This window comes from Paralichthys olivaceus, chromosome 7 (genome assembly GCF_024713975.1).
Source record: "Paralichthys olivaceus isolate ysfri-2021 chromosome 7, ASM2471397v2, whole genome shotgun sequence".
Lineage (NCBI taxonomy): Eukaryota > Metazoa > Chordata > Actinopteri > Pleuronectiformes > Paralichthyidae > Paralichthys > Paralichthys olivaceus.
Window position 1 is genome coordinate 20850050 of NC_091099.1, and position 141965 is coordinate 20992014.

At 40.5% G+C, this 141965-nt stretch overlaps 10 protein-coding genes across 27 annotated transcripts in view; 2 read left to right on the forward strand and 8 right to left on the reverse strand.

The window, feature by feature from the left end:
- Nucleotides 1–5348: 5348 nt before the first annotated feature.
- ppib (peptidylprolyl isomerase B (cyclophilin B)) lies at nt 5349–9573 on the reverse strand. 2 transcript variants are annotated; one of them, XM_020079413.2, is made up of 5 exons: nt 9269–9573; nt 8162–8275; nt 7509–7602; nt 6750–6934; nt 5349–5766 (listed from the first exon to the last, which is right to left on the reverse strand). In XM_020079413.2, the coding sequence occupies exons 1-5, from the start codon at nt 9401–9403 to the stop codon at nt 5644–5646; spliced, it is 651 nt and encodes a 216-aa protein (XP_019934972.1). In that variant the 5' UTR covers nt 9404–9573; the 3' UTR covers nt 5349–5643. The 2 variants fall into 2 exon arrangements, with proteins under 2 accessions (XP_019934972.1, XP_019934973.1); XM_020079414.2 differs by having other exon boundaries at nt 5349–6503; nt 6729–6934.
- A 1651-nt stretch (nt 9574–11224) lies between these two features.
- On the reverse strand, nt 11225–21001 carry adpgk (ADP-dependent glucokinase). 2 transcript variants are annotated; one of them, XM_020079311.2, is made up of 8 exons: nt 20785–21001; nt 18533–18776; nt 15653–15878; nt 15476–15538; nt 14740–14860; nt 14364–14560; nt 13453–13551; nt 11225–13345 (listed from the first exon to the last, which is right to left on the reverse strand). In XM_020079311.2, the coding sequence occupies exons 2-8, from the start codon at nt 18757–18759 to the stop codon at nt 12785–12787; spliced, it is 1494 nt and encodes a 497-aa protein (XP_019934870.1). In that variant the 5' UTR covers nt 18760–18776; nt 20785–21001; the 3' UTR covers nt 11225–12784. The 2 variants fall into 2 exon arrangements, with proteins under 2 accessions (XP_019934870.1, XP_019934869.1); XM_020079310.2 differs by having other exon boundaries at nt 11225–13348.
- A 3034-nt stretch (nt 21002–24035) lies between these two features.
- snx22 (sorting nexin 22) lies at nt 24036–31287 on the reverse strand. The gene is made up of 7 exons (XM_020078706.2): nt 31047–31287; nt 27165–27248; nt 26689–26793; nt 25784–25878; nt 25146–25178; nt 24947–25014; nt 24036–24823 (listed from the first exon to the last, which is right to left on the reverse strand). Exons 1-7 carry the CDS (start codon nt 31131–31133, stop codon nt 24705–24707), a joined length of 591 nt encoding a protein of 196 aa, XP_019934265.1. The 5' UTR covers nt 31134–31287; the 3' UTR covers nt 24036–24704.
- A 5393-nt stretch (nt 31288–36680) lies between these two features.
- On the reverse strand, nt 36681–82367 carry LOC109624660 (adaptor related protein complex 3 subunit beta 2). Of its 15 annotated transcripts, none has more exons than XM_069528507.1 (29): nt 82113–82367; nt 69078–69153; nt 68504–68578; nt 67845–67940; nt 67409–67569; nt 66869–66935; nt 66026–66208; nt 64383–64577; nt 61900–61997; nt 60362–60416; nt 60173–60244; nt 59640–59702; nt 59432–59564; nt 58502–58611; nt 58147–58323; nt 57710–57896; nt 56658–56788; nt 52298–52336; nt 51457–51571; nt 50847–51021; nt 50369–50534; nt 50080–50167; nt 49693–49802; nt 47740–47968; nt 46316–46400; nt 45463–45560; nt 44453–44473; nt 40971–41109; nt 36681–40348 (listed from the first exon to the last, which is right to left on the reverse strand). In XM_069528507.1, the coding sequence occupies exons 1-29, from the start codon at nt 82223–82225 to the stop codon at nt 40162–40164; spliced, it is 3444 nt and encodes a 1147-aa protein (XP_069384608.1). In that variant the 5' UTR covers nt 82226–82367; the 3' UTR covers nt 36681–40161. The 15 variants fall into 15 exon arrangements, with proteins under 15 accessions (XP_069384608.1, XP_069384600.1, XP_069384602.1 ...); XM_069528499.1 differs by lacking the exon at nt 82113–82367 and adding an exon at nt 76212–76629 and having other exon boundaries at nt 56670–56788; XM_069528501.1 differs by lacking the exon at nt 82113–82367 and adding an exon at nt 76212–76629 and having other exon boundaries at nt 36681–40312.
- Nucleotides 82368–84632: 2265 nt separating this feature from the next.
- LOC109624120 (serine-rich adhesin for platelets-like) lies at nt 84633–88594 on the reverse strand. The gene is made up of 6 exons (XM_069528987.1): nt 88188–88594; nt 87743–87815; nt 86983–87273; nt 86542–86799; nt 85321–86358; nt 84633–85138 (listed from the first exon to the last, which is right to left on the reverse strand). Exons 2-5 carry the CDS (start codon nt 87749–87751, stop codon nt 85618–85620), a joined length of 1299 nt encoding a protein of 432 aa, XP_069385088.1. The 5' UTR covers nt 87752–87815; nt 88188–88594; the 3' UTR covers nt 84633–85138; nt 85321–85617.
- A 4722-nt stretch (nt 88595–93316) lies between these two features.
- sv2 (synaptic vesicle glycoprotein 2) lies at nt 93317–103364 on the reverse strand. Its single transcript, XM_020078880.2, has 13 exons — nt 103224–103364; nt 101918–102016; nt 100897–101058; nt 100117–100279; nt 99242–99363; nt 98316–98479; nt 98153–98233; nt 97777–97872; nt 96894–96982; nt 96403–96530; nt 95826–95921; nt 94980–95139; nt 93317–94052 (listed from the first exon to the last, which is right to left on the reverse strand). The coding sequence occupies exons 1-13, from the start codon at nt 103321–103323 to the stop codon at nt 93869–93871; spliced, it is 1644 nt and encodes a 547-aa protein (XP_019934439.2). The 5' UTR covers nt 103324–103364; the 3' UTR covers nt 93317–93868.
- Nucleotides 102145–116577, forward strand: snx1a (sorting nexin 1a). Of its 2 annotated transcripts, none has more exons than XM_069528988.1 (15): nt 102145–102166; nt 106263–107211; nt 109180–109316; nt 109557–109632; nt 109972–110015; nt 110571–110712; nt 110807–110885; nt 110985–111060; nt 111275–111388; nt 111592–111685; nt 112084–112289; nt 113046–113189; nt 113645–113725; nt 113820–113891; nt 114188–116577. In XM_069528988.1, exons 2-15 carry the CDS (start codon nt 106284–106286, stop codon nt 114236–114238), a joined length of 2244 nt encoding a protein of 747 aa, XP_069385089.1. In that variant the 5' UTR covers nt 102145–102166; nt 106263–106283; the 3' UTR covers nt 114239–116577. The 2 variants fall into 2 exon arrangements, with proteins under 2 accessions (XP_069385089.1, XP_019934438.2); XM_020078879.2 differs by lacking the exon at nt 102145–102166 and adding an exon at nt 103720–103862.
- Nucleotides 116578–120330: 3753 nt separating this feature from the next.
- On the reverse strand, nt 120331–134017 carry ireb2 (iron-responsive element binding protein 2). The gene is made up of 22 exons (XM_020079176.2): nt 133901–134017; nt 131532–131618; nt 131157–131322; nt 130473–130610; nt 130118–130360; nt 127645–127714; nt 127371–127554; nt 126989–127128; nt 126591–126762; nt 126362–126462; nt 125950–126066; nt 125654–125813; nt 125363–125498; nt 124998–125082; nt 124748–124904; nt 124410–124534; nt 123597–123701; nt 123309–123451; nt 122826–122973; nt 122561–122683; nt 122035–122220; nt 120331–121205 (listed from the first exon to the last, which is right to left on the reverse strand). The coding sequence occupies exons 1-22, from the start codon at nt 133923–133925 to the stop codon at nt 121095–121097; spliced, it is 2922 nt and encodes a 973-aa protein (XP_019934735.2). The 5' UTR covers nt 133926–134017; the 3' UTR covers nt 120331–121094.
- A 545-nt stretch (nt 134018–134562) lies between these two features.
- Nucleotides 134563–138763, forward strand: slc25a44a (solute carrier family 25 member 44a). The gene is made up of 4 exons (XM_020078134.2): nt 134563–134702; nt 136173–136871; nt 137121–137248; nt 138424–138763. Exons 2-4 carry the CDS (start codon nt 136247–136249, stop codon nt 138613–138615), a joined length of 945 nt encoding a protein of 314 aa, XP_019933693.2. The 5' UTR covers nt 134563–134702; nt 136173–136246; the 3' UTR covers nt 138616–138763.
- A 2242-nt stretch (nt 138764–141005) lies between these two features.
- Nucleotides 141006–141965, reverse strand: part of skic8 (SKI8 subunit of superkiller complex) — a 6610-nt gene continuing 5650 nt past the window's right edge. Inside the window, exon 11 of the mRNA XM_020078435.2 lies at nt 141006–141246. Within this exon, the coding sequence (XP_019933994.1) occupies nt 141157–141246 (90 nt within the window). The 3' untranslated portion in view covers nt 141006–141156. The remainder of the gene's footprint in view (nt 141247–141965) is intronic.

Sequence of the window (141965 nt, forward strand, 5' to 3'; positions counted from 1 at the left end):
CCAGACAAATGTAAAGCTTATTATACATACAAACAAACAATGTCATTGCAGAGATCATTGTTACCACAGTATAATTGGCATAATAGTTTACTGTCACGGAAATTTGATTTTTGGGATGCATGGTATTGAGAAAGAATGAGTCAGAGAATCAGACAGTTTGTCATTACGTAAACTCTCAAAACAAAGAAATGCTGTGATGGTAAAGGGCAATGTCCTTGGGCTGGTAAGAGTCACCAGAAGGTATGCAGGCAAACAGGCAGAGCTGAGCAAAGGCCCAGAGCCAGAAGGCAATCAGAAGTCAGGCATGGACAGGTGAAGTTGAGGATGAAAGGTATAGCATGATAGACAGTCTGAGAGAGAGTGCAACTGAGGTGATCAGATATGAAGCTGATACTGTGATCAGGTGTGTGTGTGAGGAATCCAGATATTTGGTAAGGGCAGGACAGGGTGAGGAAGGTGGGCGTGGCTGGATCTGTAAAATCATACATAAAACATAACAAGTCTGTGGAAATGGAAAAGGTGGGCAATAGTGAACAGGACAGAAAGGGAAAATGAGAGTAAAGAAGTTGGAAATATGTTATACTCATACAAAAAGCATTTTGCTTTTGTTGTGTCTCTGGGTCCCTGGTTAATTGAATGTTAAAAAATTTTTTTTTCCTGAATCCAAGTGCAGACACAGACCGGCAGAAGCAGAAAAGTGATTTATTTCAGTACTGAAATACAAAAGCTTTGCTGGGTTGGGAGTCCATCGACACAAGAAAAAAACTGGTAACTGGAGCCAAGGTCAAAAACACAAAACCACCGGAGAAATTCAAAACCCGACCTGAACAGACACCGTGCAGACAAACTGACACACATTTGGACCGAGAGCACACAGACTAAATCCTCAAGAGAGGTAGAGATAACCGAACACGGGTGTCACATTGGATAAGAACACGTTCAGACAAGGATGAGACACAGGATAAAGACAGGAAATGACAAAGTAAGAGACAAAAGGAAAGTGGCTTCAAAATAAGACAGGGAATTAGACAATGTTAGGGAAAACAAAAGTTAACTCAACAGAGTCAGGGACAAATGAGGAAGGTAACATAACATAATGAATACAAAAACACAAACAAATGAACACAAGAGTCAATTAGAATAACACAAAGATGATCCACAAAAAACAACAAACAGTCATTCAAGAATCACAATATAGCCAATCAAAGTCCACAAGGAAATACCCATGAGTGATAGCAAAAGGGATTGAGGTCAAATGGCATGGTCATATACTCAGGGTAATACATTTCTAAATTATTACTTCTCACCAATGAATAATCATTTGATATACTTTAGAAATAATCACTATTTATACATCTGCTAGAAAATACCAACTAGCAAGTGGCCAAAGTAGCTACAATAAGACTGGGGGGGAAAAGTGAATTTCTGTTAACTACACTATAATGTTTTATAATATCAATATTTTTAATTCGGTGTGTAAGTATGATTCAGTGATTTTCTCTGGTGTGGGATCAATAACTTATCTTATCACCATGAGACTGGTGAAAGAGATAATCAAAACAATGAAGTCTTAAAACCAAAACAAGGAGCTGAAAGATGCTAAAAAATGAGGGAGAACTGCAGAGTCTGTGGGTCTGCAACACCTTTCATTTTACATTTCTGACCTGTTCATATTAAGAAAGGGAGACGATGTAGAGCAGATGAAGACGTCTCATTTTCACATATTTTTGTACCTGGATTTTTACAAAAGGTAGAAAAAGCTCCGAGGATTTTCTTGACTGTGTAAAAATCCTTATTCTGAGTAATTCTGGCGGGAATCCATATGTCCAATACACCTTCTTGTATCTGCCCCATTTATACTTTGAAAGTGACGAGACAAACATAAAAACACGGCCTGCTGGAGCCTGACAGGAGGGCAGGATGTGGACGTTCGGCCCTCCAGTGTGACAGAAAACCTCCACGCTCCGTGTTGTGATTCTCCCCAGTGTTCTTTTAATCTCGTTGACAAAGCGCCTCGCAGGAAGCTATGCCAGATATGTCCGGCCCGTCACGGCTTTTCCAGCAAAGCCGGTAAGTGAAGAATAACACTGTTTCACTGGACAATCCCCAATCGCCACAAACAAGGACAAACCGAACAACAGAGGGTTTAACCAAGACCACAGTTGTGCCAACTCCAGGGAATTCTTTCCATATTTTCCTCCTGGTGAGTCACTCGATGCCTGAGTGAATCTGGGCAAAACAAGGACGGCAGAGCGCAAAGATCCACTTTCATTTGGCTTTTCTTGGCTGGATTGTTGTTAAGCAATCCTGACACATATTTTCCATTAATGATTCATGAAAAGACGAACATACTGAATAATAATACTGAAGAATTTGAATTTGGACAAAGACAAGGCCCTTTCAGATACAATATTCACTTTTACAACTTCAAATTACTCCCAAACTATAATCACAGCTCATCAGGGCTAAATCAAACTATATAATTGTGAGAAATACACCAATGGCACACAAGTCAAAACATTTCTACGCCCATCAACAATTTAACCATGTCTGAAAATAAAGATGAGCTCTCCACTTGGTGAACAAGAGGCATCAGTTAGCCCATTCCTCACTAAAAACAAGGGTAAGCGTGAATACATTTCTTTTTTTTAAATATTTCCAAATGATCAATCTTATGCAAATCAAGTCAAACCTCGAGTCAATGGGTCAAAACATACAAGACTCAAATCAGACTCAAGCCTGACTTAAGCTTGACTCAAGAAAAAGTCTACAGCTCTGCCAACATTAGAAATGTATTGAGAAATAAATATCACTACTCAAACATCTTCACAACATCAGCTCAGTTTGTTCCACAAAGAGACATTTACTAGATTTAACAGATAAAGTCAACTGTCCTGGTCTTTGTGCCTCCACACTGTCACGTCTGTCCCATTCTTATGAGCATGATATCTCAGGAACGTGTGGAGGGAATGTCTTCATATTTGGTACAAACGTTCACTTGGGCTCAAAAAAGAACTGATTCCATTTTTGGTGGTCTGGGGTCAAAGGTTAAGATCACAGTGACCTCATGCTCTTGTGAACATGAAGGAACCCCGTAGGGAAATAATAAAACTCTCAAACTGTCACATGGACGCAGGAATCTCAATGTCAACATTCAAGGTCAACATTTTTGCTTCTTGAACGTGATATCTCAAGACTGTCTTTCGTGAATTTCTACACATTTTGACCAGTTGTAACTTGCACTCAAAGATGAACTGATTAGATTTCAGTGGTCAGATCTGATAAAAGAAGGATGTTGACTGAAGCTGCGCTGGGCGGGGGAGGCATACAACCAGTGTGTTATTTCTAGTTTCAATAAGGTCCAATGTTACAAGCAATCTCAGACCTTTTTCATGAGAATGTACATTTCAGATTACTCTCACAGATGAGTACACAGAGGTGGATGAGGTCGTCATGTTTCGGAATCACATTCCCTCACCCAGCGCTGTTCCCATGGCCTCTTCTAAAAATGGCTCCATGGGAATAAATAACTTTATATCAGTGATTATCGGGGGACAGTGTTTGGGGGCATCAGACCATGTGTCAACTATAATGTACGGTAAATAGTTTTTGTTAGGTGTAAGGCCTCTTATTGAGCAACCACATTTTTATTTAATAAGTAAGTAAGTAATGATTATTTAACAGAGATAGATGGTATTTACAGCACATAATTAACATGTCTAACGAAAGGCCAATCAGTGCAAAAACATGTAATCATAGTGTACATCAGATAAGTCAAGGACACATAACGTTTCAGATTGAAAAGGCCTGCAGCCTCAGATGAATATGTCAAACATATCACATTAACATGAGCTGTGTCGTACTGCTGCAGTAAAAACCAACCCACTGAGCAGAAGAGTAACATGTTGATTCTTCTCAGTGCTCACACTTTCTTTCCCCAGAGACGACGTGTGATAGGAGTGGAACAAACAAATGGAGCCAGTTATTGTCCTCACCAATTATGACGCGATGAAGAACCACAGCAATGCACAATGGCTTCAGTTTTATGGACTAAGATCACATGTGAAACCACAAACACTGGACGTCCTCTGTGATCTGATGTGAATCTGATGTCTCTGGTGCCAGGGCGCCCTCTGTCGGTCGTACTCAGACCTTATTACACAACTGACACAGTTATTAACAGTGTCCTTTGCAAATAGTAAACATGAGGTTGATGAGGTGGTTGTTTTAGTTACTAGTCACATATCATGATTATATATTGGTCACAAACACACAGCAGATGTTTTGAGAATGGTTCACATGATTATTGCTGTTTACTCTTGACTCAAACATCTCATTTCTACTGACGCCTCCACCGGCACAGTGGACCCTATGACCCTATGTTTTTCGTCTGGTATTCAAAGACAGATGAAACCCAAGTCAGCTGCGTCTGCCAGTGAGATGATATAAGTTTGGTCAGAGAGAGCAGGACAAGGATATGATTTCATCTGTTTGTCAGTGAACAGGATTGCCAAATACTAGTACAGGTTACCGTGACACTTAGTGGTAGGATGTGGTATATGTCAGGAGAGAACCCATTACATTTTGGGGTGGATGCGGATCCAGGACTTTTTTGGGAGATAGGGTGTTTTTAACATTTTTGTTAACTTCTAGGAGAATCATCAGCCATGTTTAAGTGATATTTATGAGTGTGTGCAATTTGATGCAGATCTTAAAAATCAGGATCTAGAGAATTAAAATATGAGTGTTGGGCCTTGGTGGGTACAGGCTGCATTGAGTGCCATTCTAGTTTGAGACTTATTGACATACATGAAATTCACCAACTTTGTTTGTGAAGCTTTTAAAATTCTGTTTATGAACATATAAAATAAATTGTATGGCAAAATAAGATGAGCAGAACAAAAGCCCCTTTACCAGGATACATTAACTTAGTTTGGGTACAGAAAGTTGCAATGCATCTTGACAGCCATTTCTATGTGTTTAAAAACCCATTTGTGTGTGAAAGTATCCACCCAGTTACCAAGAACATCCCACAACTTCCAACTTTTTATAACAATCTGTCAACTTTATCAGATATCTTAGCTTTTAGTGGAGCAGAACGTCAAGTCTGTGTTATTATTAGCCACTCTGTAGTCGTCAGATAGGTTGATGGCAAACTGATATGAGGAAATAGCATCACTTGTAGTTACAAAAAGAACTGTCCTAAAATTGTGTAAATTGATGCATGACATGATCCACATACACGTTCTGTCTATAAACTTGACTCCGTTCAGGCACACAGCTTTATGCCTGAAATGCCTGAACTTGTGCACATTTCAGGGAGATGTGAAAAAAAACAGACACCAAAATTTAACAAAACTTGGATTCTTTATTAAGGATTTATTTTAGAAAAAAAAACAAAAAAAACAACCCTCAATGAACAGTTAGTTGCACCTTGGAATGCTCGTTGGTGAATGGACCCATTTGATTGCTTGATATTAATGCTCTTCTGGTGCGTTAAGATGGCGGCCACTGACAATGATCCGAAGCCATTTCTCCAGGACCACAGGGCTGTTAGTGATAAATCAGAGTGGCCTGCATGATTTGCCCTAAACTCCCCCCCTAAGTCCTGTTTTCCCCTGAGCTGCTCCCCTCAGCGGCGCTCTACTCCTTGGCCACTGCGAACGGCTTCTCCACGTCGATTTTGCCGCAGTCGTGGATGATAACGTCTTTCAGAGGCTTATCGCGACCATCTGTCTTTGTGCTCTCGATCGTCTTCACCACATCCTGGAGAAAAACAAAAAAGGAGAATGTTAGAAGGGTCCAGTAATGTCAAAGGCATATTCAGTAAGACAGGAATTTTAACACAACAGGTTAATTCACCATCAAAATTAGACAAATGTATGTCTTGAGACAGATTTGTGCATAAAATTTACATCAAGAATAAACTCTAATGGTGAGCTGCTTTAGCCACTTCATTGTCAACCTCTCTGGTGAAAGTACTAACATCCTTCAGATGTGTAAAAGTAGCTATAAAACAATCTGACAACACACAACTTTAAATCCTTCTAAGTACGATCAGTAAAAATGTTAAAAAAAACTTATAGTGTAAGAGCATCATTGTTCTCATGGTAGAGAATGGCCCCCTCTTAGTTAGATTCATTTATCCCTTTATTGTTGTAGCTGACTAAAGTGGAGCGAGTGTTAACTACCTGATAGGTTGCGAGCTGCTCATACTCAGTTTAGCCGATGAGATTTATATTCACGAAAAAATTCTGTTTGCACTTTTCAGTGTCAATGTGAAAGTAGGTTGTTATTACATGCAGATGAATTTAAGGGAGAGATCAAGTGAGGATTTCAATCAAAGCTACTCAAAGGGAAGAAGACGACGCCAGACATCAGACGGTTTCCTGACAGCTTGTGGAACTGAACCACCTTTGTTCAAACTATAAAATAAGTTTTGGCTCTTGAAATATTTTGGACATCACAGAAACAACTCTTGCCTTGAGTATTCAGGACTGAACCTGTGCAGATTAATATTTAGATGGCACAATCATTCATGTGTGTCCATCATCGTGTTTATTTTGTTTTGAAACCCTCTTAGCTGTTATGTTATCTAATCAGTTACTGTAGATATGTTGACAACAAACTAGATGCAACATCTTTCTGAGAACAGCCAACAGCACCCTTCAGATCTGGTTTTCAGACATCAACATCAGGCTCTTTCAACCCAAGTACTTAATGTGAACACTGTCAGAACCGACACTCACCAATCCCTCCAGAATGACTCCAAAGACGACATGTTTGCCGTCCAGCCACGGGGTCGTAACTGTGGTGATGAAGAACTGGGAGCCGTTGGTGTCTTTGCCAGCGTTGGCCATGCTGAGCCATCCGGGGCCGTAGTGCTTCAGCTTGAAGTTCTCATCGGGGAAACGATCTCCATAGATGCTCTTGCCTTCGAGGAGGAATCGATATTTATTTCATTCGAATAAATCTTTTACGGGATGATTGGTTCTCGTTTGTTAGCGTGTTGCTTTCACTCTCCATAACCTTTGGATCACTCTGTTTACTTAATTGCTGCCAAATGTTTATCTTCACTTTATTTGATGACATTTCGTTACTCATAAACACTGAACTCTAAATACGGGCATCTCACAAGTTTCATTATCTGCTGATAGTCTGACATTTGGCAAACAGCTCATAGCAGGAAATTCAACTCCAGTTTATGTTATAAATATCTATAAAACCACAGAAACCTGAATTCAGAAAAGCTTAGATGCTCAGAGGATTGTTGCAGATGTTTTAACTTGAATAGAAATAACACAGATACAAAGAAAGTGTTGAAGTACACAATTGGAATTTGGCATTTTCAGGACAGCTTTGACAGAACTGCTTCTGATAAAAAACCAAGTCAGTGTGTTCAGGATGGCACTGATGTAATAGATATGAAAGTACATTTTTGCAGAAAAAAAAAAAGAAGGAAAATCAAGATGCAAATGAATTTCTTTAGGTGTTAGTAGCCATCTTACCTCCAGTGCCATCTCCTCTGGTGAAGTCTCCACCCTGGATCATGAAGTCCTTGATGACCCTGTGGAATTTGCTGCCCTTGTATCCGAATCCTTTCTGTTTAAACAGAAAAAAAAAAAACTTAAACAGGAGCAGCTGCCAGAGTGTTGACACTAAGTAGGTCAAGTGACTTGAATGATTTAAAAGTGAGTCTCCAGGACAAAGTGATGAGTCACTTGGGGAACTTCATGTATATAAATTATTCTTTTCCATTACAGCTGATGCACAGTCATGTCAGTCGAGGATAACTCAGTTTGGGAGCATGTAACATTCAAACTGTGTCAAAATTCTGACTTTCTTACTGTGATAGAAATCTGAAAATAAATGCCAAACAACAAAATTGTCCTTGTATATTTATTAAGAAAAAGAGTTTCCACAAAAGGATTGACCCTGAGCACCGCACAACTCACTGTCTGAGTCGATAAGAAACAAAGTCATTATTACTGACTTATGACAGAAATGGCCTTCAATGAAGTAGGTGGTTTCGCTACATATCATAGGGAGGGAAGGAACACCACATAACAGCTTATTGCAAAGAACAATTTGTACCAAAGAGGTATTTGAGACTCCCTGAAAAAGAAAGGTAATGTGAGGGGGAAAGTTCCATGACACTCACCTCTCCTGTTGCCAGCATGATAAAATTGTCGGCTGTTTTGGGAACAGTTTTCCCAAACACGCCGATGACAATTCTTCCTGCGTCTTCATCTCCGATTTTAATGTCGAAGAACACCTGGAAAAGATGGAAAGGTAAGAAGTCAGTTTATACTGCAGTGAGGAAGGAAATGGCTTTTCTACTTTTTTTATATAGTCTCATATCAAAATGGATGGCTTGACATTATTGTACAGGCAGACGAGGAGTTATCTTAGAGGCATTACAAACATCATAACATAATGTTCATCAATATCTACTATCCTCTTTTCTTTAATTGGGGAGTTTGACTGAAGCTTTATGAGTGTAATGAATTTCAGAACTTGTAGGGCTGCAACTTTAATTGTTTGCATTGTCGTTCAATTTGTCCATTAGTTAATTGATAAAACCATTTTCTCCGTCAGGTCAGACTATTGTGAGGAATGTCCATTGTGGATGGTGTCTTCAAATGTCTTCTATCAAACTTACAAGTCAAAACCCAAAATGTTGACAGAAGCAGCACATTTTAGAGGCCTGAAAGAAATGACTCTAATGAAAATCTGCATATCGCCAATTAACTGTCACTTTGTTGAATCGACTAATTGTTGAAGCTTTAATCCTCTGAAGCTCTTATAACCTAAACATCCCAAACTATTTCCTTTCCAATGCTCTTCTGCACACACAGACTATAATGTCTTTAAATCATGGCTCCTTCTTCAACAGACATGCATGTGTAATAGATTAGATTGGGCCTTGTGAGACTCTCAGATGGTTTCAGGTGTTGAGACAGAGGAGGTCAGATCTAGACGCTCACTGTAGACGTGGACGGAGCTGCTGCACCCACTGTAAAGACCTGCAGAGCCCCCAGGAGCTGCAGCCCCGTGTGTTCAACTGAGCTAACCCCTGTCGTTCATTTGGCTGGATTCCTCCTGCAGCACAGGCTAACCTGCTAATATGCGCTGATTACAATGTCAACGACAAAGTCTAATGGCAGAGGACCCTGGATGTTAGCAGCTACATGCTAACCAAGACAGTGACGTGGCTCTGAAGGCAGCTAGCATCCCTCGGTTAGCTGTGATTTCCCGGACCCCTTACCTTCGCCGTTACTTTGGGGCCTTTCTTCTTCTCGTCCGCGGACGACCCATTGGGGAAGGCAAGAAAAATGAGCGACCCCACGATGATCGTGACGGCGACGAGTAACTTCATCCTTCTCTCGCAGAGTCTAACCATCAACAAGAAGAGCAACGCGCGGCCCGAGAGGACGGCCTGAGTTTTCCTGTTAGCTTTATAAGAGCCGGGACACGGAGGAGGGGGGGGGGGCAGGAAGCGGGGCTGCTGATCCTGGGTGGAGGCTGAAGCCGCGGCCGCTCCTCCCTCTCGGCTTCCGTACAGCGAGCCGCTGATGTACAGAGCTCTGATTGGTGCACGTGCCCGCAGCGTCCAAGCCAATCGGCTGCAGCCGCGTGCCGGTGCCATGTATCCAGGTCTGACCAGGAAGTGACAGAGAAACTCTGAGCCGCTGGAATGCAGGCCCGGAGCGAGACTGCTCACACTGGGGGGGCCATTAGAAATCTGGGGTGGGCCCCTTTTCACACAATGGACATAGTGTTGAGAGTTTCTCCAGGTTTTAAAGAACGAGACATAATAGGGAATTCAACCAAGCTGGGGTATAATAACAATATAGGTATAATAATAATAGTAACAATAATAATAAAATATTTGTTGTATGTGTTTTTATGATGCTTCTAAATTGTCTGCCCATTATAAGAGTAGTTTTTCCTATAATGAATGTTATGAACATATATTTTATCAAAATGTCTGTTGGTAAAATTTGATATGATGGTCCTGGATCAGGGCTAGGTGATCCAGTGAGGAAGCTGTGAAGTTATAACACTGCAATTAAACACAACACTGAAGATTATTGTTAATGACACATGTGTCATTCATTTAAAATATATTTTTTTAAAACAAGAACAGCCATGTTTGCTTTAGTAGATGAACAAACTGAACATCTGGAGACTTTGTCTTGGGTGTCGTGTAGTCTGGTATGACGAGATGTCGCTTGTCACTGAGAAGATCAACAAAATAACAGTATTTACAACACTGAATGGAAGAAAACAGTTTGTAACATAATGGAAAGTAAATTAAATGAGGAGTTGTTGTCAGTAATGGTAGATTATGTGAGTAGGCATATTGTTCATCAAACAGTGGTAAAAAAAAATACACCATCAGCTGCCACCACAATCCAGAGTCCATTGTCAGGATCCACCATCAGCTGCCAACAAGGTTGATCTGCAAATGATAAAGCAAAGTCCATAAAAGCCCAACAACACATTTTTGCCCTGGAGCCACAAGTTAATCTGCCACGAAGTTACCCATGCATCCAGTCCTCTAGGTAGATGATTTAATTGTAAACCATGAAAAAGAAAATATCTGAGACATATGACTTAGCAGACTGCCAATCAAGTCATACTGTATAAATGCTTGGCCTCTGATCAGAACAAATATTTTGTGGAACCTTTTTCCCCACATTTGCAATGTTAGAGCTGCTGCATCAACAATACAAAATGTTCTCACAAAAAATTCCTGGGTCTCATGATTAATGCAAGGCTCAATAAAATGCTCTTAAAGTGTAATGTATTGGTGCATTAACATGAGCAAATTCTCAATCAATCAAATCACCGCAAGATATGCAAACATTGAACTGGGGCGTTTTGGGGCTCTTGAGGTTTAAAGATCCCGGGGCAGCTGCAGGGTTTGCCATAAGAAATGGTAAAATACTCAAAACTATTTCTCAGAGCAGAGAAAAAGTTTTGTTCAGCCAACAGTCTTAAAGATAATTCACTGTGCAATGATAGAAAACAGAAAAAAATGAGCAAATATTTACATTTAGGAAACTGGAATAAAAATGTTTGACAAAGTGTTTGACATTTTAAAATGGTCACTGATTGTTTTTTCAATCAAGAACTTCATTATTTAAATAATAATTTCAGCAATAACTACAAATATATTCCATATTCTGCAGCAACACAATCACAACGAGCCAGACTCGACTGTTTATACATATTTTAATGAGTACTACAAGTAAATGACACTTGTCGACAGTTATAATTGTTAAAAACATGAGACAAACTATGGAGTGAGTAAAGTTGAATAGATTGTACTTGCTAAAAATAAATGGGATGTGAGGGATGGGGAGGGTTAAGGTTACATTCACCTTTCCAGGCACACCTGCCACTTCGTACTAGTGCAAAGACTTTAATCCGCTGAATGCCATACATCTCTCTGTTGAATGCTTGCATTAAGACTCCATTATTATTGCATGCCTTCAGTGGCAATTTGAGGTATACAACACACAATGTTCTGACAGTTACATACTGTACATCTGACATGATGCAGGCGTTTAAGTACAGAAAACAGAAAAACGACCCATGTAACACATAATTTACTAATATGCTCAGATTTAAATCCGGAAAACTTTGTTACACTGGAAGCGTTTAAGATTTTCTAGCCAATCGTCTTACATTATCACATTTTTAGAGGTGAGGAAAAACAATACATGAAAAGAAAGAATCTTTACAAACAACAGTAACCCTGATATCATGTGACCTACACCACAATTTCAAGTTTTATTTCATCTTTATCTTACTGCCAACTGAATCTGAATGTAAACTGAGCTTTACTGCATAAAAGGAGGACCCTTATCAAAATAATATTTAAAGTTGGCATTAAAGCATGTTACATTTCAGTATATTATAAACGACTAAGAACATTGCATCAGAAATCTACAAACAACAGAGATGATAACTGTTGTCTGTGCTTTGTGGAGTTTCCAGAATTAAGCATCTTTAAAGTGGGCGCGTTTGGACCAAAAACTGAGAAAAGCTGTCTCAGTCACTAGTATTAGTTCATCCTCTCAGGAAAAGTAACAAAAAACATCAAGTATGAGTGGACAAGTCAGACACCCCTGGGAGAAGAACCGTTTCTATTTAACGTGGATGCACCAAAAGTTGACGAGATACAAAGAACATTGAGAATACCACTTAGATTCTACTGTACAGTAAGATGCTCTTCAGATTACAGTTCCATTACTTGAGTGTGTTTATATATGTATCTGAGGGATAACTCGTGACAATGAATTTGCTTGGCTCTGAAATAGAAATAAAAATTTGATCAATAACTTGATATTTTCTCAAGGCACAGCGTACTGAAGATATGCAGGTCAATGTAAATTAGGTGCGAGCTGACAAAACTCTTTGGAGTTTGTGAAGATGGCTTTTATCTGTGCCATGTGCAAAAAGTCCAGCCACCTCACAGCCCAGTCAGATCCAGTTCTTTTGGGTTCTGCCTCAGTCTCTACATCAGTCAGTGAGGGTTGGAGGAGGGAGGACAGAGGAGACAAAAGCAGACTGGAGGTGTCATCGGGCAGGATTTTAAATTGTCGGCATTCAGCACATTGGAAAGGACGACACTGAACCTGGCTCAGGACACAGAGGTTTGAACTTGTTCAGAAACATGATTCCAACCCAACAACTGCAGCTGCAGGGGGGAACGTCACTGGGTCTTCTCGGCACATCCCATCAACATTTTCCAGTCACATTTAACCAAACCTCAGAAGGGCTGCTGGGTTTTTAACTCTGAGTAAATTAGTCCCTCCGCTGAGATGGCATCCCCAAGCCCTACTGTCCGAAGTGGCTGTTTGCAGACCAGTACTGGTGTGAGGTGGAAAGTGACGTTTCCGCGACGCCACACCGTAACAGGCTCTGCTGGGTTCAGGGACAACTTCTCTCGCGGCTCAAAGTACGAGCTGTGAAACTCTAGCGGGGCTTTTAGCTCCACTTTGCCAATGTCAACCGACTGGAGTCCGCAGGCCTGACTGCTGGCCACTCGGGCTCCAGCCATCACTGCTGCTGCCTCATTCGCCCAGTATCCCTCCACTGTAGCCAGGATGTGGTAAGCCAGTGTGTGGAAGTGAATGCGAGTGAGGTCGGCCTCCGACAATGGGTCTGTGCGGCCTTGCTGCTCGAGGATCCAGAGGAGGATGTCGCTGACCTGCCCCACATCAGGGACACCTTTCCAGGCCCCCAAGTCTGCATGAGGCCCCTCGCTGGCCTGAGAGAGGAAGAGCAGCTCCTGCTCGTTGAGCCCGATAGAGCTGACAATGGGCAAAACCTGCTAACAGGAAACAGGGAAAAAACTTGAATTAATATACAGACCTCTTTAGGGTTAGTGAAATCTTTTCTGTGACAGGGACTCAGTGAACTGCTGTCCACATGTACCTCCTGCATGATGCTGTTCATGTAGTCTTTGTTGGTCATGCTTGCCAGCTCCAGGTGGATGGGAATATCTTTACGGATGTCAGCTATGGCCGACACAGCCTGGAAAGAGGAAGGAATTTGAGTCACTGCTGTATGACCATGCAGACATATTGTTCATAATAATAAAACATAACTGTTAACTCACAATGTTGATTATTAATCCAGTTTTTTAAAGCCTGTGTTACTACCAAGGCTGGTTACCATGATCACACTAATCTAATGTTGATGTTTTCATGCTATTGAAATGGACGATTAACGATAATATAAAATTATGTAAATAATGCTTTTCAATACAGAGGAGTAAATATGATCTAAGAGGTGTTTGAAGTAGTTTGATGCTCATAGAGCAAAAAAAAAAGCTAGAAAAGGAAGACACGTTTCTATTGTTGTGGTTAAATTGTAGAACAGTGTCAATATACATTTAATTTGACAAAACAATAAATTCATATTGGTTGTTGTTTAATGAGTTGCTTTCATAAAAAACATTTTACGAAGATATTTTTGAGGGTGAAGTTTTTCTTCCATCCCTTTAGAATGAAGGCAGGTGTCTAATCATTTACTTAAAACTGACTGTTTGTACTGTACTTGTTGTTTTACTTGTTGTATTATGTGTGCACATGATATAAAATACTAATTACTTCATTAATATTCACTACCATAGACTAGAAGAACATATGAATGATCCTTTATCTTTACTTTTCACAGAATTATCAAACATAAATAAAAAAACAGCTGCGATACAGTGATTAAAGTTTCATCTTTTGTGACTGGAACTCATAACGAAAATGACCCATTGTACCAATGTGCTTTCAAGTAAATGGGTCAAGGCAGCAGCTTTGTTGATGAAAATAAAATCAGCAGAGAAAACTGACCTCTTTCAGCCGCTCCTCCCAAAGCTCTTTCCCCTGACCCTCCATCATGTGGAGCCCTGACAGGACCACCAGTTCGGGCTGGAACTCCTCCAGACTCGCCACAAAGATCTCCAGTGAGCTCATCTCCCCGTTGGAAACGTCATGAGAGAAGATGAAGCGGTTGGCTTGAGGTGCCTGAGTTGGGCCCCACTTTTCACCTACAGACAGAGAATAAGACCAGACACAACTGTGGTATTACACACATTAACAGGGATCTAACAGGGATCAAGGTAAAAACAACAGATCCTGTAGGAGGTGCAGGGTGTTCTCTCTCTCTCTCTCTCTCTCTCTCTCTCTCTCTCTCTCTCTCTCTCTCTCTCTCTCTCTCTCTCTCTACCTGCTTTATATTCCAGGATGAGGTGAAATTCATCCATCTCCTGAAGAGAATCTGGTGGAACGACAATCTGCTCATCCAGCATCTCATGAAGTTTAGGACCGACCGGACCACATAACAAAACCTGGGGTGTGAAAAATATTGACACAACCACGATCACACACTCAACAAATCTAGTTCACTGGTATCGAACTGCAGCTCTGCAACTGAGCGGTCATGTAGTGGACTCATTTTATATTTGAATTGGTTTTGTATAACATGGGGTTTTTGACAGAAAATGTTGCTGTAGATTTTAAATTTTTTTTAAAAATACAATCATATTTTTGAAACCAGATATTCTGAATTTTGTTATAATACTGTTAACACGTGGCTGCAAAGGAGATTTTTAAAATCTCATTTAAACCTGTTCTCCTGTGATTTGCTTCACATTTTACCGAGCAGGGGATTTCTGCAGTACCGGAGACTGAGCCTCTCGCACCACATTTAAGATCTAACATCACATCACTCTATTGACTGGATATAACATTGCATTATTCTCAGGTTCATTATTTCTACAGTCCAATGGATTTCTGCAAAGAGAGGCACTCAAACATTACTCAGTATTCCTAAACTACCTGACGCTGGTTCAATTGGCCGTCTTAAATCAGTGATGGTTATTTAAATGGGCCACTAAAATCTTGAATAGTTCATTAATCTAGTTTAAGTGAGTTAAGAGTTTGTGACAGAAGTAGAATTATACCATCAGATCAGGGTAGGTGGCGAGCTTCTGACTAATGAGGGCAGCATTCCCTCCCACGTATAACTGAAAAAAGACAAAAGTAAAGTTTATCGGATATAGGATCATTTACAAAGTGATTAAATGAAATGAAAATAAATGTAATCTTTTGAGAAAGTTGAGGGAGTAAGGCCGTCTTGCCTTTGCACCGGGGTATTCTGCTGCTGCACGTGCGATCATCTGAAAGACCTCTTTATCGCTGAAGAAGCGCTCAGCGGCTGCTCCGTGCTCCATGTAGTGGATGAAGGCCTCCCTCAAGTCCTCTTTGGAGTGCAGAACTTCATGATCCAGGCCGGTGCCGGGGTCCACAGCCAGAGCCTGCAGTAATCCCACTCCAGAGACAACCACGTCCACACAGGCATTTACCCTGAACAGGGGAGGACACCATCACTAATTAGGAGTTATTAATGAGATAAACATTTATTAAATTTAGGCTGGAATTATGAATAAACCCCAAAATATAGAATACACTTATTTAAGATGAAGGTGAGGTTTTAAGATACAGGGAAATGAATCAAAATGTCACATTGTCTGCTTGTGTTTACCAGAGATTCTCCAGGTTCACCAATTTAAATTTAAGAACTTTTAAATATTATATAAGCCAGTAAGAATATTGATAATGATAATTATTTGTATACATTTACATGACATTTTTCTCATTTTTTTCCCAGCTGTAAGTCACAATACTTCCTAACAATACCCAGAATATAAAACACAGATGAGCAGCAAAAAGCAGTAAGTTAATAAAAACTATTTCTTTACATTTCTTTCCACATGACATTTGAGATTTTCCATTCAGTTACCTTTAACATCAAACACTTTCTGTGATGTATGAGTAAATGTATTGTGCAGCAGGCTAATCCCCTCTCGTAAATGTACCCTAGCTACATTATCTGATTCACTTTAAAAAGTTCTACATTTCTAGTTCTTTCTCCCTTTACTTTTCCAATAGGTAGACTCCAACTGTTCATCCCTCTGGTGGGCGGTCCTTCAGCTCCGGCCAATCATCATCTTCCACATATTTAAAAATGCTGATGTGCGTGTTGGCTGCTCTAAAGCAGCCTTAAGGCTATAGGTTATAGGTGTAGACAGTCATATCATTTACTGGAGCAGCTCCGTCTTGGACCACGCCCTCTGAGCTGGGACTGACTCTTGATAATAAATTCCTTCTGACTAGCAGAGCTGACTGCCTGCAGCCTCTCAACATGCCACAGTGTTCAGCAGAGTTGAAGGGCCCCTGACGTGGAAATGAATACCAACAGGTCTGATGCTAAAGAAAGATATTTCCTAGGCCCTGTTCAGACCTGGTATTAACATTCGTTCTGTGTGGGCAGTGTTAAGTTCATCCGGTATTTCACATTAATTCTCTATAGCAGTGGTCACCAACCTTTTCGAGCACAAGATCACTTTTTAATTCAGAACGTGGGCCGTGATATAACCCCCCGACACTTAGGAGGGTCATATTTATGATTTTTACAATTTCTGTTAAAGACTTAATGTACGAGCATAGACATAAACAAAGAAAGGCAGTTATGGAAGTTTTAACTGTTCAATGCACAATATTCACATTAATATCAATTCATATTTACAGCATCTGTTCAATGCACAATATTAAGATTCTCAGTTGAACAATATGTTCTGCAGAGTTCTGCTACTGCAGCACAATGTTTTTTACTAAGGCTTTGCCTTGAATATGGCCATAAATTTGACTATTTCCTTGTATAAAAGTAGTCCTGTGTACTCAAATAAATACCAGTACTATACAGTATGAAGCCGTGCATCTTCCGCTCCTGCGAATATATCACAATAAACTTTTTTTCAAAACAAAAAAATGGATTCGGTGAACAGAAACGCTGGTTTTATTAAACAGGATACAGAAAGTGTTGTTTTTGTGACATAAATTCATCAGTTAAACATTAAAACTCAGGTGAAAGATCATTATCTCTGTTTATTCTGCTGTGAACTGCAGTGGTATTCTGTTTTATTTATGTTTGTAGCATACCTTCATCAGATAAACTTTAAAACTCAGGGGAGGATCCTTTTCTCTGTTTATTCTGCTGTGAACCACACTGTTTATCTGTCTATAACACAAATGTATTTCCAACACTTCCCAAACCTGTTTCAAAGTAAAAGCACTCCAGAGTTTCACTTTCTAAATCGATTAATTTGATCTAACAGGACTTTGTTTGTTATCGACAGACTGCATGTCTTCCTTCTGTAGAATCCTGGTGTTTAGTACATAATCCCTCTGTATTAAAGGAAATGCAGGAGTTAAACCAGCAGCTCTGCTGCCAGTAGTGGACACGCTGCCCGTGTGAACAACAGCAAACCGACACAGCTGGTCTGTGGAGCAATATCAGCCACTGAGTCCAGAGAGTGTTCGGGGATCGACAGTGAAGACTGTCAAGATCTAGACTGTGGCAGCCCGCCATTTTCTAATTTGTCCCGCCACAGTTTCATAATGGATCAAAACATTGATCATACTTCACATTATAATATAGGAGATCTCTAACTTGGTGTGGAGCTCTACTTCCATCACTATATGCTGTGTGCTGTCACTCTACCATGAGCTACCACATGCTTGCACTATGGTCCATAAACATTTTCATCGTGCAGTCAGTGACCTCATTGTTTCAGCTGTACTTGTGGCATGCAATGTAGTTGTTTCTCTCACTATAGAGTTTATTTTTCACTGTTTAGTCTGTGAACCTGTCACTCAGGATCTGTTGTGTGTGAGAGTGATCTCTCTCTGCATGCATGTGCACCTGTTGTATGGAAAAAGTCTGATAACACCTAGCATTAAATTCATCCTGAAGTGTCTCCTGTGCAGACTTGTGAGTGGACCTCACTTCCTATGACCTGCCTCCTGGACCACCTTTGAATGTGGCTTGAGTGATTAGCTCTTAGGGTGCATTGATGATGCATGTACTTCCTGCTACCACTTGTGATGGGATGACTCAGGATGGATGTTAATATCAGGTCTAAACAGGATCTGCGTAAACATTTTGTTCGGTAACTCACCCTACGGCCACTTTGCTCCACTGGCGTGTTGGTAAAGTAATGAGCGCTTCCCAGGCAGCAGAGATCACCTGCTCCCCGCTCTTCTGGCTGCTCAGATTGTGAGATGATGACCAAAAAACTGGCAGGTTGATGTACTGCAAAATCTGCTCTGGCAGCTCCGGGCTGCCTTGGTAGAAATATCCAGCAGCTAATGCCAGCAGGACCACTGCTGAAGCCTTCCTCCACATGATGCTCCCACACACTCCTGCAAAAGAGGAAATCTCTCATTTCTCTCTCATATTCACCATTAGAATTAAAAACAGTTAAATGCCTGTCTGTAAAACTGGCTCCAAAATTTGCATTCACAACAACAGAGACATCTTCAGAGTATATAAGTGAGGGATAACGCACTGTGCAGGAGGCAGTAAATAAGAGACATTATCTGGGGTAACTCTGGAGAAAGTTCGGAGCCTCTCACTCAAACATCTGCTTTCTCACACGCAGCCCCTCTGAAGAATGTCAGGAGATTCTGCAGAGTTCATTGCATGTCTGAAAGCAGCTCCAAGACAGAACTAGCAAGTGTCATAAAGAATTTACTTTTACTGCTTGTCCATCAATCTCACGTTGAGACCTCACAAGTCATCTGGTTGAGATCTACTATGGTTCCTAAAGTTAGCACTGAAATGTTAAAGCTACACATTTGTATCCTTTTTAATGTTGGTTTCTATGTTATTGGATACAGTTCACCAATTGGATGTGATTGAATTCTCTTCATATATTTTTGCAATATGTAAAGCACTTTTAATATATTTAGTATGTTACATATATACATTCACAATTGTTTTAGTTTACTGCACTTAAATGATTTTAAAATGGTTGTGGCTTCTTTAGTTTATATTTGCACATAAAATCAGAGGTTGCCAAACCTGGGGTCTGCACCACAACGACGGGTCACAGGATACATCTGACGGGTCATGAGATTAAAAATACATGCCTGCCATGTTAAATGGTTGGTTTTAAGTGAATTGCTGGGAATATTTTATCTTTCTAAGCACATAAGAGGTATTCAAAATAGCTCACTCAGATATATGCATCAGAGAAGACTTTGCTTTGATTTGACAAACAAAGGAATTGAGCTTTATTCCGCACTCTAACACATCTACAACTATTTGGCATCAACAGCATGAATCCATGGACCCAACCTGCTTTAACTCAACAGCGGGTGGTGGTGTAAAGTGTGGGGAGGAATTTCTTGGCACAGCTTGGGCCCTTAAAGGAATTGTTCACCCTAAAAATGAAAATCCACTCATCATCTCACCACTATGCCGATGGAGGGTTGTGTGAAGTGTTTGAGTCCAAAAAACACTTTAAGAGTTTCAGTGGTAAACAGTATTGCAGCTGTGGACTCAAACACTTCACCCACCCTTCCATCTGCAAAGCGGTGAGATGATGAGTGAATTTTCATTTTTTCGGTGAACTATCCCTGTAACACCCATCAATCATTGGAATACAGCCTATGAATATTATTGTTGGCCAAGTCCACAATTAACTCATCATTTAATGGCTTCCCCGATTGGGATAAAGCAACATGCAAGAAGAACTGAAAGTGTTTTGAGAGTGAGGCAGGCCTCACCCAGTGGAATCTTTGTGTTCCTGCTCAAGTGTTTGCAAGTTACCTTTACAGTTCAATGTATCCAGCACATGAGCCACTCCCCCTGCAGATAATCCTGTTTTAATTCTGTCTTTAACTCTGTCGGTGATCTCCACATCTACACCTGCACTGACAGACAGATCCCCTTCACTGAGCCCATGAGGGAGACTGTCACAACAGATTGAGGAACTTAACTTTAAATCAGAGCTGCAGAGTAGCAGCCCTGCAGAGCCTGACATTGAGAGAAGATATAAAAAAAACATTGAATAAGCATGAGCTGTTAATGAGTCAGAAACACGATGAAAGCAAAGGGACACAGCAGCAGTGGGACTTAATGTCAACGCTGCAGGAGTGGAGAAACAAGCCTGATCCACTCACAGTGCTACAGCTTAGTTCCTGCTAACGTGGACACTCACTCAGTCACTTAGCTCACATGCTAACACCAGCACCCAGCGTGCATCTGTGGCTTCAGGTAATCGAAACTAATCTGACAGGAGTTTTAGGCAGATCGGTTTAGCCATCTAATGCAGAGGAGGGCTGTTTCAGAGATTACACCTCCGCTTCTTTCACGGCGGCTGCTACAAACCCAGAGGCTCCACAGTTGCTTGTTAGCGGGACGTACCGACAAAGTGGCCGCGGGCTTCAGGTTCGTCCGGGAGGAAGAAGAAGAAGAAGAGAGTCCGGCGACACTTCACACACACGGCATTAGTTTAGTGGAGGTGCTGGGAGGAGGAGAAGAGGAGCTGCTGGGAGTCAGCGAGCTGAGGCTGTGCAAGTCATTGAAGAGCTGAACACACATACACACACACACACACAGAGGGAGAACCACACCGGCTTCCGTCCACCGCCCCGCGCATGCGCACCACACCTGCTCATAGATGAATCCGAGTTTTTTTCCCAACTTTATTTAGAACATTCTGTACAAAATGATTCAGAACTACAGGCCTAAATAAACAATACCTTAATCAATTACAATACATCGATCTAAATAAAATAATTAACTAAATATTCTTAAATGCTTAGTAATAACAAACATATCTCCACACACACTGAGTCACAGATCCTCTGTCTATTGAGAATCACTTGTCAGGCTCCACTGACACACTGAAATACAACACAGTACTACACATACTAGTCAGGAAAAGAAGTCAATATGTTCTGCTGTTATATTAGCAGATATAACTGTCATTTTTCACTGGTCAGAAGAAGAGGGTATGTCCTTCTGTGAAAAAGGCCTGTTTATCCCCTCCACCCCGAGTTTATTGAGGGGATAAACCCATCTTACAAGAATAGTTTAGATAATACACTTTTTTTTATCAGTAGAGCGGTCCCCTTATGAAACCACATTTTAATTCACTAGAAATGCAGTTTTTTTTGGATCTGCACCACCTGACAGTCATAATTATCAGTCCCCAAAACAGTCATGATTTTTTTTTTATCAATTTCTACGAATAATTCTGAAAAATGAACGAAAATGGCCAAACAAAATATCTCACATGATCCTGGATCGACCCCCTGTTACAGATCAGCACCAAAATCTAGTGGGTTCATCCTTACTCATAAACACACATTGAATGCAGACATACATAACCTCCTTGGTGGAGTTAATAGTACAATTGTTTTAAAAGATACAATATGTGCACAAAGATAAGATAAGACTTTATTGTCATTGTCACTTTGAAAGTTACAACGAAATTAAAAGGTGCTTGACTCATTTAAAGTTAAAACAAAAACAAAAACCAACAAAGTATAAAAAGAAGTATTAAGATAGTAAAAGTAAACAGTAAAAGTAAGAATGTACAGTATTGACACTGGTATTTACAAGAATTGCACAGGTATTTACAGAAATTGCAAAAATTGCACTGGTAGTGGTAAATATTGCACTGGTGGAATAGTATAAACAGAATAGAATATAGACAGACAGAGTTGTATTGATGTAAACAGAATTGTATTGGTAATAAATATATATGTATATACACAGATTGCACATTAGGGGGTAGGGCCAAGAACATTTTTTTTTATTGCACCTTTTAGTTCAAGGCCATGATTGCATTGGGTTAAAAACTGTTTTTAGGCGATTTGTCCTGGTTTTCATTGCTCTGTGTCTCCTGCCTGATGGCAAGAGCTGGAAGAGACAATGACCGGGGTGTGAAGAGTCTTTTGAGATGTCCATTGCCATCCTGCGGCATCTGTAAATCTGCTCCAGGGTGGGGAGGGAGCAGCCTATTGTTTTCTCTGCTGCCCTAACGACCCTGTGGAGCACCTTCTTCTCTGAGGATGTGCTACTGAGGTACCATACACACAGTTCTTAAGTGAGCACACTCTCTATGGAGCAGTGATAAGAGGCCAGGAGCAAATCTTGGGGGAGACAGTTCTTCCTGAGGATTCTCAGAAAGTACAGTTTCTGCTGCGCCTTCTTCAGCAGCTCCTTGGTGTTGGTACTCCAGGTAAGGTCGTTCTCCAACTCCATGCCGAGAAACCTGAACAGCGGGACCCTCTCCACACAGGCCCTGCTGATGATGAGTGGCTGGATGTCAGTTTTGTTTTATTCTAAAGTCAATAACCAGCTCCTTTGTTTTGGGTGTGTTGAGGAGCAGATTGTGGACTTTGCACCACTCTGACAGCCGCTCCACCTCGTCCCTATATGCCAGCTCACCCTTCTCGCCCAAGATGAGTCCGACCACGGTCGTGTCATCTGCAAACTTCACGATCTTGTTGCTGAAGTTGGTAGAGACACAGTCATACGCGTAGAGGGTGTAGAGGAGTGGGCTAAGCACACAACCTTGTGGCGAGCCGGTGTTCAGGCTGAGAGCAGTGGAGGTGTGGGAACCCAGTCTGACCCTCTGATAGAAAGGTCCACCAGCTTGGACACCAGTCGTTGTGGGAGGATGGTGTTAAACACTGAGCTGAAGTCCACAAAGAGCATTCTGACGTAACTCCCCTGCTGCTCCAAGTGGGTCAGTGCGGCGTGAAGTGCTGTAGATACAGCGTCCTCCGTGGACCTCTTTGCTTTGTAAGCAAATTGAAGAGGGTCCAGCTCAGCAGGCAGGTAGGCAAGGATATGACTCTGCACCAGTTTCTCAAAGCACTCCATGATGACAGGTGTAAGTGCCACTGGACGGTAGTCATCACACAAAGAGAACACACTTTTATCTTGTTATTAGAGCTGATCACTTGGACTAACAAGTGAATGAAATACTGTCATTACAGTCATTTCTCTGAAGCAAGAATAACAGTAATGGTTATAGCTTCTCAGTGTGAGGATCTGATGTAAATTGAATATTTTTTTTGAGCCTTGGTTTTGGACCAAGGCTCAGACCTAACAAGAAATGTGTTGATGTGATGGCCATTTTTAAAATTGTATTATTGTTTTATGGACCAAATTATTTGTTGATCAGTGAAGAAAATAATACTTAATTTTGCTCTATGTATCTCTTCTGAGAGAACATGTCCAACCTGGACTTAAAATGAACCAAACAGGAGGTAAATCCCACCAGTAAACCACAGTCAAATTACTTAATTAAAGACTCAAACTATTTCTTCCTGCCTTGTCCCTTCAAGCACATGTGCTCTCATGTTCCGCCTGAACTACTTGTTGCTACTTGTTGCTGTAAACTATTTCACCTGGGGCGAGGATAAGAAGGGCAGCTGTGGGAAACACTGACATGCCACCCCCACCCCCCACACACACACAATTCAATTATTCACGCTGAATTGACATGTTATAACAAAGGTTTTCTCAGAACCCTTAGCTTCTTACTTAATGGATTTGCTATTTTCTGCCATGGATTTGGCGGGTTTTAATTTCTCTCATGGAAGAATGTTCTCTTGTTCGACAGCTCAGGTTTATGTAGAGAAGACACAGGCTGAGAATGTGTTTGATTCTTTATTATAGATTAAACATAAATAAAATGATTTTCTTAAAACGTACTTTCCCGATCCCAACTCCATAAAACCCATGATTACACGTTAAGACAGATGGAGTGTGACCTAACACCTAACAGCCTCACTCAATGCAACCTTTTTTTTTTTCCCCACCACACCCTGCTCCTATATTTGAATATTAAAAAAACAATGTTGAAAAAAAAGGTTAAAAAAAGGTAACTGTGCCCCATAAACTTCAATTCAGAACTTTATGTTAAAATGAAATTCACATTTGTACAGTATCACTAAGATACACACAAGACTACTAGTATGAATTTCAATAATCATCCTCATCCTGTTTTCTTATTGCTTCGCAACCTGATTAAAATCAGTTTGTGTGTGATCTTCATAGCTAAACACACACACACACACACACACACACACACACACACACTGCAAGTCTGATTTCTTCAGCCCAGTTTTCAAGACGCATTCTGGTTGTCCTCTTAAATATGCGATCCCCAAACAGCTGAAACACAATGGGTTGAGCATCACAACAACAAAGGCTGGGTGATGGCTTTCAGTTCCACTGGAGCCAAAGAAAACTGGTCCTGCTGGTTGTAAACAGAGGCCTCTTCATTTATCTGTTTCCTGAACTGCAATGTTACAGTAATGATCTCAGGCCTCTATGGAAGCAGTAGAGTCAGGCTCAGCGAAAGTGGGGGCAGTGAAGCTGACCCGGACATCCCGTGGGTAAAAACCACGAAGAACTCCATCACCAACAATGTCTGGAAGATCTGCAAGACAGAGCTTTATACTGTGTGGACAAGGACATTCCCAGAAGTACACATTTAATCGCCGTCTCTCAGTGTTAATATGTTTGATAATGACTCCTAACTCAAAATGGTGTCAAGTCTTACCTGATGTGCGGTCAGAGATATAAGGATCCTCAAAAAAACCCAACACTCGCTGATATGGTAATGAATAACTAAGGAGACAAAATATTTTAGATTATACTCCAGTAACTGTAAAGTTATGTATATTAATATTAACTTTTATCCTATAAGTACTATTACCACACAATTAGAGAGAAGTTGTAAATACATATAAATATTTTACCTGTAATTTCGACCGTCCAGATCATCAAGTGATCTGAAATTAGAGCAAATAATTAAATAATTAGACCTTTTCGTGAGGAAGACTTCAGTAAAAAGGTAATTAGTTCACGTCTCTAAAAGGCAGATTATAGATGCTTCTCTATGATAAATGATACAGAGACATTTGTTAAGAAAGAGGAAAATACAACTTGCCAAGATGCAGAAAGCTACTGTACATTTCTCTTCATAATTTGTGTTATTTCCTGTACACACACATATACAGTATATATATATTCAATACAGCACTATGGAGACATGTAGCCAAAACAGAAGCAATGATTTAAAACTCTAAGACTTAATTATCAAGATCAGTTTCTACGTCTAATTCTGAAAAAGAAAAATGTTTGGAAGCCACTTGAAGACACTCATAGGACACACATTTACCACTAAAAGTCTAGATCTTCTTCTCCTGCTCTTTAGCTATTTTAAAGGATATTGTGGGTTAGAGCCGGTGCTGCTGCTCTGCATGACTGTGAGAAATGTTTTGGAGGTTTTATTATGATGCTGCATTGCCCTCAATCCAAAAATAGAGGATTTAAACATAGAACGGTGTCCAACACCTCTGGGCAAAGACAGAGGAGTCGGAAGTGAAGGACTTACTCCATACTGCTGATCTTGTTTCCTGTATGAAAGTGTCGGACGTGGAGGAAGTCCAGCAGCACCTGTGGCACGTCTTCATTTTGATAGATGATGTCCTGAGAGAATGAGACAAATATATAAAGGAGTAAAAATATAGTTTTCTATATGAAGGTGAAAGTATGAAAGCTGAACTTGTCTTCTCAAAGGTTTCTTCTGAATAAATATTATCAGTGAGCGATGGTTCTTACTGATGAGAGTCAAATATGAAAAAATATTAAATTGGTACACGAACATTCAGTGGTTGGTAAAGTTCAACATTTTGATTGATGATATGAAATGCCACAACATTTGACCTCTGAGCTCAGCCAAAAGCTTGAGCTCCTTTTAAAATAAAAAAATAAAGAAATCAGGAAATTAGTTGACGTTAAAGTGCATAACTGTTCTTCTAGGAATTCCTCAGTAGATATTCTTAAACAATTAAATTGAAACAGAAAATGTGCAAATGATTTTATTTTACAGGTCGGTCTGTGGACAGTCTGTTTGTAAGTATAACTGATGTGTCTCAGAACAATTCTATAACTTTTTTTGTCAATCATTATATTAAAAGATAAAACTGAGGATGTGCTACTGCCCTCCTTTCCAGGCATGTAGGAGAAACTAGAGTCCTTGAAGTAAAGAAATAACTGTTTGTGCGGCCCTCTCTGGAGCCAGTGTGAGGTTTGTCCATTCACCAAAAGGAAATGTCCTGTTACCTTGAATATATAAGGTTTAGTTATTTATTTACATTTTCATAAAGAATTGATACATATCTTTAAATGAGGTCAAAACCACTGTCAGCAACATAATATCACAAAGCCTCAGCAGTTCAGAAGCTCCTTGTGCCTAAAGGAGATCCCACCTGACTGCATGGACACGTGGATGTTTACCTGGACATAATCTTCCAGCTCCTGCATCCTCTGCTCGGGAGGTTTGGTCCTCAGGTGAGGGTTCCTCTTGCTCGGGAAGTCCGGAGTCTGAATGATCTTCTTGAGCTGCAGAAAACCACGAGTACAAGAACCTTCAAATGGTTGAAATGACTAAATTACTTTATAATTTACTTTTCCATTTTCCATGTTGTCCCAGACCCTTGTAATATTTTTTTTTTACATTTTATCCCAAAACACTTTGCGTCTCTTACCTAAAACAATAGAGTTATTTACTTTAAATTCCAAGCATGGTGGTTGCAATGTTTGGGGAAGGAATATGAACATCATTCTGATCACTCAGAGGTAAAATGAAGCTTCCACATGATTTTTAATCCACTAAATCCATGTAAACGTTGCTCTTTTATGTGACATCTAACAGAATGACATGCTGTGCTACATACATTAGAAACACTGTACTAACTGTTGCATGTACGTACTTTTCTGTGCAGAGTCTGGAATTCGCTGCTTCTTCTGAGCACATAATGTTTCCTCTCATTAAACAAGACTTCCACTCTGAAGCGCTGCAAACAGGAGACAGAAAATGAAAACATTAACAATCTCTGAAGACAATATTGGACACTTAAGTCAAGAGGTTAAGTCCTTTCAACAGGTTTCTTTGATTTGGTCTAATATTATTCAAAGTGCAATAACCAATGAGGAATTATAACGATCTCAACTAAACCATCTCTATTTAAACATAACATTAAAAAGTTTGTTTCTCAGTTTACTATGTAATGAAGGGAATTTAAAATAAGGTTTTAAGAATAAGGACTTATTCAAAAAAATAGTTCATTATCATTACAGTCATATTTTGATTCTCATTATTAACTGTTTTATTATGTTATTCTTTGCATCATAAAAACATAATGTCTCCAGCAGGAGGAGACACAGAGCTTTAGATTCGGTTCGTTTTAAACAGGAAGGACACAATCAGATCACACCACACAGTTCCACTGGAGCCAAACAAAACTGGTCCTGCTGGTTATAAACAGAGGCCTATTCATTTATCTGCCTCCTGTACTGCAATGTTACAGTAATAATCTCAGGCCTCTATGGAAGCAGTAGAGTCAGGCTCAGTGAAAGTGGGGGCACATTTACTAAATATTAAATTCATCTCATCAAACTGTATCTATGCCAAGATGTCTCCTACTTTCTGATTTGTCACAAAAAACTGCTTCTTTCGTTGAAAACATTATAATCTTAAGATTTCAATTAGAATCAGATTGGTAAGGTCTACTTCATACACAGGGGCTTCAGAGTCCAGGGTTTTTTTAACTGACCTGAGATATTGGAGATAAAACAATTTTTTTTTAAGTTAAAGCTTTGTCTGAAATATTTATTGTAGTGAACTGTATGACTTTTATATATCAATCTGAAAAAACTCCCTTAATTCATCGTAATTATTCTAAAGCAGACACTTAAGGTTTATGTAATTTAACGTGTTGAATTGTGAAATTAAAGAGACGTCTCTCTCTCATTTACACTCTTCAGGCCACTGCAGTGTTGAGAACATCAGGTACATGTTTCCTGCTGTCCTCTGTGGGACGTAAAAAACATAACAGTATGTAAAAAACATCATTACAATGTTCTTCAGTCATTCATAAAATAACTGATAATCTGTGATACAATCAGTTGAGAGCTTTTTATAATCTGAAACATTTAAATTTATTAAATTACTCCTAATAATACTTTTGAGTAACATTTGCACTACAACCCATGTGGAGGAGTATTTCACAGTGTGGAAGAAATATTTTTCGGGTAATTCTCTGCACATATAAACTATACATTTATAGTTAACTATACGTTAACACTCCAGCTCTGAGGTCAACAAACATTATCGATGATGTTTATTTAGCTCCTCAAATATTTAAGAACATTAACTGAACATGGCATCTCTGTATAAGCAGAGGGTTGGGGTTTAAAAGACCTTTTCACAGCAGAACATCTTGACTTTTATTAATTTTACTCAGGACTAGTATCTGCTCCTTTGTGTGAGGAGGAACAGGAAGAATGACCCCGAGCAGGTTACTGGTGTGCATGTTTCTGACCAGACTGTCAGAAACAGACTCCTTGGCATGAGGGCCTAACATCCTCTAGTGGGACCTGTGCTCACAGCCCAGCACTGTGCTGCTCGATCTGCATTCACCAGAGAACACCACAATTGGCAGGTCTGCCACTGGCGCCCAAATTTCTTCACAGATGAGAGCAGGTTCACACTGAGCACATGTGACAGGCGTGAAAGAGTCTGGAGAAGCTGCGGTGAACATTATGCTGTAACATCATCCAGCATGAGCGGTTTGGCAGTGGGGCAGTGATGGTCTGGGGAGGCGTATCCTTGGAGGGTCGCACAGACCTCCATGTCATAGCCAGCAGTTCCCTGACTGCTGTTAGTTACTGGGATGAAATCCTCAGAGCGATTGTCAGACCCTTACGCTGGTGCAGTGGGCCCTCCTGGTACAGGACAATGTCTGATCTCATGTGGCCAGAGAGATTAGGCAGTTCCTTGATGACAAAGGCGTTGATGCCATTGACTGTCCCTCACATTCCCCCTGACCTAAATCCAATTGAGCACCTATGGGGCATTTTGTATCGGTGTATCTGACGCCACCAAGTACTGCCAGACACTGTGCAGGGGCTCACTGATGCCCTGATCCAGGTCTGGGAGGAGATCCCCCAGGACACCATGAGCCGACTCATCAGGAGCATGCCCCGATGTTGCATACAGGGCATAAAGGCACGTGGCGCCATACACAGGACTGGGTAACATTATGAGTTGCTGTGATAAAGGTCACACAATGGATGAGCCTCTGATTTCAATTTTTTACTTGGATTTCTGGTGTGGTTTTGAATTCAGCCCTCAATGGGTTCACAACAAATTATACAATATACACCAGTAAAGATTTTCAACTTGAATAATTCATTCATCAAGATCTGATGTGTGATTTAAGTGTTTTTTTGCAGTGTAGAAAAGTCACAGGTCTGAACATTAATTAATAAACATTATTAATTAACATTATTAGCTCTGTTGTATTCAAGTGTCTCACAATAAAAGGAGCCTGAAAGTGAAGCTGCATTTAGTTCACTATTTAAACCTGTTTACCTCTTTTTATCCTGCTGTCACATGTCAAATGATCCATTTGGGTGCAATTTGGTGCAGATCCACATAAAAATCTGGATCTAGTGAATGAAGAGGTGGTTTCATAAGGAGACTGTTGGGCCTTGGTATGAACTCTACTGAGTGACATTCTAGTTCACTCATGTTGCATCTCTAACACACATCTGTAAAATGATCTGGTAATAAAATAGTAGGTCCATACAAAATAATAATTTAATCTAATTCTATTTACCTCTAAATCACAACATACATGATCTCAAGACAGACATTAGCGACTGTGGAGAGAAAAAGCTCCTTTTAACAGGAACATTCCTCTGGCAGAACCAGAATCAATGTGGGCCTGCACCATCAGCCTGGAATGGTTGGGGTGAGGGGAGCAAAATGGGTGAGGGGATTGCATGGGTGTAAAAGAGGGGAGGGAAAAGAGAGAGACCAGGAAATGATATTTAAGCTCTGCTTGTTGTACTGAAAATAATAACCGTGATACTTGAACACAAAATTATGTGAAGGAGCCTTATTTTACTTTGCACACTTTCATTTTGCTCCTGCACCTTTTACATCAGCAGAATCCTGAGTGTAAAACATGAGGCAACTTTTAAATGTGTGGTGGCTGCTACTATTAGTGAATATAACAACACATTGTAACAAATAACAATACATGTTTATGTCATGGCACCTTTCTAGACACCTACATACATAAACACAACTGGTTAAAGTCAAACCAAGCTTTAAAACCAAGCTTTAAAACCAGACACAAACAACTGTCGATGATAACACACGTCACACAGTAAAGGTGGAAATCTGACTGAGTGAGGATAGAGTCTGTGTTTGCTGAGGTGAGAATCATCTGAATACAGTTTTCACACTTGATTCCATTTCATGTAACCTTTGTTAAAGCAAAGTCAGATTTGATAGTGTTGGAAACTTTACAGGATCCGACTACTTCCTGAAGCTCAGTAGAGAAATCAGAGCTGAGGGGACTTTCACTCCTCCAGCAGGTAACCTGGCTCACCTGGCGGCTCGGCTCGCCTCCAACTACACACACTGTACACACACTGCACACACACTACACACACAGATTACACTACACTGTGTGGATTTAACCAGCGAACACACACACGTGCGAGCATTCAACATGTCACTGTTTGTTTTAAGCATCCTGTGGAAAGAGATTCAACCTGACGACTTTCTGACGCGTCCTCACCTTCTTGGTCTTTCCCGACTCATCCACTTCCTTTTCCATCGATGGTATCGACACTTCGATCATCGGGAAATCTTCCACATACACCATCGGACTCGATCAGCTTTATTCTCCGATTGTCTACTGACGAGCACGAGCCGAGAGTTTGACCCAAGTCCGAGAACTGGAGAGGAACAAACAGACCGTGTCGACAGTTCAGTCGTCTGTTGTGTCTCTGGTCTGTTCCCTCCTGAGCTCCACCTCCTCACTAATTGGACAAACCCCACAGACAGACAGACAGCATCAGCGAGACAGACAGACAGACAGACAGTATCAGAGAGACAGACAGACAGACAGCATCAGAGAGACAGACAGACAGACAGCATCAGAGAGACAGACAGACAGACAGCATCAGAGAGACAGACAGACAGACAGCATCAGAGAGACAGACAGACAGACAGCATCAGAGAGACAGACAAACAGACAGCATCAGAGAGACAGACAAACAGACAGCATCAGAGAGACAGACAAACAGACAGCATCAGAGAGACAGACAAACAGACAGCATCAGAGAGACAAACAGACAGACAGCATCAGAGAGACAGACAGATAGACAGCATCAGAGAGAGACAGACAGACAGCATCAGAGACAGACAGACAGCACCAGAGAGGGACAGACAGACAGACAGACAGACAAACAGCATCAGAGAGGAACAGACAGACAGACAGCACCAGAGACAGACAGACAGACAGACAGACAGCATCAGAGAGGGAGACACCATAAACTGCAGTCCAAAGGTTAGAAAAAGACAGTTGCCAGCAGAGAGCAGGGTTTGCAGCTGTGACAGGTGGAGAGCAGGTCGTCTCAGTCTGATGAGCTCATGTCACTGGTGGTTTCAACTCAATTCGATTTTTTTTAAACATAAATGATGTTAAGGCACTTTATCTAACAAAGTCAAGACCTGACAATATTATAGAGAAACCCGACAGTTCCCACAACAAACAAACCAGAGGACAGAAAACCCATACAGAGCCCCTGAAGTCGAAGACAACAGGATATAGTGGGTTGTGCACACAGAGTTAATATCTGCATAGTAAAAACACGACTGGCCGTTGCTTTGATGACACTATGTTCCATTTATTGCGTTTGTTGATTTCTCAAGTTTTATTATGATTGAAACACAGTCCTTCCTTTGGCTGAGCCTGTTTTCCTTCAGTACGCTCAGCATTCCTTACAACCTCGTGTCTGTGTGCAAGAGCAACAAGAATTTCATTGTGTGACATTCCCGGTTGAAAATAAAACTTGATTAGCTGAGTTATTCCATGGTACAAATGTGGTGGTTGTGTACGTCTGAGTGGTGCCCAGTATCTTTTGGGCACAAGATAGTAACTTGTTCCCACTAGATAATAACTTCAGGGGCTCTGCAAAACCCTCCCTCGTAATCTGGAGGAAACCTTTAGCTGAACCAGACTCAGTGTGGACGGCAGACCTAAGACTGGTGGGACTGAACGGAGACAAATGTGGGAGGGGTGGGTGGGCAACAGGGGGGAGAAGACAGACAGAGAGCATCCACATGAACACTGAGGTAAGGAGGCCACTGTCAGATGTTTATTTTATTTTTTATTTTATCAGGTTTTTTTCAGGTTTTTCAATTCTATGATGGTCATTATGATGACTTTTAACCATACAGGGCTGTTTTTAGGATTTTACAAATAAAAAGTGACTCCTCTGAACATTTGGAAGAATTTTGTTAATTACATTTTCACAAGTTCAGGAGCTCAGGAGACAGGGATTAAACCAACCTCCAGGTAAGTGGACGATTCGCTCTACCTCCTGAACCAAAGCCGCCCCTAACTTACAGCGTGATGCTTTCCTGTAGCTTTGTTTTGGTCTCTACCAAAAAACACTGACATATTCCAGAGGTGCTGTATGTGAGAACTCCAGTGCTCCAGAGATTTTATGGAACTTTTCCAAACAGTGCCCCCTGTAAAATGTCCAACTGTGAATACAGCAGCAAAATTTGCAGAAAGAATTGCAGCGAGCGTGTGGGGTGTTGATGAAGTTTCGAACACATGCAGAACTTAATCCTAATATCACAGGATGAAATTGAGGTGTCATACATGTAGACATATTGGTCTCAAAGCAACCAACAGACAGGGGTGAAAACATGGGATAAAAACTCAAGGTTCTGCAATTATTACTTGTCTACTAATATCAGTTCCTAAAAGCCATGTATTTATATTAGTGTAGCCTGTCAGATGAGTCAATTGAGTAAAAAGTGACTAAACTCAAGGCCAGTGGGTCTCAAACATGTCACTTTCAAATCCAGGTTCACTTTCCACTGCACTGAAAACTCAAAGTAAAACAACAAATATCACTGGGTAAAAAAAACGGATGTCAACCCAGACACACAACTAGAAACTGTCCTCGCTTCCTCTCAGAACCACTGAGTCAGAGAAGGAACACATAATCAGAGTGCTTCACTGAAGAACAATGCCCTGCTATTTCCTCTTTCGCTCCTCACATCCCATGTACACATGATTTTCCACACGGTGATAACACCAGAATCACATGCTCCGTCTGTGACCTGTCATCATGGGATTCACATCGTCCCTCTGGCCTGTTTGTTGCTCGGCACAGAGGAGCTTACTTCAGCAACTTTAACACGAGGAAATGTGACCTGAAACAGTCATAGATCACAGCGGGGGTGAAAATACAACAGTGAACAGCCTGCTTGTTACGTCATCGCCATGTTTTACTACAGCTCATGAGAATCCTTCACTCAGTCAGCAGATACAGGCCTTACACATTAACAAGAAGGAAGTTAGTCCTGGTTGTGTGGCTGGAACACAAGTCACATGAACACAAACAAAAATCTATTCCAAGCTGCTGGTTGACTTTTTTTTACAAGATCTTTCCTATTTTTATGAATAATGTTTATTTTTAAGGGACAGTGCATATTAATAACAATACTGTCAATATGGCAGAGTTAGCCAAAAGTTAGCCAATTATAAGTGGTGTGTTTAGAACTGTTATCATGATGCCGACAGTATCAACGAAATAAAAGCAAAAAAAAAGTAAATAAATAAATATGAATTACTGCCACACAGAGAGACTGGCAAGCAAAAGAGTTAATGAGCAGGAGATATTGTATTAATATGTATATGTAAGCAGAAAACAAACTTGTGCAGCAAAGGAAGCAAAGAAAAGAATTCCAATCCCTTGAAGCCAAGTTTTGCAGAGCAAATATGAGCATAAGCAGGTAAGATACTGTATGAGCACCATGACAGCAGCACTGAGATCCTTCAAATAACAGGGTCGTTTAGTAGCATGCAAAATACAGTTTGTGTATTAACAGACCAATTCTTCCAAAAATTGAATCAGCTTTATTTCAGCTGATTCATTGAGAGTTTAAAGGTTTTAAAGGCTGATTGAATAAATATGACTTCTTCTACCGAAGAGGTAAATTCCAGAGACTGACAAGAAAGCTGTTTGCTTCTGCCTATTAAAGTCTGAAAAAATGAATTCTATCTGCGAACATGATTAAAAACATCAGGCAGCAGAAACATGTTGGGCCCAGTTTATGCTCTGTGCTTAATTTTCAAGGTCATTTTGGGATTATGTCATTGCTGAAAGTGCGATAAGATAAAACTGTTGCTGTCAAACTTTACACTCTTGGTAATAACAAGGTTGAACTAACTTTGGCTGATGAAGACACAAGCTGAAGTTGACATCTATTGATCTCCGAGCAAACGGTGAACAATAAAACCATCACGTATTTTAACATCTGGAGTCTGGAAGTTGTTGTGAATGAGTTTTACTGCCACGCCTGTTTGCTGGCATGTGAACACCCTCTTGTGAAACTCCTCTCTGCTCCGTCACTGATGGACATACCAGCCGGCCTGGGGAGCGTGATGCAATTTGTCCGAGCCGGTGTGTGAATGAAAGAAAGCACTGTCATCCAGAATAACTGCGTTAGCTGATGCATTCTTGAGCTCATGCACACAGTTTGACTGAGCTACAGCTACAAATTAAAACCTATTTGGTGAATCCTGAAGTGATGCTGGATTTACACATCTCATCATTTAGAGACCAACACAATAACTGCAAAAGTGACAAAAACACATGCATTTACAGTCGCCCTAAAAATATAATGTTTAACATGAACATGACAATGTTTTTTTACAGATTGACATTTACTTGATAATCAGTTTTAAGATGGTGCTGTGTCGGTTGTGTCTTTTGTTTGATCAAATCTAATTTAATTCTAGTAAAACATTGAGTTCTGACCTGATTCATATTGATCATATTCCTTATCTCCATAATGTTTGATTATGTTTTCTCGAGCCCATATGAGTAAATTGATTTAATTTGAGTCTTTATCTTAGGTTGTTTTTAAATGATTGAATTTGAACTGTGAATAACTGCAATTACATCTCTCACATCAAGTGTGTGTGTGCGTCTGAGAGAAAAAGGGAAATTATGATCAGTATTTTCATCACTTAATGACAATGTTATTGCTCCACCGATAGGGGTCGCCCCAGTTCTCGGGAATAAAGTTTGTAAGCAGACTTAGCTCTTCACAGTTTGTTCAAGTCTTCGGTTCTCAAGTGAATTTTAAGCTGCTTCATTTTAGTGAACTTAACAAAAAGAGCAAATAAATCTCTTCGAGGTGAGACTGTTAATTCAGAAAACCTTTGCATCTTTGTAACAGTTTTTTTATTTTGACTGATATATTACGTCAGATATACATATATTATGTTAAACTGGTGCCTTTAAACCTCTGGGTGACAGCTTCAATCACGCTGAGGGCTGAAATCTATCTAATAATTTGATTTCTTAAATCTTTGAAGATTGGACTCACTTGACTGAAATTAATTGCACTGTATCTTTTAATGTTCTGTCAAATTGACATGTTCTTTAGGACTTTCGTTGTATATTTATTGTCTCTGTATCTTATTTTTTCATCAGCTTTATCTGTTCTCTTGTTTTGGTTATAAAAAACGTACTACACTAACAATGAACACTGACTACAATATTCATTCAAATGTTTTTGTACATGTTTATACAATTTCCAAAGAAAATCCAACTTTATTACACAGGATTTGTACAGACTGTACTGTGCAGTGATAAACTCTGTACGCCTGCTGTTAAACTAAAGTTTCCTGTCCAAATCAAAATGGCACGTCCTGAGAAAAGCTGTTTTAGTTTCATACAGAGAGAATAATTAACCATCAGATGCATACAGGAAGTAAAATAAACAATGATGATTTTTATTGAAAATATAAACTAAACAAACATGACTGAAATCTGTCTTTAGTCGCTTGGTGTACATATGTATGTTTGTGTTATTGTGTCAAAGCTCAACAACACAAACATACAAACAGACTGTGGAAGGAAGCCAGAGTACTGTACCAACATACCGGCCATGAAAATGAAGATGTCTCTTGAAATGTTTAGTGTAATGAAGCACTCAGGAAACATTTTACAGAAGTACCAACACGCCACACTTACCTGTGGAGAGAATACAGCTTTGTTTCTGAAACGGTTCACTGTTCATCCACTCAGTTTATACAAGTGTTATTTTATTTTTAAACAGTCCTGCAGTCCAGAGGTGTTTTCTTGTTCAGCAGCACGAAAGACAAGAGACACAAATATTGTATCTATATTTTTTATTTGTATAATAAATAAACCTGTAATACTTCAGGACCACATTCCACAACCACACAGGGTATGATGAACCATACTTTGGATACTTGAAAACAAATTCAGAGAAAACCTTTTCATTTGATTTGGTTTTTTTACATTAAAGTGATATTCCTTCCTCTTTACATTCTACATAATGGCTGTGCTGCCCTGACTGTAAATCTCAGGTCCGAATAAACAATTCAACTGTTCAATGTTTTGCTGGACTGTACTCTCTTGGTAAAAAACAAAACACAACAGTGAAGACACAATTAATTAATAAATAGAAACACAAACAATGTGTTGACAATGACAAAACAATGTGCAGCCACTACATAAAGGCCAACAACGAAAACAGAAACCACACGACTTCTGATGTGAAATCCAAATGTCAACAAAAAGGCATGAGGAGTGTCACCTGACACTTAACCTGAACATCTCTGACCTTATCATCAGCACATCAGGAAGGTGTTTTAGCTGATTCTCAAAAATGTAATGTTAAATAACCTGAAAGGGAAATCATCTTTTAGTTGGTAAAGTTCATTTAAGAGTTGGACTAAAACGCAGAATGAAGCCATGTAGTAGCTACAGTGAACATGTGTTTCAGCAAGAAACCAAGTGGAAAAGTTTCCAAAGATGTCAAACTATTCCTTTAAAACAAACCACAAGGTCCACTGTGTAGGATTCATGACAATCCATTAAACAGAAATTGAATTGAATATTCTAGTGTTGTTTTCATTAGTTAACAATCACCTGAAACTAAGTATCATTGTGTTTCCAATTCTTTATAATGAGCCCTTTATGCCTACGTCAAGAGAGGGTCCTTTTCCATGGAGGCTGCCATGTTGCATCACCATGTTTCTACAGTAGCCCAGAGTGGACAAACTAAACAACAGCTCTTGACATATTTGTATGTTACCTAAAGTCCACCGCAGGTTCTTCTACACACTTGGAAAGTAACCATTAGATCTCTGTACACAGGACCTTTAAAGGTTGTCCTCAGGGCTAAATATTGGATTGGCTTTCAACAAAACAAAATCAGCAGATATTTTGATAATCAATTAGTTATCAAGCAAAAATTTTACAAAAGAGACTTGAGCTTCATGGACCTAGTGATGTATCAATTTCCATCTTTCCATTCCCTTGACTTTGGTGACTTTTGTAAAGTAACTTAGTTTCAGTCATTTTTCTACAATCTTAAATCCTTCTGTAACATTTGCACAATCATCAGAATGTCAGGTTGGTAAAGTGACAAATGAACAATGAAATAAGAAATAAGAGAGGGGTAAATCGTTTTTGAATCTTTGTAGCCTGCAGCTGACTCAGCAAACAACGCTACAAGCTGACGACTGATGATGGTGATGAGCTTTGCCTGGTCAATATTCAGTATCATCACACCCACAAAAACACACGTACACACTCACACACACACACCACCTTAGAGTATTACTGTATTACATGTCGCAATACATACAATGATATTTATACAACGCCCCACGTACTGTAATGAACATCACACTATGACAACTACTGTACCGCAGAGGTGCCGTGAAAATCCTTCTTTTTTCACAGGAGTGGTGAGTCATTGATTAACATTTGTTATTGTGCCAAAACAGATTCAGATGCAGGTGATTGTTGTCTCAGTTGAGCCTTCATGCTACATTTGATTTCTAAATCGATTTAGTATTGATGAAGCTGAAACATAAAAACGTAAAAATGTTTTTCATGGTGACCTGTTCTTGGGGATTCTTACCTACATTGATTCTCTATCAACTCTAATATCTACATCTTAAAATCGTCTGATAGCTGAAACCTAACAAGCTAAAAATTAAAACTGCCTTGACAGATTTGTTCATCCACGTCTCAAAGAATTCTGAAAATTGACTTGCCCATTTTATGGGTGGTAGTTTACTGCTTTGTTTAAACTTTTAAATCCTCAGTTAGGGCCACAGAAATAATCCTTTTTGAATCTTTTCAAAGCACTGCACCACATCTCATGGTCTTCTTCAGCAGATGGAGTTTGCACACACGATATTAGGTCATGTCATTAGAATGGATCATAATGCAGGGGGTGTCATTGATGCTCTCCTTTACCTTTCTCTGGTTATCGATGAGCTTTACCTGGCGCCAGTCGATGCTGTGTCTAGTTTTGGCTTGATAGAGGAAAAAGGAAAAGTATGTTCTTTTTTATTATTCTAATAATGACATCTGAGCCGATAAAAAAAGCTGATAATTGCTATGAAGCTATTATGCCAGCGGGTGGCAGCATTGCATTGTACTTAACTCAATTCTGAGAGGAGGGAAAACAACATTACAAATCTTTATATTACTTATCATCACTTAGAAAGTCCTCATCGCAGCAAAGCTGTATGGAAGCAATATACTCTCTCAAGCCGCAGGTATTTTTTAGAAGTGTTCCTGCCTTCCCTGTTTGCTGTCTACACACCCATTCATTGTCTGATCGATAACAACGTAATTGATGTAAGGTTTACCACAGACATAAATATATTAGTGGCTGGGTGAAGACTTTAACATGAGAAGGGCATCACTGCACTGATATTTTTGATGATTGGTATCAGCCATGAGAGGCAGGTAATTATTAGTTACTGGTATTGGTTGATAAAATCCATATTGTGTATTCCTGGTCACCACCTCTGAATGATCTCAGGACACACTGAGGACAGATTTGAGTGCATTCACATGACACTTGTCCTTCAAGGCCTAAATATGTACTGTTTTCCAGTTGCCTCTTAATTAAATAGCTTTTCAGAATATTAATTCATATCTAGCACTGGACAAAAGCCTAATTTACACAGATTTGTTTTAAATGTATTTTGTACTACAATCCTATTAACACTACATGTATTATTTCTATCTTATTGTAGTTAGTCTTTATGCCTTTTTATGTACAGGACTCAATTGTTGAAAGATGTTGCATAATACAAATCTTAATAATAAACCTGCCTTCACCTATAGTCTCTGTGAGTCCATCGGCTGATGAAGATCATGACGTGCAGCAGAAAGCTCAGAAAACAAGTGAATCAGGTGTCTGTGATGTTTGTGCAGTGAGTAACTTCTGACATTTGGATGGGAGTTCTTGTAATATTCTAGATTTTGAGACCACCAAATCAAATGTTGTCCTCAAGCAACAAACATGTTGCAAAACAAATATTTTTGGATGATGAATATAAGAAACTTTAATGGGAGCAAAGGATTTCCTATTACGTCAAACATTGGTCTGATTGTCATGAATATTGAGCTGTGGCATTCAGCAGTTTCTGAGAGTGGGGGGCTCTTTAAGAAAACAACAACCTGGAGTTAAACACTCGTTCTCGAGACGTTCTCATTGACTCGAGAACGAAAGAGATGCTACACTTGTGATGACCTGGACGATATGTGAGAGGTGGGTGGAGCGAGGGGGGGCGGGGGGTGGAAGTCGAGAGCAGACACGGGTCACTGCGTCAAAGCCAGGAGGATGTCCTTCACCAGCATGGTGCCGATCACCATCTTCTCGCAGTTGACCATCAGCTGGGCCGCTCCCTCCTCTTTGGTCGCCACGGTGACCAACACCAGGCTGCCGCTGGTCACTGTGCGGCCGGCGAACCTGTGGACAGGGTGATCAGCAGGAGGAACAGGAGGACTGAGGTCAAAGCAGCAAAGATCAGAAGTAAAGATGAAGCCACAGAATAAAGGAGGGACACATGAGTCAGTCAGAATTCGAATCATTGTAGGTATCTAGCAGAGTTTCAGGAGCAGAACCACACCTCAACCGCTCATGTCTGTAAATGCCCTGCTAACCCTCTCCTCTTCTTTCATTCTCGTGTACTGCACACCCCCAAACCATTCTCTCTTTGTTTCCTTCCTCCTCCATAGGGTCCTGGGGGGTCTGTCGTGCCTCCCAAGCTTCCCCACAATGCAACTAAGACTCAATAATCCATCTACCTCTCATGCATCATACCAATTGCCATTATTATCAATAGCATCTTGTTGATGGTGTTGTCCTTGCTAGTGAAAACAGATGCCTCGGACATCTGAACATGGAATCAATCACATTCTTAAATAAACATAGCAAATAAATGCTAGTTTGTACTAGACATCAACGTATAATGTGTAACTTGCAGTGTTCTGGACACAACTGTTCACACTATGAGACTTGACCCCCGTCGGCCAAAAGGGATGCTACGTCCTTTGAGCCTCACTTAGATTAAAGAGCAGCTTTTAGTTTGTAACGTCACTACTGATGCTTCTTTTAATCTTCTCACCTGCACTCTTTATCTGAACCACAGGGGACTCGGCTGAGGTTGGCGGCGGTGGCCACCCGCTGGACGATGGTGTGTTCATTCCGGCACTTGATGTCCAGAGTCAGCCGCTCTGTGATTTCGTTCATGCCCATCAGCTGACCTGTAGAAGTATGAGCAGAGCACTGGTCAAACAGGAGCTGCAGTAGCTACTTCTCTCTCCCCAGTAAAAAAAAAAAAGTTATTACTATACTTATTGCAATACCTAACAGAGTGCTGCATGTATAAATGTGAGAGCTCAGTGTAGTACTGCTTGGTTCAAGAGATGACTTTTTAAAAAACGTATACAGTATTATACTCAGATACTGTATAAATGTCCCGAAACTAAAGGGATTTCTATATCACCATCAACATCTACAGTCCTCTGAGGGATTGATGTGATTATTGACTTCAATAATCATAAAGTGCTGCTTAACTTTAAACTGGAGTGCTTTACACTGAACACAGCAGAGGAGTGATTCAGATTCCACACGGCACAAAAGAGGCAGTTGTGTGAACTTCCAGTCTCATTTACGCACTGATTTGCAGGTCAAATGACATCAGGATGTACAGTTGAAGATTTTGCGAAACGTGGCGGAAGACTTTTTTCACATTCCTTGATCACTGAATATATCACCGTGAGGTATATACTAACTGGTGAAGTTATTTGGTAATAATGATAGCATTCGACAATTTTTCTGTTGCATGTCATTGTACAGTGTGTACCTTTCAGTTTTGTCACACTAAACAAGCTGAATCTGAAGACCCTCGTCGTTGCTAAATCATTGCTCATAGTATCAAAATAAAACAATTTGACTCTAAAATGGCTGAGGAAGGGACAGTAGCATTATGGAGGTCATGAAGTAAAACCAAAAGAAAAGACTCTCAGCAGATTGTCTCTTTTAGGGGACTAGAGATTTTATTCTACATTTCATCCAGTCATTGTATCCAACTCACACATCCGAGCCACGTAAGTGTCAACAGAAAATGCTCGGAGAAGACTCTTAATTGCTACTTTTGATCCTCTGGTTCTGTTTTCTTTTCCTATCAAAAAGGGGCTGAAGCTCTGTTTTAAGATGATAGAATATATGGGATTAAATGATTAATCAGTTTAGTCAGACAGCTCACATTTAAATTACAGCAGCAGAAGATCCCTAAACATTTGGCTCCAACGTCATCACTCTCCCTTTAGATATGATTAAATGGGGAGTGATGAAATGTGGTAATCCGCAACCCGGGGGCTTGATGCTGGGGTGGTGGGGGGGCTGAATCAAAAGGGATAGATACTGACGCAGGACAGCAGAGGCACTGACAGACAGAGAGATGGATGGGAAATATTCACAGCTTAAATAGACCGCCAAATTGGGAGAAGGTGTATGGTAGGAGATTTTGGAGGGTGAGTCATATCATATGAGTAGACAGGGGCAGACTGAGACAATAATTCAGGCCAGGCATTTGACTCCTTTAGGCCACACTTTTCTCGTAAAGAACCAGACCTCCAATTTTGTAGGCTGACCCTAATCTTTGATGTAATGGTTACCAGTCTAGTAAACAAGTAGGCGGTGCAGAAACTCACTTCCCTCGGTCATCTTTTCAGTGACATCATCTTTGTCAAGTACCATAAGAATCTGCCTCTCTGTTGCCACAACCAAATCAGTGAAAATATGAGATTTATTTAATTTTGTATCATTACTTCATTTGGTTCATTTGTGTATTTTAATAGAAAAAGTATAATTTGTCATTTATTAATTCATGCATTAACAGACTGAACAAAAGTGGCATCCCGTTTACTGGAAGCTCGCTTTTATTTTGAAATCACTCTCATATGCTTGTAACATAATGCAGAGAAACAATGTGCACCTTGAAATGAGTGGGGACAGTTTGACCGTGTGTTTCGGAGTGAAGGCTTGACCGCAGTCCTCCACAGTGTGAGTGTCACGTGACTGACCTGGTCCCCTCCTGGTGAACGTATTTAGCTGCATCTGAGGCACAAGCTTTTCTCCCATTAATTCTCTCCCTCTGTGCTCCACCTTTCCTTTTCTTCAGACCATTTAGCCTACGACTTGTTAAAATGCTATCAGAAGCGGGTTCACGGCTGCTACAACGATTTCAGATAGCAGAGCTTGCCAAAAAAACATCAGACTACAGTGAAATGTCCCTGTGCTCCCGATGTCCCCCACTGTGAGTAGAGCAGGTATATCTTTATATGAACACTACCTGCTCACCACCAGGCAGTACACAGACACAGCTGGTGACAAGATGGCATAGTAAAGCATGTAGCAGCTGAAGAGACAGATATTTCCCTCTGGTGTGGGTGGATAAATTGGAGCTATAAGAGAGTGAATGCTTGACCTATCAGGTGGCCAAAAACACAACGGTTGGAAGTGTGAATAATCACCTGAAAGGTGATGAAATGTCAGTGTTGTGCTCACAGCTAGTTTTTAGTATTAGGAACACTGTGAAAGGTCAAAACAAATCAGAGATTTACGTCGTAATATTATGAGAAAAAAGTTGTATATTCACAAGAATAGATAATACATTTATGAAAATTAAGTCATAATACTGTAGTACATTATCATAAGAATCAGGACTTTGAAATTATTGTGCACTGATTCTAAACAAAGAACCATGCAGACGGGTAGTGGTCGACTGTCAGGCTGATCATCATCATCTGGTTTATTAAAGGGGCTTTTGTAGTGAGATTGGTAATCAAGATTTTGGATCCAGAAGAAGTTATATTCTTGCTGCTTATTTCCTAAAATCAGTTTTTTCTATATTCTTGTAATATTATGACTTTATTCTTGTTAATTTATCACTTTTTTTTGTAAAAATGCAACTTTATTCTCAAAATATCAGATATGTTTTTCCTTTGATTGGCCGTCATACTTCATCGTTTCTGAGGCCCCCAGTGTCGAAAACAAATACAAATAAATCCAGTATTGCAGGTTAAACAGCGTGTTGTCAACAATGACTATACAATGTCTTTTGACCTTCAAATCACAACATGATGCAGAACAATATTGTGACATAGCAGTACTTGAGATTCAGCAGTTCATTTCAGCAGTTTGAAAGCTCAGATAAAAGAAAGATGAACGATGGTGCACATGAGCGAGTGCTGCTCTGAGCCTGATGTTATTTACTTTTTTTTGGTTCACATGGTGCCTAAAGAAGAGTGAATCAGCATCAGTGGATGAGCATTTCCAGTCATTCCCGGTGCAGCAGAGTGTGAGCGGCCTTTATGAAGTGCAGGTTAGCAGCACAGATGAGTCTGTCTGCAGCTACAGACCTGGAGATGCAGTTACGTGTTGATTACCAAGGCAGGAAGAGGGGAGGGGGGGGGGTCAGCAGGAGGCATTAGGAGGGAGAAGGAGGGTGAGGAGAGGAGTAAGGGTCTGTGTGAGGTTCGGCTAAAAGGCAGGTGGGCACACAGATGGCTGGGAGGAACAAATCTAACAAAGCCAACTTACCATGATTGTGTAATAGCTTCTCTATTGGTGACAGTGTGGAGAGGGAGGAACCGTGGACATGACAGATGTTTAAAGAGTCACTATGGGTTTGTTAGAGCTCACGTCTGGCTCTGTGTCAGTCAGCATGTACAGTGAACACCAGGCATTAGAGACATGCTGGTATTGTCTGCACACCAAACACTTTGGATTTTTGGTGTATTTAAAAGTCTAATTACAGGTGACGCATTTCAACTTTCCAATGGAAACAAATGCTGATGTGATCTCAGGATAATTACCTCTGCCAAGGTGGTTATGTTTTCACCCCCGTCTCTTTGTTGATTGTTTGTTTGTCTGTTTGCAAGATTAAGCAAAAACTACTGGACAGAATTCCATGAAACTTTGTGGAAGAATGCCCTATAGGTCAAGATCCTATAAAATGTAGGTGTGGCTCTGCATTGGGGAGCAGATAAAGGAATTGTTTCTTTAACAATTTGAGCTTTTTTAAAAAACATCTTCCATGATTTTCCAGAGAACAGTTAATGGATATCTGAAATTTGGTGCAGCTTGATTGAATGTAAGGGGCCTTGGCGGAGGTATGTGCTCTACTGAGTGCCATATAGTTACATGTTTGAGAATATCTCTGAAGAACTGTTGCTCTTTACTCACATTAGAGCAGGAAAAAAATCCCATAAACCAGGATGAACCAGTCTTTAAAACACTTCTGGCGGATTCAAAGAAAACTAACCCACAGAAATGGTCTCTGGCAAACCCTTAAAATAATCAATTGTCATTTAAATACAGTAAACTATTCCTTGATATTAGGATTTGATCAATATATAAAATAAGAACCAGTTTAAGCCATTACACGTGACACTATACCTGTAAACCATCTCTTTCTGTCTAAACACAAATAAAGTTGTTGAAGAGAAGTAGTAAAAAAGCAAACATAATAAATCAGTACAAGTAAAGTAACCAACTCCACTTTTCCTTATTTCTCAATAGAAATTATTAAATTTATTTTCATTACATACCTTGCTCCTTTTTAAACTCGTTCTCTGTCAGGAAGACAGGCCTCATCAGCTCCCCAACCAGCGGCTGGATAGACACGAAGAATTTCCTGGTGTGAGTGCTGCAAAAAAAGAAACTTTTAGGGATTAATACATTTTATTCATTCAAGGGCAGGAGAGCTTAAACTTCACAGCTCAATATAAAGCGTAACAGAGATCACCCACTAGTACAGGACTGTGTACAACATCTTTTAAGATAGAAGGAACTACACATCCCATAAACCATTGCGAATAATCACTTTTAGCAACCTTCTTGAATTCAACTTTGATGTAGGGATTTTCACCCTTTGGACTCTTTTCTTTTCCACATCACTTAAAAATGCAGCATGTCAGAAAAAGAAATCCTGGTTGCTCTGTGTAATGCTGACATGATTTGTGGTAAACGTTTCCTTTGTAACAGCAAACTCCACCAGCCGTTGCTATTATAGCTAAGAATTGTGGGAAGTGTAGTATTTCATAAATAAAACATGTTTTTCTTAAAACACAGTTGATAGCAGAAAGACTTTTTCAGGAGAATATAACACCACTTCACAATTTCTTATCTTATCTCTATTATGAATAGAAAATGAATGGGATTTTTAGTTCCAGAACCATTGGTTGAGCTCTATTGTTTCCTTTGTTTCTACATTACTGTGCACAGATCACATATCACTGTTTCACTTGTGGCATACGTACATCGTGTCATATGCAAAGCTAACAAGTCAAGCAAAGTGAGCGCAATTTCAGAACTCAGCAGATTGGTTTGTATTTTTACTCAGCAGTACAGGAGGTCTGCATGGGTGACCACCTGTCCTCTTAAACACAGAAGCCATCTCACCACAGCTGGAAGTTCGCCGCTTGGGTTGAGTCACAGAAATCGATGCCCATCACAACTGTGGCCGTCTCACCTGTCGGCAGCAGCTCTGTCAACACAGGCAAAGAGGAGACAGCATTAACATGTGCACAAATAATACAACATTAAGCTTTTCAGTCAGAAACTCAGTTTGATAGATAAGAAGTGGGTGTGTCCAGTAAGCCACTGGCTCAGATCCTTGCTACACACAGTACTACCTCTAAACAGGTATGTATAGTTTATTGTGGCAAAGATTATACAAACTAAGAAAACTAAAAGAAAAAAGATTCAGTGTGCTTCAACCTTGGGGTGAGCAGACCAAAATGGGGAAGAGATGAGAGGTGGGTGGAAAAGAGGGGAGAGAAGATTGGCTTGTATGGCAGTACTATGAAAGCCATGTGGCCTGCTCAGCAGATCAGACATCATTAACTCTATGCGTTTTTAAACTGAACCCGTGCTGTCATAAGTACATTAAAAAAATTTAGCTAATAAGCATTAAGGAATTTAAACAACACAGTAGCACCAGGGTTACAAATCAGACATTTAAAATGTTTTCCTATAAAATATATATTTTGAGCAATAATTTTAAGGGAAGGTGTGTAGAATTTAGTGATATCTAGTGTTGAAGTTGCATGTTGCAGCTGAACACTCCTCACCTCACCCTCTCCTTCCAAACATGAAAATAACCTGTGGTAGCCTCAGTTGTCATTAAAACTCAAAAGGTGTTTAGTTTGTCCAGTCTGAACTACTGTCAAAAACATGGCGGCCGTAGAGAGGGTCCCATCGATGTAAATATATAGTATTTACATATAAATCCCCAGAAATACTACTTTCTGGGGTAAATAAAACTACAATTCATACAATTTAGATGAAACGAACTAGTGAAAACATCATGAGGATTATTCTACATTAAATTTCTGCCAATAGATTCCTTTCACCTGAATCTTACACACTGGACCTTTAAAGATAGGTAGTGAGTTGGTGAACCTTATCACATCAGGCAGGGAGTTCCAGAGCCTCGGGGTCCTGACAGAAAAGCCTGGTCACCCTGATAAGCCTTGTAAAAAATGTCTTTGTGAACAGGTGGTATTTGAGGAGTTTTTTTGAAGCTGTCCAGAGATGCCGCATTGTGGATTTCAGCGGGGAGACAGTTCCAGAGAGTGGGGGCTGCGACACAGAAGCAGCTCTGCACTGTACCATACTGAAGAAATACGTAATATTCTATTTTCTTTTCATGCACCTAAGGGGATATACTCCTTTTATATTAATTAACCCCAAATTCCTATTAGTATTAACTGCTCAAATCTCAAAGAGCAACAAAATCATTAGAACGGTGTTTATTCAATCTAATTGTTCTTGTTTATCTTGTTTTTATCACAGTGTTATAAGTTCAGTCCACAGTTACCCACCAATCTCTGGGAACTCTTTCACTCTCATGCCAGACTGCAGCTTCACGTCCTCCATGTGCAGGTTCTTGGCGTCGGACGTGGCACTGTTGGTGAACTGCAACTGCACCGCCACCATGTTGGCGTCAGGGCTAAAAGGCTGCCGGCTGAAGCAGTACTCCACTGACAGGCCCTCCCCTGTGATGCGGTGCAACAGCTCGTAGCTCTTCAGCGCACTGGAGGGGGTGATGGTCTGTGGGGAGAAGAGAGGATGAAGAGTCACTGACTTTACAGACAGACTTTGTGCTCAGGATGAAGCATTTCTTGCCTTTGATCGATTTGTCCTTTTTTTCAGAGTGGTGATGAATTAGCATGAGAGCTTTTCTTTTCTTTGGACTTTTTCTTTCTTATTTTGAAAGAAATATGTAGTGTGGATTTCACGTTACATGAAGAAACATTGACATATGCAAGTGCCAGATGGCTCAGCGGTAGAGCAGTTCGTCCAATAACCAGAAGGTTGGCGGTTCAATTCACGCTCGCCACGACGAGGTGCCCTTGAGCAAGGCACCGCCCCCCCCAACATCTGCTCCCCAGGCGCTGGCAACAGCAGCCCACTGCTCCAGTATATATGTGTGTACATGGCATCTGTAAATGTGTGTTTCATCCAGGTGCCAACTGGATGTGTTAAATGCGGAGAACAATTTCATGTATACATGTAAAAAGTGTTAAACATCACTCATAAAAGTATATCTTCTTCTTCTTAAATGACCTAATCCTTTAATATGTTTGATCTGAATTAGCTGTTGATGTGATGAGGGGGCTGAAGTTGGAAATCCAAGTCGAGGAATGGCCTCAGGATGGTTTACAGTCAAACTCTGAAGAAAACCTTTCTTCCAAGTGTTATATCAAGGCATTATTTTCATGGCTTTCTAATCTCCGAGCCCATCGGCTATCATGTGGAGATAAATTAGTCTCTGGGGCAACAGCCAATATTTGCGGACTTTCAGTGTAGACAGCAGACATCCATCTTGAATTCTCTGTGCACCGTTTACAGTCTGAATAGTTTCTTTTATCACACAAGTCCAAGAAGATTTCTCCACACAAAATACAATTAGGTGTTTTAGGTCCAGAAGACATTTTGGCTAATCACGAGAAGGAGAAAAACAGCGTTGCAGCCAAATCCAACACAATTGAAGTAAATGCTGAGGACGTCTTCAAACGTAAAAAAACTATTCAAATTAAACTCAAAACTGCGTCATTTACACCATGGGAATTTTCATTTTGGGGTGAACAATCTCTTTAACAGTTACCTGCATATGAATGCAGGTAAATGAGAAAGGCGATGCTTTTCGTCAACGTGTTCCGCCTAGTTTGCTCTCAACATGGACTGTTTACCTGCGGACAACCAAAGCCTGCTCAAACATGATTGGTCAAAGTAGTTCTTCGCCTACAGATTTTGCATTTTCACATGCAGAATCTAAAAAGATTACTAATGTGGACACCAAAGTTTTGGTTGTGGAGGACATCAGCTACCTTGGTACTGGGAAGAAAAGTTTGTTTCCTGTCTTCACACGATTTGATTTGAGTTTGAGTTTTTAATATGAACCAAGTGTAAGGATGTGAAGAGCAATTAAAACCATCTCTTCAGTCTGCTAGTCAGTAAAGCACAGCAGCAAGTCTTTAAAGTTTTATTACAGATCATCTACTTAAGAATAATGTCCAATAATTCATTTGATATAAATGGGCTGCACAGGGGTGGTTAGCACTGTCTCCTCACAGCAAGAAGGTTCTCGGTTCAAATCCTGGTTCATGTCTTTCTGTGAAGAGTTTTGCATGTTTTCCCTGTCTGTAAGGGTTTTCTCTGCCTCTCACCCCATGTCGGCTGGGATTGATTTCAGCAACATCAGGACCCTCAAAACATAAACGATATAGACGATGGATGAACATAAAAGAAAGTGAGACATGAGAGGTACTTACTGCCGGGGAGAGAACGCTGTCAGACAAAGACAAGCCCTCCAGGTCGGTCACAAGGCTGTTGGAAAGGAAGGCGTTGACGGGCGTGACTTGAGGAGAGGGTGCAGGCTCAACTAAAATGAGAGACGCGAAGAGATTCAGCAGGTATGTCCACAAATTTTGACCTGACTGTATTCATCTGTTTCTTACATCCTCTTCTGCATGTGCGGGAAAGAAATTTACATTTGTTTGCAGTTCCCTAGTTACCAGAAGGGTTGGCATAGGAAAAGATCAAATGCACCTGCTATGATTTTTAGATAGACAGATAGATTTTTAGAACGTCCTTGTTCACATGAGCATTGAACTTTCAGAAGAGAAAAGAAACCCAGCCACAGAGATGGAAAAACTCACAATCGTCCAGGTCGAGTAAGGACATCTCTTTCTTCTCTTTCTTGCTCTCGGTCTTGACAGGTTTGGAGGGAGGTTTAGATTCAGCTGCCTGGAAGGAGGTGAAATCAAATTGAGATGAATATGAAGATTTGTGATGGTGTGAACGTGGGCCAGTCTAAATACACAAACGTTAAGTTCATGAGTCAGTGATAAGGAAACTGTATTTTAAATGTAGGTTTCTCAAAAAGAAAACACTGGACATGCTCCTGTATTTTGTTTGTAAGTTTTTTTTGTGATTCATTATCTTTACTTTTTTTTTCTTTTTGACCTCTGCCTCAGACTCAGAATCCTCAGACTCTGATTGGCTGCTTTCAGACTCGCTCTCCTCCTCCTCGTCTGATTCTGACTCTGAGTCGCTCTTGCGTTGTTTGCTTTTCCTCTCACGTTTCCTCTCTTCTTCTTCACTGCTCTGCTCACTGGAGAAGGAAAGCAAAGGTCAAATGTCACACTAGAGTTTTATCTATAACAGATGAGACAGATGCTATTGTTGTGCTTACAGTAGAAACAATAGGACAATGCAGTGAATGACACTGGGTCTCAGGAGAAAAAAGTGACCACAAAAACCTTAAATTGGACTTTCAGTGTGAAAGGAAAGCAAGTTTTCGATGAGATATACCCAATCATAATATCATATTTTAGAAAAGTAGTAGAGAACATAAAAGGATTGAGTCCCAAGTTTTTTGTTTTGTTAAACAGAATCATTAACAGAAATCAAAAGTGTCTGCTACCTTTCACTTTCTCGCACCGGCTTCTTTAATTCTTTCTTTTTCTTCTTTTTGTCTTTCTCCTCTTCATCCTCCTCCTCCTCAGACTCAGAGCCTTCCTCGCTCTCTTCACTTTCTGATCCCGATCCGCTCTCCCCGCTGCCGCTGCCACTCTCTGAGCCGCTGACAGAGTCCGACTCTGAGGAGGAAAAAGTCAGCGTTTAACTGGTGAAAACACGAACAACGGGGACATGAAAGTCCATCTGGAACGTTATAGCATATACAGCATAAGAGTCAAACTCAAAGTCCCTGAAAAAACAAAACAAATGAGTGTGTGAATTTTGGTGTAGCTTGATTGATTTTAAGGGAGCTGTTGGGCCTTGAATCAGGTAAGTGCTCTACTGAGTGCTACTTCAGCTATCTGTTACTGATGGCCAACAGTAACATCTATAATCTAATGAATCTCTTTTTAAAGCTTTACACTTGCAACAGGAACTAAGGAGCTTGGGGCTGAACTTTAAAAGACAATTGTAATGCCTGGACTTTAACCATCCCTGAAACAATGCTGACACACAAACACATCTCTACTCTAAATGTGATGGTTCTGACTGAGCCGGCAGCTCTCTACAGTTACCACTATCAGCTGATTCTGTCGGTCCAGACTCGCCCTCTGAGTCAGAGTAGAACGGCTTCTCCACCTTCTTCTCCTTCCGCTTCTCCCGGCTGCTGCACTTGGTCCACTCGGGCACCTGGCAGAAAACAGAGATCAAACAATGAGCTGTCAGTTTGGCCTTGGTGGAAAAAGACCTCAGACAGAAGCAGAGGCGTGGGCAGATTACAGTACAGTAGCATGGCCATGAATGCCTCTGCCTGGGCGTGATGTAGCCAAAGGAAGCCAGCCATCCCTGCTGCAGATCTGCATTTAGATCTGACATCAGACAACAAATTCAATACAGACCACACACTTATGCTTGTATGGGGCGCTTCTTTCTTTGGTTCTTTTCTCTTTTGCACATATAGATGTCAGCACCAGGTGATACCTTCATGACCAGGAGCAGAAATGCTTTTCTTTTAATAATAGGGAGCAGTTCCATTAAGAGAAGTGATGTCTTTGAGGGGTGGTGACTATCCTCTCAAATTTAAAGAAAGAGGTTATTTGTCTTTCTGGAACCAAACTCATTAACCATCAGCGAATGAACATGGACATCCCCAAACCCCATTTAAGAACCCACATGGTCACTAATGCATCTTGACGTGTCAGAGGAACGCACGTCCCCGCTAAAAGAATCACTTCTTTAATGGTAGAGACCGAGGAAGAGGAAGGTGCTGTGTTTCAGGGGAGCTTTGGCTGAGCTAAGCACGGAACAGCGACTACATTATAGGCAGAAGGAGGTGTCAGAAAGCACTTGGGATTTTTTGCAGCTATATGGGTTGAGGCTCAAGGAGATGTGGCTCTTTGCCGCTAACTGACTCACACTCGTTAATGTTGTTACTCTTTCAAGCAGCGTAAAAACCTGGCAGACGCAGAAAAGAAAAAAGATTGAGATGGAGGTGAGATGATGAGAAAGGAGGGAGGAGATGATGTTTGTTTGAGAAACAGAGAGAAAAGTCAGGAAAGTAAAAGTGAGGAGGATTTCTGGGTCTAAAAAGAAGAATGTGTGAGAACAGGAGATCACAGAGACAAAAATAAAACCCAAGTTTCATCACAGCATACTTATTTACCACGTGTCTATTATGTTGCTACTAGGTACACTAAATGTTTTTTCTGGCAAAACACACTCCAATATAACTTCATTATAATGAACATATACTGAAGTATACACTTAAACACTACAGAAATCAAAAGATCAATATTAACATTTGTTACCTGCTAAAACGTTGACATGACAGTGCATTTAGTACGAATGTGTTAATCAGGAATGGAGCATGTGGCTCTAATAGATTCAAATGGACTCAATGAAGAGGTGGAAGTGTATGGGGGTTTTTTTTTTCTATCTTTATTCATGAGCATGGTCTTTTAATTAGAGAACTATGTTCAGTATCAATAAGTCTCCTGGTTAGAGACTTCTGATTTCACATTTAGATTTGATAATGCTTTCACTCGAAACCCTGTGCTCATACTTAAAAACCTTCTCTTTGTGCTTAGATCTGCTCTGCTTGTACTCAAACTCTGAGCTTACACTCAGATATTTCCGTTGCTTGGACAAATTTCCTGCGCTTCAGCTTCTTCTCTCAAAATTCTGCAACCAACAGAAAGGTATAGTGTTGACATAGGAAACTGCCCCGTCCTTGTTGTGGGTGTGTTAGCTTTACTTATCTCAACAAAATAAAACTAACTTTTACACAAGCACAGAGGCAGTGTGAGTGAGAGAACAGCTGAAGCTGAAGCGAAGGAAATCTGTCCTAGCAACAAAATATTGCAAGCGCACATTTTGAGCGCAAGCAGAGCAAATCCTATCACAACAGGGTCTGTTTTGTGCGAGTGCAGGGTTTTGAGTGAAAGCATTACGAATTGAATTGAACTGAACCTTCTTTCAAACTCAAACACCCTGTTCTTGAATAAAGAGGAAAAAAACCCATTGAAGGTGTTGGAAAGTCGTCATGGAGCAAGAGAGAAATCACATCACTACACAACAACAACATTTGTGACACATTCACATACTGTGTCACAAATTTCATGAAACCAAACCAAGGTGCAAACACCCACAGTTCGGTGGGTCAATGGTCTCCTAATGAATCAGTTCAAACTCATGGTCGTCCTCATCATCAGCAGATGAAGTTTGGTCAAACTGCAGATGTCAAGACTTATTAGATAAGAATGATTCATTATTCACAGCTAAAGTGCAGGCCCTGTGTTTTCAAGCTCAAGAACATACTTATAAGCAACAGAATACTGTAGAGAATAACGGGAAATTTAAACATCTGCAGAACTGAACAAACTTCTGCTGCTGGTTAAAAACATGCGATATGGTGGAAAAACCAGCGCAGGCCGAGTAAGAATCTTTACGTAAACAAGTGGTTTTAGTTACAACTTGAACAAGCTTTAAGCTGTAGGGTGAACTATTATTCCACATATTAGGTGGAACAAAGAGGACTGTCAAATTGACAGAAATTCAATCTCATTAATTAACCAGATCAACATCACCATCAGAAGCTACTATAAATAAATGACAACCAGAGAGGCCTCCTTCAGACCTGGCATCAACATCCACTCTGAGAGACAAGTGGTCAGCTTTAAATTCACAGATGCATCCACATAAATCACATTAAGATGTGGCCATATTGTTTTCGCTGTGTGAATGCAAATGCTTCCTGGGCCACAAATGAAGGACCAACTACTCAGCTGATGTGTCTGACCTGCACAAGATTCATGACACGCTGTCACGGGACACAACTGTAAACTCACACTGATTTAAAACATCATTTGGTGTTCGAGAACACAAATATATGTCCGTGTTTATTTGTATATAGAATGGTGAACTGAGATCTGATCATATGTGATCAAAAGAAACACATTCAGGACACATGTTTATATCAGGTGTGAACAGTAGAACTTAGTGCTGACCACTTGTGATCGGATCTCTCTGGGACGAATGTTAATACCAGGTCTACACGAGGCTCGAGCAGAGCCTATAAGAAGAAAGAGAGAGCAGTCATCACAACAAACAACACTGCACTCCCACACTGGGGGGGGCACCTCTCTCCAGTCCCCTAACAAGCCGATCCGCCCTTCGCCGGTGGTTACGACTTCCTCAGTCTGCAGAGGGAGAGTCTGTTAGAGCGGCCGACAGGTTTCAGAGGTTCCACTGACCTACATTTACACGCTACATTTCCAGCCACATCATGAGTGGACGTACTGGGACCCTTAGCAAACAAAGTGCCTCTAACTTTATACTGGTGCTTTTGCTTGTTTATACTTTTCAACTATGACTCATGTACAGATTGAGATTAATGCTGACTATTTTTCAAAGCACATCATCATTTTCACACATTTTGACCAAATCAACTGACCCAGATTTGAGATATGCTTGAAACACTGTAGAAGTCTGTGCTCAGTAAACATACACTATAATAACAAAGTAATGTCTTTGCTGAGCACTTACTTTGAAGACCCTGCTGTAGTTTTCTGTGCAGACAAACACACAGGGAATTTCCATGGACAAACATACACCTACACAAGCGTTACATGAGTGATATCTTTCTTTGTCTTTCATTTCTGGATTTATTACCAGTTACTCGGATGTTAATTTATATATTTATCTTTGGTCATCCACACAGTGATCCGTCGAGAAACCTATGAAATATATCCTGTAAATGACTACCATCGTTAAGTCTCTACAGCCGGTATCATTATTATAAAGTTAAATATGATTCTATCGCAAGATTTCGGTCATTTAGAAGAAATTTTAACAGCAACCATGGTTCTGCAGTTTAAATATTGTGAGCAAAGAAGCCAGTTGTGATTGTGTCTCTTCAGGTGCATGAAGGGTTCATGCTGATGTGTGATCTGTCAATCATTTGCAAGACATTGAACTTACGTCACAAGCTGATTAAATTTGATTCTTGCCAGACCACATTTAGAGACGTAAGGGGGGGGGGGGGGTTGGACTGCAGACCTAGTAGCAGCTATGAGGTATGATGTCAGAAAATCAATCAGATGTCTGGGTTTCTGTGAATGCAGCTACAGGGAGAGTTTCCAAAACTGAACTCACAGCTTTACCTGATGTTACATGACCAAAGTCTCAAGTCTCTGCATGGGAAACAAATATCTGGATGGAAGGTTTGAATTGCAAATTAGAGTGAAACAAATGCTTTGAAATATGGTCAGCACTAATGCAACAAGTTATCTAAAACACAAGTCTCCTGGTGTGTTCTGTTCTGACCCTCTCTGTACTATTCCAACACTCATATCAAAGTTAAATGCACCCGTGGCCTCATCTTGAAATCTGCGTCACAAGTAAACGGCAGGTTAATACTGAGCATGAAACAATGAGCAGTGAGTAAAATATCTACATGAGTTAATAACAAACACAATCAAGAAAACAAAATCAAGGTCACAGGTCACTTCTGCTGTTTCAAATCAAGTGGTTTTACTTCTTGATTTTTACCAAGAAGTGACGAACCTGATTTTATGTCTTCTTTTACAAATATACACATCGCTTATGAACCGATGGCACATGGAGTGAAGGGGATGGAGGAGAAGAGGATGCTCTTTTCATCTGTAATAATATAAAATATATTTATCATATAATTTAACATGCGAATCTCTGCAAAATATTTGTATTATTCTAGGTGCCAACCACCTAAAACCTCCCATAGGTCAGGTTTCTGCAGAGACATTGAAAACTGCTGCTCTGAGATCAGTTCCCTTCTGCATCACATGTGCTATTGGCTCAATAACGAAATTACCAGGACGGGGGCGAGTGAGCTGCTGCTGAACAGATGCAGGTGCAGCAGTGAGGGCGAGGAGTTCAGCAACTCAACTTTTTAAATCGAGACTTTCTGATTGACTTTTGCTCTAAGATATAATCCACTTTTCTCCTCTGGGGCCCATTCTCCTCCATAGAGGGTGGAATTGTTAAGCAGCATGTGGAAACAGCTGGAGGCCAAACAGAATGCATGTTACTGATGAGCTGTTAATGCTAATGGAGCTGTAAGTAAATGAAAGATGGCTGGTGAATGAGGAATGTTATATTGGAAGTGATGCTCTGGCGACTCTGTGCAACTCCTCTGAGGCACTGCTCTGGGGCAGGAGCAACCCTCGCTCCCCTCCATCTTTTGGGGCCCCCAGAGGGCCCCTGTGTCTCTGTATGTTACTGTTCCCACTGCACGCACAGACTCCTTCACCTCCACGTTGCGCACGGAGGGATCTGGGGCAGCTTCAGGCCAGTCAGGCAACTCTTGGTAGCCCCCAGCCTTGGCATTCAGCAGGTGGGACAATGAACCCAACTGGAAATGGTCTCGATCTGCAAAAACACAAGGAGATGGAATCAGGGGGGTAAAACAGCAGGGACGCACAGAGAAGTACAACACTGATCATGAACAGAGGTATGAGTGTTATACTGCGGCCCCACACACTGCTGTAAATATACGAGAGCATCAGAGTAATATCAGTAAATATTGACGGTGCATTATGAATTTACAGTTCCCATAACTTGAAGGCTTTGGTAAATGTAAACAGGAAGTACAGTGTTGCCAAGGAGTCAGTTACAGTGGCCAAGACGTCTCACACAAGCACATTAACGGACAAATGAGTGACAACAGGTGTTGACAATGAAGTGAGTAGAATTACTGGTCAAGCCTGTCGCTACTCAAAATGTGATACCTAGGCTCCATTATTTATCTATTATTATCATTTATTTACATTAATAGTTATTGTTATTTGTATTAGTAATAATTGAACCTTTAAAACCCTGATGATTATTCAAAAAATTTTAAATTTTATAAAAAGCTTTCCTATAATCAGAACATATTTTTCACTTATCAATTGCATCCACACTACTGCATTTTTATTTGAAAAAGCATCTACTCTGCCATTGATACCTCTGGTGTCCACACTACTCAGGAGTAGTGCTGTTGGCACCATTTTAATTTGAAAAGTCCAGGGTGTATAGGAAACAATCTATTATTCTAGCACACACATGCCGTCCTGTTTACACCAGCACACGCACGTCCACTGTATGAGTGGTCACATTTGACAAAGTGTGACAAAATGCCTGTGTGGACAGAGATCGTTTTAGTTTGAAAATGGTGTTTTCAAAGGGTGGTGGTATAGATGTAGCCTCTGTTTCAGACTTCATGGTTTGTCTTCAGAATTTATAACAAGACTGTGTCACATTAAAGCTCTGTGGCTGAAATCAGGTGAGGACTTTTAAATCCCTCTGTACCTTTAAATGGAGACTCGAGGATCGGTGCAGGTTTGAGGGCGAGGAACAGCTTCTTAGCGTACTTGCTCAGAGCCCCACACTTCTCAGTGGGCACAATGAGCTGGCGAATGAAGCGCGCCCGGTCGCGGATGTCGTAGTTCTGGTCATACTTGGCCAAGTTGAGAACATACTGCGTCAACAGTTTGGTCTGAGGGGAAGGAGTATTTGAAACATGGAGTATGAGGAGAGAACCAACAACAGTAGCTGATACTACTGAATATATGCATGTACAGTGCATTACACAGAGTGTGTAATCATATGTGTTAAAAGCTGCTAATAATGGTGAACAAGTCCTGTTGTTTAGACATTTACAATTACAGAGCGCCCAGTCTACTGTTCAATATATATTTGATACACTTGAGCTGATTGTTAGGTACAGGTGAAGAAGAACATGTGACCTGTTTGGAGTTGGTGAGATAAAGCTTCGCAGCCAAGTTGAGGATTTGCAGCTTGACAATGTCGTCTTCATTCGTGAAAGACTTGGACATCTTCCTCAGCACATCCGGGGCAATCTTAGGTACGTGCTCACAGTACTCTCCAATCAGCCACAAGATACTGGCCCTTGCCATCGGCACCTGACAACACAGATTACATGGATGTGGTATGTGCACGTCTATCGTTTCCTCTGGTAATGGATTCAATCATTCTCAGTTTTTGTTGACGTTAATATCAACTGACAAGCTCATACAGGAATCCTTTATGTTTTCCATGCAGTTTTTAAAACCTAAATACGTTTGTGAATAAGACTCTCACCTGGATGTTGTCTGTTAGCTTGGCCATGTGTTTGATGATGTCACTGTGCTTCTCCGGTTGCATCTGAAGCAACTTCTTGATAACAACCACGGACTCGGCCACAACCAACTCTGCACAACAGGACAAATTCAGTCACTGGAAATCAAATTTGAATGAGTAACCCTTTATATTCTATTATTCTATCTACTAAAATAATAATTCAGTTCAGATTCACTTCACTTTTCTTAGATGTTCTGCACTTCATTTGTTTGTGTGTTGATGTCAAATTTGTTTCTTTTGTACTTCAGCATCTACTTTGTCACAGTGCAAAATATTATATTTTAGATATGCTAATGAATAAGCATGATTTAACTATACTGCAGAGACAAAAGCTGTCCTTCAGAGCTGATGTGGGCCGTATCCTTCATCCGCCGTGTAGACTGTGTCACCCGAACCGGCATGAGACAGTCTGGTCTTCTTACGCCCTTACAGCCGTTGCCTGGCAACAGACTTACAGAGTTACTTTGGTTGATTAAAAACTTCGAGAATATGATTTAACATGTTTACCGTTTGCTGTCGGGATGAGTACTTACATCTAAAATACATTATTCTGATGTTTTCACCTTGCTTGCTGCCGCCAATACCTCTTTGAAAAATAGCCTCTAAAGCGCAATGAATCATGGGAGATGTTGGGCTGGGAGGAATCCACTTGGTGGAGCCTCCGTTGCTCGGGGGTGAGAGGACACAGTTGTTGGCCTCATTTGGAGAAGCCTTCGAATTGGAACAGTATAGTTGCATCGCTGTGATGTAATCAAACGCAGCCTCTGAAGGATGCGGCCCAAAGACTGAGACACAGTTTATATCTGACAGTGTCATCTACATCATTCAGTCCCCATTATATAACATGCAGGTCATTAGGACGCATCTAGAATATGAAATTAGAGGACGTACCATCTCTGTTGGACAGCAGCTGTACCAGGCCGTTCAGACACGTGTCCCTCACCTCTCCGATGTTGGTAGCACAGCGGCCGATCGCTTGGATCGTAGCAGCCACAAAATCTTTATCCATGCTTTTAATGTACGTCTAGCACAGAGAATAGTCACTCAGTACAGGACGACATAAAAGGACAGATTTGAACAAGAGTTAGTCACACTGTACCTGAAACTCTCTGAGGATGGTGGAAATGTTCGTCTCATTGGCCAAATTAGTGAGAACCTCCAGCTGTAGAAGACAAGAGAAAACATGTTTTCTTTTAATACTGCATGATTCAAATGGACACACAACTCTGAATTTACTTTTAAGACTTGATTTGATGACGATGCTTACTTATTAGAACTTGTGTCGCCAACTTCACTTAAACATGTTTACTTTCAGTGTTACATCCTAAAAACAGCTTCGCTCTGATTCATGAGGATTGACTGTGTGAAGCAGAGTAACAATATTCTTTGCTCGAGTGAGTTTAAATCAAATTCTGTTGTTTTCACCATTCACGATGAAATTACACCGACACAAAATGCATAAATTATTCAGTGTAACAGGGTTTGAAATAATAAGATGCTGCGAATGCCACAAAGTAAAGAGAATGAATTGCCCTGCATTCATTTAATTCAGACTGGTGTGGCTCACCCTTAATATATACGGTAGATATAGATATACAAGATAAAAGACTGACGAATAAAACAGAAAAGAACCTTGAGGACTTTAATCTGGGTTGGGTCAGTGGAACGGATGTAGAAACTCTTTAGGTACGGCTCAAACATCCCCTGAGAAACATAAGACAGGAAGAAAAAATTTATTTAGTGAAATTGCAGCTTGATCAGCATTTGATAACCACACAATAAAACACAATAAAACACAATACTGCCCCTGGTGTGGCTCACCCTTCTCTTTATCGACATTGTTGCCACATTCTGGAGAACAACGAACTGGACCTCACTGGAGGAAGAGAAAGAAACAAGAGAGGTTGATGAGCAGGAGGAGAAAAAAAAGAGGTCTGGCCTCCTCCGTCCTCTCCTGTGTATTTGAGGATATAAACTTGCCAGCACTTAAGCTCATTTTAAATGATTGCTTAAAAAGGAATTTGTTACCTTGTTTCGATACGTGTTATAGGAATTAATTATTGTTGTTGTTGTTATTATGTTTTTGTCTTTCCAATATTCTAATTATAATAATATTCTAATTTCTAGCATCATGCCCACTAATAAAGTATTGATTTACATTTATGTTGCTCTACATCTGCATGTTTGTACATCAGTATTTAGGTGCATGCAAGACAGTTTTATTTATAAAGCACGTTTCATACACGGAGGCAGATTCAAGGTGCTGCTCTTGGACATTAAAAACAACACAGAGACAAAGTTAAAAGAAATCAATTCCAAGTCAGAAAGCACAATTTAAATCAATTAGTAACAGGAGCCACATAAAACAGCATCATAAAATAGTGGTAAAGATTAAAAAGAAGTAAAAGGAAGTTTGCATATAAATTCTAAAATAAATTAAGAGTAAAACAATACAAATAACATAGATAGAAATATGTAACCAAATAAAATAAAATAAAATAATGGTATCACCATATAAAGGCACTTGTGAACACATTTCTTTCAGTCTGGATTTTAAAGCTGCATTGACCGAGCAGTTGGTTCCAGCGCTGTGCTGCACAAACACTAAAGGCTGCTTTAGTGGGATCAGACCACTCCCCAGTCATTTCATTGGACTCACATGTCTGTTATGTATCTATGGGTATCTAGGCTACTGTTAATATTGATTTTAATAACTTTTCTTCTTAGATAGCTATATTTTTTATTTTGGTAAATGTGTATAATTGTTACAAGAGCTGAGACACTACTTATTCAACACAAATACGACAGCTGATGAATCAGATTTACTGACAAATGCTCCACAGGGAGATACAGGTGTTTGGTCATTTCTGAATGATGATCCCATTTCAACTCACCCGCAGCCACAGAAGCTCTTGTTCAATAAGAAGCTGACAGCGTGCAGGACTTACAGCCAAGAAGCCGCCTTTGAGTCGCCATCACTCTTGATGGTTTATGGCTTCATTTTTACCCATGCAGCCTCACTGGGCTCTCTGTTTAATTTCACTTTCTCTACCGTGGCTATAAAGATTTGTTTCACTGCCCTCACTTGTCATTTTCCTGTTGCCATACTGTTCCACATTGCTGACTTTCATGGTCGTTACAGCTTTCTCTTATCACATTCGGCTGCGTTTTTTTTTGGCAGTTAGACTATTTCTTTTCTTCCTTCATTCCTTTTCAAGTGAGACTCAGCTCTCATCATTTTCAGCCTCAGCTCACTTCTCTGCAGCAGCACGAGCACACTGTAAGAAGGCTAATCCTGCAGGGCGGACACATTGCTGCCAAAATCTATTTCCATCTATTGCAAAATTATAGACACTCACCTGTGACTCCTCAGGAGACGCACCAGGGCCTTTGCAATCACCCCAATCTCTGCTTTAGGGGCAAGATGGAAATACAGCTGAGCCACAGCCATCACCACCTGGAGTGTAAAACAGAAGTAGGTCTTAAGTCTATCTCTAATTCTTATGCAGTGATACAATCGCACAGCATAAAATACATAGAAAGGCTGAAAACACTGCGTCCAGAGCTTTGTTCTCCATTGTAAATGAATTCATTTCCAAATGTACACTTCCGTACACTGCCTCATGCTGCAGTGCAGTGCAGATGTGTGCTGTAGTTTTACATTCCCTTTACAGCTCTAGGCTAAAAGTGAGAAGATTAGAGGTTATTTAAAGTACAAGAAATGATTTGGTGATGAGTCACTCAGCACGATGCACACAAATTAAACCTAAATTCACAGATTTTGTTTGTTACTTGGCGGCAGCACAACGGGCACAACATTGACCATTACCTCATAAACATGTTGTGGTGAATGAAAGTGCAAATACACCCTCTCCTTTAAGCTTCAGTTTGTTCTCCATCAATGTAAATATGTGTCTCTTTAGCTGCTACACGTTTCACTATGTTCACCAGCTTGATGCTTTGATGCTAAACAGGTAGTGAACATTTAGGTTTTGAAGTTTTTTTCTCTATAGACTGCTATGGTGTTTATTTAGTCTTAAAATTCACACATATGATACAAGTGCAAAGAACGGCAACTGCACAACCATGTTCGCAAATGAGCATTTCTGTTCTGCTTGTGCAACAGTCATTCCTTGAGCACGGGGCTTATATGAGTGCAAACTCCTCCTCCTCTACATGCTCACGACTGCTCAACACTGGCTCCGACGCTCAATCACTCGCCAAGTTGAACTTCGAGAATTTTGGAGGTGCCCCAGCCCATCTCTGATGTTCTAAACCCCTTCTTGGCGGCAGAATCATAAAGAATATGCCAGGGACATGTCGGAGTTGGAGAAAAAAGTCGTACATTGAGACACTTCTATAAGTATGGACGGGTTCACGCTCATCTCAGCCCTGTGCACATCCGGGAGTTGTTTTTACGTCCGCAAGTTCTGAGACTAAATAAACACATTAGACTGCTGCCTGCTGCTGTGAGTGAGGTGAAAGTACAGATAAACAGTTGAGCTTCACATTCAGATGACAATTCTCTGTAGGTTCATCACAAGCAGCAAACCCTTTTACTGCCATTGGTATCAATTTGAAAACATTGGCAATTTTTTATTTTCAATACCCCTTTGGGAAAACACATGCATGTGGCAGGCTTCCACAGGAATTCAGTCAGGAGGAGAAGATGAGGCAAAACAATCCATTTGAAATAACATAAGATTAAATGAAAGCTTATATAACAGCTTGAAGAATGTGCTGCGTTACAATCAATTACAGACACATTGAGTGGCTTCAGCAAGACAACACATACAACAAGCCTCCTCAAATACTCTCAAATACTCTACAATAACTCCTCAATTTATTTGTCACTGCTGCTCCCTTCACCTCTATCAGACATCTTTCTTTTGCACAAACACTGACACACTGTTCCTTTATGTCCTAAACTGTTTCTTCTCATCAATGTTGTAAATACGGTTCTTCTGCTAATGTTCTCAGTTCTTCCTGACTCTTGTTGAAGGACAGAGGATGTCGCACCTTGTTAAGCCCTATGAGACAAATTGTGCTTCGTGAATATGGTCTAAACAAATCAAATTTGACTGAATGTTTGACATGAGCCAAAGAAGAACCCATTTAAATTTAGCTGTGCATCCAGAGGCAGGGGACAAATCCAGGATTTTTTTTTTAAAAAAGGTCAAAGGGAACTATTGGCAGCAATTTTAATGTAGAATAATCCTCATGATGTTTTCACTAGTTCATTTCATCTAAATTGTTTGAATTGTTGCTTTCTTTACCCCAGAAAAGGCCCTTTATATTTAAATACTTTATATTTACATGGAGGGGGTCCTCTCTACGGAGGCCGCCATGTTTTTTACATTAGTCCAGACTTAACAAACTAAACACCTTTTGAGTTTTAATGACAATTAAAGGGTAGTACAGGTTCTTTTTCATGATTGGAAGGAGAGGGTGAGGTGAGGGGATGAGATGCAACATGCAGTTTCAACACTAGATATCACAAATTTCTACACACTGTACCTTTGCTGTTTCAACATAAAAAATCATGTGTAGGGGACTGATATTTATTTAGTGTGTGACATTTGGTGCAGGTCTAAATAAAAATCTGGATCTAGTGAATTTAAATGTGGTTTCATAAGGGAACATTAGGCCTTGGAGGAGGAATGCATCCTTCTGTCATTCTAGTTTCATTTGTTAAACTGACTCAAGGTCAGCTCTGATAAAAGATCCGAGAGACGAAGCAGTTACACTCTCTACCATGGTAACCATGGTAATCAAAGGGAGGGCGGCGCTGAGTTATGATGATGTAAGATGTGTGTATAATTTAAAAGTGCAGTGGTCTCACGGCTGCGTTGCGGCTCTGCAGCAGCGGCTTCGTGTTCCTCAGGAGCAGCCGGTGATCTGGATCCATCACGTACGGTTTCCTCTTGGCCAAGGAGGCAGCCTCGGCTTTCTTCTCTTTGTCCTCCTCCTCGTCTTCATCCTCATCTTCATCAGAGCCATAGAAGGTCTTGTCCCCTCCCTCCTCCAGCAGAGACTCCTGCAGAGACAGTGGGGATAAACAGTGTGTCTCTAGGAAAGAAGGTGCTGGCAGCTTAATGAGGCAATTTGCTCTGCGAGCCACATCATCACTGGACCTCCTGACAAATTTGTTGTACAAAATATTTGTAGCACTTTGTCACTGCCTGCACTGGGAATTAACACGATAACAATGTTCAACGCGTTATGAAAATCGACTCAGGTTGGACTGGTAAAACTGATAAATACACAAAAACAATTCCAGAGTTGGCCATCGGAGCAAGAAAGAAATAATGAGAGGATGATTTCAGTTTGTGCCCCTGCACAGTACAATGGCAGAACTGAAAGAATAGAATGAATCCAACTGAATAACAGCTGTAAATAAGATGTACCTTTTGTGCATAGTAATCTCCTAAAATACTATTCCGATGCAAATTTGTTGCGACAAACCATATTTCTGAGTTTGTATGGACTTCTGCAACATACAACAATCAATGACACATTCAGTTTATAGTCTTTAATGTGTTCAGATTAATTGATATGCAGTATTGTACAACACTGTTCACCTATTAAAGAATGGTATTAAAATACTTGAATTATAGACGTGGATGGTTTGGACTGTGTGGGATGTTGATGTGAATGTGTATGTGAAAAGAAGGTTGGAGAATAAGCAGTATAGTGGAAACACTTAAGACCAACACCCAAAAAATTACACACACAATGAGAGTGGGTTCACAAGTCAGCTGGTTCAGAATAAGTTGTGCAATAAAGTAGTGCAATGAAAGAAATAATATTGTAAAAATATACAGAAAGGGGATGAATATGTACATTGTATGCTACACATTGATATATATATATATATATATATATATATATATATTACTATTACAAGGGATATTCAACATCTTGTCCTATATTTTAAATTTAAAGATTATTTACAGCATGCAGGATATTTAAAAACAGTGATGATGATGATATAATACATGTTAGAAATGTGCATGTACTGTTAACAGTCCAGTGCATAGTGGAAGTAAGTGGATGTTTGGTGTGAGAAGGTTATTGATACTGTATGACAGAGTGACATCCTGGGGGGGAAGCTGCTCTTGTGTCTGGTTGTGCTAATATACAGTTTTCTGTAGCCCCACCCAGATGGCAGAGGGATTATGTGATTAGTTAATGGACAGTAAATTAATCAACAAAAATGACGATCATCATTTTCTTATGTGAGTAATTTCAACCAAAACACCAAACACTTGCTTGCTCCAGTTCTGTCTTTCAGGAAATATTTGTTGTATTTTGGACTGTTGGTCACAAAACAAGCAACTTGAAGATGTCACATGGGGACGGAGTGATGGGATCTTTGCACTATTGTCTCTCATTTTATAAAATTAGTGATTAATTGATTGATTTTAAAAGAAAACCATTCATGAAAATGGGACAGTAAACATTCTGTATGTGCTTCTCACTCACATTGATATTTGGGTTGAGGAACTGCGTTCTGGCGTAGCGGGTCAGCATGTTGATGATGACGACCTGCCCCCATTCCTCCACATCGATCAGGAGGTTACACAGCTTCCTGTAGTTCTTGTGGATCAGGTCGATACGTTCTGGACACACCTCTTCAAAAGCCATGACAACACTTCCTGCCACCAGCTGCAGCAAATGTAGAAGCACACAACAAGATGCTCGAAATGGGGTTGATGTTATCTATGTGGATTACTGATGCACACAATGCTAGCACCTACTTTTCATTCTACAGTCACATCTGCTACCTCTGCAAAAAAGGTTGTTCTCCCTCATGTCTGTTTGATTGTTTTTTAGCAGAATTACTAAAAACTATTGAAAAGATTTGACCCAAACTTGTCCAACAGGCAATGGGCCAAGAAAGAACCTGTTACATTTTGGTGCATATCTGGTAAAAGGGTCAGATACAGGGATTTGTAATTTTCTTAAAATTTTGAGAAATTATTTCCACCAATTTCTCAGGAAGTTTATATAATAATATACGAATCATAATTATATGATAAAAAACCAATGATCAAGAGTTATAGAGACTAGAGAGACATATGAAGGATTGCTTGGCTTTAGCAGAGGTATGTAAGACACTGTGTGCCAGTGGGTTGGTGAGAAATTACAGCAGCTCATGTCCAAACCAAAGCAAACAAATGTTAAGTCTTGGAGGACGAGGCTTTAAACACAGTCTGCTGCTGGGAACAGAAAATGGTTCTAATTCTGTACACTCCGTTTTTCAAACATATCATTTGGATTTCCTTGGTAAAATCATACTGACTGAACAAAGTTGCATAAACCCACCGTGGTTTTGTCAGCGAGGAGTTTCTCTATGATTTCAATCAGCTGGTCCTTCTGTTCTGGATCCAAACTGAGAGCACAAAGGGATAAATCACTAACATGAAGGAGCAAATGTTGGAGAAAGAGCCGGTGATCAGCTGAGCTCAAAAATTACACTCAGCAGTGTAAAACAAATGGATTTCACTTCTGCAGCAGTAATGGATTTCTGATGGATGTTCTTTTTACTGCCATAAAGAGCTATAATTTCAGGGCACGAAGTCATAACAACACTTCATCTCAGCATAGTGACTCTCAGACTAGGACACAGGATTCTGTACTCTCCAAAACAATGATTCTTTAAATCTCAAGTTCCTTATTTATGATTTTTTTTAGTGATTGTCATAACGACCTGTAGATATCTTCAATAAGTACTTAAGTGAAATAATTTGAAAAGGGAAAATAAAAATCACCCTTGAGGTCGCTGTGGTGCTTAAACCCACAACAGTGAGTCATAATCATTTCTTTTTGGGGGCAGTGAGCGGCAAATGTGAGGATGTAGGTCACCTGTAGAGCTTGGGAATTGCGTGAGCAGCAGTCTTCCTGACGTATGGAGACATATCGGAAGCAGCTTCTTTGATGGCAAGCATCATTATCGGGACGATAATCGTGACGCGGATGCTGGAGAGGACTCGCAGGGCGCTCGCTCTGATCAGCTGGTTTGGATCCTGAGAAAGCACAAAGCAACATTGCAGATGTTGGTCGACGAGGTTAGAGCCTGGATTTATGTGGTAAATTGAGGGAGAACAATTTAAAAAAACTTCTTCATTTTAATTATTTAACTGCACTACTAGTTATTTTCCAAAAGTAATGTAATCAAACTAATGGGATATTTTGTTAAGTACAGACAAAGATATATTTCTACTTTGTTATTATAGAAATTGTGAAAATGTCATAAACTTGTGGTTGTTCTTGTGATTGTCAGAGGTGAAAACTGCTGCACCTTCAATCCTCGCTGAAACGTGGAAATGGAGAGCAAAGCGAGATCCTGCTGCTCCTCAGCATAACGCACCAAATAAACATAGACCAACTTCTTCACCTGTATGGTTAAAAACAACAGATTCAATACAAATGATGTAGATTAGTAAGAGAAAAGAACAAAGCTGACATGGTTTTTTAAATTAAAAAAGACAATTAATTTATAATTATTATTATGATAACAAATTATCATAAATAATAATACATATTAATAAATGATAAATTACGAGCAAAGAAAAACACTTAAAACAAAAAAACAAAATTTTTGATGTAATAAAAACACACAGAAAACCCGCCAACCTCATATGTGACCTGTGACCTTTGGCCACTGGACTCCATTCATCTTTGAGTTGCAGTGATAACTGATCAAACTGTGATGAAATTCCTGTGAGACTTGAGATGTCATGTTCAAGAGGCCACAAACCTGTTTGTGAGGCCACCGTGAACTTGACTTCTGACCTTTGACCACCAAATTCTAATTTGTTCATTCTTGAGTCCAACTTAATGTTTGTACCAGATTTGGAGAAATTCCCTCACAGTGTTCTTGTGTGTTCACAAGAATGCGACTGACAGATAACCATGTAGATAAGAATGAAGCAACATGAAACTAAGCTCATTACAAACCTCTATGTTTTTACACGCCACGTTTTTCACCACAGCAGGGAAGAGATCTGATGCGTTCTTTCCTCGGGCGATCATCTGCAGATAGAACACACGTACCACAAAACAGAAAACTCAATGACGACTTCACAAGGTGACATTTTTTCAGGAGTTGGAAACACTTCTAAGAGAAGTTGAAACTCTTTTTTCATATTCTATTTCAGTCTTTTGCTTTGGTCTCCTCTGTCCTGCAGAGATAATGAATGGGGAGAAGCATGTGGAGCTTCAGAAGCAGGAATTTGCCAGAGATGATGAATATTTAACAGCTGATTCTGCATCTCTCACCACCGTATAGTATATCATCAAACGAGCATTGTCTTACAGAGGAGAGATTTAAGTCTTTAGTCTTAAGTTTTAGTGGGATTTTGATCTGCATCTCTCAATACAGCATCGTTATGCAGCGTTCTAGAGTGAATTAATAATCGTGTTTTCGACTCAACAGTTTTATTTAAAAACAGTTTGTACCTTTTTCGACCTGAATCCTTCTGAATGTGCTGGTCAAGGAAATCTGTATTGTATCTGTATTACATATACTCACGGCCACGATCCGTTTCATCGCCTCCAGCTTCAGTGAGTCTTTGTTGCTGTCCAGCATCTCCTTCAGGTCGTCATGTCTGAGGGAAGAACATTTGGAACATTAAGTCACATTTTGGTCGTTTTTAGAAGAGATGACCATAAAAGACTCCGATTACAAAGGCGTCAAACAAGAAACACCAGGCTCGCTTTACATTTTTCAAAAACTAATCCTAAACCACAATGTGTCTCAGAAATGATTCTGTGTGAAGAAGGAAATCCAGCTCACAAAGTATGGTATGTGACAGAAAAGTGATGATCCCAATAAACAGATTATAAAGTCATATTTTAAAAGGAATCAGGAAAGTAATACATCAACAATCTCAAAAGTGAATGGAGGTCATGTTTTCATCAGTGTTTTTTCACAGGATTACACAAAAACTACTGGACCGATTACTACGGAACTTGGAATGATGCTGTTCGTATCAGTGAAGAACCCTTTCAATTCCAGAATCAGATCAGGGGGTGGATGCAGAAATCTTTTTAGGCTTTCTTAACATTAAGATCCTTGATTTCTCAGAGAATTATTCATGGATCTTGATGAAAAAAATGGGACTAAAACCCCACAAAAAGTATTTTCATCTATGCAACAACTCTGTGTAACTCTATAGTATAGAAAACTGTCATAAACCAAAAGCTGGCATTGAATGTCTCTTCAATTGGGATATCTTTTTAACTAGTTCATTGATCATTTGGTTCCTGATTTTTTTTCAGATTCTTTTTAACAAATTTAATGTGTGTCAATTTTATATTTTCTACATTTTTTCCAAATCACCCACTGCTGCTTTTTATTTTGAGTTTCTCAAAATACTGTGGGTCCTACAGTCTTTGCTTTTCTTCTTTTCACATTTTATCGCTAGCCAAAGAAATAGGGGTGCTGAAGGGGCTGCAACACCCCCTACTGGTGAGGAGCTGTAACTGTGAAGAAAAAAAATGTCAAGTGACATTTTGAGAGCAGTATAGTAATAAAACTGGTATGAAATGTTGTTGGACATTCAGATTAATAAAATAAATTACATTGCATTTAAACTGTCAGAGATGACGGGAACAGACCAGTCAGATCACACATGAAAAGCAGGATCCTTGTCAGAGACTCATCTGAACTGACATTTCAACCTGCTGCAGTCCAAACACACACGAACAACACAAACACATCCTCAGAAACCTTCCGCCAGCAACCTGCAAACAGCAGCGCAGCAGCGGTGACAGATCAGAGCAGACAGGATCACTGCTGCAGCTCCCAAGATAAAGACACCAGCCTAATTGAACGCTGACATCCTGATCAATGACATTTCCAGACAGGATAGATTCGTTTTTTTCTGTTCTCTATTGCTGAACAACAGAACACAACTATATAGTGACTTCACATTTTTCTACTAATGAAAGCCTTTGTTTTAACTGCATAGATTGTATATAAATATATATATATTCTGTTTCAGAACCTTGATATCTGGTAATTTACTCAGCGGAAACAAGTGGCAAACATGTTAACATCTCACCTTTTGAGGCTGATAATGAGCCTCAGTTGCTTGTTTTCTCCACAGGAAGTTACAGAGCACCATTATCATTCAGTCCAGAGGCATTTCTCCAAATATTAACTATCTTATCTTTTATCTATGTTTTGGTCTCTACCAATACCTGAGGGAAATATCCGGCTCCTTAGCTGCCAAATACTCAACTACATTCACAGCGTGCAGTGGAACTATGAGAGCGGGGAGAGTACTGAGAAAGGGAGGCTGCAGCTAAACAATGAGCTGAAACTCAGCAAAGCTCCATAGAGCAGAGGGGAGCTGCAGGTGATGATATTCTGTAAGTATTGTAAAAAATATAACAGTAGCTTTTTTGTGAACATACTGCAGACAGAACACAACATGTAAAAAAAAAGTTTGATTTTAAAAACGTACAATATAGTGCAGGGTGAATCAGCAGAAATACTGAGAAGAGGTAAACATGTAGAAATGTTTGTACTCATATATTAATGAAAAATATATAAAACCAACAGTGGAAATCAGACAGATTTTGAGAAATAATTGTATTGAATTTAGTTGTCACAGTGACAACATCACAGCAAATGTGGGCTATACTCTATTGTAGCCTGGTGTTAAGTTACCCATCATGATAACAACAAAATGACAAAATCAAAATAAGAGCAGGAATATGTGACATAAATCATAGACTGTATATACAGATGAACGATGCGTCTCCACTACCTCCCACTATCTAGAAATGAAGCCAAAATAATCCCAGATATGAACATTTCCATCTTTTGCATTTGGAGCAACTATCTTTTATTTGGTCCATGTCCCATCCACCAACATTAAGGAGGAGGGGGGGTTTATGACCTATACTGCCATCAGCCACCAGGGGCGATTGAGTTGCCTTGCTTCCCCGTGGGGAGCAGTCATGTCGTCCGTCTTTCTATAGAGTGTGTATGAAACTGAATAAACAAACCAACAAAATGTATTGTTGATTACAGATTGACATCAACTGTGTTTTAGATTCGTTTTTGAAAATTCAAATATCGGGTATTTACAATGATAGAACATCTGTGCTTCCCATGTTGGCGTCACTTTTCCAGCCTTCACTCATGAACGCAACTTCCAACAACCAGACAGGATGATCATAGCGACAGTAAGAGGGTTATGTGGCACGCGTCACTTGGAGATGTGGGAGGGTGAGGTTTGGTCTGTGATGGGTGGGGTAATTAAATAGCTGCATATTTCCGACAACTAGAAAGGATGTAATTCAACGAAGTTCAGAGATTTCCTGCCTCCCTGCAGAGCCTTTGTTGGATCTGACATGTCTGCAGAGCCGAGCTGAGGCAACACAGTGAGACCCTCGTGGGACTATAGGCTCCTGTGAACAGTGTGACATTGCATCCTGTCACTCGCACTGCTACAGCATATAACAGGTGTTACATGGTGGATACAAGCAGATCAGACTCTGGGTGTAAATGAAAACTTCTGACAAATACGTTCTGTTGTTTAATATGTTTGTGAATTAGCAGGATGTCTGGTAATCTACTGAAGTGAACGTCTGCTAATGAGCTAAAGAAGGAAATGTTTTTGGTTTGGATTGTTCCATCGTTATTGACTGTTTATGTCCACCAACTGATTTTTTTGCAATACTTGTGTGTATTGCCAAAGAATGTCACCCGATGTGCTGCATCAAATACTCACTTGAACCTATAGTATGTTCATTTTTAAGTGGCAATGAGGCCGTGATCATGAGTCTGTTTTCCTAAAGAATTCATCTTTTTTTTATTCCTGATATTCCTCTTTAGATTATCACCGTCATTAGCAAATTACAGAAAACTATATTAAAATGCAGATTCAAAAATATTTTTTTATTTGAATGAAGTAATTGAAGTCTACGCAGTTGGTATATGTTAAACAGCCTATAAGGGCCATAATGAAGGAATGAGGAAAATGTCATACATTTAGATGAACAAAGACATAATATTACCAGGAAAGAAATTAAATAAATCAAGATAATAAGTTGTAATATTTCAAGACAAAGGTCAAAATATTACAATAGAAAAGTTGTATTACAAGAAAAAAAAAGCCCATTTGTGAGAATAAAGTAAAAAATATAAGAGCAAAGTTATAATGTTATCAGAAGAAAGTTGTAATAATAAATACATATAAATTCACAAATAAAAAATGTCTTTGCAATGCTTTTTATAACTTCTACACTCAGTGATCACCACATATGAATATTTAAAACACACAGAAAACAACACAGCAAATTAGTTTTCTGACTTTTTAATCCAACAGTGGTCAGAACAGCATTTCTCTGAAAGGGACTGTTGGGTTAAACTATACATTTCATCATGTGACAGGGTTGAATGGAGGCCTTGCAGTCTGTAATGAGGTGGCTTCTGCAGAACATAGCTGATTTATCACGAGTCTGCCTTTAGAGTGTGTGTGTGTGTGTGTGTGTGTGTGTGTGTGTGTGTGTGTGTGTGTGTGTGTGTGTGCATGTGTGTGTGCCAGAGTGTTGTGCACTAAGAACTGTTTCTGCTTCCATCACCATCAAAGTGTGGATAATTGCAATGTAGGAATAACACAGTTTACTCTTCCACACACTTCAAAACTTGAATTCATCAGAGTGAAATTAAACCTGACAGTATCTTTAAAATGCTGTTTGCTGAAGATTATTTTTGGACACACTTAACTGATGTTGGTTCCTTAGTTACCAACTGTGCTGCTGCACAACATCAGGAGAACACGTCCCCTTCTCACTCAGAAGGCGGCACAGGTTCTGGTCCAGGCTCTGGTCACTCAAGTTCACTCACTCTACTCACGGTATGATTTGGACACGTGCTACACTTAATATTAAAAAACTTTGCACAAACAGACGACCAGGACTCTGCAGCAGTCCTGGTCGTCTGCAACTCAAGCTTTTCTCAACCCTTTGTGACATTGTCAACCACAATCACAACTCTTTCATGACAATAGCAACAACAACAACTGATTCTCCAGTTCGGCGTTCTGAGTACAGAGTCGAGCTTCACTGAACTTTGAATGAACAGGCTGTTCAGCTTTTTTTGTAGCAGCTTCAATTACTGCAGGTGACATTTACAGTTTCGGAGAGAAAACTGCAATCAGCATTAACACAGGACAAACAAACAACCCGTTCCAAACAGACAGCTCTAGAACTGGCACTGCACTGTAATCACCAATTAGCATTAAACACACACAACACTTTGGCTTGGAATAGTCATTAGTTTAGCAGATAATTTCGTTAGAACAACGTATGAGGCAAATTCATGGTATTGAGTACGTCAGTCTGCAGGGGTCCACTACGGTGCTTGTGACGTATATGTCTTCGTCCACTCAGGTCTGCTAGGGTACACAAGGACCCCCATGTGGATGTCCGCATACTTTATGAGTGGAATGTAAACCTCATTTCAATAACTGGAATCATGTAACCGGAACAAGTAAGCAACCTTAAACAGAGGAGGTGGAAAGTATGGTCAACCCTTCACACATCTGTTCCTGGTCTGCAGGAACCAGTGTTTCTCTGTGTTCCTCTACAAAACTGTAAGGTCTCAACCTTACTATGTTCAGTGCCTCGAGATAATATACAAATAAAAATGAATTAAACCAAAGTATGAACAGAAACCTTAAATGATTGAATTAAAAAGGTGAGAAATATACCGAACAAAGGGTTAATTCGTTTCACAGTGTTAATGAACCCCCTGATCAGCCTCACCAAATATCCAGACACAGGGTTTCATGTAGTTTGTTTGATGACAGACACGGCTTTAGGAAATCAAATTAAAGCTAAAAGTGAAATCATTGATGATATTTGCTATAGCAGTGGATAACCAGGCTGAAAACCAGGCTGATATCCCACTCAGACAGGTCCAGCATGTCAGAGTGGGATTATCAGATATTTAAAACCACATTTATTAATGTAGTTTTAAAACAGAGCACATAATTGAAGAGTGAGACAATATTTTTCTCACTATTTTAAATACTACAAGTTTTCTTTGCTGAAGAATTGTATCTGTTAGAGCTACAACACAAACGATAACTCCCAGAGGTGTTTAATGGAGCAGAAGAAAAAATACTGCACAGCAGTTCCAGGAGAAAGATTACAGCCCTGGGCCCTTCAGAGTCTATCTGTTCCACCATATGACCACAAACTGTAAATGCTATATCTCAGTGAATTATTTTAGAAGTTAAGTCGAAGCACCTGGAGAAAAAAACAGCCCTGGCTGGGTTTACACGTCTCCGCTCACGCCCAAAGGCCCCAAAGTAACACAACACCAACACAGCCTCTCTCATTTCCCTGGATTTTGTCCCTTACCTGCTGAACAACAGCTGAATTTACAAACAGCTTTGAATTATTTAACCCACCGTGGTACGACAGACTCCACCGACGCTCAGGTTACCTGGCAGCGAAGCCACGAGATCAGCAGGACTCACTCTCTTCCAGCACAGACTTTTAAAGTTTCTTGTTTTCCAAAGCTGACAGATTTGAAATGGCCGAGCTTTCATCTTGTGAAATTGGAAAGAACCAGAGCAGATATATGACCCAGTTCAACCTTACAGTTATACGTCTCTTGAAAGAAACCAATTTCTGAAGAGCTTCACTTCTCATGTACATTTTTTAAACTCTGCAGTCTAATTAATTAAAGACCACTGCTCCTCCTTTCAGCCTTAACACGACTGGGTGCAGGTCTGATTACTGATACAGGATGCAGAGACACAGCTTATTGTGAGAGCAAAAGAAACTACTTTCTTATAACAAAGCTACGTTAACAGTATCTGTATGTCTGAAACCTTCTTTCTCAACCAAGTCTATTCACTTTTCTGTTTGGCTCTTGATGATGACGTCTCATCCCATCATTTTGGAAGCCATGTCTCCTCTCATGTCCATTTCACGTGTTCCCCCATCTCTTAGGAACAACTGACCCATGTTCAACTGCTGTTCACATGGAACCCTTCTCCACTTTGTTTGAATATTAGCTACTAACAATAAGATCTGCACGGTGATAGCTCAACCTATGATTTCAGCTCAAATGAAGAATATTATCATAGTGTGAGGACTTTCTGCTCGTCCCTGGTCTTTAAATTTGAGGTTTTGACACAATAGGAAGTCAAAATGTAAGAGGGACAATGTGGGCACAGTTTTATGAGATTTTATAAATCAAAGAACTAGTTGATTGAGTAAATATCTGCCACTTCAATAGACAAAGCAGCAGCCATGACTTCTATTTAACTTCTTCCTGTCCACACTTTTGATCCGTGCACAATACGGTTTTATACTCATCATCCCCAACTTTTACAATGAAGTACGGTCTCTTCACAGTTCAACTAAATAACAATATCTTATCTTAATAGTTGCAAATATTGGATTATAGTCAAATATATATATATTTTTTCAAATACGTTGATTGACTTTGGTGGGGTATTAGCTAATCCCAGGTTAGGATCTGCTAACTTACTCTATCAGAACTCTATCATTCTGTTATTTCAGTATTTTAATTTCATCGTCCGGTTGACATCATGTTATCTTGTGGAAACACAGCAGGTAAATGCACTGAAATACAACTGTGTTGAACAGGTGTGGTTCTCCTGGATCCTACCGCAAAGGTTGACTTTGGAAACTGCTGCCGCCACCACCTTCCTCCAGTACTGCTCGCTCCTCCTGGTCTCCTCCTCCACCACCTGTGCCTCCAGATCGGAGGTGGCGCAGCTCGTCAGGCTGGAGGGCGCTGTACCACGCTTGCTGGACACCGTCAGGGGTCAGCACCGGACTCTTGTCCTCCTCCTGGCCTCCCTGGACCTGGCTCTGCACCGTCTTCACCATGTTCACGGCGTTCACCGGCAGCTGCAGCAGCTTCTGCATGGTGGTCATGTTCGAAACTTAAGTCTGAACCCAACGTGCCAGAGCAACCTGTAGAATCCTGGGTGGATAAAGTGGAAAGACTGCAGTTTCCTTGTGTTGCTCCTTCCTGGTGTTTATCAGTGTGAAACTCTCCAGATCCTCCCCAGCCAGGTTTCACACAGTTGTCAGCAGCTCCACTTAGATTCTGTTATAAATTCACCTTCCCTCTGAGCTTATAAATATCCGACGTGAAAGATTCTGCTCAGAATGATGCAACAAACCTCTTCAGAAATGCTCCAGTGGGTGTTCATGAGACGACTCCTGCGTGCTGTAATCCTCATCCAGAGTGCCACGGCACTGAAGGGTTTTTTCCTTCTGTTACTGCTGAGTCTGAATGCATCCAGTGAAGCAGCACACATCAGCTCCTCGGTAAATGGATGCTTGGCAGAGTGGGGCGTGGAGTTTTATTCGCCGTCAAGCCTCTCCGCTCCCGACTCCTCCTGCTGCTCATGTGCTTCCTGTTGCTGCACCAGTCTCTCTCTCTCTCTGCCTCCCAGTGTGTACACACAGTGTGTCTACATGTACGCATCTGAGCTGTCCACCAGTGACAAACAGCCTCTCCTATCTTTTGCCACGTTATCACCCCATTAATTCCGCTTGTCTTCTTTTCTCCGCCTCCTCGCGTTAACCAGTTAAAGTCCTGCTCCCTTTCATTCATGTTCAGTGTCACTCTACCGCAGCTTTCTTTACCTGGCTTCAAACCTGTGCTGATTCCAGACACATGTTTCTAAATATTTCTCACTCCTCTGGCTCATTAGCTTTAAAAATTGTCACTCTTATTATTAATTTTTAACATTCAGGGACCTGCCTTCTTCTTTCTCATCTTACATGACTCAGCTTTCTTGGCAGTGTCGTGATGAGGACATCTCTCTCTCTCTCTCTCTCTCACTCTCGCTCTCTGTCCCACTCATTTCTGTTAGGCTCAAACCAAAATAACTTCCCTGGACCTCAATCCACATACGCTGTCCCCGTGATCTGTAGCAATGCAGTTAGGATTTGTTGACCCATAAGATTTTAGCTGTTTCAGAAAAAAGAATTGTGATCGGAAGCTTTGGATGTCTTGGTTCTCATAAAGGCCAGAGAGTACATACCTCTGCCGAGGCCCATTAGTTCCCATATAAACCACATTTGAATTCACATACAGATTTATTTAGTTTTTTAGATCTGCACCAAATTGCACAAAGGTCCTAAAACATGCCTGAATTTTTCATCGAGATCCATGAATTTCTCTTAGAAATCAAGTAAAAACAAAATAGCCAAATCTCACAATGTTAAAGAAAGTAACAAAGAAATTCCTGGATGTGATCAACACCAAAATGAAATGGGTCTTTCTTGCGTCATGTGCCACCCCTCTATAAAATGTCATGAAAATCGTACTAGAAGCTTTTGCGTTGCCCTGCTAACAAACTAACGCAGATGACAACATAACCTCATTGACGGAGTGAGATGCTTTCTTTTGCAAGTATTCTTGGTTTCTTGGATAGTGGCGACATTTACTGGTTGAGCCTGTGCACATCTTAATATGAGCAGCAAGCAGTGAACATCATATCAGGCAATGTCAAAGAAAGATCCTCAGCTAAATTTAAAGGCTTCTTTTCTGATCCATACCACATCCCTACATGCTTAGTGAAAATCTGTCACTAACGAACAGACTAACAAATGCCAAGGTAAACATAAACATCTATTTCCATCCCCTCAATCTGATAAACTCACTCTGGTCAAATCTCTATTTAGTGAGTGAGGATGACATCAGCATGGTGTCATCCATGAGAATATTGAGCTCGTCTTGCATCTTTTGCTTTCACATGCTCGTCATGATCAAAAGGTGTCAACATCGATCACACTGCAGGAAAATGGAGAAAATAAACTATATGTCTGAGTATCTTATATTTCAGTAATTTTTGAGTAATCGAGCGGACTAACAGAGAAACTGAGATGAAAACACAAACTCTTTTGCGGTCTTGCCAAGATGATATCATACCACTCAGGTAGAAACTGCACAAAACCAAAAAATGCTTTGGCTGTTAAACAACCACGTTTTTGTTAAACAAACAAGATGCAACATGTCACATCAGCTCAGAGGTGCTGATAGACAGATTTTGTGTCCTCTGAATGGAGCCAGACATTTCCTATTGTTTCCGGTCTTTAAGCTCCTCATCTCATTTTCATTCTCAGAGACGAAAGGATTATTATATATGATTATCATATTAAATATATATTTAAAGGTAGTATGGTGTAATTAATAACAATGTAAAGTTCACATTTAAACAACAAAGCAACTTCCAAAACCCACAGATCTCACAGAAACATGAGCTGAGAACTGTTAACACGTAACATATAAATTCACACTGAATCTGACATTGATAAGTGTGAGGCAGAACAATATAAAACAGGCCACACATCAATATTAAATCTCTGCACCAGACAGTAGCATCGATCACCAGCACTGTTAAACTTACAATAGTCATTTCCTGCTGAAGGATGAGGGCAGGAAAGTAGTGTGTATTTTTGCTCTGGGTACTAACACACAGAGACTGATGCATTTCACACCTGCCGTGTTTCCAAGGAGATGAAAGCCAAGGTCGGGTCAGCGCTTTCATCCTGATGTTTGCAGACGAACTGGTTAAACAGTTGTTTCAGTGCAGGAGACATCTACTTCTGCAAACACAAGTCTGCACATTAACACTCAGCCTGAGCTTGAAATAATCACTAAGGCTGAATCGTGTAGAGTTTATGATGTTTGCCAAACAGCCTCAAGGCAAACTCCTCCTCTGCCAAATCCCTGAGGTCATAGTTCACTTCCACAAAGCTGCCATCTATAGAGACTCAGTTCCCTCTGCTGGTGAAGTACGGTGATGCAGCACTGTTAAATTGTGAAGCTTGTTATCAGAGCTGGTGATGCTGCTGCTTGACCAAAATACGCTGCAGAGCAACAGTCAGGGTAGAAAGCTGTGACTCACATGTGTTACCAGAGGGACATACATGCAGAGAACAGACGTCACGCCTAACATACAAGACATGCAATAATAGTGAAAGATCCATCCATCCATTATCTCTACTGCTTATCATTTTATAAAAGAATAGCCAAATAATTGCTGATACATTTTCTCAAAAATTCACTGTTACAGATTTATATTTTTATTATTATGTAAAAGTAATAGATGTGACCACTTCACATCACAGTAGAGCGCATACCTCTACCAAGGCCGTGCAGTCCCATTGTGAAAACCACGTTAAAATTCACTACATCTGCATTATCAGTCGCCTGAACATGCCTGATTAAACCTCTTCTCAGGATTCTGTGTGTGTTTGTGCCTAATCCTTACTTAGCTTTATGATTCAGGCCCACACTGTATTTATTGCATTTATTGTTCTTTCTGACTAAGAATGAAAGATAAATATATACATAAATAACTGACTTTTGAGACACTAACGTATTGATGGGCTTGAGTCACTGTTGCCAGTATATAAAGTAAATAATGATCAGTTTTACCCAGCTGTATCCTTTCAACACCCATAATTGATTCACATATTAATGATAAATAAACAATAAATGCTTCCCTGTGTTCTATAAACTAAATATGTCCTTTATAATCTAACTGGAAACATCCCATTTACACATCCCATCCTTGTTTTTTGGACATAGTTCAACAAAATCAGTTAAAGTGAAGTCTACACCTCTCCACATCTCTGTAAGGGTAACTACAAAAACAATAAGGCAAAGTAAAATGTACCTGATAACTTATTCCAAAGAGCATCATTATTTTTGCTTTCGGAGAAATATTTATTCTTTCTATCAAACTGAGGATAATATCCTATGCGTGGGACGCCTGACTTTACTGTGACTGACTCCAATCTGAGAAAACTGATGATGCAGTTTGTTTTGTGTTTGGATGAATAAAGCAGCAGGTGTTGGCCAGTACACCTCACAACAGAAAGTGATCTGACGATGTTTATTACAGTCCTGCAGCCACAGACACAAACTTATTCTTCCTTGTTTTCTAACTTTTTTGTGTGATGGCTTTCAGGAGGTGAATTAAATGTCAACAAATAAGACAAAAAGTGTTTTAGAAACGAATTACCAACCCTTCCTTTAATCAAATAGATTTTTCTCACTCAGTTTGTCTTGTTCACATATAGGAGGGATCCGTATGGAGATGGATGATTATATCATGTGTTCATGTAAAAATATCACATAATATATTCGATTTTTCAAAGTCCCAAATATCAACATTGGTATCAACAATAAAAAGACCAAACTATTTATCCTCACATGAACAAAATATTTGGCAGATGATTCAATAATGAGGATATATCTGGATATATGAAAATATGGTGCAGCCAGCATTGATGAGTCAGTGTGGAGGAGTCAGTGTGAAGGAGTCAGTGTGGAGGAGTCAGTGTGGAGGAGTCAGTGTGATGGAACTTGTGTTGAGGGGTCAGTATGGGGGAGTCAGTGTGAAGGAGTCAGTGTGCTGGAGCCAGTGTGGAGGAGCCAGTGTGGAGGAGTCAGTGTGGAGGAGTCAGTGTAGAGGAGCCAGTCTGAGGGAGTCAGTGTGAGGAAGTCAGTGTGGAGGAGCCAGTGTGGAGGAGTCAGTGTGGAGGAGTCAGTGTGGAGGAGCCAGTGTGATGGAGTCAGTGTGGAGGAGTCTGTGTGATGGAGTCAATGTGAAGGAGTCAGTATGAAGGAGAAGGAGTCAGTGTGGAGGAGTCAGTGTGAAGGAGTCAGTGTGGAGGAGTCAGTGTGAAGGAGTCAGTGTGAAGGAGTCAGTATGAAGGAGAAGGAGTCAGTGTGAAGGAGTCAGTGTGGAGGAGTCAGTGTGAAGGAGAAGGAGTCAGCGTGAAGGAGTCAGTGTGAAGGAGTCAGTATGAAGGAGAAGGAGTCAGCGTGAAGGAGTCAGTGTGAAGGAGTCAGTATGAAGGAGAAGGAGTCAGTGTGGAGGAGTCAGTGTGGAGGAGTCAGTGTGGAGGAGTCAGTGTGAAGGAGCCAGTGTGAAGGAGTCAGTGTGAAGGATTCAGTGTGAAGGAGTCAGTATGATGGAGTCAGTGTGAAGGAGTCAGTGTGAAGGAGTCAGTATGATGGAGTCAGTGTGGAGGAGTCAGTGTGAAGGAGTCAGTATGATGGAGTCAGTGTGAAGGAGTCAGTGTGGAGGTCCTGGCGCGGAGCTGCTGTCGCTGTCCAGCAGGGGTGGTGCTGAAAAGCTGCAGCTGAGGCCTGGGCTCCCCTCGGTCACTCGGGCCTCTCACACCTCAGCTCAGCAACAACATGACACGAACACTGACGTTCTGAACACACACACCTCACATAGAGACACACAAAACACACATGTGTGTGTGCGGCTCCAGCACCAGGCCTCTACCACACACCACGAGCTCAAATCACGGAGACACATCCACCACCGCGCAGAAGAGGTCGCTTTAAACCCCAGGCCTGCTGACACACACACTTCTGTGAGGTGTGTTTTCACAGCAATTGTGTGTTATCTCCTTCACTGGCAGTAACATACACTTCCTGTGTATGTTATGTGCACCTCCCCCGCCATAAGCTGCCCCTCTACAACCCCCCACACTATGACAGATGAGGACTGTGGCTCCCTACCTTTTGTAGTCGGAGGAGAAAATCCCTCCGCTCGCTGGGTCGTGTCCATACTCCGGCTCCCCGACGCTGGACGAGCCTCCCTTGTCGTCGTTGAAAGCGGAGCTGGCGGACATGTTGGCACCGTGTGGTTTCTGCCTCTTTATCTGTGTCTGGTTCTCGCCGAGCAGCGATGGAGGTTTAGTGCAGAGAGCAGCGGGCTACACGGCTCTTAAAGGCGCACACACACAGCACAGACCCGGGATGATGCTGGGCGCAGAGGGGGGCGATGGGAAGGGATGACGCTCTGGTCATGTGATTTGTTTTCACAGATTGTAGTTCTTCCGGCAGCCATTAGGTGAATGGGAAATGGTGTAATCATTTTTTGTCTTGATGATCACTCAGAGAGATTAACAGTACAGGAGGAGCGTTGGACTTTATGCAGCTCTTTGCAGCGCTGACTTAACGTGATGCATGCTGGTCCTAACACATTGCGTGCTCTTATAAATGTGTCCGACTTCATCCAGAGATGTCAACATCAACAGGTCACATGCTGCTCCAAAAAAATTACTATATAAGAACAATATCTACCTTGTTATTAAATATAAAAATATATAATAAATATATATTGGAGCTATGTTAACACTGGCAGTGTATATCTGTTTGTCTTTGAGTTATGTTTTTTCATCTGAATTTTGTCTTTTTGTATTTCTAATGTGGTGATTAATAAAGAAGAACCTTTTTATCTCTGTTTATCTTTCTCTTAAGCAGATGCAATGAATGTCATCTCCTTCTGACAGTTAGGTGATCAGTGTATTTACACATGTTCCCTTTACATTCTAGTTATAATTTTCAGCTGAGAGAAAGTTCACCTTTGTTATTCATTGTGTTCTTTGTGTGGCAAGGAGCGGAGTCGTTTTAAATGAATTAAGGGGAGAGGACGAAATAACTAAGGAGGTAACAATAACTTAGGGACCAACAACGCCACCTGGGGCCCTGCACCCCAGGATATAATGTAAATCAAAAAAATTATTTGATGAAAAGAAACCTAAAGGGACACAGGTTCATGACTTTCTTTTGGGCAGAGTGCAGGAACCTGTAGCTGGCCACAACCATGATTGGATCGTGGAACACCAGACTTGGCTACGTCAGGCTTTTGAGAGTGCAACCAGGCATCTAGAAGCTGCAGCTGTCCGGTGGAAGGAGCACTGTGACAAGCATGTTCGAGATATCCCCCTACAAGAAGATCAGCTGGCTCAGTTCTCCCTTTTTGCTTGTCCCTGGTGATGGTTACCTGTTGTTCTCTTCTGCTTTTGTTAGGTTTGCCTTTGTTTGTCTGTTTTGCTCATTTCTGTAGTTTTAATTTGCTTGTTGGTCCAGATTTATTGAAGTTGCTTAGTTTAGGTACATTTCTGTTTGACTGTTTGTTTTCAGTCTGTATGTTTTGTTCAATTATCAATTGGGTTGTTTGAAAAAGCCAATTCTGCAAGATCTACCAATATTCTTGGCTCACTGATGCTACGAGAAGTAGAAAGTGTCTGACTCCACCACTACAGGCTTCCGCAGATCACACCGGTGGATCAAGTCAGCCACAGTGCCACCGAGTTCATTTTAAATGCATTATATAGATCTCTGTGGTTCAGAAATAATAAAAATAAATCCAGCGATACTGCTACCACTGGATGCTGGAGAGAGCTGGGCACATGTAACAATTTGCAGGAGCCTCCTCATATTACTGAATGGAATTTTTGCTAATATTTTTGCAAAAGGTTTATAATCATGATTGAGCAAACTCAAAGGCATCCAAATTATCTTTCTCAGGTTTGGACAGCAATGATATGATGGCAATCCCCATTGTTGGTGGCATAGACTGCTTCTGTATTACACAATAACGTAAACAACAAAAAAGAGCTGATTTGTTTTTAAAGTCTAATAAAACAGACATTAATTCTTTCACCAAATCCGTTTTGGAGATAGAATTTGACTTTAACCCTTGTTTATATATTTTTTTAAATAAAATGCCTGGTCCATTTAGATAAGATAATAAAAAAATGCATGTAAAAAATGCAGATATTTGATTATGATAGCATAATTTGAAAAATAAAAGCATACTTTTACTTTGGAAAAATGAATCTCCTCCAATTTTTAAGCTGTTTTTGGATCAAATATCAGAATTTTTGCCATTAGAGAGATTTAACCTGGAGAAATACAACCATGGATATATCTTTCAAGACCTTTGATCACAATTACTATGTGAGAAAACATTTATAGAGTTGATAAATAATGGACATAATGAGCATTCTACTTAAATTATAGATACATTTCTGCAATTATTTATATTTGTCGCTCATTATTATTATTGGATCATTATTATTTCATTTTTTTTTTTTTAGGTTGTGTTGTCTACCTGGGTGTTTGGGGTGTATGGAGGGGATCGGGGATATGATTGACTCAGTGTCCTTGCAAGCTTGTAACCTGTTTATCTATTGATCCTGGCTCTTGTACACTTTTGGAAATTATGAAAGTGAAAAGAAGGAATGGAAGAAACTCCTTGATGAAAAATGTTTTTTTAATATGGCACAAATGTTCACTTAGACTCACGGAATGACTGGTTGGATCTTAGGTGTTAAAAGGTCAAAGGTCACAGTGGCCTCACAAAACATGTTCATCAATTTCTCAAGTCTCTAAAATTTGACCAATTTATGAGATTAGATTTCAGAGGTCACAGGTCATTGTGACCTCATATGAGTCTGTAAAACAAATGCATGTAGACTAAAACTTCACTGGCATAAACCACAGAGCAACGAGCCAGATGAGCAGCTAGATGAGGAGCTGGATGAGGAGCCTGATGAGGAGCTAAATGAGGAGCTGGATGAGGAGCCAGATGAGAAGCCAGTTGAGGAGCAGGGTCAGAAGCAGGGTGAGGAGCAGGGTGAGGGTTTGCGTTTAGGGCTGCTGATGTGGGTTAGTGTTGGGACCATCCTCAGAATCTGCCTCAGGCTGTCAGGCCAGTTGGGGTTTGGCTCCTGGACAGATGTCCTCACACAGTTCTAATGAATTTGAAGACAAAACCAAAACATTCATCAAACTACTGCTCCATGTCATGTGAGTATAACATTCAATACACACTGAAAATCAGTGTGAGTGACACATGGACACTGGGCTTAACTTAGTAATGTTAGATGATAAATGATAGAAATTAAATAAAAATCAATATCTTATGGCCATTCACCTGCTTTGGCACGGAACCTGATGTCTCAGATGGCAGGGTGTTTTTTCTTTTTGTAGGTCTGGGGCAGTCTGCATTGAAACTGCTGGTGCCGGATGAGCATCTACATGAGCATCTACATGAGCATCTACATGAGCATCTACATGAGCAGCTACATGAGGAGCTGGATGAGGAGCTTGATGAGTAGCCAGATGAGCAGCTACATGAGGAGCTGGATGAGTAGCCAGATGAGCAGCTACATTAGCAGCTACATTAGGAGCTGGATGAGTAGCCAGATGAGCAGCTACATTAGCAGCTACATTAGGAGCTGGATGAGTAGCCAGATGAGCAGCTACACGAGCAGCTACATGAGGAGCTGGATGAGTAGCCAGATGAGCAGCTACATGAGCAGCTACATGAGGAGCTGGATGAGTAGCCAGATGAGCAGCTACATGAGCAGCTACATGAGGAGCTTGATGAGTAGCCAGATGAGCAGCTACATGAGCAGCTACATGAGGAGCTGGATGAGTAGCCAGATGAGCAGCTACACGAGCAGCTACATGAGGAGCTGGATGAGTAGCCAGATGAGCAGCTACACGAGCAGCTACATGAGGAGCTGGATGAGTAGCCAGATGAGAATCTACACGAGCAGCTACATGAGGAGCTGGATGAGTAGCCAGATGAGCAGCTACACGAGCAGCTACATGAGGAGCTGGATGAGTAGCCGGATGAGCAGCTACATGAGCAGCTACATGAGGAGCTGGATGAGGAGCTGGATGAGCAGCTACACGAGCAGCTACATGAGGAGCTGGATGAGGAGCTGGATGAGTAGCCAGATGAGCAGCTACATGAGGAGCTGGATGAGGAGCCAGATGAGGAGCCAATTGAGGAGCAGGGTGAGGAGCAAGATGAGGAGCAGGGTGAGGAGCTGGGTGAGGAGCAGGGTGAGGGTTTGGGTTCAGGGGTGCTGATGTGGGTTAGTGTTGGGACCATCCTCAGAATCTGCCTCAGGCTGTCAAGCCAGTTGGGGTTTGGCTCCTGGACAGATGTCCTCACATAGTTCTAATGAATTTGAAGACAAAAACCAAAACATTCATCAAACTACTGCTCCATGTCATGTGAGTATAACATTCAATACACACTGAAAATCAGTGTGAGTGACACATGGACACTGGGCTTAACTTAGTAATGTTAGATGATAAATGATAGAAATTAAATAAAAATCCATATTTTATGGCCATTCACCTGCTTTGGCACGGAACCTGATGTCTCAGATGCCAGGGTCTTTTTTCTTTTTGTAGGCCTGGGGCAGTCTGTATTGAAATGGCTGGCGCCGTGTGAGGAGCAGGGTGAGGAGCTGGGTGAGGAGCTGGGTGAGGAGCAGGGTGAGGGTTTGCGTTTAGGGCTGCTGATGTGGGTTGGTGTTGGGACCATCCTCAGAATCTGCCTCAGGCTGTCAAGCCAGTTGGGGTTTGGCTCCTGGACAGACGTCCTCACACAGTTCTAATGAATTTGAAGACAAAAACCAAAACATTCATCAAACTACTGCTCCATGTCATGTGAGTATAACATTCAATACACACTGAAAATCAGTGTGAGTGACACATGGACACTGGGCTTATCTTAGTAATGTTAGATGATAAATGATAGAAATTAAACAAAAATCCATATTTTATGGCCATTCACCTGCTTTGGCACGGAACCTGATGTCTCAGATGGCAGGGTGTTTTTTCTTTTTGTAGGTCTGGGGCAGTCTGCATTGAAACGGCTGGCGCCGTGTGAGGAGCAGGGTGAGGAGCTGGGTGAGGAGCCAGATGACGAGCCAGATGAGGAGCCAGATGAGGAGCAGGGTGAGGAGCAGGGTGAGGGTTTGGGTTTAGGACTGTTGTGGGTTAGTGTTGGGACCATCTTCAGAATCCACCTAAGGCTGTCAGGCTGGTTAGGGTTTGGCTCCTGGACAAGCATCCACACATAGTTCTAATGAATTTGAAGACAAAAAAGAAAAACAATCATCAAACTACTGCTCCATGTCACGTGAGTATAACATTCAATACACACTGAAAATCATTGTGAGTGACACATGGACACTGGGCTTAACTTAGTAATGTTAGATGATAAATGATAGAAATTAAATAAAAATCAATATCTTAAAGACAAGCTATAAAAAAAAAATTAATTTGTTGTCATTACATGTATTTGAAAACCATTTCAACTTCAAACAATGGATTGATTTGAGAATTATTGTTTTTTATCAATAGCTGTTGGTCTAAATTGTTCTCATGCTTGAGAAAAAAAACTTGAGCTTTATGTATGATTTAGTTAGAACAAGTCTCACAGAAACCTGTTTTCACATTATAATACCAGCACAAATAATACCGACTCCTGAAAGTCTGAAAAAACAATGCGTAGGAGAACAACACACGATAAAAAAAAAATTAAAACTGACCTTTCCCATGTTGGAGATGCTTCTTTAGCAACTGAAAGATGTGTATGGACAGTTTTCCAAAATGTTGCTGGATCTGTTAATATTCAAATTGGAATTAATTTCAAATACAAATACAAACTGTCATCCTTGCTTTTCAGGTAAAATTCTAAAAGTCGCATGACTCACATAGCATTATTCAAATTATTTTGTGGGCCATTGAACCTGAGCTCAAACTTATAAAGGACTGAAAACATTTTAAATTTGTGTTCAGTCTCCATAGTAACAGCTCATTAAAGCTGTGTCTCTCACAAACATTTATACACATTGTTCACCTATCATCATTCAACATATATGTAGGAGCCATTTCACTATTTATTTAAGAAGTTATTCTAATGACTGCTTTGTTTATGTTTCCCTGAGCTATTGTGCCCTCTGCAGGTCAAAAGGCCATAAATAGGAGAGTTACCTGGTGGAGGTGTAGCTGACTGGAAGCACACAACTTTCTGACCTTGCTGTTTGAGTGTGTGCTTGCTTTTGTTTGCTGGGGATAGGCCTCACTGCTGCTTTGTACACTTTAGCTTCAGCTTTTTTGACATTGATTTATTTATTTTACAAAACTACAATGGAACAGGCATCAAAGGAACAGGCCTCAAAGGAACAAAGGAAAACCAAAGCAAACAAAGCCCGAAGTTGCGGTAGGCCTCTGTACTTTAAAAGGTTAAAATAAAAGCATACTTGGACAAAAAGCTCTAGGAGCCGAAGATTTGATTAATTGGTTAGATAATATTTTATGTTTGAATTATGGATTGTCTTTGAATCAAGTTTGATCAGACTTTAAGCTCCTAGAAGGAAGTTTTAAGCACTGCTTGTTCATTTGCCTTACTGGATTAATTGCTGGACTAATTGCAACAGAACGGTGATATTTTGTCAGAAAGGATACCTAGATTTTTCCCTTTTTTGTTATACAATCGCTGATGAAACCAGTAGGCCAGAAAGCACGAATGTGCAAACTGATTTGGAGGAAACTGAATCTGCAAAAGATTTGCGTAATGGCAGAAAGATAAAACTCGGACTGCTTACACGCAAGATGAACTTTATCAAAGAATTGATGACTGATCCATCAAATGTAAAACAAGTGATGGAAAATGTATCACGATATGAAGACTTGTTGGGTGAATTCGAAGCTAGTCATAAGGAGTATTAGCATGTATTGTCGGTGAAGGAACGCAAATCTGATGATGTGTTGTGGTATCAACCTAAAAGAAAGATTAATAAATCGTTCGTGCTAGAAGCGAATGCATGGCTAGTTAAACACAAAAAAGATGAGGATGATAATAGTGGTGATGATGATGTTGAGATAAACCCAGAAGTGTTTCTGCAACTCATGAAAGAAAAGCAGACAATGGTGGATCAAAGGTGTCCTCAACCTCCTCCACGTTGAGTCGAGCAGCAGCTGAGAAGGCCGCGCTAGAAGTTAAATTGGCGGCTCTTAAACAAAAGCTGTATCGTTGTATCGTTTTCCCTGCCCGAGAGAAGAGATTCACATTGGCCCCGGATCTCTCTCCAAGCAGACTACAGTTCTTGTATTGATGCTGAACTTTTTGTAATAAACCTATTATACAATCAAGACGGTGTCAGCGGAGATTTCTTCATCGTCTTCACATCATCGCTACCCCAATATACAACAAACACATTATAAAGAGCAAAATTGAGCATGCAAAGGATAAATTGTACAATCTGGAACAATATACATCTGGTCAGTCCAGAGAACTGGTTAAGACATGTCACTTCTTAGATGCAAATTTAGGCTTTGCATGGGCCAAAGAATTGCTCCAAGAGCACTTTGGAAATGAGTATCAAGTCTCCAGTGCATACATTAATAAGACATTATCATGGTCCTCCATTCGATCTGAGGATTCCCAAACCTTGAAATCATATGCTCTGTACCTCAGAGGTTGTTTGAATGCAATGAATGAAATTGCCTACATGGATGAATAAAATCTGGCTTCTAATTTGAAATTGTTGGTCAGTAAATTGTTCTATAAGTTGAGAGAGAGATGGAGAGCTGTTGTATGCAATTTTCAAGAAACTACAAACTGCAGAGCCACATTCACAACCTTAGTTGAGTTTATTGCAAACAAGTCAAAATCTTGACAGATCCTATCTTTGGTGATATACAAGATCCCTCACCAAGAGCACAAGGTCTAAGGCCCTAACACTCAAGATCTGTGAAATCAAAATTCAATGACAAAGGCTTCATGACCAATGCAGCAACCATTGATGTTATCCACACTTCTCCCAAACAGAGGAATAGCATGTCACCTGTACAACATAACCCATTCTGTCTGTTTTGCTGAGGAGAACATCTACTGGAAAGCTGTTCTTGGTTTAGAAAGAAACGTCACACCAACAAGATCACATTCTTGAAAGAAAGAAAGAGGTATCTGTTTTGCTTGTCTCTTAACAGGCCATATGAGCAAGGACTGCAATCAGCATCAGTCATGTACCATTTGCAAGAAGCCGCATCCCACTGTACCGCACATAGGAAAAGTGGAGTAGAACAAAGGACCGGTAAAACAGGAAACAAATAAGGAAGCAGCCAAGGAGCCCAACATGGTGAAGAACACAGGCCAAGGCCCTAGAAACATGCAGTCAGACTGGAGCCGGTGAAGAACAGTGTCTGATGTCCATCGTACCTGTAAAGGTAAAATCAAACAAAGGCAGTACAGTTGAACAAACATATGCATTTCTTGACTTGAATGGGCTACGAACAGCAGAGAAATTTTATCTTTCATTTATGTGGAGGATAGAGTCAAAGAGACGATGGATCTCGACCTAGACAAAGACAGACTTCCAACAGAAAGGGCCTTAGGTCTGCAATGGTGTGGTGACAACTTTACTTTCAATGTTCAGCCAAAACCACAACTACTCACCAGAAGAGGAATGTTGTCAACGGTCTGTTCAATCTACAACCCCCTTGGTGTCTTGACCCCCTTTACACTAACAGCCAAATTCTTGCTACATGAGCTCTGTAAAATGAACCTAGGTTGGGTTGGGATGCAGAAGTACCCCTCAGCATTCGTGAGCAGTGGTCAAAATGGGCAGCTGACTTGACTAAAATCTCAGACTTCAAAGTGCCACGATGCTTTAAACCTAAAGGATTTGGGTTAGTCATATGCACAATTCCATCACTTTGCAGATGCAAGTGACCAAGGCTATGGAACTGTAAGTTATGTAAAGCTTGTGAATGACCACAACAGGGTCTATGTTACCTTTGTCATGGGAAAAGGATGTGTGACTCCTCTCAAAGGAATGACAATCCCCAGGCTGGAACTTGCTGCTGCAGTTTTAGCTGTAAAAGTGGACAAGCTGTTGAGATCTAGTTTGCAGCTGCATTTAGACCATTCCATGTTCTGGACAGACAGCCAATCTGTACTTAAGTACATAGCAAACGAACACTCCAGATACAAAACATTTGTGGCCAATCGAGTTGCAGCAATAAGAGATACAACAGAGTTATCTCAGTGGAAATACAATGACTCAAAATCCAACCCTGCTGATGATGCAACAAGAGGCCAAAATGTAGACAAACTCATGAACAACAAAAGATGGCTTCATGGTCCAGACATTCTATGGAGAGAGAAGCATCAAGACTTGCATCCCCTCACACAAAATTATCTTTTATGGCTCAAGGCAGAGCCAACTCTCCCACTGGGTACATTTGATAAGAGTGACCTTTACACTAGATGCCGCTGGAGGCAGGTTCAATACTTGGCCAACCTCTTCTGGAGATGTTGGACATTAGAATATTTACCGCTACTCCAAGAGCGCCAAAAGACGAACACCAAAAGAAGGAACTTCCAGTGCGGAGATGTTGCTTTAGTAGTGGATCCAACTGCACCAAGAGGCTTATGGGTCCTAGGAAGAATAACTAAAGTTTTCCCTGACCATTAGAGAAGACATGTCATCTGGGTGAAATGGACATATTCATTTACATGAAGACTGATATTTAGAAGAAGGATTATTTACCTACTGACACTTGAAGAAATGCTGCGTACGGATTTAAAAAATCCTGTCATGTTCACTTTTGTTACTGTCTCCTGCCAGCCATTTTTGTCTAGTGATGCATTCAGCATATCTGTAGTGTCCTTTTGCAAATTATCAGTATCAGATTAATTAAATCACTCTCACACACACACACACACACACACACACACACACACACACACACACACACACACACACACATATATATATATATATGTGCCATTACGCATGGCCATTCACTGTGTTTTACCTTCATTAAATCACCTGAAAACTATATCAAGCTAACCATACAGTGTCTTGCGCCCTTCCTTGTGTACGGGTGGAGATTGTACACGGGGTGTTGTGGGGCTCTCCTGTGAGGTTGAAGACATGCTGAGGTTGGCCTGATAAACAGCTGCCTGTTGCAGTAGGTCTGCCACGATTAAAAAGGGAGCAAACTTCCTTGTCAGTTGAACGGCATTGGGCGGGGCCATCGGGGGGATTTTGGGCCGTACACGCATTCGCCAGTGTGTTACTGATGTCCTCATAGTTTAATATTGCTGCAACGAGATTGTGAGCGGACTAACTCATTGTCACTCACTTTTAGCTATAGCATCCACACGTTACACAAGATGGTCGCAGGCACTGCGGTGAAGTCTGACGTCAGTCAAGTTTCATTCCATATATTCAAGGTTTCATTCAATATATTCAAAGTTTCATTCAATATATTCAAGGTTTCATTCAATATATCCAAAGTGTCATTCCATATATTCATATATATATATCTATTAAGAGAAAGACTCAAAAGGCAACTTAAAGTAGTGTCAGTCTAAATAAATAGTTTCATATAAGCATTACATATACATAGCATATTATACTTATATTCATTTTGTATACCATACTGGCCTATATACATGTAAACAGTCTGTATATGCATATATATGGATTTGTCCATTTCAACATCTCCAAAATGCTCAAATACTGTTTACATCCTCATGCAATTATCCTGTGCCACTGCACTTTATTCATATCTACAAATTTCCATAGTGAAAATTGTATATTATGTACATATTCTGTATTTTTATGATTTACTTTTATTAGTCTATTGCCTTTTTTCTTATCTTATCTTCCACTCTAAAAAGTTAAGAACATAAACTTCACCTATGGTACATCATAAGCCATAGGTAGTTGTTGTTCCCTAGGCTGCAAGCTGGTGAGATTTCATATCAGTCATGAAGTGTGACCCTGTGGCACCTCACTCATCGTCCTGTTTACATTTTCTAAGCTGCCATTTGCTATGTACGGGGTTAAAGTATTTCTTGATTGTTTACTTTTACTTAATTAGGTTTTTAAATGCAGGACTTTTGCCTGTGGTGACATACTCTTATTCTTTTGCATTTGTACTTCTGTGTGTGTCCTCCCTGTGTTTGTGTGAGCTAAGAATGGTATTATAAAACACACATTGTTGAAGAACATGTCCAGGGTGTACCCTTCCTCTTGCCCAGTGTCAGCTGGGATTGGCTCAGCTGTTTGATAGCACATGCAGATGAAAGGACACCAAGACGCTGCTGACATGAAAAGTAGAGTTTATTTACTTGTGCTTCAGTAGTATTTTGATACAGAAACAATGGTGGAAATAGAAGGTGATTGTAAACGTGGCCACGCAGGCTCTTTCTTTTACCTCTTTTGGTCCTGAAACTAGAAATCTTTGGTTTATTGCTAAGAAACTAATTAATAATCCACATCGCATCTAATGATTCACCCAAAACCATTGAGTGACCAAACATACCACATAAAGCCTGAAACATCCTTCAAGAAACTTTTCATGTCAAGGTTGACAACAACAACATTATGGGACATTTTTTCTCAAAAGATAAGCTTTTTGTTTAGAGTTAAGTTTAAAGGCTAACAAACTTTAAAGTATTCCTGAGAGTTCACATCTGGTTAGGATTTTCATTCAACTGTCTTTCTTTTCCTTCTCACTCAAGAAGGCCTGCTACTGCTTTTTCATGGTATTCTAGATAAGGCACCATAAAAAGGCAAAGAGGGGTGACAAAGGGCACAGCATTAATCCCCCACTCCCCTTCCTTATGATAATTTGTTAATATAAAATGTCAGCCATCAGGTGAGCTCAGCCTGTCTGGTTTGTGGCAGCAGCAGAGCCACCAGACCTCCGGTCAGCAGCAAAGCAGAGACCAGCAGCACTGGCACGGCACAGTTCGTGTCCACCAACTTCCCAAAGACTACATTACCCATGATCGCAGCCACACGGCCCACGCCTGTGAAGAAGCCGAGAGCCGAGGACCTGAGAGAGATTAAATCACAGGAGATGGCAACATTTGAGAATCTGTGTTGTTTTTTACTCCACTGTAAGATGAACACTATATTCTGTACAAAACTCCAGACATTTGAAGACATTTAGCTGACTTTTGTCCAATGTGACCTTTAACAATGCTTGTCAGTATTTTGGATTCAGTTTGTTATATTGATGTCTGGAGGCCTGAAGAGGTGAAAGTTCAATCTGAGACCTTCACATCCACTGACAGGTCTCTTGGTTAAAAAACCCACAAAAACTATTTATTAGAAATGTTATTCTATAATCACTGACCAAAATAAATGAATACCATACTATGTTTTCTTATAAAGATATGTGAACATTCATAGTTACTCACCAACACCTGAAGGAAATCCTGAGGTCTAACACATTTAATTTACACTTCCCCTTCACATGAAACACTTACAAAGGTTATTTCTTTTTTGAAGTTGTGAAATAAATCCTTGTTTATCAGCCACTCAAACGTGCACCCTGTGTGTGCCCTTGGGCGAGAGTGTGTGCAGTGTTCCATGTGCCCGAGGGTATGTGATCGCAGAATCAGAGGATATTTATGCTCAAAACATGGTGTAAATGACGCCATTTCGATCAAATATGAATGTCGGGGCTTGCGGACACTTGGATGACACCACACAAGCAGTATGGAAGCATGTGATAATCTTTCTGTTGTTTTATCTAGTCTGAACAGATCACGATTGACTTCAACTGTATTGGATTTGGCTGCATCGCCGTCTACCCCTGAGACGTCAGAAGTGTTTTGTGCACTCAAACACTTCACCCACCCCTCCATCAGCATAGTGGTGAGCAGATAATGAGTGACTTTTCATTTTTCAGTGAACTATCCCTTTAAGCTGCTTTCCTGGACCTATTGAACATATGTTGAGTTTTGAGACAAGGTACCGTAGCTGTGTCGGGTAAAGCTCTGTTCCCACCACGTCGAGGGCGTTCCAGGCGATGACGGACACGCCACTGAAGACACAGGAGAGGATCAGACTCTGGACTTTGGTTTGGACCACATAGATGAGGAAGACACTCAGACTGGACACCAACAAGCTGAAGCCTGGAGACACAGCAAAGAAGGGCGGGATTTCAAATCAGTTATCCAGCGTTAGCGTTCACAGTGTAGCAGCGTGACCTAGTGGCACTTCTCCATTTGTTCATGCTGTAACAACATGCAGTTTCTGTTATGTCTCGTGTTGTGTGCAGCAGTTCAACTATGTGTGCGTAAAATGTTGGACATTTTTTCAATGTGTTTGAATACATGTTTCATAAACTCTAGAGTGAATGAACCAAACACAAAGTAAACTTCACACATGCTCCAAATACAAACACGTTGCATGCTGCGCCAGTGCGCCTGTGTGTGACACCGTCGTTCACTGTGGTTGATGCTGGACAGTTTTTACCATGAGCTTTACACCGTGGTAATAAATTGGGGTTTTAATGATGAATTTCACAAAGTCACAAAGTCAGAAATTTCACTTTGGTTAATCGTTAAGCCGGTAATCTTCTCATTCCTATTTTGGAGAAACCAACAAAAAAAACCGATGTGGGGTAAAAATATGTCAGCATATTTTCTTACTCTTTTCTTTCCCGACCCAAAAAAAAACAACTGAGGTTTCTTTCAGAAAAAATATTTACTCACCATTTAAAAAGACTTGTTATAGACTTATTGTTTTTTGCAGTGTGAGAAGACACTGATGAGAGTGGATGTAAAACCTTCAGACATGCACGCAACAATAGACTCACACAATAGTATCTTTCCTCCAGTGCTGTCCATCATTAGGATGGTGAAGATGTTGCCCGGCAGGTTTGATGCAGCGATGATGAAGCCCTCCATGTACACTGCCAGGCGACAAACAGATACAGGAAAGAAGGCGAGGGTGAAATAAAGAAAAGTCCTCCTAACCATATTTTGAGCTCAATCATCCCTGTTGCATCGAAAGCTTGTGCAGAATGCTGCCACTCGACTGATGACAGGAACCAAGAAGAGAGACAGAATCTCACCTGCATCCCTGCTTGACTTACAGTTTTAGTATAGGATTGAGTTGAATGTTCTTTCATTTGTGTCTAAAGCACTAGATGACCTGGCCCCTTCTCATTGAGCAAGACGTGCAAACAAAGGAACTGTTAGAGGACATTTTGTGGACTACACAGCAGCCACTGCTGTCATGTGGCATTCATTTACACAGCCACATTTATAGATAAAGTAACCAGGGTGAAAAATATCGGAATTCGTGTATAATATTGAGCTTCATCTTCAGCTCTCTGTTCAATGACTGGAGGGAGAAGGTGGAAAGCTGACTTTGTTATCCAAGGAAGTCACCTGCTGTCTTGACCGGGTAGCAGCTTTGGTTTTGAAGAGGAGATGAGATGGACACGTTGGCACAAGGCGAACCACCTTCCTCAACTCTCGCAAACAACTCTGGGAACCACATCCACAGTCCATAGTAACTACAAACACACATGCAGAATTTATTAGTTAAATCGTTTTCGGTTTTAATATATCTATCCTTGAACAACCCATGCTAACTGTTCACTATCCTTTGACAAAGCCTTACAGGCAAGTTGTTGAAGAATCATCTTTTGAGAAGTTTTAAATTTTAAATAACACAATTTCTGGTTAAACAGTTTAAGGTGCAAATTGTAGTGGATTTATCACATCAGTATTGTTGGAATGGATTAGAAAACAAGTCCTGATCTTGTTTTTTTTAAGTCTTTCTCAATCCTGACAACAGAAGAATAAAAGAGATCTTGCTTCACTTCACTACAGATGCTGATAAGTCAATATGTGGAGAGGAAGATGGGATTTCTCACCCAAAGGCGATGCAGTAGAAGATGATGAGCAGAGTGATGCTCCTGGATTTGAGGGAACCATTAAACATTTGTTTAATGGGCACCAGGCCCTGCAGGTAAAACACAGAAATGATTTCAAATGTCACTGAGAAATAAAGAGGAAATAATTAATCAGCACTTATCAATAGTGGGGCAATCACAAAACTTAAGTCCGGATCGGATCAGTTTTAAGTCACGGATCGGATCATGTTTCAGATCAGCAGTTTCATAATGAAACAAACAAATGTACATTTCCCATATTAACATAAACATTCTCTAAGTGAGTGTTCTGCTCTATTGAGTCCTTGTGGAGTTGCCTTCTGTGCTATTTGCCTCATGCTCACTCAGTCCGTAAAACTCATAGTTCCAGGTGCAGCCTTGTGAGTACTCACGAGTGGCATTAAGAGCAGTTCTCTCACAAGAGAAAAATTCAGTTTCACTCTCTAGTCTGTGTGTCTGAGACCTGGGCTCTGTTGCACGTGAGAATAAGCTCTGTGGACTCACACATTTTCTATCTCAGTTGATGCGTTGTGCGCTTATTCATAAATGAGATCATCAAAAACTAAAGTTGGGACAGAAGCTGGAGGAGAAAGACAGGACATTTAGTTCGTTTTTTAAATTTAACAGAACAGAGAAACTATACACTCTGCACAGGGAGGGTAACTAGGGTCCAGAGCTTACGTTCTGCCCATGTTCGGCCCCTACAGCATGTTGATACTGTCCTGTTGCTATAGATACCATGAATAACCCTCAGATAATGTACTAGTAAAAGAAGATAAGGCTCCAGGTGACATTAGGGGGATAGGTGTAATCCTGCAGCTCTTATGATGTCCAATCATGGCTTTGTCTGAGTGAGTGATGTTACCTTTTTCAAAATAATGGTGAGTCGCTGTCGATATGAACCCTGAGCACTGGTCTCCTCGAGTTCTCTGTGCTTGGAGCTTGTACACAAACCAAATTCCTGCAGGAGATCCACAGTACAGTCATTATACTTACAGTACTATAGAATATTAGAGGATAAGTAAAAGAGATGTGTATTGCACTGTTTTTGCAAAACAATGAATTCATCCTTTTAGTGTAATATCAGTTGGGTCTTTTGTCATTCACATGATAAATTGTATTGTTTTGTCTTTGTACCAAAACCATTCACTTCTTTACTTTATCAGAGTTTAAATAAAACAAAACCAGTTATATTTGTAGACAAGATATATAGGACCAAAAGAATAGTATTTATTTCATACCGGGAAAGATTTTCCTTTACCCATCATGTTCAGCTCAAACATCAATCTGAAAACATGGATAGCTTCTTTCTCCTGACCAGCCTGGAGGAGACGGGGGTAGAAATAGGAAAGACACATCAGGACAAAAAGATCCTGCTGACACACACATTTTTTGAATACACACCTCCATGAGGAACTTGGGGCTTTCTGGCATCAGCAGCCTGAACACTAAGGCTGAGGTGAGACTGGGAATGGAGCAGAGCAGCACAAACAGTCTCCAACTCTGGAAGTCCAGTGTTCCCAGAGAAAAATGTGCCCAGGTACTGGGAATCACCAGCCAGGCCAGACCTGCAGACAAAAACTCTCAGTCACTGGATTTATTTATTTGTGTCTTATGTCAATATTGCCCAACTGTTACGTGCTCCCTCTCTTCCTCCTTTTCCTCTCAGATGTGCATGATGATGTTACTCTGGCTTGGCATCCCCCTTATGTGTTGAGCCAAGTGATATATTGAAAGACACTGAATTTCACCTTAAATATCTATTTGTAGAGACAGAAAATTAATAGAAATAAAGTGTTCTACTACATGAGCAAAGATGGATGATGTTGGGGTTGGTCACTATCCTCGTGTTCACTGTTTTTATCTCTACCTTCCAAAAAGTCCTGGATTCAGAGTTAAACCAATATTGATTATAGCCTTAATCTCTTTTCTAATATTGTGCAGATGAATAATTATTAGTATAATTAGTATGAGGAAATCCTAGAACATACACACCCCCTAGCAAGCCAGTGATTTATTTGATATCTTGTTTAAAATAATGAGGTGCTACATTAGGACTCATTCGAACTACATCAATGTATTAGTTAATCAAAATAAGAAACTAATACTTTGGAACATGATCTGGTGATGTGTAAATGCTTCATGACAGATATTCTGTTTAGTTATTGTTAGGTGTCCTGTTTGGCTCAACAACATAAAAAGATATAACATGCACACCAAACATGTGACTGAGGTTTTTCACAGTATAATTGGTGGCAGTACTTGTTGCATGGGACTTCTATTAAATGACGTATTCTGTGACACAGAAACACTATCACTGTTCTTCCCACCTGCAGCCAGGATGTTCCCTGCCATCCAGAAAGTGGCCAGACAGCTGATCATTGCACCCCTCCGCAGTCGGGGCATAAACTCTGAGAAGTACGAGAAGATAACAGGGATTGACCCGCCCACCCTACAGAAGAGAAGAACAAAACATTTACCCTTAAATTTTATTCTTTGAAATCCAGCTAGTTTTGCCACAACAGATTCATTTTGGAGGCACATTTCAAAAAAATGACACCGGTTGGTCTAATGCTGGCACTAACGCTGCTTATGTCCTTCACTAAGGAAGTTATGTTTTCACTGAATGATGAAACAGAATGATGAAACTTGGTGGAAGGATGTGGTATAGGTCAGGAAAGAACGCAGCACATTTCTGTGCAGATCCAGGTTCTTTTTCCCCTTTCTTTAACATTGCAAGATATAATGTTTCAAGGCATTTTAGTTTGTATAGGGAATAATTTATTGATCTTGATGAAGAAAACCAGGCACATTTAATGAACTGATATGAGTTTGTGTCATTTAGTGCAGCTTAATTGAATTTAAGGGGACTGTTGGGCCATGACAGAGGTATGTGCTGTACTGAGTGTCATTCTAGGTTATTTGTTTGACTTGTGGTGTGCATTCTTCCTTCAATAAATCCATTCATCTACTGTTTACTGATCAGCATCTATTTTTATAATCAATCAATCATCCCAATCACCTTTGAGCCATAAAAAAAACTTCACTTTCACTTTCTTAATTGTGAGGAATTGCTGCCTGCTTATCTCTTTCACGCGTGTTCACAGTACAAACTTGTTAAACTAAATGAAGTAAATTTGTGGTAAATATGCAGTAAAAGATGCTGGATTGAGAAAATAACTTTTAGATTAATCAATACGCTTACCCGATGCCACTGATGACCCGCAGCAGCAGCAGGAGCCAGAACCACGGGGCGACGCATGCCAGACCTCCAAACACCCCATTAACTGTCAGGGACACAACCAAGACTCTGCGACGCCCCCTCTGGTCAGCCAAGTAACCCCACATGTAGCCACCCACCATCATTCCTGGAAAAGGGGATTCAATATTAGCATGATAAGACGGTCATATAATATTTTTTCTTTAAAATAACGTTCTGTGCTTTACCAAATATTTTCGTTAAATGTCAAGAATTATTATTATTGATTCAAATTCTACTTCTTTTTCTTATGCTTTTTGGGGGCACAATATTATATTTATCTCTTTTTATTTTATAATACTGTTTCTGTTCAGTTTAGTTTGAGTTGCTATGGTTGTTTCAATCTCTTCATATTTTGCTTTAGTTGTGTCGGACAGTTTCTGTTTTATTTTTTAGGTCACAAATGTCATTAGATGATTATAACTCTTTTATATGTTTTTTGAATTTCCCACAAGTATTACATGATACTGATTTTTTAAACTTTACTGACTTACATGCTTGAATTCATTTTTTCGAGAAGATCTAAAGTTAAAGTTCAGATTTTGAAAACTAGTTTTTAATCTTTTTGTGTCCCACTGACATTTTCATTTACATTTTAATGCCGTTGAGACAACTCTATTTTACATATTCAAAGGAAATATGAGAAAGGTGACACAGTCCTCTGTTTTCAGTTACTGCAGCCACAGGTGAACCAGCTCAGGTCTATGTAATGTGACGGTGATTCACCCAGGAAAATGCTGGCAGTGAGCAGGCCCATGTCTGAGGAGGTCAGCAGCAGATCGCAGCGAGCCGTTGGCAGGAGGAAAGATACGCAGAGAATCTCCACAGCGTCGCTGGCGTTGGCCCAACCACAAACCACCAACAGCAGCCAGTGAAACAAACCGAAACCTGAGAGGCAAAAGCAAAGGAGTTAATTTAATGGAGAGAAGTCTTTGTGGAAAACAAAGACAAAACAAACAATTACACATCAAACCACGATGACAGAGAAATGCAGATAAGACTCGATATTTTAATGTTTAAGCATAACTAAGTATAAATAAACTAGAAATAAAAACTAGGGTGGCACTCTACAGAGCACATACTTCCAAATCAAGCTGCACCAAATTTCATCAGGATCCATGAATTATTCTCTGAGAAATCAACAGAGATGTTGAAAACACCCTATCTCAAAATGTTAAAGAAAGTGAAAAATAAAATGCTGGGTTTGGCCCCCTGAGTTTTCATGGAAATATGTCCAGTAGTTTCTGTGTAATCTTGCTTACAAACGGACAAACGTAGCCTTGTTGGCATAGATAACAATAACACACAACCAATACACACAATACAATATACAGACTTGAATTAATAATATTTGTTTTATGTAAAATGTAAACATAGATGCATATCTTGTCTGCAGCGTTTATTCAGTAAAAGGATTAAAATGAACGTTTTTATGTCACATAACATAAATGCTGATAACAATACGTCTGTGAAAGGCTCAGTAGATTTATGAATCGGCTGATATGAGCCGATCTACCCAAATTATTTTATAAGTTCATGTATGTTCAATGCTCATTATGGAAGCAAAATCTTTCTTTTTCTATAAATCTTTATAAATGTTTCAGCTGAATTTTACAGGTAGTTTACAGTGAGATCCAACAACACCGTATGTTGACTTTTCACATTGGCTTCACTTCACTTTTATATTACATCCCATGGTCAAGAGCATGATAAAAAACAGTAACAGAGGAAACCATTGTTGGTTTACCTGCTTCCTCCATTGCTTCCTCATATGTTAATTTTCTCTCTGCACTTCCCCCGGGCTCATGTTGCATGTCTGACGTGCTCCTGTCAAAGATGATTTCACCTGTGATACAACAAAACACACGCACACGTCTGGAGAAACAGAAGCTTGAGGTACAAGAGATATAAACACAACAGTTGTATTGGAGTTTTAATTTAGTGCTGCATATGAAGCTATGGATAAAAGGTAAATGGTTGCTGATAAGGACGACTGGTAAGTATGGTTTTCTCTTCCTACTTTTAACTGGAACTAAGAGGCTCAATCACATTAATCCTGTTTAGCCATGTAACGTTGGTTCCTTGTTTGTTTTAGGATTGATTTTAAGATATCATTACCTTTAAGGCTCTGCATAGCCCGGCTCCTGACCTTATGATCCATATGAACCTTTTCCAGAAAGCCTTGCTTTTATCTGTGCAGTTTATTACCTCCGCCAAGGAGGTTATGTTTCTATCTGCATTTGTCAGTCAGTCACTCAGTCAGTCACTCAGTCAGTCACTAGCATACAAAACAACCCAACACATTTCTATGCAACTTGGTGGAGGGGTGAGGTATGCGTCCGGGAAGAATCCACACATTTTGTTGCAGCCCTGGATCAGGGGGCAGCAGATGCAGGGATTGCAAGTCACCGCTTTTTCAACATTTTTAATGATTTGGATAATTAATAATTGGATAATTAATGAATATATATGAAACAAAAAAATCTGTCATGTTCAGGGGGCTGCCATTTATGAGTGTGTGCATGTTGGTGCAGATCTAGTGAATTCAAATGTGGTTTCGTAAAGCGCCTGTTGGACCTTGGCAGAGGATTGAGCTCTACTGTGTGCTACTACACGTTATAGTGTACAGTTATATCTTGTTTTTAAATGATGTTGTATTATTTCATTTGCTGTCTCAAATTTAGATTCTTCATTTGTCCTTATTTGTAAAGCACTTAGGAACGGCCATCTTAGAAGGGGCGTTATAAACATCTATCTTAGTCATCATTATATTGGGACATTTTTGGAATTAAAATGACTGCAGATTAATTTCCTATTGATCAACTAAATAATGAGAAATGGGAGAAAAAACCCAGTAAAGGTAACATATGTTCAGGTGCAATACTGAAGTAAATAATAAAGAAAAGAGCAGTGCTTGTAAATATGTACTTATTTGCTGCAGTTACTTCAGTGTTGTAAATAAACCCATGCCATCAGGGCTTGTACTCAGAGTACTGATGCGCTGGTGTGATCCGACGTGAATGCGGAAGTGATGGAGTGGCACACTTTTCTACCTTCGTCTGAGTCCTGCTCGTCCGGCTCCAGGTGACTACCTCCGCGGAGCAGCAGCGGCCGTCGAGCCTCCACATCTTCGGGCGGCCTGTGACCAGACATCCCCTCCTTCTAGGTCGGATGTGTCTAATATGGGCACGGAGCTCTGTGTGTGCACATGAGCTAACTTGAGCTGAACCCCTGTCCCGGTCCACACCTCATCTGTCCCATGACTGCTGCTGCTCCTCTAGCTAACACCGATCGAAGCTAACCTGACGAGGAGAAGGAGGAAGAAGGAGGAAGAGGAGGAGGACCAGGAAGTAAGAAGCCAACGGTGGATTCTCCTTGCCCTGTCCCGAGCCTACGCTTTCCTGTACCCTGCTCCTGTTGTCAGTGTGTGGAGGTGAAGCTCCAGCCCGGGTGTGTAGCAGCAGCAGCAGCAGCAACAGCCTGTTAGCCTCCGTGCTACAGCCCGTGTGAGCCGCTGACGTTACCTCCCCTTGTGTTTGTGGAAAAAAAAAGAAAGATAGAAGATGGCGACCAGCTCAGAGCGCAGTCCTCCTCCGTTCCCCGACTCCGAGGACCAAGATGTGCTGGACTCCGAAGACGTCGGAGGCCGAGACAGTGATGAAGAGGACGGGGAGGATCTCTTCCTCAGCCCGGTATGTCTGGGTGTTCGATCCTCGGCCTCTCGTTTTAGACCAAGTGACGTTTACTGCTAATGGTACTTAGTTAGCTAACCGAGAATGCTAATGACACTTTGAGCAAGTTTCCCTTTAGTTTGGCTGCTTTTACCGCAAAGAGATCACTGCGAATGTTAATGTGGACATGTGCAGCCCTAATGACACTTATTGTTTTTACCGCAACTTAAAGAACCACAGCAACATGGAGGTTTGAAACTGAGTCACCGTTTTTCTGTGAAGAAACTGGTTGATGTGATCAAGTCAATCAGGAAACCACATGACGAGCTAGAGATGGAATGATGCTCGATTCATTGATTAGATGATCGACAGACAACTAGTCCACTGACATTTTACCGATATTTACATTCTTAGAGCTGCAATGATAAGTCGATCAATCTTTTAGTTCGTGACAAAGCTGGGATTTAATTTTATCACCAAATAATTAGACTGTGAACTCCAATATTTGCTTTTACTGTTGTTGTATCAAGTAAATGAGCATATAAAACTGAGCTTATTAGTTATTGTGGTAAGAAAAAAACAAATCAGGTGTTTGAGTTTGAGAAGTTATTTTACATTTGTACACTATTTATACACTAAATATCAGTCAGTGGTTGCAGACCTAGACATTATTCAAGCAAAAGTAAATGTGACCAGATTTTATATCATAGTCCCTTTTGAAGATCTGACCATTCATAGATTAAATGATTAAATATTTAAAAAAAATCACAGTCTTAAATACAACATTACTTTATGTCTAATAGGTGGAAATGTAAAAACATTGATTGTTCACAGATTTCAAATGTGAGGATTGGTAATAATGCAAATGTATTAATGCTTTGATAATTTTTTGTTTTTTTGCGGATGTCGCCTCTGTAATGTAATGATGGGTGTATTTGCCATTATATAGATCAGTCTATAATAAAATAATTTGTACTTTAATTGCGATACCCGTTGGGTGAATGATTAGTCGATGTTGTCTGTGCAGATTTCTAAAACCAAAATCTGGTCCCCAAATCAAAGTCCTCAGCGTGTGTGTGTGCAGGCCATGCATATAGATGGCGAAGTAAACAGGAGTTTAATCTCAGCGACCTGTGAGGTTCGATGGTCAGAGCTGACATTATCATGGCGGTGTTACTGTGACTTCATGTTAAACACAGAGTTGAAAAAGCAGATACCTTTTTTGAATGAGGGTTAAACGTTGGCTCAGGCTGCCTCATGTCATGTGAGTCAGCTGTGGTCACATGGTCAGAGCCCGGATGTTTTCCCACAGTCAAGGTTCAGAGGAAAGACTGCAAAGTTGCTGTCTTTGACTTTTTGCGAGCTGGACTCATTCCTGCCTGGAAAACATTGGTCAGCATTTCTGGATGTTACATGTAACAGAGCCTCTAGCTGAAGTCATGTATGTGGTTTTCTTATCTGAGCTCATCTCAGAATTGAGTTAAACAAGTAAAAAAATCTAAATCTAGAGTTACATGAAATAAGCAGCCCCATTCACAACATATCCGCCATTGCTCAAAGTACTTACAGAACTTGTTAGAATCTTCAGATCCCTTAAAACTTCAAACCGTCAAAGCCCCTTATCATCATAAGGAGTTAGTGGAAGTTGTGTTTTTTGTAATATTATAGTGAAAATACATGTGTTTGGGGTTTAAAGACCACACAACTGAATGCAAGAGACTTTGATTATGATGCAGAAAGTGTTTGGCAAAGTTTAATGTAGTTGACCTTTCTGGTAAGATGAAATGTCTGAACTAGAAATCTGATCCTTGTGACTTTTTGAGAATACAAGCCAAAAATAGGATTGTTGAATGCTGAATCACTGACTTACGGTATTTTGATTATCAATTAATCATATTTATCATTTGCCAGTCATAATTCCACAAATTCAGTTGTTCCAGTCACGCAAATTTGATGTTTTTCTGCCTCTCAGTGTGATTTGACTTGATTGAAAAATATATTCTGGTTTGTTGGACAAAAAAGACACTGATTATGTTTACATGGACAGCAATATTCTGATGATAGACCTTATTTTGAATAATTGTTTCAATTTGGATGTTTGCACAAGTTGCTAATAGATATTCCATTCATATTCTTGTTTATAGAGCGCAGCTTGATTATGACGTCAAAATGTTGGTAACTGCTGTGGAAACTCCAACAAGACATTATAGTGTGATTAAGACGTATTCATGTCTGCTTAATGCAACTAAGGTCAGAATATTCCACAGTCTTAAGTCGATAATTGCTTATTCTAAGTATGACCTTATACAGGTTTAATCAGAAAAGTCATAATACATGGAAGTGTAATATCAGGACATTTGTGTACTATTTATATACATTTGATATACTATAAATATAAATCTTTTTCCCCCTTATCTCCAGAGCGACCCTCCTCTGGTCGACATGGACACCACACTGCCTCCTGCCAATCAACCTAGTGATGTTTTAATGACGCCTCCCACAGACATCATGAATGATCCATTATTCGAGCCTGTCAGCAGCCAAACAGAAATCAAATCAGCAGGTGAAGTTGTCAGTGAACCCTCGGATGATTTTGTTGACCTAACAAACAACGTAACTGAAGAGGCTGCTGACAATGTTGCCGCTGCAGCTAAAGACATGGCTGTATTCTCTTTAGATGAACCCTCGGATGATTTTGTTGACCTACTGGGAAGTGAAACTGAGGCGTTGCGAGAGGAAGTGGTGATAGTAGATGTTACTGCTGACACAGTAACGGATAAAAGTGAAGTGACAGGCTGTGAGACAGATCCACCTGGCGACGGGAAACAGGAAGTAGAAGAAACTTCCACTGCTGCAGTTATTGACATCATTGGTAATTCAGGTGGTGAATCAGACAGCAACACACAACAGCCACCTGGCATTGACAAATTCGTTGACCCTCTGGTTGATCTACTCATTGATACTCCACCCGCTGATGAGGCCAAAAAACCCAGCATGGCAACAATTGACTTGTTCAATGAGGATGAGGGAAGCGACCTGTTTGCAGACCCGCTGCTGACTACATCTGCCAAGCAGCCACAGAAGAGCCTCTTCGGTGAACACGACGAGGATCTTTTTGGTGAGCCGCTGGGTGCCACGTCAAAGAAAACCATCAATAAAGAGCAGAAGGCGAAAACTGTCACAACCAAAGCTGCTGCTGCCGATGGTGGCATCAACATAACTGGGCCTCTGCAAGAGATCAACCCTGCGGAGCCTGGGGATATCTTCACAGAAGAAGCCATCGCCACTGCACCCAGTGTCAGCAACACTAGCACCGTCAACTCCAAGACCAACGGAGTCCACTCTGAAGAGGAGTCGGACATGTTTGGTGGTGGGTCTATTGTTTTTATTCTTTGGTTACACAGAATGTTTTTCACAGATGACACTGAAAGTAGGAAAAGCTCAGGTGGTAATGATGGAATTGAATACTGGGACTCAGAGTTGTAATCAGGAACAACTTGGCTTCACCTACATTGCTAAGTCAACATGTCAGCTGTGAAAAAACTATTACCAAACTATTATCAGACTCCATGCCTTCTCTACACTACTGCAGATATTTTGAATGGATAGTTTCCCCTCCTTTGTTTGAAAAATATCTCAATTCAGACAAGAAGACAAAAATGACTGCAAACGCTCCAACAAAGACTGTAAAGACGTCATCGTTGATAAGTCAAATGCCAGAGAAGAACGCTGTGGTTGAAGCACTATTGGGTGAGGCAGACGCCAGGGATTGCTGCTAATGTTGCTGCAAAGTTTGTTTTGCATTAGTGTTGACAGGTCGTTAGTGTTTCCTCAGAAAGAAAGTTCTTGGTTCGTATCCCAGTTTGGCCGCAGCCTTTCTGTCTGTGTGGCTTATCTGGGGGTAATCTGGCCTTTTCACACTGTCCAAAGACATGGAGGACCCCTCTTCATGCCCAATATCAGCTTGGATTGGCTTTTGTGACATTAGGAATATTGTGTTCACCTTTGCAGACATGGTGAGTCTGTCTTTGTTTTGTGTCCCTTTGTGGGTGTCCTGCATAAGTGATACATTTGAATGGTTACTGTCACCAGGGAGGTTCTGTTTTTCTCTGCGTTGGTTTGTTTTTTTGTTATCAGGATTATTCAAATACTACTGAGCCAATTGTAATACAATTTTGTGGAGGGGTGGGGTGAAACCAAAGGAGGAATGCATAAAATTTTGTTTCAGATCTGGATCAGAGGGCGGGTCCAAGGCCAGGTCTTATTGTTTTAATTCTTTCAACATTGTGATACAGGGCGCTGTTAACATTTTCATATTAATAATTCATAGATATTGATGTGATCTTGATGCAATGTGTGCATAATGGATATCTTCACCGGTCTTGGATAAAAATGTTGGATTCGGTCTGCTTTCAATTTAGTTCAGGAAGAGAGGCATTCACATAAAAAACTCAACAATGCACAATCCAACAGGAAATATGAAAGTAAAAAATAGTAGAGGAAAGAAACTGATTCTTCGACTGTTTTGCCTTGATAATGGCATCATTAGTCGGTTTAATTACAATACAGAAACATATATTTTGACCTCATCAGTCTACATGCATGTTAGGACTCATTTACATTTAATATTCAAACCTTTTGTTATGAAACTTTAACATGAGCTTAGGTGCCTCCTCCAATGTCTCTTGATCATCAGAAATGATTGTACACCTTGTAGACTGCATTGATCTGACAAGATTTGGAAAGTCTCTCTGTATAAGGTCTAACAGCCGAGTTCTGTATATTAGACCTCAGAGACAGGATTGTGCTGAGGCACAACTCTTAAGTGAAGATTTCAAAAACATTTCTGCTGCATTGAAAGTTTCCATTTTGCTTGGTTGTCTTTGAAATGTGTCCAGTGTCCTTCACATTACCTAAATGGAGTTTTTTTGCAACAACCATGACTATTCCTAGAGCGGCTGTGGTATCAGAAGTAACCAGGGACCCATCAGCTCTGCTGACTCAGATCCAGAGATCCTGTTTGGAAATGAGGGACATTTCCTGTATTGTAAAGTTGCACTTTCACAAATCAAAACTGCAATGTAAAAAAAATTTAAGATTTAAAAAAAAAAAAAAAAATCAAAAGAAAATATAATGGAATAAGTTTAAAAATTAAAATGTGTAACAACATGCTTCCTACAGCGGCATTGAGTTATAATGCAGGGTGTAAATGTGAATACATGCTGGCTGACTTATAAAGGGGCCAGGGTGGTAAAATAAGGCCCATCTGTACATGTTTCCATTCAGACATTCAGATGACCCACATCTGGCTTCTTTACTCTCCTTTCCTCTCTAACAGAAGCCACAGTGGAACTTTCTCTTGACAGCCCACGCAGTGAAAGGAAGAAGGAGGTGACAGCCAAACCGTCTGCTCCCGCCCCCTCTCTGTCAGCTGCTGCCAGCCTCGCCAAGTCACAGTCTGCTGCCCTCGAGGAGGTACATACTAGATATCTAATGCCAGAGTGAAACTTCCACTGTGACCACAACATAATGATTACTGAAAACTATTGGAGCTCAATAACTTTCAATTTCTGTACATCATTAATTCTAAAGATCCCTGATGTATCAGATTGTTGATCTATCATTGGAAATGTAAGTTTGAAGGCTGTTTTTGACCACTATGACAAATAACCCAAAAATCTAAAATTTTTACCTTCTGTTCAATATTTGTTTCAGATGGATGAAGAGGAAGAAGAGGAGCAGGAAGACAAATTTGACATCTGTGTCTCTGTCAAAGACCCTGAAAAAATAGGTGAGGTTTATTCTTTTTATTCCATTTTTGATAAATAATATTTGTTTTATTAAATGTATTGCAATTAACATGCACATTGGTTTGTGCTCTGTAAACCTCAAGCAAGCAAAGGTTATTCTGAGGTCCTTCAAAGTATTACTTCAAAATTATGAGAAAGGACTTTTCTAACGACTAAGCAAATAAATGGATTTTCTCAATAACTCAAGGATAAGCTCCTTTAACAAGACCAATGATTAAACCCACATGTAGCTTGCATTGAGTAATATTCTGTCATTATTTATATCAATTTGTGTCCATTTTTCTGCACCAACTCATTAAATGTTGTCTATTTGGTTTCAGGTGATGGGATGAATGCTTACATGGCCTACAAATTATCCACACAGGTAAAACTATTTCATAAGTTGATGATCTTGAATCAGAGGAAGTCAGTACAGTTACTCATAATATGTGTGGTAACTGGTCAGTGTATCGTAAAAGAAACGCCCATGAAATGTTCTGGAGAGAATTTAGAGCTTGAGTCACCAGAGTTACAGTAACAATCTCAAAGACTTCAATTCACAGTATTCTAGGGGCAGGCAGCTAATAGCTGGCCTGCTGCCATCACTCTGTGATAAACAGGATCTGATTGTATGCTGCACATGGGAATGAGTCTCCAAGCAGCAGGTTGAAACGAGTTGGTTACCTCGCTCGTGTTTTGCCATTCAGGGGCTTTTAACGTGAAGCTGCAGCCGCAGGAAATGTTCAGTTTGTATTAGCAGCAATGCAACACAGCGGTTTTTTTTTCAGGGTATGATACCACAGACACCGAGCTTGTAGTACTGTGAATAAAAAAATATTGCAATACTTAAATCAGTGGGACATGGGCTTCTCCATTGCGTTACGTCCTCGAGAATCAGGGACTTTCCAGACATGCATACAAATGAAACTGTCTCTTTCAGACCACACTGCCCATGTTCCGCAACAAAACCTTTACAGTGAGGCGACGCTTCAGCGACTTCCTCGGCCTCTATGAGAAGCTTTCTGAAAAACATGGACCAAATGGCTGCATTGTGCCTCCGCCACCAGAGAAGAGCATCCTGGGTAGAATGACTGAATGATTCCTAATATTTTCTCATATAGTGTAAGTGTGAATTGGATCTCCTTCAGCAGTGACAATGGCTGTTGTCTTGCACAGGTATGACAAAGGTGAAAGTAGGAAAGGAAGATTCCTCATCTGCGGACTTTGTTGAGAGAAGAAGAGGTGCTTTGGAGCGGTAAGAAAAAAAACAAGTCCTGTCCCACAAACCTCAAAGCTGCTCTGCCCCTAAAAGCAAGAAAGTGAATTTTCTTTCTGCAATTTGACCATTGAACAGGTACCTCCAGAGGGTGGTTAATCACCCATCGCTTCTCCAAGATCCAGATGTCAGAGAGTTCCTGGAGAGAGAGGAGGTAAGATGAAGCTGAATTTGATTTTTTTTTTTTGCCCAAAACACATCAAAATACTGTGATCTTAAGATTGTAACACTTCTACGCACACAACTAAAACACAAAACTAATTCATGATGATATTTTTGGAGGAGGGATGTTTTATCTCTCCGCCATTTACCTATTATTGATTCTAAGTGTAATTACAGCTGGTGTGTGTATGTGTGTTTGTCCTCAGTTACCCAGAGCAGTGGGCACCCAGGCTCTGAGCGGCGCCGGCTTCCTGAAAATGATAAACAAAGCAACAGATGCTGTCAGTAAAATGACCATCAAGATGAACGAGTCAGATGTGGTGAGTTGAGCTGTAAACACATTTAATCTGGTCATTGATCCACTGTGAGTTCTGTGATTTGCTCTCAGTATTTGTTGCTGTAATGTCAAAGGGCTCTTCACTAACAGTATTCATGAAGGCTGTTTTTAAATGTGTTAACAGTGGGATTTTAAACACATAGGGGCCTTGATGCTGAGTTGTACTAACAGTTTGTATTGCTCCAGTGGTTTGAGGAGAAGCTGCAGGAGGTGGAGTCTGCAGACCAGCAGTTCAGGAAGCTCCACGCTCTGGTCGAATCCCTGGTCGTCCACAGGAAAGGTCAGTTCTCTCCATCTGGTGACAGATACTTCATCACATAACACCCAGTCCTGGTTATCTGCTCATAAGTGCAACCTTAAAATGATTTTGATGGCACAAACTTTTGTTTGCATAGAGATGAGAAAATATTAAACAGGAATTGGAGCCTTTGACCTCTTGTAGGAATATGTTCAAATCCTTAAAGCTGTGGCTTTAATCCTTGTGACATGTCTTTGTCTCCCTCAAACCCTTTTAAACATCCCATGTGCTGTGCCTCCTGCTTTTTAAAGTATATTATAAGAATTGCATGTAAATACTGGTGTCCTATTCATTGCTAAATGTTTTTTTTAAACAAGTTTTCTCTGCCACGTGGTAACTGGTGGAATATGTTTAACATTTGGCTTGCTCTTCCCATCTAGAGCTGTCCTTGAACACAGCGAGCTTTGCCAAGAGTACAGCCATGCTGGGCAGCGCAGAGGACAACACGGCTCTGTCCCGAGCTCTGTCCCAGCTGGCAGAGGTGGAGGATAAAATGGAGCAGTTGCACCAGGATCAGGCCGCAAACGACACCTTCAGCTTCGCCGAGCTCATCGCTGACTTCATCCGTCTGCTCGGAGCCGTGAGGGTACTGAGAACAATTTAATATGGAACTAATCGAGGCTTATTTTACACAGCGAAGTATTCATTCCTCATATACTCAAATAAAGACATCCACAGTGATACAGTAATGTGTGGGACAATGCTGATATCGATATTAGGGTGTTAAATAAATAACTGTATATCAATGTCATATTGAAAAAATGGCAATTTTTGTAAAGATCACAAACCATTGTAATTGAGACTTGATACTTTTTAGTTCAGCCAAAAACTTTATTTCAAATAACCATAAACTATTAATTAACTATTATGAATCCACACATAATTCAGTTGGACTCAAACTTTCAGTATTTTTTGATACTAAGTTAACAAAGATACAAGTTTTGGAATAGTAGTAGTACATAAACTACAATCTGACACTGCAGTGAGGTCAAATCTTCCATTTTGATTTAGTGTAAGTAGTTGTGTTGAATCCTGGAGAGGACAATTTTATTTTTAGATGAAATGCCCCTTGTGAATCATAAAAGCAGACAAGCATGGGAAAGTTAATAGATCCACTTTAAATACTTTACAAGTGATGTATGAGGGTGTATTTTCATGTTGCTGCCTTTTCACTCATCACTTCCCTCCCAAACATTAGTTAAACATTATTTTTGACAGCAAATAAAGGTTTGACATTTATTTTGAAAGTTGCCCTGAAAAGCAGTCCGAATCGGCTGCAGAGCTAAAGTAAATAGAGCTAATGTAAACATGAAGTGATCCTGTGAGTGTCTGTGACCTGCAGGGGTCGTTTGATCACCGGATGAAGGCGTGGCAGCGTTGGCAGGATGGTCAGGCCATGCTGCAGAAGAAGAGGGAGACCGAGGCCAAACTGCTGTGGGCCAACAAACCCGACAAACTGCAGCTGGCCAAAGAGGAGATCGCTGAGGTACGACAGTGAAAATAAGTGGGATGAGGCCGGGAAACCTTAAAGTGCTGGGTTTGATGCAGTCTGTATAAATAATGAAGAGGCCTCTTAGAAGGGCTTCACTTATACCAGTGGTGTAAGTTCTCTGTCACTTTGACAGGGACGATGTTTTGGATTGTTTGTGTCCCATTCACATGAACACTATATCTAAGAGAATGTCTTCATATTTGGCACAAAGGTTCACTTGGATTCAGAGTTGTGTTCTGTGTCTGACAAAAGTGGGAATGAAATATTATACATTCGGTCTGCTCTGATAAAAGCCGATGATAACAGTGTTTATAACAGTGAAACAATGTGATTCTTTTTTTTTTTTTCTTTACAAACTTTGACTTTTTTTGTCAAGTGATTCATTTGTTGATACTTTGGCACAAAGTTGCTTCCTCACGTGGGGACTTAATAACTCTTCTTGTCGACAGTGGGAGGCCAAAGTGACGCAGTATGAGAGAGACTTCGACAGAGTCTCTGCTACTGTGAGAAAGGAGGTTGTTCGCTTTGAGGTACCAATATTTATACTCTTTCTGTTGTCTGGATGACGCTGAACAGCTGAACAGGTTTGTCAGTACTTTAAAATTTGAACATTTTCTCTTACAGAAAGAAAAGGCCAAAAATTTCAAACAACAGATAATCAAGTACTTGGAATCCATGCTTCAGTCTCAACAACAGGTGAGAACTTCTCCAGAGGGGGGATGCACGTAATGGTCAGTGACAGGATTCAACTAGAATGGCACCCAGAGCATATACCTCCACCAAGGTGTTAAAATTAAATTAGAAAACAAACAAATGCTCATGTTTGAGAAAATGGATCTAGTGGATGTTTGGTAATTTTTGCTTTATATCTGACTTTGACTTGTTTGTAAATGTTTTAACTGTGTCTGTTCTAAATATTTACCATCTCTTACCTGTCGATTATAAATGAACCAAACAATGTTGACTGTTTTTTTTTTTGTTTCTTTCTCCAGCTGATTAAGTATTGGGAGGCTTTCTTACCAGAAGCAAAAGCAATCGCATAATCCTCGAGCCCCAGCCTTTTGGACGACGCAACAGGCTGCCTTCTTCTTATACACTTTACCTCTTTTGCCTTTAAACCAAGGAGATCGCGTGCATTGTAAAGGGAGATACAATCAACCTGTTTTTTTAATCACCTTTAACACAACAGCTCTGTATTCTATTGTATTAATAATTGTATATTTCCATATAACCTTTCACAAATATTTTCTTACTAGATGAAAAGAGTATGCATATACAAAGATATGGACGCTATGAGAGGAGATAAAAGTGTAGATGAATGATTCCATTGATTTCCACACGAGGAGAAGGGAAATGAACCGAGTGCGTCGTTGTTCTCAGGATTTTCTCCCTCACGTGAACAGGAGCTCCCTCACTTCAGCAGTGGTTAATCGTTTACAGTGCGGCCGCTCTCTCATCACTTTTTTCTGGGGACCCAGATGATGAAAGTGGCCAAGAACCTATTTTTTTTTTTTTTTCTTTTTCTTTCAAATGATTTAAAGGGATAAAATATCAGATTGAGATATAAGAGTTATGAGCACTTCCACCAGGTGGATTAAGTACTTCTCTAAGTACTTTTCTTTCAGATTTGAAATACTATTGATGCAGCGGGGATCGGGTGTCGGGTAAAGAGGCATTAGATTAGTTAAACTCTACAGCTGTGGGTTGCATTGTTCTGTTGGTGAAGCTTGTGGGTTTAATGTTTTAGGATTTGATTTAAGTCATTGTAAAAAAGAAACAACACATTTCTGTGCCTTTTTCAGTCTAAATGGTGTTTTTGTCTCCAGACGCCTAATTAAATCTGGTTTGGTGGAAAGATGTAAAGATGATGTTATTTCCACAGCAGCCATAATGACGTGAGCGTCAGGGCTGGGGTTCAAGAATGAAACTGGTGTTTTAGTCACAGTTAAGTCCGTTAACTTCGGTTTGTTCTTCTTTAGTTGTTTTTCTTCGTTCTCGTCAGCGTTTGGATTCACATTGACATGCAGAGACTTGAAACAGGTGAATTCTCACAGCGATGTCACGTCTGAGGTCAGAGCTGCATCATTGTTCTGTGGTGGTAATGAACAGTGTCTTTAAGGCATCACCAGGCAATGGTGAGTGCAGACATGTTCTCACTTTGTGGATTAGCCTCAAGTTTCAAGCCCGACCAAGCAGAGCAGTGTGTAGCCTCATGGATGTGATGCTACTGCAAAACATGGTTGGTAGTCACGTCCTAGAATACCAGGGCTGCAAGAATACTTTCGTTATCGGTTATGTTGTTGATTAATTGATATATTTTCATTTGTTTATTCTATAAATATATGATCATGAAAAATACTAGATATCCCAGAGCCATGAAATCTTGTTTCATCAGCATCTTTCCAAAACCCAAAGACATTTAAAGGTCCCCTGTGGAGTTTTACCAGGAAAAGAGAGAGAGAAGAGATTTTCTTTTGTTTTTTTTGTGGGTCTTGGTTTTTATTTAGTATCTCACACAGTCACAAGCTGCCAAGAAACAGCAGTGTGCCAACACAGGTGAAGAATCCAACTCTTGAGCCAACCATGACAGATCTAAATAAAACTGGCTCTGCAGTGTTTTCCAAGATCCACTTTGTGCTCTGGTGAGAAACCACGAATCTATACACGATGTTGTTTACAAAAAAATCCACAGGGCGTCTTCTAATCTACAGATACAATACGGAACAAATAAGCAAATCGGCACTATTAGGGAAAGTGGTAACAGTTTGGTATTTTTGATTAATTTTTTTTATTACTTCAATGATCATTTCAATATCGAAATACATGAATCAATTCTGCACTAAGCAGTTCTGTCTGGTTTTGTCAAATTGGCAGCAGCTAGTTGAAAAACCCCACTGGAATTGTCCTTTAAAAAGCCCCAGAGCTGAGCTGCTGATGTCGACCCCGTAGAAGTGAAATTAACATGAAGACCTTAACATACTGATGTCACAGTGGACCTAACACTTCTCAGTCCGCAGTTTGATAACTGAGCTTCAACATCAAACAGTCACAAACCGGCATCGCAGCCTCACGTGACGGGGCTGACATTGTATAATTATCACAGTTTTAATTTCACATTTCCACACTTGAAACTGTGCAGCCGACACGTTTTATCATTTGTTGTCATCAAGGCATCACTACACTTGCAGACTTTATTGTTGTGCTGTGTTTTTGGTTTGTGTGATGGTTCGTTACAGGCTTGTTTTTCGCTGTTGCATCCTCATCCTCTGTCATCACTCGCCAGTGAGCATAGCAATGTCAGCAACGTGCACTGTCATAGAAACATCTTTTAAAACAAATCAATAAAAGTTGCACTATTTACACTCTGAGATTTCAGTAAGAACTTGAGTCGTCAGTGTCTTATTTCTCCCCTGATCTAAAAACCTGTTACTGGAGCCAAAAACTGATTTTTACAAACTACAACTTAATGTTTTGTACTTCCTGCTGATCACTGAGGTTGATAAAAGTCATCAATAAGCTCCATTAAGACCTCAATATAAGTAAAATTACAATCCAAGCACAAAGCCACAAAATCACATCTAATGTTTTGGTCAAATGCTGAAAGAAGTCTTATTAGACAGCAACGTAAGGAGGCCAATGGCTCATTTCAGATAATCTATTCAATGTCTTCATTTCAACTGTAGAAAATCCTCTTCACATAAGTGTCTCTGCTCAGCGTGTTCGTCTCTTCTGAGTGTGTGTGCTCTCCTGAGGCGGCTCCTCCGCTGCCTTTTAAACCTGAGGATCCATCAGCTAACAGCTCTCACCTGTGCTGATTGACCCTCTGTGGTGCAGGTGCTCTCCCCTCACCTCCACAAATATGAACCAAATTCAAGAGATCCTTATTAAAGAAGAATGAACTCACTTCTCTGTGACTGAAGGAAGACAACTTGATTTGTGTTTAACCAGAAACAAAAAGCCAGTAAATCTTTTTCAGGATTAAGATAAAACAGTTTGGTTGATCCTACAAAGAAGTGAACCAATTAAAATGTGTTGGAGCATTAGCCTGTCAGATATTAGACAATATCCATTTTATTTACAAGAAACAATAATTATAAACCAACAGTAGTGTTTTTCCTTAATCCTTAAAAGATTTACTGGCTTTTACTTTCTGGTTTAGTTTGGTAGACACACAGGATCCTACATGATGTAATGATCTACTGCCTGTAAACACAAAACAGCAACATCTTGAAGAGTCCTTGTTTTCCACCAGTAGTATTGTTTTTTTGCCTCCGTGCTGACGACAGCCAGAGGCATCGTGTTTTCAGGTCGTCTTTACGTCCCATTCTTATGAACTTAAGAAATTCACTGACGGATGTCAAGGTCACAGTGACCATAGGAACGTTATTTTATCAACGCCTCATGAGAAGCCTTTCACACAAATGTTCACTTTTCAGAGTCAGATTAACTCATTAGAATTTGGGTGGTCAAAGGTCTCAAAACATGCTTTTGGCCTTTGAACATGATTTCTCAAGTCCGACTTGAGGGATTTTCTTCAAATTTGGTACTAGTTGTCACTTGGACTTGAAGATGAACTGATTGAAACTGTGTTGGTTTAACCGCTGGTGGTATTTCTGTTCTTAAATACAGAAGATGTACTGAATGTTTTCACAGGCTGAGTAGTGCAACCTATGATGTGTGAAATCAGGAGTCAGAGCTCTCTGCTGCCTCACACACACACAGCAGCAGCTTTGTCTCAGCATTTATTAAAAACTATTTACAATACGATCCATCACCATGTTCAGACAGACTTGATTTGCACTTTGCTTCTCTGAACTTTGACAATGAGAAGCAGCAGCAGCAGATGACGACAGACATATGACGACGCCACACGTAACCTTTCACACTGTGCCGCTGCTCGCTCCGCTTCACAGTGATGTTCCATTCTGCTTTCACACGTTTTTTATAAACAACCTGCTCCAACTAAGAAGGCAAACTGTGAAGATGGACTGGCCTGGCTCAGGAACTTTAAAGAAAAACAACCCTACGTGTCCTTTAATATGAAGCAGTGCAGAAATATCATCTTCACACATGAAGCACCCAAACCACAGCCATCATCACGTGACAGTTCGCTACTTGCTTAAGCTCGATTTGGCAGTTGGACAAAGCAAAAAACACAGATTGTTGACTCTCAAATGACAGAAACAACAGTTTCAGTCAGCAACATGTTACAGGTTTGAATAATTAAGAGCTGCTCATGAAGTCAGCCTGCACACGTCATGCTCTCTAAAGAAACATCTAAATGCATAAAGGCTCCAATCCACACTGAAGATAATTTGATGTGTTGTAATGAATGCACGGTTTCAGAAAATGTCAAAATGGTTTCAAATGGCAAATATCAAATTGCACAAACGTAAATGATTTCGGACGAACAGTCCAGTACCTCGATTCATCATCATGAATTATAAACCAAATAAAAGCTGTACTTTACAGAGGGCTGGTGTTCACTCACTCCAAGTTCAGTTCAGTCAGGTCAGACTACATTTTAGCTGATGAAGCATTGATTATACTTCACCAGGAGGGATCGATCATCTCCTCATGCAAGGAGCTTTTACTGTATCTAATGAATGAAGTGAAAGTTATGTGATCACATCTTGTGACACAGTGTTCGACCTCTAGTGGCACGATAAGCAGTGCAAAGAGGAGGCGTCTCCATCCAAACCCCACCTGCTGTCACCTGTGTGGCTCATAAAATTAAAAAAATAATAATCAATGAGCTTTAGAGATGTCAACGGGTGCATTTTTAATCTTTAGACAGAGTTAAGCTGGAAGTCTCCAAACTAGAATGACACACACTAGAGCACAAACCTCCGCCAAGGCCCCAAAGTCATCTTAAATTCAATTAAGCTGCACCAAATTTCAAAGTCACAGGTTTTTCATTAAGATCCATGAATAATTTCTTTAGAAATTCACAAAACATGTAAAAAGATGCGACACGCGATGTTAAAGAATTTGAAAAACTAAATGGGTTCATCCCTGACCCATTCTGCATCCTTCCACCAGGTTTTGTGGAAATCTGTTCAGTTGTGTGTCATTTCAAAACTAATCAGCAAACGGACAGGGGTTCAGACATAACCTCTTTGGAGAAGGTAAGTAGCTGATTTCCCAAAACTTTAAGAAATTCTTTGACTTACTAATGAAGTAAGTCAAATCAATAATAAGATGCAACTTGCTGCAGCTTTTGCCGAATTAAGTTTTAGTTGTTCTGTTGCTCATGTGAGCTAATAGACAGTTTTGGATACTACGTAATGAACATCGCTAACTTTTCTCTATTTGTCCTGCAGTTCGTTATATTTTTGCATTCGTACAATGATTATAATTCGTGTAACTGCTTAGCATAGGTTACATAGGCTTGTCATAAGAGTGCTGCACCAATTTAGCCATGCACTTCTGTTAAACACTGTGAGGCTCAGGATGAATGGTTTAAAGAAAGCGTTAAAATTGATGCAGCTTTTTGTATTTGTTTCAACTGTTGCCCACATTACCCACAATGCAACACAACCCCCAACAGTTGAGTCAGAGATCTGGGTAAGTTATTCTAATAACGGCTTATGTCACCAAGACAGACATGAAGAGTCTGTAACATCCTGTCTAACTTTCAACATTGTGTTCTTCAGACCCAACTGAAGCTGATCACCTGATTGAGTCATTGCGTGAGTCATGTGCTGTGGTTTTCTCCAAGACTGAGACATAAATGTTAATGTGTGAAAATCTTAAATAAACTCAACATTAACGCTGATGATGCTGAACACAGATGTAGGTGGTCAGGCTCAGGCTGCAGAATGGGAACAGCCTGGACACAAGTTCAAGGCATCAGAGGGGATTCAGCAGTCTGATCTCAAAACCTGCTGCTTTCAATCATACCTAATAAATATTACATCAAAATGACAAGTGGAACTGTCAACATCACAATAACTGCCTCTCACCTCAGCATCAGTATAAAAAACAAAATGTAAAGTTAACATTGTTGCACTTTGATGATACTCAGGGTTTAAACACTGGTTGTTTTAAACATGTACTTTTATAAATAATAAACCGAACCTTTAGCATATGATGCTGTGTGCATTGGTATGAACAGATTCTTTAGCAGAAAAGCTTGTATCATTGACCTTTAATGTGATGTTGATGACTGTCAGTTGAAGTAAGAACCATGCTAATGCAAGGAGCAAAGAAACAAATAACATCAAAAATAATTACACATTTTTTCACATAAAAAAAAAAAAACTGAGTATTAGGAGGCAAATTTACTTTTTTAGAAAAAGTTTGATTAAAGGAATTTTGTCATTTATGTACTGGGATTGTTCGGAACAATTCTGATTAAATTTTACTTGGACATTGAGGAAAACAGGCTGTACTGCATTTTTTAAATGTATTCATGCCATAGTACCTAGCACCATCTTAGCGTTTCCAGGCAGGATTGGCTTTGTTTTAACTGAATAACAACAGAAGCAGAGAGGATTCATTTCTTCTTGGCTTGAATGGTGAATGAAACGTCCCCTCGGTACTCTGATGTTTCACTCTCCACCAACAAAAGAAAAAACATGTGTTCAAAGGTCATTGAAGTACAATCTCTTTATTGAGTGCATGTCAGCACTTCTTCCTGCGTTTGTTTTGATGGTCATGTGAGGACTTACAAGGCTGTTGCAAAAGCAGAACCAGCCATGCGTAGTGACGGAGAAGCAGCTGAAACTGTCCTCTCATGACTCTGTTGGTTTGGAGACGTATATATCCAGTTCAAACACACAGACCAATAGTCCAATGAGCCAGTTTCATCAAAGTTGAAGACAAACTAATAATGAGCACTGCAGTTCATGAGCCTGGTGCACACTCTGTAAGCTTGAGGCCAGGCTGCAGGCTGCTTCAGAGTAAAGTCCGTGCAACGTATCGAAGAAGCCCTCCGTGCTGGAAGAAGATAACGTCCGTCTCGGTGTCAAACAGTGCCGTGACAGAGAAGGACTTCCCTTGACTGGTCTGCAAGAAAACAGAAAGAAATGCTTTACGGAGATGCTGCCATGACCCTGTAAGTGCAGTACGTGCATCATCTGGAACATTTAACAGCTCAAGGCTATAGATGTTGCCAGAGCTGAGGGAGCCAGGGCTTAAACCATGTCTGATGAGAGCGGTGATCCTGAACCGCACAGACAGCTGTCTCAGCCAACGAATCAAACAGTGTGTGTGTAACGGAGACAGCTGAGGGGAGGGGGGCAGGGGACATCTCTGAAATTTTTAATTATAGCATGGGTTTGAAAATGAGCACGGCTTTCCAGATTCCCACACACACACAAATGTCATGATGTAGAGAGCATTGACGCAAGCATTGGCCCTGGAACGTCCAAGACAGTTCAAAACACTAGGTGGCATTTTGAGCCATGTTCCACCCATAAATTTAGTTTTAATATATTTAGTAAAAAAAGTGACATCTAGTTTCTCTAGTAGCATTAATTAAAGCAGCATTAATATGTTTAATCAAATAACAGTCATATGGTTTAGTTTACAGCACCACTTTAACTAAATATTCTTCGTCAATCATTTAACTTCAAGAGACTTCAAATTATTTGAAAAAGTGTCAAAAGATGGAAACTTTCATTAAACATGGTCTGTTTTTATCTTGAATTCTGAAAACGATCAGTTCCGTGCTCAGAACAAGCATGTTTTATTAATACTTCCATAAAGAACAATATCTATTCAATTTATCCTATTTGAACAAGTTAATAAAACAATCAGAATAAAAACAAGCAGAAATCTTTCTAAGCGGCGTGTGACCACCATCACAGCGTGGTGTCAGCTGTCTGTTGCTTACCCTGACAGTGAGCTGCTGCCTCGGACTCAGGCTCTCCGGCAGGGTGATGGTGAACCTCTCTTTCCCACTGAGCTCCAGGGAGTCGGTGTTCTGGCCAGGCAGGAATTCCAGTGGCATGATGCCCATTCCCACCAGCTGGTTCTTGTGCAACTTCTCGAAGCTTTCAGCGATGACAGCACGCACCCCCTGTGTTGTCCACAGATAACCGTGAGTCAAGAACACAAGCGAAGGAGTGTTGGAGTAACAGAAAGTGAATATGTCAAAGTGCCAGCCAGGGTTATATGAATACTGAAGTTTACATGATAAACATTTCTATACCCTTAATTGACATGAACATTTACTGCATTTCTATATTACAAATCGATTTCAGAATTATAGTATCAGGAGTTTATATAAAACTGAATGGACTTAAATCCCTCTAGTGTACTAATCGGCAATAGATAGTAAACTGACGTGAGGAAAATGAGACAATATAAGATGCTTGTCGTTGTTTATTGTACTGTCTGTGTACAGTGTGCTTGTTTACCAGCAGGTATGGTCCTTTGGCGACCCAGTCCCTGGAGTTTCCAGAGCCATAGTCTTTGCCTGCCAGGATAATGAGGGGAACACCATCTCTCTGATAGCGATCAGCTGCCTCGAAGACGTCCAGCTGATCAGGAAGACAGCAAGTAATCATCAGCAGCAGGAATGACTTCGCAAAAACAACAAGCTGGCTAGTCAAGGCTGAACCTGAAGCAGTTGACGGTGATGGACACACATGATGCTGCAGCTAAAGGTCAAAGTTGACTCACTGTCTGGCCTGAGGGAATGTGCAAAGTCTTGGGGCCTGATTTGCCGATGAATCGATTTTGGAGCTTAATGCTGGCGAACGTGCCTCTGGTCATCACTGCGTCGTTCCCTCTGCGTGCACCGTAAGAGTTAAACTCCCGCGGCGTCAGACTGAGGGGAAATATTCAAAGTGAAATGTAAATACACTGAACATTCCCATGATCAAAAAAACAGTGAGATTACCAAAACATTGTGTTTTGTAAGGATTTTGTAAATTGGGGAGATGTTAATGTACATCTTTGATATTTACCCAGTGCTGCATTATGTAAGGAACAGCAATTGTGTCTGGAATCGCCATTCAGTAAACCTCTGTTTACATGGCATGTGTGTGGTCCTGTATCTTGACTGTAGTGTGTGCATTCTTATGATTTAAATATTAAAGGTCGGTTACATCTGTCATTATTTTGGTACATCTGGTTTTCCTTTTGTCTGACAGGGAAACTGACCGTTTGCCCAGCAGGTACTTGGCAGCCGCGCTGACCCTAGCGATGCTGCCCGCTGGTGAGATGTGGTCCGTTGTCACTTTGTCCCCAAGGAAGAGTAAGGCATGAGCGCCCTCTATCGAGTGAGGGGGAGGAACATCTTTACTCTGAGAGGAAAGACAAGCAGACAAGAAGCTTACTGACTAAACTGTTAATAGTTAATTACCAGTTGTACAAAAGAAGTGTTACTTCAATAATGGACACCAGGACGCTGTCAGTGTTCCACTCTGTCAGTGATCCACAGACACTTACCAACTTGTTGAAAAAACAAGGTGAGCGGATGTATGTGGACTTGTGATCCCAGGGAAAAAGTACAGATTCCGGACATTCGATGTTGTTCCAAAATGTGTTTCCTTTCTGGAAGAAGGCAAAACAACAATTGTAATTTTTTCACTTGTCTTGAGTAAAACACAAATTAGACAAAGAGAAACTAGAGCTGCTTTTCCACAAGTCAAAAGAAACGATCTGGATGGATAAAATCAGCATTCATTCCAGGTTAAATTACTTTGCTGTAGCAGAGGTTTTAAACAGCGTCGTTCAGCAGTGATGGAAGTGTGACATCCAGGGGAACTTGCTACTTTTGTCAAGACGGCGAGGTGAGCACCTCAGTTTTTTGGTGGGTTTGTGACCTTTAACCACTAAAACGTAATCACTTTATATTTGAGTCAAAGTGACAACTGATTTAAGGTGAAGTTCAAGACGTCTTGAGATATCACATTCAAGAGGACAGCGTGATCTTGACCTTTGACCACCGAAACCTAATCAGTTAATCATTGAGTCCAGGTGAATTGTACCAGATGTAATGAAATTACCTATGGGCATTCCTAATATGTCATATTCACAGTAACATGAGGTCACTGTGACCTTGACTTTTGACTTTCAGTCACCAAAATCTAATCAGTTCATCTTTGAGTTTAAAGTGAATATTTGTACAAAATTTGAAGAAAATCCCTCAATGCATGCTTTAAATATCGCAATCACGAGAACAGGACGGACAACCTGAAAACATAATGCCTCTGGCCACTGACTGTCACTGGCGCAGTGGCACAAAAATTGTTTCCTCACCTCCATCCTCCCCCTGAGATCCTTAAAAATGGAGGAGATGACCGTGTCTTCCTCAGTCTGCTGGACCTCCTCTCTGGAAGGCCAAATATCATGTAGGAACACCTCCTTCCCCTCAGAGGTGACCCCTGCATCAGCAACAAGAAGTCCAATAACAATAAGAAAACACATGTGTCAAATGCTTGAGATTTTTAGAGTAATAGAGACTGAAAATAAAAACAAACAGATAACTCTTTGTGTTATGGTTTCATCTATGTTAATCCTGCTGTATATATCATGAATGAAAGTCCTCAGACTTTAGAGTCACAGCTTAAGATGGATCCTGACGTGTGTCTTTTTACCTAAAGGCTCTTTCTCAAAGTCGATTCCCACAGTGCCTGCAATAGCATAAGCCACCACCAGGGGAGGGGAGGCCAGGTAGTTGGCACGCACACAGTCACACAGGCGGCCCTCGAAGTGCCTGTTGCCAGACAACACCCCACAGGCCACCAGGTTGCCCTGAAACAAAGTACACTCAGTCAGGATTTGATCTGATGTCAGCTAGAACTTCTTACTTTAAATTTGAGATCCACATAAAAAGCTGAATCAAACCTGTTTGATTGCATCCATGACAGTGTCTGGTAACGGTGCTGTGTTTCCTACACAGGTGGCACAACCGTAACCTATCACCTCAAACCTGTCATTGCGTAAAGGAAGAAAAGAGTCACTCAGACGTGACGTGTCTTTGTGTGATGTGGCTGTCACTTTTTTATTCCAAATTCAAACATTCATAGTAACATGGGGAAAGGTTAAAATTCAAACCTTTATAATGGGTTTGAATTCAAAATTTACAGTATAGTTCGTCTCATGATCCAGCAGAGGGCAGTCACTATCAGCGTAACCTTCAGGCTTGTAATAATTCAAGTTCAAGGTATGTGTGTATATCAACGGGCATGTGTGTGTGTACACATGCTTACCCTAGCTGGCTAAAGTAAGGCAGGACTCCACTGGTGCTGAGGTAGTGAGTGACCATGCCACTTCCGGGAGCCAGGCTGGTCCTGATGTAAGGTTTGACAACAAGCCCCGCCTCCACCGCCTTTTTGGCCAATAGACCTGAAGAAGAAAAGAAGAATCACAAATACTGCTATTTGTGGGAAGCACGTGGAAGCAACGGAAAGACAATTAACTTTGGATGCTCGCATGTTAAGTAGGATTTAAAAATCAACTCATTTCATTTCATATTTCATATTTTTCTTTCAGTCCTTCACCTGCAGTCAACATGACAGAAGGGTTGCAGTTGTTGGTGCAGCTGATGACAGCAGCGATGACCACTGAGCCGTGGGCCAGCTGGTATTCCTGACCACAGTGCAGGAAAGGAATGCAGGTCTCCTGCTTGTCCTTGGAGATGTGAAAGCCTTTAAAGCCCACCTTCAAGGAGACCGAAAGAAACAAACAAATCTCAGCTATGAGATGACAAAAACATCCACGATGCATCATACCCACTGGCAGAGTAAAGCAGTGGACATTAATACCAAAAGTTTCACTGTGTTTTTTTTATCGTTACCTTCTCTTGAAGACAACTCTGAAAGTCTTCTTTCATGCTGCTGACTGCCACTCGGTCCTGAGGTCTTTTGGGTCCGCTCACATACGGCACCATGGAGCTCAGGTTGATTTCAATCACCTGCACAAAGAAGAAAGCTTTATTTGACTTAATTACATGAATCTGGCCCCATACTCCTGCAAACAAGGCCATGATGAAACTTTTCCAATTATCACTCCAACTTTTCTGGTCTAAAAAATACATAAGGAATTATTTTTTTCATAAGCTACATATTAAATTGTTGTAGCATCAACTCAAAATGTCCCATTAAGGCAGAACTAACTTCTTTTCACTATAGCACATATATTCTCCACAGCCTCTTTATTATAAAATCAGCTGTCAGGCAGTGTGGCTCAGATTCAAGTGTAAATATTACCTCAGAATACTCAGGGTCTTCTGAGGGGTCTTCAAAGCTTCGGAAAAGTTTTACAGCCTTCATGTAATGTTCCAGCAATTCAAGTTTTTCCTGGGTAAAATCTGAAAAGAAATTGATGTCAGGTTACCAGTGATAATCCATCAAAGCAGGACCTTTGAGAATAAATCCAGCATCAACTGTGTGAATGAAGATACAGTGCACTATTTTTAACTCTTCAGGCAGCACTCACTTGTCTTTTTAAAGTGCTTGAGTGTGACTTGGTCAACGGGGAAGAAGCTGACAGTAGCGTTGTACTCTGGGCACATGTTAGCGATGGTGGTTCGGTCAGGGGCCGACAGCTGGGAGACGCCAGGTCCAAAAAACTCTACAAACTTTCCAGCGATCCCAGCTTGTCGCAAGTGCTGGAAAATCAAAGTGCATTATACTTTACTACTCATATTGGGCAGAGATAGATAGTTTTGCAATTAAATAGTGCTTGAATTTTGATTCCTGATAGATGTTACAGTTCACGTTGCTTTAAGTCCCTGCAGTTCGCAGTGATACAACCTTATTTAAACCCTCTTGTGTATATCTTAGTGGTTCCTGTAGTTTTACAGGTTTATTTAAAGGGCAGCAGAGCAGTTTTACCTTTGTGATGCCAAGTACGATGTCTATGGAGGTGGTGAGGGGGTTGATGGAGCCCACCAGTTTACAGCCCACCACCTGAGGAAGAGTCAGAGACACTGGTTGGCCCAGCATCACAGCTTCTGACTCAATTCCCCCAACACCTTGAGGACGGAAACAAAAACATGGTTTGCACTGTAGAGTGAATGAACAGAAAAGTACTTGCATAACAGCTTCTTCACTGTGTATTTAGGGAGAGTATTACCTATTGATTTTCCTGTACTCTAAATCCTCTAAGTACCTGAGTCATACTACTGTCCACAGAGGAGTAACAACTAGTTCTTGATTAGCTTGACTGACTGACAATGTTCACAACAAAAATGTTAACACTGGTAGAATGTCGTACCCCAGCCCAGGATTCCCAGGCCGTTGATCATGGTGGTGTGAGAGTCGGTTCCCACCACACTGTCAGGGTAGATGAAACCATTGCTGACCTGGACCACTCTGGACAGATACTCCAGGTTCACCTGGTGGACTGCGCCCACGTCCGGAGGAACCACGTTCACATTCTTGAATGCTTTAGAACACCACTGTTTGGCAGACAGAGGAAAAACACAACCGTGAGAAAATCTGTCTCAAAATATGTAATGTAATAAAATCTGATCTGCTCTTTCTGCTACCTTAAAGAACTGAAGTCTCTCTTTGTTTCTGGTCAGTTCCAGTTCTTGATTCTTCAGAGCTGTGTCAGGTCTGAAGAAAAAAACAAAACAAAACACTAAACATAAAGGAGGAGAACATTGTGTCAGTCAGTGGTTACGTTTATTAATGAGACCTGTACGAGCTCTCTGTTGAAGGTGCTAAAGCGCAGTTGTGACACTGATAACCAAGTTAATCTTCAAATTTCAATAAGTGTTTAGAAATGTGAAAACTGAGACTACAGGCTCAGTTATCCTCAACATTAAGATACAGATTCGGAAAAGGACAGAGCCGTCTGTCCATAGTCTGTTCATGGAATCCGTATTTGTGCATTATGGATGCTGACAAAACAGATAAAAAGGATGAAGAGAGTGTGAGGGCAGTGAAGGCAATAGTTTAAGTCAGATGACCAAACTTTTTGAGGAGACTTTGTGAGTTAAGGTAAGAAACTACAGATATAAATATGATATTACTTCGCTCCGGTGCAGGGACAAACAGTTATGTTTCAATCGTTGCATTACTTCCTCTCCTAATTTGATATTTTTCCTGACTTTCTTCAGATAAATGAATGAGCAAGAAAATGAAACAAAAATATGCCACTGCTCATATCTAACACACCTTCTCAGAATGTTTAACATTTGAGGTCTGATTGCTCTTTAACTGCCATTTCTTGAATAAATGAATAAACAAATAAAATAAAACAAATTCAGCAATGCTCACAGGGTTTTCAGTTTACATACTTATCATGTACACTGCTTCAGGGTTAGAGCAGACACACTTCAGACCCGGTCGCCTTGTACTTTTCCTGAGTATCCCACCTGAGTGTTCTCCCTTCCCAATTCCTCGCTGACTTGACACCAACACTAATCACAAGTTATTAACAGTACTTCAAGTTTACATTGTGTTTGTTTATTTCATTCTAGAAGTTATGAGACACGTATTTAAACACACTGAAAAAAAGTCCAAGCTTTTGCGTGCTGTTCACCTGCCACACGAGAAGCACACAGCCAGGACATCAGGATAAAATTGACACTATTGATTAACAACTAAAAAATGTGATCGTCATTTTGTGCCTGAAGAGTGACAGAGACGAGCAGACACAAGCTGCTTTCAGACATGCACTGAACTCTGGGGCTGTCTTTGAGAACGCAAATGTCCAAGAGAGAGGCTCCCGGATTTCTCTGGAGTTCCTCCTACCAGACCCCTGGAACAAAGTCCAGATAAGGTCTGAACGTGCCCATGTAGGAACACAGCAGGCGATCCTCTGCAGGATTCACTGTGAGCGGGTGGCTGTGCTGATGATGTTTCTAATACATGAGCTGTAAACAACAACACCCTGGAGATGTCTGTGTTGTTGTGAACGCGTCTGTGCGGACATTCTCCAGAGTTTATATCTGAAAACAGCAACCTAGACATACAGGCTGCAGACAGGAGAGAAGTTCTTCCTGCAGGTTATCAGTAGTTAAACCAGTATTCCATTTAACCTCATTCAGTACGTATACATGGGATAGCTTGATACGATTAAGCCATATACCGATTTTGTCACCGAACGGACCGCTGTCACTTGTCTGAGTATATATGCCGTTCAGAGAATCGAATAAATGGCCGGTGCATGGCTACGCTATGCGTCCCTGTAGCCCTGTCATCAAGTGGTTGTAGAGCCACTTCCGGTTGACCTATACATCACAGCAACAAACTATCTGGCGACATTTCAAACAAGATCTCCTCTAATGTCCAGAAGTGAGTTGTTGATTTCGTTGAAGCCATGGTGTCATTTGACCTTTTCTGGCAACACTACTATTTATTACCAGAGCCGTCTCCTTCCACTTCCGAGTGAAAGCCCTGGCGGAAATTCTTGAGCATGCGCAGAATGCAAAATTCGATTTAGAAACAATGGCTGATTATACATGGCGTTAGAATGCTGACAATGAACGACTTAGATCTAGGTGTTCTTTTTTCCGATTTTGAGATGTCCGTTATGGTCCTTTTTTTTCAAGATGTTTACATGCATTTTAAAAGTCCAAACTCTGTCTTATATGATCAGACATTTGGTTCTTTGGCTGCATGTAACTCCACTGATTGTTGCAGAGGAAATGCCGCCCCGCTTACCCAGGAAAACATAAATATTAATTCATGGAGATATTACAAAGATCAGCTCTACCTGAGACTGATTAGAATTAATACATGCGAGCCGGGAGCTACAGACTGACCTGCTTACACAGCTGAAACAGTCCTACGGGAAAAAGTGTCTCATATTTAACAATCCTTCACAGAAAGGCAAACATCTGGGGTTTGTTCGCTATAACTGACATTTCTTAAAATACATGAATAAGCAATTAAAATGAAAAAAAATACAGGAGAGCTCATATTTAACAAGCCTTCAGAGAAAGTTAAACCTGCATTTAAAGTTTTCCTCTATACTTTACATCAACAGCCCCTCAGTTCTCCACAACTTACTCTGACACAGGTTTCAGGTGGAAAGGGCAGAGGAGGGGTGTGTTCTCGATCTGCTGGACGGAGGCTGGGGGTTGACCCGGGGAGGATGGAGGGTCATTGCAGGCAGCTTTACTACATGTGCCCCGCTGGCCTCCGCACTGTGAGCCTCCTCTGGACGGAGGCCTGGAGGGTGTGGAACGAGAGGGCCCCTGGCTCTGGTTTGGGCCATTCCCTCCACCAGGGTTTGGAGCATTCTGTATGGCACTGTGAAAACCAGAGAGAAAGATTCATAAATTATATTAGTGTTTTCACTTGAATAAAAAAAACTCTCTAACTTAATATATAAAAAAATTTAAAAAAGCAAATGCAAACAAACCATTTGCTATAATCAATCTGTAATGAGTGGTCTACAATGAGGTCTGTGGGGCATTTTGGGTTGACCAGGCTGGGGTCCACGCCATGTTTGGCAACAGCATCCCTCATGGCTGCCAGGTCCACCATGGCAGGAATACCACTGAAGAAAAATAATTAAAAGACCACACGTTCAGTACAAGGACGACTATAAATAAAAAAGATCTAATTAAGTAGACTGTATAATTCTCATCTCTACATTATCCAGTGGATCAGCAGTGTTCCATAAAACCCATCACTCAGCCATCTGCTCTGACTTCTCTAATAAAGAGGAAGCTAATCACATCTCTGTCATTTCATTTACTGAAAATCACATTGAGCAGTGAATGTCTGATGCCTCACTTTGCTTCTCTGAAATATTATACAGCAGAGAGACCTGGTGTAAAGCTCTTTGCAAACCAGGTCGTAACAATTTCGGACGAAAACTAATGTGTGTAAAACTAAATACATCCTCACGTCTTGTCAGTCACATTTACACATTGACTCCAAAACTTTCCTTCCTCAGAAATTTGTTTTCCTGTTTTTAATATGTGGCCTCAGTGCTAGTGGCTAATCAAACTGGAGCACTGACATCCTGAAAAGGAAGAGATCCAGATAATTGTACTGCTCCTTGGTCAAATTGAGCAAATGTAAACCCTATGAAACTCACGTGAAGTCCTGGAGCAGGACTCGAGCTGGAGAGAACGGAACCTCAGCTTGATTCTGCAGCTCCTGCCAGTCCAAGAGGTTCTCAACGTCTTCTTTTTTAGTGTAAAAGCCATCACAGTTACGAATCGCTGCCTCCAGTAAGACACGGATGGACAGAGGCAGCTTGTCTGCAAAGAGAAAACAAAAAGAGAGGTGGTGATATAAATGCTCTCTAACACCCTTTACATGTTGACATGTTTATGCTTCTACTCTGGAAACATCAGTGCAGGAATACTATTATCTGAACTTCTCTGTGTCCTGTGCAATGTTAGAAATACAACAAGAGAAGAGGGAACATCTCTGTGCTCTTTCATTAAGTCAGAGGGTCTGAACTCACCATATCGTGGATCATTTAATTTCTGTGGATTGAAGAACTTGATTGTGCCATCTTTCAGTGTGTCAATTAGATGGCTATATGGGTGCTCTGCAGAGGGGAAACAAACATTCATTAGAAAAGAGACTCATGCAAATCAAAAGTTCGTGTTACAGGACCAGGACATTTCTACATATGATCGACTCAAATCCACATTTGTGTTTCGGACAGTCAGCCATCTCACTAGCGTTTACCTTGTGGGGATATCCACAAAAACAAAGGAGATCAGGGAAGGATACACCATTTAAATCTGGGTGAGACTAATACTATGTGAGCACATCATGCTGGCTTGGTAAGTACCATGTACTGATAATGATTTGTGGCTAAGCAGTTTGTTTCAAAAACATCCCAACTTTGCTTTTGATTATAATGTGAATGAGTTTATTGGAATTGACAGGCAAGAATACAAATGCACAATTATTTTGTTCCTTCTCCACACAGGAAGTGGTTACCTGCATTCACTTGCTGATCAGAGCAATTTATACTTAAAATGTATAATATATCCAAAATAAATTACAGATTAGTATCTCATATGTTAGTTTTGGACAAAACACTAGATATTACAGCTTGTAGATTTCTTGACTTGATGTAAAACCTAAGCTAAGCAAGCACAGCAATGTCTTTGCTTTATTCACTGCTCTCAACAGGACATCATGCTGAAATTCTGGCTCTCAGGTTACTGGCTTTTGTGATTATGATGAGACAGAAACAGCAAAGAAAGCAGGCCCTTAATAATGTCATCAATATAAAGCATGCTGTGTAGTTTTTGTGACTAATCTACTGAAAAAATCTAAAAAAGAAGATCGTCCTTGAGAACAATTCTGCAAACCTGTAGTCAATCATCTTCTTCAGATGAACCAGAAAAAGAAATGTCAGGCAAACATGATAGAGTGGTTCAAAAGGGGAGAAATAATATAAGGCTTATCTTATCTGTCTTACCTAATTCAACTTAGACAAATGAGATAATAAACCATTGTTAACAACACATTATTTATCTGCAGTATTTCCTCTGGTGGTGGGGCCCCGCAGAAAGAGCATTATCACTGCGGCTGAAGACAAAGGCAAATCAACTAAATGATGTGCAAACCAAACAGGAAGTACATATTTTAAGTCTCATTAGATTCAAATTTCACACGTTTAAAGAAATGTGGTCTCTGAATGTGCCTTCATGAATTACTCTCTATGAAATCACTCATATCTTGCAATGTCAAAGAAAAGATTCCTGGATCCACCCCTGATTCAGATCTTCACCAAAATGTTACGAGTTCACGTCTGACCCATTTATCATCCTTCCACCAAATTTCGTGGTAATCTGTACAGTTGATAATTATCAGTGTAAACAGATATGAACACGTTTCTATCGCCCAGCACTATTTTCTGTACATGACCTCTTTAATTCAGGTAATTGACAGGCAGCTGGCGACACCTGGCATGTCGATAACGTCTCCTTACTCTTTACATACCAACCAAATCAAAACTTTCAACAGATGCAGCTTCTGTGCTCATCTCTCTTAAATATCAGTATGCAAAAAAATAAAGAAAATACACAACATGCTGCAGAAAGACAGAATGATGCAGTGACATTTGAAACACATCATGACAGGAGGAAGAGAACCTGATCACCAGACAGATACTGAAAGAGACTGAGCTTGCAGGAACCTGTTCCCACTAAAGCTGCAGGGTTAAACTTGGCAGAGTCCAGTGGAAGGTGGAAATAATAATAATAATTAGACAGGCTGAGGTGAAACTGAGCGGATACTGTGTTTGGATTAGGAGTTTTTTTTTTATGAGAGACAGACTGATTGCAAATACACAAATATAACCGTGATACCACACAAAGACAAGCTCGTTGGATTCAGGTGTGACAGATGGAGACAATGGTGTCTGAGGACATTTCATCATCCCCTGGTGACAGGCTCTGGAGCAGAGGCTAATGCTGCTAACGCTGCTGCTCCTTATCGCGGAGCACACTGCCGTTTCTTATCAAACCACGAGCCGGACGTCTTCGGGAGATAGCAGGGGAGAAACCGATGAACACGCAATTCAAGCTAAAGAAGCGAAAGAGTCGTTAGCTTGAGCAAAGACGCCTCCGGCTCGTGCAGCAGGTTAATGCGGCAGCTCGGGTATTTGAAGAGTGAGGCTAACGGAGCTAGCTGCGGTTAGCTTCTGTGTCTCCAGCAGCTTGATGGCAGTAGACTTTATGGAACGTTAGCTACAATACAGCGACGGCCCTTCACGGGAGACTCGTGTCCGGTTCACTCGGTCACTGTGTGGCAGAGGCTGGAAGTCAGAGCGGCTGTGTGCGGTGATGTTAGCAGGAGACAGCTCTTTACCTTGGACTGGGGAAGTGAGCGCCATGATGACTTCTGAAATCAACACGACCCACCCGCAGCAATGCACAGCGAGACGCCGTGCCCACCAATCAGAGCGGAGAGCCCCCACCCCCAAGCCACGCCCACTCAGCATAACCAACAAAACAACATGTAAATAGTTTAACAACTTTCTTTTTTAAATGTTTCTGAGACATTATCATTATTATGCACTGTCTATCACTGCCTGTTCAAGTGCTTGCAGCTTTAAATGTTTCTATTATTATTATTATTATTATTATTATTATTATTATTATTATGACAGAGCCCACTGTAGCTGCCCTTAAACTTTGAAACAGTTACCCTATTACTATTGAGTTCTCCCCTTCTCTTGACATACAAAAGACCAGACTGAGGACCCTTGTGTGTTGTTTTGAGTGCCCTTAAGTTGTTTTTGTCATCACATTTTAATTTAAAATGTTATTTTATTCTTTTCATGTATTTCACATTGTCTTCTTTTATCACACAGCGAACTGTGGTTGTTATTAAATGTGCTTTATGAATAAACCTGACTTTAAAATGTGAAGTTTGTTTAAGTGTCATTTACATTTTAGCCTGCTGGGGTTAGTGGCACGCCTCGAGCATCATCACAGCTAGACTACATAAGCAGCAGCAGCAGCAGTAGAAGGAGATGTGACAGGTCATAGTAGTAGTGATGGAGAGATGAGCCCCTGATGTCAGGACAGGCTGTATGAGTTCAGCACAGCAGCCCGGCTTCACGACTGCTACTGTGGGAAAGGAACCAAAGCTACACACACCCTAACAGGTGAAGTTTAAACTCTGATGTCTTTTATGAATATTAGTATTTCTGAACATTTCAGACTGAGCTCATCACACATTTACAAACTTTCCCCTCTCTCAGTAGAAACAGTATCACTTGGGTGAATTCGGGTAGTCTGGGAAATTTCTTTGCAATTTGGATTTCTGTGACTCTGATATCTGTTTTACACATTAGATAAACATATTATACCTTTTGATAAAACTTTAAGATGTTTTCTTACCAGACAAGAAGAGAGAATGGAGATATCATACTCAGAGAAGACATGGCACAGCTTTTGGCATTCTTTGTGCCAAAACAGAAAATTCTGCCTGAATTTGATGATCTGGGACAGGTCACTTTGTAATCTTGGACTTGTATTAGGCTTTGGAAAAACATTAATCACCTTGCTTTATGCATGCTGTATAAGAAAAAGTACACTATTTAGAAAGGAACTTCGCTAAAATAAAGAAACTTAAAATCACCTTGAAACATTCTATTAAAGGTGTATAACATTTAAAGAAAATCAATTAAGATTTTAAGAGTTTATTCATTTGGTAATTTCGATTGTGGCTACTCAGAGAACAAACAGTCGGTGAGAGATCCATCACTATCGATCACCCCATCGTCTTCTCCCTGGCTGCAGACCAGACAGACACTGAGCTAACTGACTGTGTGCTAGTTAGTTAACCAGACAAGGACAGACTGTATTTATACCATTAACTCCTTGTCTAACAACTGCAGACCATATGCTACATCTATTTAGTTTATCTTATTTTTTTACTTCACAAAGTCGCTAAATGCATATTTCCCCCATTTAGATAACAGGTATTAAAAAATACAAAGACGTGAAAAATTTCACTTAAAGGAGAGGGTGAGGTGAGGGGTGTTCAGCTGCAACATGCAATTTCAACACTAGATTCAAAATTCTACACACTGTACCTTTAAAAAGAAGGAAAGAAAGAGAGAAAAAGAGATACAAAATGTGTGCAGGCAAGTGCAAGAGTTAGTTAAAGGCTGAAGCAAAGAGAGTTATTTTAGATTTTCTTTCAAAGGCATTCACTGAACTAGCTTCTCTATAGTTCAAATATTTATTTCTCAGTAATTTGATCATTATTTACATCTCACTTTTGGATGTCACCATTACTGACTCCACCGACAGAAGTCACTGTTTCTTCTCCCCCACATGCAATGTTTCTTTTGCCTCATAATCTCAAACTGTAATATTTCCTTCTCTATGCGAGGACATTCAGAGGATTTCAACAAATAAGACAAAAAATGTTTTAGAAACAGCTTATCAGTCCTATTTTTCATTTTCTTTCAATCAACTAATCAATTAATTGACTAATATATTCAGCTCTGATCTGTTACTGTGATGTTTCCTGACAACAGTCAAATATTAATATTCTGAATAAATAAATGAGTTTGTGACTTCATCTGATCATGGAGTTTTAATAAGCTGAATGTTCCTGGTTACAGATATGACAGCAGATGGAGGGTTGATGACCGTAGACACTTGGCTTTAACAGTTCAGTGCTGCCCTATACGGCACCATGCAACGAAAAGGTGAAATCGAAATTATCGAATGGGAGCATCTGGACAAGAGGAAGTTTTTCTCCCTGAATGTATTGTTAGCCTTAACCACCCGGGCCACAGTCTATCCGACCAACGTCATCCGAACCCACCTCCAGGTGCAGAGGGGAAAGAGCCTCTACTCCGGCACCTTTGATGCTCTCTGCAAGATTGTGTGGGCCGAGGGCGTGCGTGGCCTCTATCGCGGATTCATGGTTTACACGCTCTCCATCTTCTCAAAACAGGCTTATTTAACCACCTATGAAGTGGTACGCAAGTGTGTGTCCCTGCACACATCCAATAACACGGTGAAGTCGTTGGTGGCAGGGGGGACAGCGTCCCTTCTGGCCCAGACAATCAGTGTGCCCATAGATGTAGTGTCTCAGCACCTGATGATGCAAGGACAAGGGAAACACCTGACCCGCTTCAAGACCAGACCCGAAATGACGTTCAAGGGCAGATTAACATTGGGGCAGACGCATGCAATTGTACGGCAAATATTTGCAGCAGATGGACTCAGGGGCTTTTACAGGGGCTATGTGGCGTCCATACTCACATACATCCCCAGCAGTGCACTGTGGTGGACTCTTTATCATTTTTATACAGGTAAATCCACACCTTGTTGACTGAGGTTTCTCATTTCTTTTCATTGCTGCTGCTCGCCTGTAAGGAGATCAAAATCTACCTCACTGCTTGATTTGGTATAAAAAGACCAAAAGATAGACACATATAAAAGTGTACACGAGAAAATCAGAGCTTTTAGAGAAATGTAAAATCTACTGCATGATCAACAACGATACAAAGCTCGTGTTGAAAAATGTATTTACACTGTTTTCATATCATTTCCGTTTATAGAGCAGATGTCCTCGCTGGCACCCCGTGAGTGCCCCCACCTGGTTGTGCAGGCGGTTGCAGGACCACTGTCTGCAGCAACTACCGCCATCGTCACCAACCCAATAGACGTTGTCCGATCCAGAATGCAGGTAAACTCTGAAAGCCATCACTGTGCACCACATGAATGCTGAAATTAGGAGATCTTCATGGGAGACAAGAACAAATCACCTAATTCTTTTTTTTTTAATATATATTTATATATAAGTACATTTTTCTAAGGTGGTTCCCATTAATTGATGAATGAAAACTAAACCTTGTAAAGTGGAATGATCGGTATTGGCTCTATTAGATCACAGTTGTCAGTGGGAGGTGTTGAACTCCATCTGAAGCCACAGTGCGATTTGTTTCGCCACAGGAAGCTAATGTTTTATTTTCCTCCTCACTCGTACTGGTTGGAAGTGAATGGGAGCGAAAGATCACCACTGAAACATTTGAAAATGTGTGTGCCCTTAAGACATTAAGGCCCGGATGACCCAGAACCTTCTAATTCCAACTGAGGACATTGTAATTGTCCATTAACGTCTGAAGGAGAGATCATATTACTCCTGTCTTAGCTTCTCTGCATTGGCTCCCTGTAAATGAATGAATAGAATTCAAATCCTGCTCCTCACAATCAAAGCCCTCAAGAATCAAACCCCTTCATATATATCAAAGAGCTCTTAACACTGTATTGTCCCAATAGATCGCTTCTCTCCCAAAGTAAGCAGCTCCCACTCTGGGTTCAGGAGTCAAACACCATCTCTGCATTTAAGAAAATCTTCTGTCCAGATCCTCAATTGCTGATTGGTTCAGGGCTCATCCTCCTTGTCCTTTGACTTGAACTGAGATCACATTGTCATATTATACATTCACACATTCAACATAACACCAGTCTATTTCTCCAGAATCATTCAGTGTTTTCCACAGAATGGTTCGCTCCATGCAGGGATCTCTCAACACAAGATACAGCTGCAGTCAACTTTTTCTCTGTAGCTACTCAGTGGTTTCCCAACACTCTCAACCTGACTGCACTTCAACATCAGTTTCAGTCTCTGGACATTTCTAAACACACACATAAGAAAGCGGAACTCACATCTTCCTCAGCAGAAGGACTAAAGTTTTCTAAGCACTATAAAGATTTGTATCCTTGTTGCCTTAAAGAACTGAGACAGAAAAGTCAGTCATGACCTTGAAATCAGAAGCTGACAAGACAGAAGACGTTTCAATCTTCCTCCCTTTTTTTGCACATCATTTTGATGCTTCAACACTTCCTTGTCCATTAAAGGTGGAGGGACGATCCTCTCTTATCAAGACGTTCAAGCATCTGGTGGTGGAGGAGGGCGCCTGGGGGATGACCAAGGGGCTGTCGGCCCGCATTATTGCCGCCGTTCCCACATCCATGGTCATCGTGCTGGGATACGAGACTCTGAAGAGACTGAGCCTGCGAGATGACCTGGTCGAGTCCAGACACTGGTGAAAGGACACATGGAGTCAGAGCGGCCCTGCACCAGGCATCATCTCAGGGGACAATGACCCGTATGTGTCTCCACTCTTCAGACTGTTTTGTATTAATACAGTATTTATACTGCATGATGAGAGCAAGGGGTGATGTTTTGCAGGTGCATGTGAGATTAACAGGTGTTATTATATATTATATTATTATTTCTGTTTTCCTTTTGCCAAACCTGTTTCTTCTGCTTTTTTGCTATACTGATACTGCAAAATGTTACTGCCAAAATGAAAAGCACCATGTAAAAATAATCTGCATGTATGCCTCTCAACTGATGCATTGAAAAATGACAACAGGCTGCTTGTTACAGGAGAATGGACAACTCAAGTCAGTGCTTCTCTAATTATATATTTTAACAACACACATTGACTCAGTATTTTGTATCAGTGGATACTGGAGAGAACAATAGTCTGTGGCCACCACATGTAAAACCATTCCCTTTTTGGGGCTTTTCTTGCTTTTGCCTCCACGACACCTTTCATTTGCACCAAAGCAGGTGAACTTGATTCACAATTACTTGTGCTTCCTAAATGGACAGGTTGATATCCCTGAAGTTTAGGGTTAGGGGTTTGAGCAGTGTTTATAAATGTTAAGGTATCTCCCAGAAACACAATTATTTAATATATCTATCTATCTATCTAAAAGCCTTTGTGAGCAGGTAGTCAGACCTTAAAGTCTAGCTGTTGCAGTTTGTGAGGTTAGAAGTGCAGGTATCTTGACACAGTCTACACGTTGATAAATGATAAATGAAAAGGCCAAACAAGCAGGTGTTTCTGGTTCTTCCTGTTCCTGTCTGTGTAAAGTGACTGTATAAAATATGCACATAGATTTAGGATACTTCAGACATCAGCAGCTCATGTAAACAGTATTTACACTGCTCTGATGCCAGAGGGTCAGATCTGCTATTATTCTGTTACAGGGTGGAAAGTTTAACCACTGGGAGGTTTTTGCAGTTTGGTTACATTAACAGAATGAAAGCAGTGGCAGCACACAAGCTCCAAGTAGCCTTCAGATTTCACCGGTCCTCTTCAGGAGTGTGAGGTACAACAAAGCTGCAGGAGAATAATGCAGCGGATGAACTGTTACTGTCAGAAAACTAATTTCAACCAGGATCCACACGTTGTGGCCTTTCTGTCATTGACTTAAAATGTTGTCATGTTTGTACAACACTGTGTTTGAGTCACTAAGAATGATCGACTCAATATTTGCTCCGCATCTTCTGAACCAACACTTCGGTTGTGAGGAGGAAGTGCATCACCTGTATTTACCAATGACCTGCTTATAACTGAGAATCCCTGGACGTTTCATGGTTTCAAAATTTTAACTTGTTGTCCCTTGATTAAGAATAATAAAATAATCTGAATCACTGCTGTGGTGGGAAGCAGTCATTACGTGTACATAATACACTGTACTGTACATTCATGCCTTTTGCTATATCTCCAGCAGATTACTTCTCTGCAGTATACCTGCTGGGCCACTAGGTGGAGATATAGATCAAACTTAGTTTGCTGCACACTGCTGTAGAAGCTTTGCTCTGAGCTTGCTCCTTCCCTGGCTTTTAAAATGAAAAATTTGGGGGAAACACTATATATGACTTAATACACAACAGAGAAAGTGAGGTTACAGACCTCAGCCCAGCTTTCCAAGCATGTAGGAGAAACTACAGTGGTCTTCAGCTAGTGTGAAAGGTCTGCTCTAAAGCCGACTGTGGAAGAGGAGCGTCTCCGTAGATATGAAAGGCTCATTCTAAGGTAATGATTCTTACATGAAGAAGCCAATTACGAAAATCATATTCCATTTCTGCTGACCGTAAAATGAGAACTATTAAAGGTTTTTAGGTTGTATTCTGGTCATTTAAAGGTACAGTGTGTAGAATTTTGTGATATCTAGTGATGAAGTTGCAGCTGAACACCCCTCACCTCACCCTCTCCTTCCAAACATGAAAAATAACCTGTGGTAGCCTTTAATTGTCATAAAAACTCAAAAGGTGTTTAGTTTGTCCAGTCTGGACTACTGTAAAAAACATGGTGGCCTCCATGTAAATATTTAAATATAAAGTATTTAAATATAAAGGGCCTTTAATGGGATAAAGAAAACTAAAATTCATACAATTTAGATGAAACTAACTAGTGAAAACATCATGAGGATTATTCTACATTAAATTTCTATTAACAGTTTCCTTTCACCTAAATCTTACACACTGGACCTTTAACAGCATCATTCAACGTTCTTCATTCATTTATAATCAGATCAGTTCCAGGGCTGCATAATTAATCGCCTTTCTTATCTGACACCTCTGTGTGCTCTGTGTTTTCAAGCATATACTACAACCTCAGTAAGCACAACAGAAACACAAGTACAAAAACAACCCTTTATTTGACCATACCTGGCCAGTGCAAAATAAACCATGACATTTACAGTCCCTCCCTCCCCGAGTTGATTTACTGTTTACTCAATGATTTGAGTAAACAGCTCAATCTTCATGCAGCCTGTACAGGACGTCCCTCATCACATGGGACAGTCGTAGATGTGGATGGCACGGTCGTCTCCAGCTGAGATGATCTTGGAGCCAGTGCTGTTGTACTTTACACTCCATACCTGAAAACAATAGCAGAACAGAGGATTTCAATAACCCTGTGCACTGGTATATGTTGCATACAAGTCTTTGGTTTAGAAAAAAACTTGGCTGAACAGTGAACACTCCTCATGATCTCCTTCCTGGACTGGAAAAGCTTTATCTTTAACGAACACGCCAAACAAGATTTCTTAATATTTTAAGTTTCCTCGCTGAATAGATGAACCCTGGTTTCAGGGTGCAGGGAGTGAATAGAAGGTGCATGAGTCTATTACAAGTCCATGTACCATCAAACTTATTTTAAATGCCCTCTAAATTTTCTTATTCATGAGAAAAAAAAAATCTATTTCTACATTGTCTCTCTGCTTCAGGCTGAATCACACATCTGCATATACTAAACAAGTAATCGAGCGGTCGTGGATATAGCCCTTTGAGCTTTTCACGAAAATCCAAGCGCCTCTCATTTGATCAGACGCCGAAGAACAAAGCAGACTGAGCTGAGACTGATCCAAACAGCAGAACAAAGCAAAGCTAAAACAACAGACTGACTGCGAATTGTCTCAGTAGATTTTCTGGCTTTACACACTAGAATTTGACACAAAAACAATATGGCCGATGCGACCGCCTCTGATCTCCTTTCTGAGGAGATGTGCCATTTCAGTCAGAGGCTTTGTTGGAGAAGAATAACCCTCCCCACAGGCACCAGTAAGCAGAGATTTAATGATGCTGGGTTAATTGGTTT

Bases quoted from the DNA above. Each gene is read 5' to 3' on its own strand.
- ireb2 (XM_020079176.2), bottom strand. From the start codon at position 133,925: ATGGCGCTCACTTCCCCAGTCCAAG. The intron at 130,361-130,472 runs GTTTGTTTGCAT...TGGTTTTCACAG, and splicing joins CAGATTGATTATAGCAAATG to TGCCATACAGAATGCTCCAA. The intron at 127,129-127,370 runs GTACGACATTCT...TCCGTCCTCAAG, and splicing joins CCTGGGAATCCTGGGCTGGG to GTGTTGGGGGAATTGAGTCA.
- slc25a44a (XM_020078134.2), top strand. From the start codon at position 136,247: ATGCAACGAAAAGGTGAAATCGAAATTATCGAATGGGAGCATCTGGAC. The intron at 136,872-137,120 runs GTAAATCCACAC...TTCCGTTTATAG, and splicing joins TCTTTATCATTTTTATACAG to AGCAGATGTCCTCGCTGGCA. The intron at 137,249-138,423 runs GTAAACTCTGAA...TGTCCATTAAAG, and splicing joins TTGTCCGATCCAGAATGCAG to GTGGAGGGACGATCCTCTCT.
- sv2 (XM_020078880.2), bottom strand. From the start codon at position 103,323: ATGTCTGGTCACAGGCCGCCCGAAGATGTGGAGGCTCGACGGCCGCTG. The intron at 98,234-98,315 runs GTGTGTATTCAA...CGTCTCCTCCAG, and splicing joins GCCCCAAGTTCCTCATGGAG to GCTGGTCAGGAGAAAGAAGC. The intron at 95,922-96,402 runs GTGACTTCCTTG...GTCGCCTGGCAG, and splicing joins CTACCCGGTCAAGACAGCAG to TGTACATGGAGGGCTTCATC.
- ppib (XM_020079413.2), bottom strand. From the start codon at position 9,403: ATGGTTAGACTCTGCGAGAGAAGGATGAAGTTACTCGTCGCCGTCACG. The intron at 8,276-9,268 runs GTAAGGGGTCCG...CATCTTTTCCAG, and splicing joins GCCCCAAAGTAACGGCGAAG to GTGTTCTTCGACATTAAAAT. The intron at 6,935-7,508 runs GTAAGATGGCTA...TCCTCCTCGAAG, and splicing joins CAGAGGAGATGGCACTGGAG to GCAAGAGCATCTATGGAGAT.
- LOC109624660 (XM_069528498.1), bottom strand. From the start codon at position 76,483: ATGACCACCATGCAGAAGCTGCTGCAGCTGCCGGTGAACGCCGTGAAC. The intron at 51,022-51,456 runs GTAACTGTAGAG...TTTCCTCCTCAG, and splicing joins GACAGAATCAGCTGATAGTG to AGTCGGACTCTGTCAGCGGC. The intron at 49,803-50,079 runs GTGAGTTTTTCC...CTCTCATTTTAG, and splicing joins CTTACTCGACCTGGACGATT to TTGAGCCTGCACCCTCTCCT.
- snx1a (XM_020078879.2), top strand. From the start codon at position 103,734: ATGGCGACCAGCTCAGAGCGCAGTCCTCCTCCGTTCCCCGACTCCGAG. The intron at 107,212-109,179 runs GTGGGTCTATTG...CCTCTCTAACAG, and splicing joins GGAGTCGGACATGTTTGGTG to AAGCCACAGTGGAACTTTCT. The intron at 111,389-111,591 runs GTGAGTTGAGCT...GTATTGCTCCAG, and splicing joins AGATGAACGAGTCAGATGTG to TGGTTTGAGGAGAAGCTGCA.
- snx22 (XM_020078706.2), bottom strand. From the start codon at position 31,133: ATGGTGTATGTGGAAGATTTCCCGATGATCGAAGTGTCGATACCATCG. The intron at 25,879-26,688 runs GTAAACATCCAC...TCATTCTCTCAG, and splicing joins AGCTGGAAGATTATGTCCAG to GACATCATCTATCAAAATGA. The intron at 24,824-24,946 runs GTAAGACTTGAC...TCTGTCTTGCAG, and splicing joins TATCTCTGACCGCACATCAG to ATCTTCCAGACATTGTTGGT.
- adpgk (XM_020079310.2), bottom strand. From the start codon at position 18,759: ATGTGGAGGAAGGCTTCAGCAGTGGTCCTGCTGGCATTAGCTGCTGGA. The intron at 15,879-18,532 runs GTGAGTTACCGA...TCCCCTGTTCAG, and splicing joins TGGAGCAAAGTGGCCGTAGG to GGTAAATGCCTGTGTGGACG. The intron at 14,861-15,475 runs GTATAATTCTAC...TTCACACCCCAG, and splicing joins CCACCTACCCTGATCTGATG to GTTTTGTTATGTGGTCCGGT.
- LOC109624120 (XM_069528987.1), bottom strand. The intron at 86,800-86,982 runs GTGAATGGCCAT...CAAATTCATTAG, and splicing joins CAGGTTCCGTGCCAAAGCAG to AACTGTGTGAGGACGTCTGT. The intron at 86,359-86,541 runs GTGAATGGCCAT...CAAATTCATTAG, and splicing joins CAGGTTCCGTGCCAAAGCAG to AACTATGTGAGGACATCTGT.